The 125,558-nt window shown below is 44.5% G+C and overlaps 2 protein-coding genes across 3 annotated transcripts; one reads left to right on the top strand and one right to left on the bottom strand.

Annotated features, from left to right (window-relative positions):
- Nucleotides 1–4,079: 4,079 nt before the first annotated feature.
- Nucleotides 4,080–61,151, top strand: MXI1 (MAX interactor 1, dimerization protein). 2 transcript variants are annotated; one of them, XM_050305482.1, is made up of 6 exons: nucleotides 4,080–4,347; nucleotides 15,394–15,526; nucleotides 31,835–31,864; nucleotides 56,646–56,760; nucleotides 57,944–58,115; nucleotides 59,283–61,151. In XM_050305482.1, exons 1-6 carry the CDS (start codon nucleotides 4,164–4,166, stop codon nucleotides 59,444–59,446), a joined length of 798 nt encoding a protein of 265 aa, XP_050161439.1. In that variant the 5' UTR covers nucleotides 4,080–4,163; the 3' UTR covers nucleotides 59,447–61,151. The 2 variants fall into 2 exon arrangements, with proteins under 2 accessions (XP_050161439.1, XP_050161440.1); XM_050305483.1 differs by lacking the exon at nucleotides 4,080–4,347 and adding an exon at nucleotides 14,262–14,598.
- Nucleotides 61,152–67,081: 5,930 nt separating this feature from the next.
- SMNDC1 (survival motor neuron domain containing 1) lies at nucleotides 67,082–76,969 on the bottom strand. Its single transcript, XM_050305484.1, has 6 exons — nucleotides 76,815–76,969; nucleotides 76,161–76,280; nucleotides 72,783–72,925; nucleotides 70,835–70,996; nucleotides 69,570–69,723; nucleotides 67,082–68,812 (listed from the first exon to the last, which is right to left on the bottom strand). The coding sequence occupies exons 2-6, from the start codon at nucleotides 76,278–76,280 to the stop codon at nucleotides 68,675–68,677; spliced, it is 717 nt and encodes a 238-aa protein (XP_050161441.1). The 5' UTR covers nucleotides 76,815–76,969; the 3' UTR covers nucleotides 67,082–68,674.
- Between the last annotated feature and the right edge of the window lie 48,589 nt (nucleotides 76,970–125,558).

Here is a 125,558-nt window from a genome sequence, read left to right as displayed (position 1 = left end):
CCTGACCTCTGTGAACCCTGCCAGGTCTGTCCAGGGGGTGATTTACACTGGTGCTGCCACTGGAACAAACTGAACAGACAACACCTGCAATGTGGGGAAACAGCTGCTGTGTGTGATACCACCAGAACAAGGTCAAAATATACCCACCAAAGGGGACTTAGGATTGTTCTCAGAGCAGTAGTTTTGTTTTCCACTCTTCAGTGCAACAAGGGTACGACACACACACACACACGAGGTTGTTTCCACCACAGAGGGGAAGGGATGCTCGCTCTCTAACCCATGGTTTTCTCATGGCAACTCACACCACTGGGCAGCTTTGCACCTAAACCCGCATTTTGCTGTGTTATGGAGCACTGCAAAATGAAAGCACTCCAGCAATTTTACCTCTGACCTGCTGCAATCCTAAATGATAGGGTGGATATTTTTCCCACTTCCACAAGAGTGAATTTGGCAACAGCACTGTGGGCACCCAACCTCTGCTCCTCTGGGCCACACTGCCCTCACTGTGCCACACTTTACCGAGGGCAGCACGTGGCCACAGGCTGCTGATAAAAGGTCCAGGGATCTCCAACATGATGAGTGATTCTTTGGCCACGTGCCTGGGAAGCAGAGGCCATGCTGACGGTGTGGGTGGTGGGGCTGTGCCAGCAGCTCACCCCCTCCCACCCTATTTCCATGGACCCCTAGAGCTCCACTTGATCCCTCCACTTTCATCCAAGAAGCAGCTCCACCATCACCTTCCACAGAAAAAATTGACAGTGAGACTTCAGGGTGAGTTCAAAGGTTGAATGAAGTAAAAGAGAAAGCAAATTAAGAGAGCATGCCCTTAGTACAGCATGGCTGTATTTAGAAGGCTATGATGGATGAGAGTGCTGGACCATGGCTGCTGCATGCGTGGAGCTGCAAAACCTCCTCCCTTGTCACTCCTGTGTTGCTTCTCCAGTCTGTCTGTGTGCTTTCTCCTGCCCAACTCTTTTTTTTGGTACTCCATAGTCCATATCCCCTAAAAAACCACGTATCTCTTGAGCCAGTTCCCCTGGAATTTCTGCCCTTGGAAATGCTGGTATGTCCCTACCCCATTCCCTAACAAACGTCAGAACCCTCTGCAATCCCAGGAGCAGACAGCACAGGCAAGTGGTCTTGCACCTCCTGGCATTACCACTGGGTGAGAGCTGAGCTGTGCCTTGCCCCGACCTGTGTCTGAGTACAAACCACACTGGGCAGAGACCATACCTGGAGGTATCCAGATGCAGCTTCCAACACTTCCCCAAAGGACCCAACTACACAGGGACTCCCAGGATTCAGATGGGAAATATGATTTGGAGCTGCAAAGCACGAGGACAGTCAGGACAATTCAGTGCCCTGCAGGTGGTGGCCAGGGATGGACACCCAGAGAAAAAAAGGTTAAAAGAAACAGGGCATCAAAGGGTCCAGGGCACAGGTCCCCCCAGACAGGGGCTCTAGGGCTGGTGACTGAGGCTCAAAGCTGGACCAGACCCACCAAGGTTCTTGTGGCATCTGGGACATCCTGCAGCCTGGCCAGCCATGGCAGAGCTGCTCAAACCTTTCCAGGGCAAGCTGTTTGGGGAGACTTATAATTCAGAGTGCTCTTCTCTGTGGAAGTACCTTTAAAGAGAAATTATCCTGGAACTAAGCAAGAAGGGAAGGGAATAAAAATTATAATTATTTTAGCTTCAAACCTGGGATGTCACACTGGGAAAAGCAGTACCTGCTAGTGGTGACTGAATCACCACCAGTTCATATAAAGCATTCCAAAAATCCCTAGAAAAGTGTCGTGCAGGTGCATGAGAAGGACCAAGAAATGCAATAGGTAACAGAGGATGCTGCCCTTAGACACGGGATCTACAGTATGGACTCTGGATGGACATACACATCCTCATCTGGGAGAGGAGCTGAGCTTTTTTAAATCATCTGATTTTTAGGCAATGTGATGCTGTCTGCTTCTGGTGCCTTTGGTGTGCTTTTAGTCATGACCTCATACTTTAAGCAAAGGTCATGGGAAGCCTTTTCCATGATGGTGAGCTGGCAGAGATGTGCCCTCAGTGCTATGCTGAGGTGGACAACTGCTTGTGCCCAGGTCTCCAGTGGATGCAAACAGGACTGGTTAGAGCAGAATCTCCCCCCTGTCTTGGTCCCTGCACAATTAGAAAGCCAAAGACTTTCTGACTGATATTTTAATGGGAGTGTTTGCCTGTGCATGCTTGTAAAGCAGGAATCACGTCTTATCTCAGCTTGTTAGTGAAGTTAATAAAAGCCAAGTACTTTTTAATCCTCACTTGCCTGGATGCAGCTTATGGCTCAGTCTGACTCCCACCTCCACCCCTGCTCTGATCAGCCCTTGCTTTTCCTGGTGAAATCCCGCTCTTGGGGATGTCCAGTTGCCTGTGGGTGCTGAGCACACCCCAGCCCAGCAGCAGAGTGCTGTCCTGCTCCCAGCACACCAGACTCTGCCTTTCTCTCCACTCTTCTCCAGGCCACAACTAAATCCAGGTGACACTTCCTGCCCTTCCCCAGACCCCTCAGCCCATTTCAGGGTGCCAAATGCAGTGATGGGACTTTGGCACTGTTGATGTGGCAGCAGCCATGCAGTGCTGCCGGCTTGGAGGTGCCATATGGCCATGGGAGAGGCTGGGTTGAGCCGCACAGAGAGCTGGCCCAGCCCCGGCACGTGCTGTGGGAAGGGCACGTGACTGATGAAATCCTGCAGCCATGCCTCCCAGAAATAGCCTGCTGGCCCCCAGCAATTGCGAGCCAGAGGGACTTCATTGCACGCACTGCAGTCTGGGGCATCATTCCCTCTCAGATGATTCAGGTCCCCGTGACACTGCAGGCTCCAGGTACCAATTAACACTTAGTAATACAGCATTTTTAAACGCCACCACGACCTCTCTTCTCTCCTTCCCTCCAGTGCTGATCCCTGGGAGGCCGGTGAGCCCGGTGAGGCCCGTGGAACCCCATGACAGCCAGGCTTGAGCAGGTCCCCACGCCCCAGCACATCTCTGGGGCAATGCTTCACCCCGGCCGCTCCCATAGGGCTCCTCAATGGATCCAGACCAACCCGACCGGCCGGGCAGGAGCGGGATTTCCTGCTGCCAACATAGTTCTGTGGCTCAGGTGATGGAAGGGGAGCCAGGAGGGTGTTGGAGGTCACTTGTTGCCGGCCTGGTCACAGTATGGTCCACTCCTACTCCCTCAGAATTCATGAGATGACAAACAACTTATGGAAGTGTAAATCCTTGCCCTCCTCCGTGGTCTGCGTGAGGTCCTGTGCTCCCAGGGGGCACATGCTCTTTCTCATCTGCCTGACTGCAAAAACAAGGGGGAGACAAGGATATGCCCCAAACACAGTGTGCTCAACCCTGACCCCAGGTCTTCAAGGATGGACATGGGGGTGAGGGGGGTAGGTTGGTGCATCCCTTGCCTGGTCTCTGCCTTTGATTTGCTTTAGAAAAAAAAAAAAAAATTGCTAATTGCTTTTGGAGTCTGAACCCAGACAGGGCTTTCTGGGGAGCACTGCTCAATAGAGTAGGAGTAGTTCGGAATTAAACTACTTGTGTTTCGTGCCGAGGAGCCCGTTTGGACTTCGGGGCCGTGCCTGCAGTGTTGGCCCCATCGCCCCCAGGGCTGGGTGCAGCATGGGCTGTCACCCTGGGTTCTCCCGCGGGGACAGACCCTCGGGCAGTGGCGGGAGGTGACACGGGGTGACAACAGGCCTGCCTGTGCCTCTGTGTCCCGGGTGCGGGCGCAGCCGGACCCCCCCAGCTCCCCCGCTACACCGACACCACTAGTGATACCCGGGGGCGCGGGGCCACCTTCGCCGGCGCCCCTTTCCAGGGGGTCGCTCGGGGCTGCGGGGCTGCAAGACATCCCGGACTGCTGCGGGACGACCCCGCGCTCCCCCCAGCGCCGGTCCCAGCCCGGCCCGGCCCCGCGGCCGCCCCCCCGCGCCGGGCGCGGCGCAGCCGGCGGCGCTCGCACTCCGCAGGCGCGGCCGGGCCGGGCCGCCCGCCGGGGCGCGGGGGGCGGGACGGCGGCGGCTCGTGGGGCGACACAGCGGCGGCAGCGCTGGGACCGCGGCGGCCGCCGGGCTCGCCGGCACACGGGCGGGTGGACGGACGGACGGACGGGGAGGCGGCGGGGCGATGGGCAAGCGCGGCCGGCCGCGGAGGGAGCCGCGGGGCGAGGGGGCGGCCGGCGGGGCCCGGTGCCCCCTCGGGGACATCTGCAACACGAGCCCCGCGGCGGGCATGGACACCTTCCTCTACAACGTTCAGGTGCTGCTGGAGGCCGCCAGCTACCTGGAGCGGATCGAGAAGGAGAATAAAAGTAAGTGCGGTGCGGGCTGGCGGCCGTGACCGCGGCGCTAGAGCGGGGGGAGTCAGTCAAGGGGGAGGAAAAATAATAACCCAAACTTTGGGCTGGCTGCAGGGGCCAGGGGTGCAGTGACAAAGCGCCGGCCTGCACCCCCCGCGGCAGGGACGTGCGTGCGACCCCCGCCGTCACTGGGGACACGGGCCCCGGGGGGAAAGTTTGGGATGGGGAGCGGAGCGGGACGGCGCGGGGGTGGGGGAGGAGGCACATCTCCGCTTCTCGGGGAGAGCGGGTTCGGCGGGGGCACCGAGAGGGGCCGGGGGGGCGACGGCCCCCGCGCGGACACGGGGCCGGTGGCGGAGCCGGAGCGGCGGGGGAGGAGGCGATGACACGTCCCCGCTCCCCCCGCCGGGGCATGGGCAGAGTCACGTAGGCAAGTGGCAGCGCTCGCCAGGTAGCCGGCGGGGAGGGGAGGGCAGGGCACAGCAGTGCAGGGCAGGGCGAGCGCCCGGTGCGGGGCGGTGGCCAGCGGCGCCGCTAGCCTCCCGCTCCGCGAGCGCGGAGGGGTGCTGCGCGTAGCCTGCGGCTTTTCCCCTGCGGAGCGGGCTCCCCGAGCGGGGCCGCGGGCTGCTGGGGACGGCGGCACCGCGGGCAACAAGGGCATTACGAACAAAGGGGCGGCCGTGTCCCGCGGCGGAGCGGAGCGGTGCGCGGAGCCCGGCGGAGCGCTCAGCCCGCACTGCCCGCACACCCGCGGCGCACGCCCCGCCCCCGCGGGCGGACACATGGCTCGCACATGGAGCCAGCGCGCCGCGCTCATTGGCTGCCGCCGCACCGGGGGCGGGGCCGAGCGGCCCGCGCGGCCAATGAGCGGCGCCGGGGTCCCCCGTGTGACGTCACGCGTTGCCGAGCGGAGCGGGGCCGTGCGGGGGGGCGCGCGGCCGGTGCGGGGTTGGGGGGGTGGGGGGGGCTGGGCCCGGGGGTGGCACATGTGGAACCACCGGGAACCCCGGGCTCCGGTCCGCCACCGCCGGCCTGCCCCTTGTTTTCCTCGGGATTCTCTGTTATTCTTTGTTTTAGGCTTTATTTTGATTTTTTTTTCAAATTTTCTACTTTTTTTTCCACATTTTCTACTTATTTTTTTTTCACTCTTTGATTTTTCCTCTCTCCTCCCCAGTTTTATTTTTTTAGGTTTGTTGGGGGGTTTTTTTCCCCCCTTTTTTTTTTCCTCCTCTCCGTGGAGCGTGTGCTGCGTTTTCTTTTCCGTTTAACTTTACAAAGGGATCAGCGTGTCCCTCACCGCGCGTCTCCATCGCTCCATCACCCTCCCCTCGCCGCTCATCCCCTATGGCAGCTATAGGTCCCATGCAGGTGGCGATATAGGGTGCCCTTGTTCTGCGGGAGCAGCTGCGTGCACGCAGGCTTCCAGAGAAAGGGATCCCACTGCGGAGAAGCTGCTCTGCCGCTAAAGCTGCAGCCGAAAGCTCTTGTTCCTTGCTCGCCCGGAACAAATCCAGGCTGCTTTTTTCTGTTTTTGAAAGTTGAATTATTATCGGTGTAGGATTTTTTTTTCCTCATGTGCTCATTATTGTTTCGTAGTGAATCTGCAAAGCCAAGTGTCTGAGGAGCTGAGCTGCACCGTGGCCAGCGGCTGCGAGCAGGGAAATGACAGGAGACACCAGCCAGAATTGGGTTTGCATGTGAAAACAGCAGCACCCCTGGTTTGGAAATCGAGTGTGAGACCGCTGGTTTGGGTTTGTTGTTTTTCTCTTGTTGTGAAGAGGGACTGTCAAAACCATGGGGGGTTTTTCAGTGGAGGGGAGGATAGAATTTTTCTTGCTGTTGAGATGGGTAGTATCTGATCTTTTATATGTTCCATTTAAAAAATGCATCATATTATGCGGTTCCTTGTTTGGAACTGGAAAATGAGAAGGACAGCAGGATACAGCATTTTTTATTGCCAGATTTTGAAAAGAGGTGTTTGCATCCAAACAACTTCATTCCTGAGCACTTGTTTTCACCGAAGCTTTCACTAGTAATCATTGTGGTCATAATACTGAAAATCATTGTTTTTATTAGGCAATTCTGCAAAACCTTTCAATATTTTAATTTGCAATCAGGACATTTTAGATTGAAAAAGTCCCATTTAACCGAAGGTTCAGCTATTGAACGTGCTGTTCAGAACGTGACCGTCATAAACCAGGCAGCTTTTACGTGTTGCTCCCAAACAAAGAAAAATGCTGCTGGGATTGGAAAACAATCTCTGAGCGTTACTGGCCCTGTCTAAACTAAGGAACAGCTGCAGAAGCAGGAGGGTTGTATCCTAATGTATATACATTGCCTTGCTGGGAAGAGATTTGCATGCGGAGCTCAGGTTATTGCACCAAGAGAATGCTGTGCCCTTTCATCTGCCAGCGCAGGAGTGATTGCTCAGTGCACCCCGTTCTGGCAGCCTGGCAGAGACCTTGGCAATGGCTGGTCACTCCTCATTATAGCCTCTGCCCTAGCAATTAGCAATAACAGAGGAGACCAGCTCAAAAAAGTTTGGTGATGGAGACTGCCAAACTCGGTCGCAGTCAGAGTTGGTGCTCACCTGCTTCCTGCAGGATGCCCAGGTCATTTGACCACGGTGTTACGCAGGGCTGTAATGAGCTATTTTGGTGTTACTCCCATCAGGAAGGTGGCTGAGTCACAGCCCTGTTGTGCCAGGTGCTGTACACGCAGGGGAGTGACAGTGCCCTGCCCCAAGGAAACTCAGTCTTAAAAAAATAGAGGTGACAGGTAGATGTTTGTCTCCTCCTGGCCAGGATGGGTGAGCTGGGTAAAGCACCAAGATGCTGGTTGGGATCAGCATCACAGATGTATAGAAGCTGAAGGGCTTTGGTAGCCAAAGGAAGGAACTTTAGGAAGGATTGTTATGATTGGGTGAGCTCAAGTGGTTTTCCTTGTAATTATATAGTTTCTGTGTCCTCATTTGTTCTTCCAGGGCTTTGCTGGCTGTGCCAGGTTATTCACCCTTTCAAGACACTGTTCCTAGCAAAAGTGGATGCTCTTTCATAGAGGGGTCTCCTGAGAGGAAGACACAACCTTCTCTCTTCTGGATCCAAACTCTTGGGTATCCCAGAGTGTGCATACCACACCTTCTGGTGGTAGAGGAGCTTTTCAGCCCTTTTTAGCCCCCCAAAACACACCACTTTCTCACCCCTGCTTGCAGGTCAGTAGTGCAAGGCAGGCAGCAGAGATTTTCATGTCTAGGGCAAGACTTTCAGATAAGACAGGAATTTCCTGCCAGCTTGATGTCCAGGGAGAAATAAAGAGATGATTATGATTATTTTTTTTACATTTATAGGTTCCATGTCCCATCATCGTGGTTGTGAATAGTAGCAGAGGGGCCATGGGTTGTCTGGATGGTGTGGAAACAGAACTGCCAGGCAGAGAGCCGTGGAGCAGGGTGGGATGTACTGTCAGGGCTAAGGCAGGGGAGGCTGTGCTTCAGGAGTGGCCTTTCAGCACCAGCAGTGAAACAACCCTTCTGGTGGCTTACCTTTTTAAAAAATTGGAATGAAAATTACTTGTATTACAGTATGGTGATAGGGAATATCAGACTCCTTGGAAAAACTGGAGTATTTTACCTACTGAAATATAACTGAAGTATTTTTCCACTTGAGCCTTTGGAAATGAGTAACAGTGCTGCCTGCCTGCTTGCTGCAGTTCTCATGGCGAGACCACAAAGCCCAATCCCAACACACCTTGCCAGCTGACATGTATGGGTTTCCAAATGACCTGTTTCTAGAAATTTAAGCTTGGTATCTGAGGAATAGAAACGTCACATGAAAAAAATTCCAGTAGCTGTTTTCAGAAATGAAAGTTGTGCTCAGGGCAGCTCTGTTGGTGTATCTGTAACCTCTGCAAATGCTACTTTCATGAATAAGCATGGCTGGAAATGTAGCAGCTGAAATGCTGGAATTTGGAAGATGTTTTTAGAGGGATCTGGCGTAAACTCAGCTGAAGTTTAGTATGTGCCAAGCCAGCCCTCTGTGTGTGTGGAGTCACGTTTTTGTCAATAGGAGTTGCGTAAACATGTGATGAATCCTTCGGATGTGATGACTTATCTGTAATAGACATGGTGTGTAATACATACTGATCTCACTACAGATATAGACCTGTATATCCTCTTCCAAAAGCATGAAGGCAATCAACTCACTGTAACAGGGGTGACAAGTTCACAAGTCTAATAGAGATGTGCACGCGTGGGACAGTAGACTTGGGGCTCTCACAAGAGACAGCTAGATCTGCTTCAAGTGCTGGCTATGTTTATTGATCTTCTGACCGGGAATAACAAATGGGTGACCTTAGATTTGTCTTTTGCTCCTGAATAATTCTCTCTAAAGGAGAGGAAAAGTGAACCTCGAGGGTGAGTCAACAGAGTCTTCATCGTGTGGCTTCTTCCATTGTTTATGTGCTGTTTAGGGTCTTTTTCTGACAAGCCAAAGAAATATCAGAAACCTCTAATTAGTGGAGGGCAGAAGAAGCTGAGACTGCCTTTGGTCTGTGTGCAGAGCTCCCATTGAATTAATGAGAGCTGAACACGTGGCTCAAGGTCAGTGTAGATGGTCTTGGATCTCACAGTGATGTGATATATGGAGCACTACAGGCCCCCTTTATTTATATATTTTTCATCCAGCTCACAATAAACCCCTTTCATTCCTCCTGGTTCATGACCTGGCCACAGTGATTCATGTTTTAGCCACTTCCAGGTTGGGTTATTTTGACTCAGGCTGTTTGGACCTCAGCTTAAAATTCAGAAGGAAGCCACAGCAGGAGAAATGATAGGGCAGAGGTAAAACCATGGGACTGTGCCAGAAGTGCTGCTGAGAACTGATCATATCCCGTGTCAGCAGAGCATCCTGAGAGCCAGCAGAGAAGCACCTTCTGCCACTGGCTGAAGAACCCTACCTTCTTATTTAGCTAAAGGACCCCATCCTGTGTATGATTTTTTTTTTTTCTTATGGAAAGTCCTCTTAATTTTGCAGCTGGATCAGTTAAGTGACCGAATCAAGTCACAGAGTGAGTCACTGACTCAATATAAATTGGGGCACAGCACAGGCCTGAAAACAGCAGCACGTCTCCTGGAGAGAAGGAGCAAGTAGCCCAAAGAGCCAGTAGACCTGTGGCTTTTACTTTATTGATTGGCAGAGCTTGATCTTTGAATCTGAGTGAGAAATACCGCATGCGCTTTATTCCTCTCCAAACTCTAGAATATCCAGGTGGTTTGGTTCTGAGCAATGTCTGTCCTCACTGGTGGATGGGTTCCAGATACCAGTGGGAGTGCTGAAAGGGATTATCTGATGCCTTGTGAAAGAAGGAAGCTCCCGGATGAGAAATGAGGCCACATCCTATAGGCAGTGTGGGGCCATTAGTGAAGGTATTGCAAGCCTTGGAAGGGTGTTGAGTAGGTGGGACTTGGGATGTTCTCCAGTCTTCTGCTGCAAGTCCTCTGATGCTGAGCCATTATAGTCATGAGTATAAGAATAAAGACTCGTTTGTTAACACTGTGTGCTGATAGGTGGGATATTCAGATGCTGTTCCCCTCACTAGAGAAACAGGAGTTTTATGGATCCCCAGAAATTTGGGGAATCAGTGAATCTTCGCACTGCTTTGAGAGCACCAGAAAATGGATTCTGATGGGGATTTCTGTTCATGCCTTGATTGCAGGAGTTTTACGTTTCAAGGCTTTGAAAACAATATTAAGGGCTTGCAGGGTTTTTGTGAAGGTGGGCAAAGGAAGCTCTTGTGACTGTTGCCATCTTTATGTTGTTCCCAGAGGGTGCAAAGAGTTGGGGATAGGAGGATTTTAGCAAAAGCCAACAAAGGGATGAAAAACAAGGCAGTTCAGCCAAAGGGATTGCCCTTATTGAAAATAACTTCCAAAGCAGAGCATTGTGTCATTTCTAAGCTTTGTGTTCAAAGCAGAGGGTTGGGCATCTTGATTCGTGAGACGTGTTCCTGTTCTACCTCTGGCTTAGGGTGTGTCTTCATATGAGCAATTATGCTGCTTATACCTCAGTTTCCCTTCCTGCAGAGTGGAAAGAAAATAGCTAAAATCATTTCAGTTTTGAGAAGGCTAAAACATTGCTTTCTGGAAAGCTCTTAGAAAATTTCCCTGATGGAAGATGTTAGTTTAATGCAAGTGATGATGATGTTGGTAAAAAACAGATCACATCTGTTGTACTTGATGAAAATAGTACAGCAGCATTTCAGATGTAAATATTAATTGATTTCTGCACTGCAGATTTCTTCTTGGATATTTAAATTATTGCTAAGGAGGAGGGAAAGGCTATCAGGGAGATTAACAAATCCATTATTAAGGATGGAAATGGAGGGTTGCCGAAGTGCCATTTAATAAAATGTAAAAAGCCCCTTTCTAAAGGGCGAAGCAGCAGAACACACAATGAAAGTGAATCACAGCTGCCAGAAGGGATGCCAAGCAGCAAGCACTTATAATCAGAAAACTGTACTTACAGATCATTCGGAGCCACTAAATTAAATGATCTCATTCTCCCCTAAAATACTCTTCCCTTAGCCCCTCCCTCTTGTTGCCTGTGGATTGCTCAACCACATTTAAAATCTGACTTTGGGGGCTTTTTGGTCAGCAGTTGAATAGCATTGGGCCTCTTCGTGCTATTCACTTTCCACCCACTTTTGTTTCTGTCACATACAACTCTGGCATTTTGCAGGCTGACCTGCCCACACGAGCACTTGGGATGGCAACTGAAAGATTTTGCAGATCTGCTGTGGCTCCACAGCTGGCTTGCCTCCTCTTTAGGGCTCTTTCTTTGGGAAGATGTCCCACAGTTTATTCTCAAATTTGTCTTTGTTTCATACTTTTTTTTTTTCTAATTGGATGTTGTTTACTTCAGAAACAAAGACTTGGAAGCTGAGCTGAAGTGTAAATGCAAGAGCTGATCCTACATCATTTCACACAGAACTGATCCTGCTCTTGCTTCATTTCAGAGCTGTTTTAATTCACCATGTATATCGGGGTCCCCCTCCTTCACACTCTGTTATTTTGTATATAGAACTTCACCAGGCTGACAGTTGGATATGCTCCTAACCTGCCCCTACATTTTCCAGCCATGGCTTTCCCCATGTAATCCCTAGAGTGGCACTACATATCTCCGAATGTGCCATTAGGAAAGCTAGTGGCAGTGGATGCTGGCAACAACCTGTTTTGCAGTGATTGTGGGGCTTCATCATGAGTTTGGGGGTTGGAATTGTGGGGTTTGTTTTTGTGGGTTTTTTTTAAATATTTAGTATTGCTAATCCTGAGAGGCAAATGTCTCTGTGGTTTGGAAAGCAGGTTAGAGGCAGCACAGTTAGAGCCCAGAAATGCTCTTGTGTTAACTTCACTGTTGCAGAGAGGTCTGTGCACCTGTGTCCTTTTCGACAGTCCAAGATGATATAAGGAGTCCCAGAGACTGCTCAAATTTGGAATTTTCCTTGTGCTTTTAACAATCTGCTCTATGGGCAGGTTCCAGTGTAGAAACAAGAGGTGGGGAGAGTACTTCCTTCCCCGAGTTCTGCCCCAGACAAAAAGCAGTCTTTACACGTGCTGTGGTCTGGCTGGGTATAGGTACGTGAGTGGAGGCTGGGGCTGGGAGTCCGAGTGAGGGCTGGGACTGGCTTTCCCACAGAGCAGAAGATGGAGGTATGTCCCTGGAGGTGTCCCAGCTTCCTGTATTCTTCAACTATCCCATCTCAAGAGAAACAAAACAAACCAACCCCTAGAGACTTAGAGATGAAAAGGCCTGTGTAAGGACTGAATAGTGGTATTATTTTTACCTCCATCAGCTGCACGCCTGCAGTTTTCTGAGGAAACCTCAGAAATGGTGAATCAGCGAAATGCGTTTAAAGAAAAGTTAGCTACCCTGAATCCACTTTTTTCAGGCCTTCTCAAGTTGAATGCTACCAACTCTTGCAACTTCATCACGAGTCTCCTGATACTTTGTGCTCTGCCTAAAGCCCTTGCACACACCATTAATTGAGAATCTCTTCTTTTCTGGGTTTTTTTTCAAGGTACTTCTCCATCTCCCATTCTGATGAGAAATGCTTGCAAATGTAATCAGTCATGGCCTAAAGGTTCAGGCCTTTAGAGGGTTTCTCAGTTTGAAATTCAGATTTTTACTATGAATGTTCTGATTCTAATTTTGAATGCTCTCTGATCATGTCCTTTTTGAGTAAGACAAATATTTTAGAGACTGGTATCATACAATTAAATGTTAACAGGTTTTTAAACGCCATTTCAGCTAATGTTGAAGTTGGTAAAATTCAGTCACAGAAGTGATCCAAAGATTTGTCCCTCTATGAAAATCAGGATGTAAATACATTATTAAAATGCTGAAAAGATTGATCATACTGGCATGTGTAAGTGTGACAAAATTCATTAAAATGTTGAGATGGTCACTGCTGTTACTTGTTAATGTGCTGCTTCAGGTAGGGTGAGATTGCTGTCTGTGGTGTTGCTTCTGTATGCTCTCAAAGGGCCGTGTTCACACTGAAAAATGGGTCTTGCTCCTCAGCCTCCCATCAGAAACACTGTTTCAGCCACTCCAGGTGGGAATTCCCTGAGCCTGACACCTTATCTGTAGTTACATCTCCACAGGTGAGATGTGGAAGGCTCCCACCCTGCGGCTGCAGTTTTACCTTTTGTAGCCTCTCTGCTTCATCCTTGCCATTGGCAGTTCCACGTGTGGAAAGCCTGGGTGTTTGTACAGAGAGGAATGAAGTGGCTGCTGAAGTCCTGCACTCTAGGCGATTGCTGCCTTGCCCCCAGTGTGTTGGTGGAGTGTGAAGCTCTGGCCTGGGGGCTGCTGTGATGTGCCAGTGGCTGCTGCCCACTGGTGGCTTCCCCAGCTGGTGGTGGCCCAGGAGGAAGCCACCATTTACAGCTGGGTATATGGATTGGGAGTCGTGCGCTGCTGGTACACTGGGGACTGCAAGTTGGCAGCGAGGAAGGGAGGGAGGACAGGGCAAACGACCCCCTCCTCAGCGCCTGGGTGGGCACGGAGCCATCACCTGGAGTGCTGTGTCCATTTCTGGGCTCCTCAATACAAGAGAGACATGGAGCTCCTGGAGCAGCTTCAGCAAAGGGCTACAAAGTTGATCAAGGGCCTGGAGAATCTCTCTTATGAGGCAGGGCTGAGGGAGCTGGGCCTGTTCAGCCTTGAGAAGAGATGATTGAAATGGGACTTCATCCATGTACATACGGGAGGACGTGAAGAGAATGGAGCTGGGCTCTTCTCCATTGTGCTGAGCAATAGGACAAGAGGGAATGGGCAGAAATTGTTGCACAGGAAGTTCCACCTGAATATGAGGAAGAACTTCTTTACTGTGCAGGTGACTGTGCACTGGAACAGGTTGCCCAGAGAGGTGGTGGAGTCTCCCACACTGGAGATATTTCAGAACCATCTGGACACAATCCTGTGCCACGTGCTGTAGGATAACCCTGCCTGAGCAGGGAGGTTGGACCAGATGCCCCACTGTGGCCCCTTTCCTGACCCATTCTGTGACTCTCTGACCTCAGACCACCCCCACCACCCCTCGGGGTCTGGGTGGGCGCACAGCCCTCACCCCCGGGAGGTGGTTCCTGTGCGCGTCGATGCCCCCGCACGCTCCGCCGGTGCCCGGGTGCTCCCGGGAACTGCATTTCCCAGCCCGCCCCGCTCCGCCCCGCCCGCCGTGAGCGCCGGGCAGAGGTAAACAAAGTGCTGCGCGGCGGCGGGCGGGGCGGCGGCCGCAGGGGCCGGTCCCGCCGCGGGGCTGCCTGGCCGGAGCGGCCCGGGGGGTGGGATCCCGGCAGGGCCCGGGCTGGGGGTAAATCCGGGCTGGCGGCGGGGGCAGCGCCCGGGCGGGCGGTGGGCACGGGGCAGGGATAGGGATAGCGCTCGCCGCGCTGCCGCCTCTGGCGGAGCATCCCGGAGCGGGTCCTTCCTCCGGCATTTCCTCGCGTGTTCCCCCTTGCCACCCCTCGCCCTCCCAGGAGAGCCGTCCCCCCGGCACGGTGTGACGAGGCCCGGGCACTGGGCAGAGACGGCGATCCCCGGCGCCTCCCCGCCGCAGCCGCCCCCGTCTCCATCGGGGGAGCCGGGAGCGTGGGGGCGGAGGGCGGCCCGGGGCGGCGGAGCCCCCCGGCCATGGAGCAGGTCCAGATGATCAACATCCAGCGGCTGCTGGAGGCGGCCGAGTATCTGGAGCGAAGGGAGAGAGGTAATGGGGGGAGGATGGGTGCTGGGTGACAGCCCTCCGTGAGGGGAATGGGGTTGGGGTCAGATCCCCACGGAGTGGGGAGTGTGACCCCGGAGAAGGGATCGGAGCGAGTGTTTTGCTGGTGGAATGCTGGTAAACACCCAACAGGGAAGGGTTGGATGAGGGATAAGGCTGACGGGCGCTCTTGGAGGTGGTGCATGAGGTGGAATGTTTTTGCAGAGTGGGGGAGATTGAGGTGGATGCGATTTCTGGAAAGAAAAGGGGAGATAGGTGTGAAAGTTTTCCACTGGGCAGGAAGACTGGTGGTGGGTGGCTCTGGCTCATCAGAGGCGTGGATGCCACAGTGAAATACACCTGGTTTGCCCGGTTCAGATAGCTTGGGCAGGAGGAGGGAGACAAGGCACTCTCTGTACTGTTATGGGGTTTTTTTTATGTTTTCAGTGCTTGAGTGGCTGTGTCCTTCCTGCAGGTTTGGCCGAGACTTTATACTTGCCTTCCCCCCTTTTCTCCACCTCTCAGTCCACTTCCCTGTGAATATATCATCAGTCATTTCCCTAGGCTGTTGTGCTTAAGGTCCTCCCCAGCTAGGCCAGCGGGTTATTGCTGAGTCCTGCTTGCTGACTTCCTTTTTTTTTCCTTTTCGTTTTGTTTGTTTATATGTTTTTGGAGTTTTGTTTGTTTGCTTTGTTTTTGTTGTTGTTAGATATTTTGGGGGTTTGTTTGTTTGTGTTTTTTCTCTTTTCCTTTTCTTTTTTTTTTTTTTTCTTAATGCCCTGCCTGTTGATTCTCTTGCAGAGTGCGAACATGGCTATGCCTCGACCTTCCCCTCAGTTCCAAGCCCTGGACTACAAGACCCAAAGCCCACGCGGAGGCTGAGCCGGGCAAGGAAACACAGCGGCAGTGGTGGCATTGCAAGTCTGGCCAATAGGTATGAGGTGGGCAGGACAGCACGGGGGGCAAGGCTGGCAGGGAGGAGGAAGCTGGAGAAGAAAGCTGGAGGCACTGGAGAGAAACTTACTCTCTGGGGAAAATGGGAAGAGTCTGAACACAGGAGGATTCAGAGCTGGGACAAGTACAGCATCCATTCTGGATCCATAGTGCTGAGAGCAGAGGGGACACAGGGGAGCTGTGTCTGAAGTGGCACTGCCAGCTGACACTGTGCCAAGGCTCAGATGCTGCAGAGGGAAGGGGGGATAAGGGGATATGTCCGTAGGGTCTAGGGAGGAGGAAGGCAATAGCTATTCCCATTATGTGCAGCTGATGTCTTTCCAACAAAGTCACTGCTTTTAAGGGATAGTGTATGTGCAGCCTGGGTGCTTTGGGATTGTAATGACAGGCATGATTCGAAGCTAGGAAATGTTTTGAAATGGATCCCCTACAACAAATGGGAGAGAGGGAGATGACTGGCTGCTATGTACAACATGTTAAAAATTCAGTTCAGGAAAATGAAGCTGTCTTTCACTGTGCCTTTCAGGGCAGTGGGATTTCCCAGCTTTTGATAGCTTGGTAATTGTAGAGCTCTGTGTTTTTTAAATCTAGAAGAAACAACAGGATTAAGATTACCACTTGGTGCTTTGGTTGGGTCTGCCTCTCCCCTCTCATTCTTTTTACTTTTGTTTGCTCCCTTCTCTAGAATTGTTTAGACCTTGTTGAGACCTTCTGGGATAGAGAAACTTTAGAAACATAAAGTATGCTTTTGAAAAGGCATTTGCAAGCTTGCTTTTGCTGCAGCAAGGCCTGTGCAATCCATAAAATGGTGGCAGGTGGCTCAGGTGATTAAAGCTTTCTTAAGGCCATTGGGAAGGACCTGTAAAGGCCTAAGGGAAAGGTGCCTTTGCTTGCAGTGATTCTGCTTCGACAGCATTTGATAATAAAGGTTGTTTGAAGTGATGTTAGGACACCTTGCTGTGGGGAAGTTTTCTTTATCAGGATCAGCATATCTTGAGCTCTTTGTATGCTGAATGTTTATATTTGCTTCCCTACTTCATCCAGCCTCTCCTGGCTTCAATGTAGTTGTAGCCCTTTACTGTTTATCATGAACCAAAGTCCCCAATCCTGTGACTTTATGTTGGAAAATGGTGGCAAATGCTGAATTGAGGTCTGCATTTTTCCCTCTAGGTTTCCCACATACTATTTTTCCATCCCACACCTCTTTGTCTCAAAGGCCTTTGTCATGGCAACCTGTCCTTCTCCAGAGGAGGACTGGAAGCACATCCCCCTCAGGAACTCCTTAGCACTGAATCCAGCAGCGTGTAGGCTGGAGAGGGATGCAGAGCACTCCCTGTCCCTGGGGCCGGGGTGCTCAGCAGGCCCTGCCAACACAGAGCCCCAGGCACAGGTCTCTTGGGGCAGCTCTGTGCTGACACCAGCCCGTGGGGCCCTCAAGCCTGACAGGCTGAATGTGTTGATGTGGGGGGAAAGGCTACAGAGAAGCAGAAAAGATACTTTCTAGTCTTATTTAAAACCTTCTTTATACAAGCAATACTGAGGCCAGATTGAATCTTTGGAGTGAATGTGTTATCCAGAGTGTTGCCTCCCGTGCTTGTTTCAGCCTCAGGGAGTGACCAGCGTCAGGTCTGCTCCAGGCAGAGACCAGAATGGGTCTTTTGGGGAGCTCAGACCTTACATGCACAGTTGGAAATAGAAGTTTCTTATAGCACAAGTCGTAGCAGCTTGCATGTGCTGCAGGAGATGGCAGGCCTTCCAGATGGCTGAAGTGCTGGAAAGTGACAACTGTGAAGTTTAGGGTGCCTCCAAATTCACTGCAGTGTCTTTTGTGTGATGCTGAGTATAGCATCAGCCTTGCTTAAGGAAGGCTCTGTATCATCCCTTCCTGTTAAAATCAAAGGGGCAATTCAGTAAGTTCTGCCTGGTGAAGTTGAAATGGACTTTGAATTAAATATCAAGTCCTTGATGAGGAACAAAACTTACATTTCATGTGTGGACAAGAGATTTTCTTGGATTGCTTTTGTCTCAAAATGTTTAATTAGTGTAGAGAAATTATGCATTTAGATCTCATGCAGATCTTGTCAGTTAACAGCCTCCTGTAAAAATGTTGCTCAAGCAACCTTGGCAAAGCACTGTTGGTTTCTTTTTTTTTTTTAATTATTTATACATTTTACAAATAGACACGTGTACGTTGTTGCTGGTCTTTATTGAACCAAATAATCCATGATTTTGTGGTGCAGGGTATTTACAGAGCCTAGATGCTCTTTTGATTCATAGTTTAAATCCAAGTATTTCCCTTCAGCATTTGCAGCCCAGACAGAACAGCCATTTCCTCCCAACAGGCTCTGTGCTGTCATGGCACAAACACCCAGAAAGTTCTGAGGAAGGGGCAGCCCAGCTCTGGATGGCAGTGGTGGAGCAAATCTTGTTCTTACAGAACTATGATGGTCTCCCAGTTTCAGCAGAATAGTTCTTTTCCACCCCAAACATGGGTGTGCAGATAAGAGGGGAAAACATTGCTTCATGATTTCTAATTCACATGCTGCATTTTTAAAGAAGGATGTTGTGGCTCAGGTTCTCTTTTCCTTTGCTTGTCGCAGTTGTACAACCAACAGCGTGGAGATTGCTGCAGAAGAGTTCCCCTCTGCAATCCTTGTTATCTACATGTGTGTGTAGTGTTTTGCATGGGCATTTGAAAGTCCTGGTGTTAAATACTATGACTTAAAACCTGCATATATTTAAAAATACAGTTTTGCTTTAGTCAGGGATGTTTAGGTATGGAAAATTACCCACCTGCAGAAAATATGTGGAGAACCAGAGTCATTATGACTTGGCATTCATAATAACAAGGGAAACTTTTCTTAAAAAGAAAAAAAACCTTCTTAACACATAGCTGAAAGCAAAAAAAGCAAGAAAATCAATTAGCCAACCCATATTAAATTAGAATTTAATTTTGCCTCTTTTTTAATTTGCTCTTGACAAAAGATTCTTCTGTTTTTTGGAATGGAATGAAAAATAAGCAGAGATTTGTTACAGCATGTAGTGTCACTTACTTAATGTCATTTTCTTCTGAAGATGTTTCTGGGACTGAAGCTGAGTTCTTAAAACTTGCTAGAGAAGTTAAGTGTGCTGGGAGTACCGTTCTGTGGGTACATTAACTTGAATTCAATGTCACTGGAAACTGCTCTAATAGACCCAATTATTTGAAAAGGTCATTATAGTTAGTTAGGATTAGCCTGGTTTGATATTTATACATTTTGGAAAATAATTGAGAGGACTTTTTAATCAGTTTAAATCATTGTGTCAGCAGGAAATAAAATAAACAGCAGGGATGCTAAATGACTTTTTTTTTAAAAAATACCACCAGTTTAATGAAGTTAAGATTTATAATGAAATCTAAAGTTGTGTTACAATATTAGGTCGTCATTTGTGTTTTGTTTTTATTTAGGCTCTCAGACATGTAGAAAAGCCTGTTATTTTTTGGTCTGATCCTGGGGAAATGCCAAGCACCCTCCCAGCAGCACTAGGAGCCCTCAGCTCTCCCAGGAGGTCCATGTTGTTAAGGGCACTCAAAGAATCTATTGCTCAGTTCCATGGAGGAGGGTTTGATCTCTGTCCAGTTTCTTTTTCCCTTCATTTTCCTCTCTTTCCATTATCCTCCCTTGTGTCTGAGGCCACTTCCCAAGGGCCTTTCAGACATCTACAGTCTGGTAGCAGGTTGCCTGCAGAGCTTGGAGTCAGCAGCTGTAATGAGTATGGTGAGGCAGTTTGGACATGGTGTCTTGAAAATCTGGGTGCCTGGGTTGCTTTACCCTTCTGGGTGTTCTGCTGATGCAGCTCCTCATGTTCTCTGTCGTTGCACTGTCCTCTGCCCCCTTGGAAACTCCCTCCGTGTGCTTCTAGATCTCCTCTCTTGCCTTTGTGCTGAACCTTCTCTGTTGCCCTCCACTCTCATATCCTTTGAAACTGTCTTTTGAGGGCAGATGTGGGGGCTGCACCATTGAAACCCTCAGGTGTTCTCGGCTTTAACCTTAATTTGCTCGGAGTGTCCCTGCACAAGGAGTGGGGGGCAGGTGGGTGGGTGTGCATTAGGTACCTCGTGTGCCTTAAGGCAGTGGCTTCATGCAGCACAGGTTCACAAACTGAAGCACAGGTTCACAGAAGCTGAAAGGATGTGGCATGTGTAGCTGCAAGTCAGCCTTGGCTGTCTGGTGCACAAGAAAGCCTGATTTACCACAACAGCAGTGCTGTGCAGCTGTACCTCGCTGTGCAGGGGAGGAGTGGGGGGGTTGTTGAACACTGCACAGTTTTAATGTATTATATTTCTTCTGTCAAAGGAGGTTCCCTCCCTCCTCCCCCTGCCCCCTCATTGTGCTGCTGACTGAGTACCTGGCAATTTTCAGTCCTTCCTACAGCCTCTGGAGTTAGGACAGTGCTGTAATTATGATTTTACTGGGGGAGAGGGTGTCCAGGTGGCTGAGTGGTTTGCCTGTCTCGTGTAAGAAATTCTAGAAAGAGCAAAATGCTGTGTCAGCTTGTCTTGGTCTAATTTCCTGCACAAAGCCCCTACCCCTTTCTTCACATCCCAGAGAACTGGTCTCTGAGACTTTTTGTTGACAGCTTTACTGCCTCCTAGGCTCTATCAGTTGTTACGTGTTTCTGATTGTTTATTTGCTTGTGAGTTGTTTGGTTTAGGGGATTTTTTTAATCATCTCGAACTGGATCACACCTTACTCCACAGCTAGTGGGAGCTGAGTTTTGACTGGCTGTGTGTAGGTGGGTTAGAATCTGGCCCTTGTGTAATATGGTGGAGAGAGAGGCTGCTTTCTGCCTCAAGCCTTGTAGTGCCAGGGAGCTCTATTCATGGCTCAGGACTTGGCTTTGCTTCATAGAGTACAAATCCACACGTGTAAAACAGAGAATGGATGAGAGTTGCTGTGCTGTGTTTTGAGTTATGCTTCACTTTGATAATGTACAGTGTCATTACTTAATGTACATTACATTACATAATGTACAGTACTGATCTGGAATCATGCAGCTGTTGAAATTTTCTCTAGAAATTCTTGGAGACAGGGTCTTGCCTCCCTTGTAGAGAGTATACATGAGCATGCTGGTTAATTTTTCAGGAGAAAAAAACTGAACAAGTCTGAACTGTTAAGGATTGTTCCTCTGTTAGAGGTGTTGAGGGGGACTGGCCAGCAGTGTTGAGTATAGTTAGATATGTGCATGACTTCTTTTTGGGAAAACATAATGACAGTTATAAGTGTTAGACTGGGAAACTGGATTGCTGGTATGTGCACGAGAGCCAAATCATCCCATGTTCAAATCCCACCATCTTGGCAGGTTGGTATTGGCATACAGGTGGTCAGAGCAGGCTGGCAGGTAGGATTGTTCTTGGATAACTCTGTTTGGCCTCAGCACATCCCATCTGCCCGTTAGTTGTAATTTGCCCCAGTGCAATCTGCAGGTGTAGACAAGCAAGCCCTGGTGATGCTGGGGTTTCTGAACCTGCTGGCACTACACTGTGCCTCTCCTTGTCTCTACTGTTCTATATCAGAAACTGAGATCATGCCACAATTTGGGAAATAAAAAAAATACCCCATGGAGGTGAGCTTTTGTATGCAGTGTCTTCTCAGTGATGCTTGGCTTTGCAGTACAATTGGCAGGTTATCAGGGAAAACGCATAAAGTGAGGGTGAACCCTGCAAATGGCATGAGAAGCATAAACCCCACTCCCTGGTGAGGAATGAGGCCTCCCAGAGTGCTAGAGCTGACGTACCAGTTTCCATGGGGGAACCCACTGTGTTCCTCTTTGTCACCCTGTTTATTTTACAGCCCTCCAAGGGAGATGATCCTGCAGAGCTGCAGTTCCTGTTTTCCTTTGTGTGTTAGTAATACAGCCATGCACTGGGAGATCTGTGTGGCAGGGAGTCTGTGCTAAACTCATGATTCTGGGCTGAATTTATACTTCGATACCTTTAGTAGGTGTAGAATGTCATTTGTGGTCTTTTTAGACTACTCAAGTTGTGCAAAGAGGCCTTTGTGTAAACTCGAAGTAGGCCCAGCTCTTGGTGTTACCTGCAGCTCAGCTGTAATACACTGCTGCAGCAGCTCTCTGCTCTGAAGTGACACTGTCTGTGGCTGAGGACTCATGGTCCCTTTGTCCTCCCAGACCTGGGGGAATCCTTACAGGAGTGTGCTGTTTTGCAGCAGTGGGACTGTTAGTCAGGGCTCATGCTGTTGGTATTGCAGCACTGTGCCCAGGTGCAGCAGCTGCCGTGGGCTGATTTCCATCACTGATCACAGCGCTCCTGTGATGACAAGGAACTTCAGATTTTGGCTCATAAGGTCTTTTGAAATGCGAAGGTTGTTAGCCTCAGCTCCTAGAGAAATTTGAGGTGGTAGGAAGGATATTTGGGCCAAATCTGTTCCTCTCATTTTCTCTTCCCATTATGTTCAGTGTACTGGCAATTCTCTGGTTTAATTAGTATTCCTGTCAGGTGTTTTGGGTTTTTCCCCTCTTGCTGCATTTGTACTCTTTTTATATCTTCTCTGTGTAATGCCTCATCCATAACACATGCAGGGATTTATCCTTCATGGTTTTGTTTAACCTGACCTGGTCCTTTGCTAGGCAGTGAATTGGTTGTCACCTGTAGTGTTGTTTCCATCTGCTCCCCTGTTTGTAGGTAAGACTGACTTTCCTTTCTCCCTCCTGATTGAGCTTTCAAATCCATTTCTCTTTCTGACCCAAACAGACCAGTCAATGTCCTGCTGCTGAGTTAATTGTCTTGCTTGTTGGAGTTCCTGCTGTTCATCATCTCCTGATCCCCCCTAACAAACTTCTGCCCGAATTCAAAGACTGGCTGCTATTTGTTCTCCTCTTGAGAGTGTTGGCTTCTACTCCCTACCTCCTTTGAACCAACAAAGATAGGATTTGTTTTTGTTGACTTATTTTGGGCTCTCTTGATCAGAGGTTATGGTTCTCTGGGGCTGTGCACTTGGCTGGCCTTTGCCTGGATCTCTTCTCTATGAGACACTGCCTTGTTGATCGGCTCAGAGGGAACAGGCCTGCTTTTTCCATCCTGCTGGATATATTCCCATCTCCCTTTTCTGTGCTCCCTACTGTACTTTCATTCTTTTCATTCTGTGATATAAAAGTGATTTCACTTCAGTTCTATTGCTTTATGAATCCAGTTTGAAGTAGCCTAGATGATTTCCAACATCGTTTTAATTACTTGTTTATGCTTTGCTGCTTGCTCTATGACGAGCAGACATGTGGACTGAGAGCAGTTCTTTTGCCTCAGTTTTGATTAAAGTTCCTCTGCATAAAATAGTTGATTGTTTTCTGAAGGCTTCTCATTTGTCTCCTTCTGTCTGTTACACCATCAATAAGGGAGAAGTTTTGGGAAGGGACAGAGGACATTAGAATTGCTGTTGGGACTGTTACTCCAGTGGTCATTGTCCAGGTGCTCGGGCAGCCGTAAGGAATGTGTAGGCATGGTAAGGTAACATGGCTCCAGTTCTGGTTTGCCTCTAACAGGCTGCAAACTGCAGCAATTCATGAACTGCTTCACAAGTAGCTTGGCCATCTGGGAACTGTGGGAAGTAGCCACCTCACTGCCTTCATATTAGTTACTGCTACTCGTGAGCCAGAACTGTGAGAACAGGAGAAATTTGGGCTCTTCCATTTTCCTCAGCCTTCCTTTTTCATGGATCTCCTAGGTGCATGTCCCTGTTGACAGAATACAACCCCAGACATCAGGCATTTGGATTCTCTTCCTGCTTTTCTTACAGTCTGTGTAAGTCTTCGTGCCTCAGTTTCCCTAGTACAGTGTGTAGCTAACAGTAGTGCTGATGTATTTTCATGGTTTTCAGTGTATTTCCTCTGCCTTCATCTCCAGACACAGTGTTGCAGCAGTATAGCTGTAACATGAGAGATAACTAATAAGTCTAAATAGAAGTGAAGAAAGTCTGGCCTGGCCCAGAGCCATACAAATGCCATCAGTTTCTTTTCAAACAAAGTGTGTTTCAGTCAGGTGGTGTTTACTCAAAAAGCCTCATTTTCCCCAGTGCATCTGAAGGCAGTTTCTTTAGGAAAGAAGGTGTGTGTTGCAGAGAAGTACATGCTCCCCAAACAGACTGCTGCACTGCAGAGGGCATTGCTAAGGCTATTTCTGGAAATGACCACCTTCCTCAAAAGGGTAATGTTATGTGTGGGAAGAAGCATGGTACAGGGCAAAGGGCTGGCATGCTGGGTCCTTGGATCGTTTCCTGAGTCTGCTGCTGTAAGGCTGCGAGATCTGGGCACGTCAGATGACCTACATGGGTCCTACCATCTGTACATTATATGGTTCCCACCATCTGTACGTTGGGGTAATGTGCACACTTTTCTAATCCTGTTTTCAGGAAGCAGAATAGATGTTTTGGAGTTTGTGACTGTTTGAAAGAAGATGAGGCTTAGGATCCTAAGTTTTCCAGGTAGAGTTGAAAATTGTGTCCCGTGTCTTTATTCTCTTTCTGTGAACCACTGAGATCTCTCTGCCAGGTTCTGGTGTGGCCATGGCACAGACTGAGTCCCTGACCATGCAGTGAGACTCATGGAGCCTGCTGGGAGACCACATGGAGCTTTCTGCGGTGTCAGACCTTACCCTGCTTTGTAATACCCTTGAATAATGGACAGCAAAAATTTTGTTAGCAGAGATATTAAGGTGTTGGCAGAGGATGGATGAAGCGAATGCTTTGTCCTATGTCAGTAACCCATTTTGCTTTGAATGATCTGTTTATGATGACTGTGTCGGGAGATTGTCCTTCCCACTTGGGAGAGGCCTGGGGGACAATGCATACCTGACATTAGTGTGAGGAAGTGTCTGTATTTTGCTGTCCTCATTCTGTGTCATGCTCTTCCATGTTCATGGGGAAGCACTGGAGGTGCCATGGTGAAGTCACCTGATATTTCTCCTCACCAGGCCATGAAATACATGGTTTGGTCAATGCATTAAAAAAAAAAAAAAGTCAAGAATCCATCTACAAGAACCTCAAACTCCCTTGCATCATGAGTTACAGACGGGACATATGCCTTAGTGAAGGCAAAGATTATACTTTCTGCTGACCTGTGAGGATCTACCTGAATTTGTCCAAGTTCTAAATTGTTGTAGAAGATATTGTCTGCTCCATGTCCCAGGGAGGAGGACTGCTGAAGTGGCTAAGGTACCTTCCCAAGTGTAGCACACATCAGGCTTAGTGTCTGATCTGTGTGCACAAGCCCCTTCTGATATGGCTGAGTGTGGGCTGGGAAGGGAAGGAAGTGGTTTCTGTAGGACCTTTGCTCACTTGTGGCAGAAGTTAGAAGGCAGAATGGAGCAGTGAATAATAGCACACTGGAGAACTTGCTTCACTCTTGTCTGCTCTCAGCAGCCCAGTGTGCATTCAGCAAGTCCCTTTCAAGCTTGTTGCAGGAGACTCCAAATAGTCTATTCCTCATACAGTGATTTTTTTCCAAGATATGAACCTGGGATGTGAGCTGTGGAAGTGCTGATGATGCATAGCCACAAGAAGCACCATCAGGAGTTGTGCTAAGTGCACGTATGGCTGGAGGAACAAGAAGTTGCAGCTCTGGTTTCCCTGTTTCTTAGCTTCCAGTTTGGAAAGTGAGGATGTTTGACAATAAACGTGCTTGTGAACTGCCCAGCCACTGCTCTTGGTGAGCCTGTCGAAAAGCCTGTAAGGAAACCACCAGTTCTGTATTCAGAGCAGGGCTTGGCTTGAGGCCACATGTTGAACAATGAGGAGAAAACAAAATATTGAATAGCTGCTTGTTCAGCAAACCCAGTTCCTCTTGGCCGAGCAGGGCCCTGCATGAGGGCAGTTTTCCCTTAGCACTTGGGGCTGGGACCAGCCTCTGCATGTGGGGTCTCTGGTGGTGCAGGAGAAGTCCCACACCAGCACACTTGCTTCCAGCCTGCACAGTGGGGAGGGAAGCAAACTGGGGACTTATTTGCTTGCCCCAGACTGCAGCACTGAACGCAAACAACATTCTTGCTGTTATGTGTTATGTGGAAAACCCTTCTCCTGCAGAGTGTCACCTTATGCTGCTTTATCGGGTGTTGATCTGGTTTGGGGCAGCTCAGCGCTGGAACTGGGATAAACTCTGGTGCTCAGCAAGGAGGAGCTGTCTTCCTGCTCTTCTCTTCCTTGTGCTGGAAAAGCAGAACATGCACCAGCAGAACAGCATGCTTTCTCAGCTGAGGATTATGTCTGATATGTCTGTTGGTTGAGTTTTATCAGTAAACTAATACTGCTTTGCCTTTGGCTCCCATTTTAGATTTTCTCTGGCCCCTTGCATAGGCGTGTCCAAGAGTAGGGTTGGCCCACTTGGCTGACAGTGGGCAAGACATGAAGGCTGGTTTGGGTTTGGGTTGTTGTTGATTGTAAGCTTTTTTTCTCACTTGTACTATACAATGATTATGTTACTTTTTGGGTACTTGACCTAAGAATCAGATGGCACAAGTGTCCTTGTTAGCTGTCTCTGGGATGCCTGAGAACAACCACACACCAATGCTAGTCTTATCCTGGGGTTGAGGGAACCTGAGTTAAGTCCTCTGCTCTGCCACAGGCTTCTTGTGTGACCTTGTGAAAATCATTTAGAATTTCTGTGTGTTGATGTTGTCCCCTCTGCATAGAAACTGTTACAGAAAAGTTAATTTCTGAAATGTTGCAAACAGAAATAATGATGATTAGGAGCAGGTACTAAACTGAGAGGGGCTGTGTAAATAAATGACTTTGAAGACATTTACTTCTTCAAGGGATGTGTGCAATGTAAAGTTGTTTTGACTGAGTGTTGCAGGAGACTTTCACAATGCAGTGTAGAAATCCACAGGTAGATGACTTTCTGCAGTTGTGAACCACGTGAAAGAGCTCTTCCGCTCTCTGAGCTGAAAACAGACTGTGGGGCCATTTCTCCTTTTCCAAAGATGAACAAACACGAACAGATGCCAGTACGGCTGCATCCCCTTCTCTGTTGGAGACGGAGAATGTGAACTTTGGAAAGGGTCTGGCTTGATCCTGGGAAAACAGCTTTGATCAGATCCTTAGGAGGAATCTGACACCATGTCCATCCAAGAGCCACAGAAAAACTAGCCAGAGTTTGGGGCCAGGTTAATCTGGTGCACTGGCATTGACGTCAGTGAGAAGGGGAAACAGTCTGTTCCGTCTCCCCACTTCAGCTCCTCGTGGAGAGGAATTCATTCTGGACCTCAAGGCCAGACAGTGTAGGGGATCATGAGATAGTAATGGCTTAAGATAACTTTTGTCTCTGGTTTTGTTGCTTGGAAGGAAATGTTTTGTTAGATTTGATGATATGGAAGGCTGAGGTGATGTTCTTGTTAGACTTGAGGCTGCTACTTGCACAGGGCATAAGGACGGCAGCAGAAGGACTCCTGCTCCGGCTGTGCCATCTTCTGTTCAGCTGCATCCTGCTCCTCATGGAAGGATTAAGTGCCATAAGTTGCTGTGTTCCTAAGGCTTCCCTGCAGCTCTCTGAGGGCCAGACTCCTGGGCCTCCCAAAGGTGAGCTGGGTTCACAATTCCCTTAGAAACTCAGCCCTTGAGCATCTCTGTCTGGGCAGGAGGATTTAACTCTTGTGCAGCCTTTGTTTGTCTTGACATTGGGCTGGAAGCCTCTCATGCTACTGGTAGAGCTTCTTTATGGGCTTCCCAGACTGGCTTCTGCATTGATTTCACAGTCTCTTTGTGGTGTTGGTCCACTTGAAACCGTGGCAAAACACTGGGATTCTTCAGCCAGTAAGTTCTGTTTTGTAGACACAGGTGGATTTAAAATTTGAAAAAGCTGTTGATCACCCTTCTTTTTCATTTGTTTTGTTTTGTCGTTTGGCTGTTTCCAAAAGGAGCCATTTCTGAGGAGGAACTTGTGAAAAAGAGCAGTAATATGGTTCACTCATTCCAGAAGGGTTGGATGTTCTTACCTTGGGCAACGGAAGGAGGCATTTCCTGAGGGGGAATTTAGTGGCCCAGTGAATGGGTGTCAGCAGAGCCATGAGGTGGGAAAGGTCTGTAAAATGAAGAAAAATGAGCTTGTGTGTGGTGTGATGATGCACAAGCAGAAGTAGCTGAGCCTGAGTGAAGAAAGACAGAAAGCCTGGTCTGCAGATGGGATATTCTTGGGAGTTTTTTTAAACATGATTCGGGTAACTGGGCCTTAATTTACACAGGCTGGTAGAATATTGCTTTCCTGATTAAATTCTTGATAAAGCAGCGTGGGATGAGTGAATTTGGAGGAGAAGCACTGGCGCTGTGTTGGTGTTAAGGACACATACTGGAAAAGGCCCCTTGTGACCGGCAGCACCTCCTGAGATACCATTATATCTGTTATGATGGATGGAGGTCTTGGAGTCCTGGACTCCTCTGGAGCCAGGAGCTGGTGCCGGAGCCAGGCAGGAAGGTGACCAGGTTCAAGAGGGATGACAGGATCATTGGGTCTAAATGCCATCTGTGTAGCACATAGAACGAGGGCTCTCAATTGCTGTATAGTTACGTCACTGAGAAGACAAACCAAAATGCAGGTATTCTGCAAATGCATATGTTGGGATATTTATCAATAATAAATGTGTAAACCAGAAAGGTCAGCTGCGTTTAATGTCATGCGTCAGCTTTGTGATTTTAATTACAGTAAAAACCCCAGTGACAAATTAATTCAGTGCTCTTTAGAGCTTGTTCCTCCTTGATGCAGTTTGTTTCGTTGGCTTACCTGTGCTCAGGGAAAGTTTGGCTGCCCCCACCATGGTAGGAGATATTTTACTTAAATAAAGAAAATGGGATAAAGTGGCAAATTACTTGCAGTGTCTCATTCACTGGGGGACTCATTCACTGTAGGTCAGTGTTTCAGCAACACCTTGTTACTGTGTTGGATAGCAAGGTTGCAGGCAGAATCATTGTCGCTGGTGCAGAAAGGTTGCTGCATCTGACCTTAAATTAGAATGACTGACAATTGCCTCTTCCCACTTTCTTCCTATTTTGTATGCAGTTTCAGGTATCTGAGGTAAATCGGAGTAAACTTATATTTGTCCCCTTTTAACTTTTTGGCGTTTAAAAAAAAAGGGGGGACGGATTTGCTGGTTTTGTTGTTGTTTGCTTGGCTCCTTTATCTTAAGCTTCTAAAACTCTTTCTTGATCTTTTCCCAAGCTGTTTTCAAAATGCAGTGAACAGGATCCTCCTCCTTATACAACGTTCCTTCAGTTTTTATGAGCAGTTATCAGTTTGGCTGTTTTAAATTTATTGACTGCTATAGAAACCTGACTTCTAAATGAGAACCCCGCAGACGTTTTGTGCTTGAGCTACTTTTAAATTGCAGCTGACGTTTTAGCAGTGCCAGTACATGTGCTTGGGCTTTTGTTTCCCCCTCTGAACATGTCTGTGCCTGCATGGCTCTGGTTTCAGCTTTGCAGGTGGGGGCAAGGTCCTGCTTGCCCTGTCTGCCTGACAGAGGGGATGTGAGTTCCTCTGGTTTGTGGTCCATGCTCGACAGTGGTGTCCTCATGCCACCGGGTGACACAGGCTGTGACTGACTGTCAGCAGCAGCAAAGCAGCATCACGCTGAAGGCACAGGTTTCTCGCTGCTGTAAACCCAGAGCGTTACAAGTAGCGCTGAAATGTTCCCTGAGCTTTGGCAACAGTTCAGGGCTGTGGTGTTCATCATGTACCCATCGAGAAGCTGGCGATGGCGTACAAGGATGAGGCTTTGATTTCAGTCTGGTGATACTCTCCAGGTTCTCAGTTGATGATAAGACCAGCTCAGTTAAAGAGGTCCAGTTACATTTGTTTCTGCAACTATTTAAAAGACTTTTTTTTTTTTTTCTGAATGTAGTATCAGTAAAGGTTCCTGTACTTTTTTCCACTTCACTGACAGCACTGTCCTTGTTTAACTCCAAATAAATCTTAGTAACATGTGTAGCCCAAAGATGAGGGGAGAAAACTAATCTTTAGGTCAGGACCTATAGAAAATGAAATTAATTATGAACAGAAGAGAGAGGAGTACTTTCCTTTATGTGTTGTGCGAGCAAAGAGAAATTGCCACAAAAAATATGAATTAGTGAATGATGGTAGTCAGAAGTGGTGTTGGGCTTTTTTCCTAAATCCAGATGGAGCAAAAAATTACAACTTTTCCAAATGGTCCCCAGTTACACTAAGCAAAGCATAGGCAGGTAAGAGAAGCAACCTCCCTGTAGGATTCATTCAACATTGCTAGGATTCTTTTGTTTGCATTCAGCTTCAGTGTGAAGGTGTTGGGGGTGGGGGGTGAGTTTTGTTTTTTTTCCATGACACAGACATGGTTAAAAGTCACAGCATACATTTCCTGACTTGGTGAAAAGCCTGTGACCTCTCTCAGTTGTCTTGTTCATCAGAAGGCAGATAGGTAATAAAGAGTCTCCTGTGTGAGAGGAGTAAGGAGAACCTGCTGTTTTAATTTTGTTCACAGCAGTGGGCCAAACTTTGTTCTTTCAGTGCTGGCCTTGATAATTGGCTCGATATAATATAGGAATTCAAGCCATTGCATATCTCTGGCCTTATAACTGCTAATGTCACAGCTAGGAAGAGTGCAAAGTCTCCTGCAGGAACATACAGTAAATAAGAACAATAAGCGTGTTCCAAAGTATGTAGAAGCAATGGCTTTAAAGGGCCTCAGCTCAGCTCTGGTGGGTTAATTTGGATCCAAGTTGCCTGGATAAATGGATTTTGCTGGTTTAGACTCTGGGGGCGGTGTGGGTTTGATTTGAAAGATTTTCTGGACTAAACACTGTGTTCATGTTTCTGATTCCTGGGAACCAGAATTAAGGCATCCACTGTTTTGGGGAGTTTCCTGAACATGAAGAGTTTGCCTGTAGTGTGCCTTGCCTTTGGGGTATCCCATATCCTGCTGCCCTAGGTAGCTTGCACAGGCACACGGTAGCGTTTTGTTTTTCCTCTGGCCACCCACAGCTCTCAACCATGGTCAGCTAAAACTCATTTACCTTGTTTTTTTGCAGACATCCACGGTTTGTTCGTCATTTTCAATGAGGTTCTAACACCTGTTAGGCGCTCCTCCTTCCTTTTTTTGGAGAAGCATTTAATTATGACAGGGTTTCCCTTGGAGCACATCCTCCATTCAGTTCCCTAATTGTAGAATTCTCTGTGGGATTCTCCAGATGGGGGATAGAGGATAATCTTCTCAGAGCTCCGGAAGAAATGTGATGCCAAATTAGAGAAAATAGATCCTTTTTATTAAGCTCTTGGGCTCTTTTTACTCTTATTTTAAGGTGACCTTCTGTTAAAGAGAAATGTTGGATAAATGGCTATCCTTTTAAATAATCCTCAACAACCTTACCTGGGTTAGATTAGAAATTCTGAATGGATTTAAGCTTTTTTTGCCACTCATGCTGTCATCACAGAGCAAGAAGAATGAACTTGCCTGTTTCCCTTTTGTTTCGGGTTGGTTTCATTTTCAGACTGCAAGCTCTGAATCAGGGAGTGCTGGCAGCGTGCTTGGCGTGGTGGGCAGGTATAAAGACAAAGCCCCCTCCTTTGTGAAGTGGTCACAGTGCCACTTTATGGGTCACTTCACTGCATGCTAGAGTTGTGGCACTGCTGTTTCCATCCCTGAGGGGTTTCCAGGCATCCTAAAAGTGCTACTTACTGCCGCTGATGTTTGCAAACAGGGCCAGTCCTGGCCATCCCATTTCATGCCCAATTCCTGGCATATCTGGGTCTGCTAAGGTGGCTAAATCTGGCATGTGATGGCTGAAGGGCTAGGGGGGCTGTCCTTACAGAGCCAGTTCTGCTGGAAGGTTCCCATGTATTTGATGTGCATAAATTAATGCTCCGTGAGCTCCTGTGTTAGCAGATGATTCTGATATTTTTACAGGGTGATTGGAGAGACTAAAGCACAAAGAAAGGTAACTGCAGTCCTGTAGTGAGTGGGTTGACAGAGCCAGAAGGATTCTAGAAGTGACAGACTCTGGCCCCCTGTTCTAATCTTTGCCTCTCTCTGGGATTTTTTGTGTGTTGAAGTCTCTAGGGAACATTTTCTGTGGCACCAGTAAGAGTACCAGCTTCTGCACTGGAGGGGAGGAATTTCTCGTCAGCAGGGAGGATGAGATTGTAGCTGTAGATTTTAATGTATGTAGTTGGTTGGCTTTCTGCTGCAGTGTGCCACTGGAGATGTGCACAGCTTGCAGCAGTTGAACTTTGGTGCTCAGAGGTCAAAGGTGACTAATCCAAATTTTTGTTTATCTTCCAGGTCTACGCACAACGAACTAGAAAAGAACCGGTAAGTAGCTAATGAGCCGAATTCTGAGAAATGCAAGCCTAGTGAGTGTAATGTGCTTTAACCTTATCCATGCAGGTGCCATTTGATCAGCTTTGGCAGCTGTGAATGACCCACACCGCATCATGTAGTTTTAAAAGTTGGGGGGAAGACACAAAAAGATCTGAAAAAGAAGCTTTGTTTTTGGTTGTGGGGTGGTGGTTTTTTTTCCCTCTCTCTGAAAAGGCAAGAAGTGACCCAGTTTTGTGACTAATCTGTATGCAGAGTAAATACTGTTCTCCTCCTGACACAGTGAAATCTGATTGGGGCACTTTCCATACATGAGGTTGCTACGGGATCAGGTTTCTTGGGCCCTGGGTAATATGTGTTACCATGAACCAAAGGGCAAAGCCCTGTGCTCTGCACCCTCTCCCCCCACACCCCCACTGGGCTGTGACAGTCTCTGCAACACAGAAGAAAATGCCTTTGTCCAGAGTCTCCGAGGTCTGGCTACCAGTGTTCCTGTGGAGACTCTTCTAACCTGTTTTAGGATTGTGCCTGTTTATCCTTGAATCTGACGTTTTAGCAAGCCCTGCAGTTTTGTTACTTGGCTGGCTCTGTTATATGACTCAACCCTTTTGTAACAGGAGTTAAAGTAAGATAAATACCATTGAGGCAAGGGGAGCTAGTTCACACACAGATCAGATTATCGCCTTCCATTCAGGATGCTCTAGTTAAAGTTATGTCAGGGTTTCCATTATAAACTTATCTTGGCTCTTCTGTGGGATTCTGGGGGGGCTGAGGGTGGGTGTCTGTGTTTTTTGTGGCTGCTGTAACAAAGGCAGTGCTCTGGCCAGCTGCTCCTATGAAGAAACCCCCAGGGTGGGAAGGAAAGCTGAGTCTAAATAGGCTGATTGCCTCCTCTTCTCTCTTAGCAGCCATCATTTAACAAGGCATGGGAGGACTATGGGGATGGCCAAAGACACACAGAGGCTTTGAGCCAAGTGTGTAATTTCATTCAGACAAGATCTTCCCATGTGGTTTCAAGGGAATTGGAGCTGAATACCTCTTGAATCGTGTTGCCCTCAGTTTCCCCCACATCTGCCTCCCCTGGCAGCAGCAACGCTGGGAAGCAGCTTGGCCTTTGCATGGTGTGGGTGTTTTCTTCCAGCCTGTGCTTCTACCTCCTGGTAGTTTTGAGTATCTAGAGTTGCCATGGTCCTGTCTTTCTGGGTTGATGCAGGGAGGCTTTTTATTTGGGTTATGTTGCTCCCTGAGTCTCAGCCTCTCCAGTCCCAGGTCAAGCTGTGTTGAGGAATGTTGGCTCCTGGGTTTTCCAGTGCACTATCCGGTTATATTTACCACTGAGGGAAAAAAATTGCAGTCCTTGGGTCTGACCCAGAATTGAAGGTGCTTTTTTCTCCATGACAACAGTAAACCGTCACTAATCTTCAATGTGCTTATTTGCATATCTAATTGTTATTGCAAATGCTGCTTACACTCAGTACAGCTTTAGAGCAGAACTGTCTCCATCTTTCCCCGTACCAGCCTGGTCCTCTTACATTGGGCAGGTTTGCATGGATCTGTGATCATCCATTTCTAGCCTCAGGCCTGTAGGGCAGCCAGCAAAGCTTCAAACTCTCTGTGGGTGAGACCTTAGCAACCATACTTACTGTCCAGCTAAAGACTGGCATGTATCAATGGGATTAGGATGTGCCTGATACCAGCTACCCGTGTGAGTTGAGGAAGTTTCTGCCTTATTTCTCTGTCTGTAACTGAGGACAGTAATGCTACCTCAGGTGGGCATATCATGAGGATTTACTGCTGACCAGCACATCATTACAAATGTTACTAGTGAAAGAAGTGTTATTACGTATGCTTCCTGTTATACCACCTTGTCCTGAATGCTGACAAGGTGCTTGTTGATGAATTTGTTCTCCCATTCTTGGTTGGTGTAATATCTCTTTCTTCCTCCCCTTTTGTCTCATTTACTCTCCCTAGTCCCCCACCTGCTTCTGGCTGAAGATTCCTAACCATCAGCCTTCTCAGCAAGGTCTTTTCTTCCAGGCCCTCCCATTCAGAGGCACTGTACTCCAGGTCTGTGCCTCAGACGTGGTTTTACAAGCCCTTGGTTTTCATCCTTGTGGGAAGAGCGCACATTTGATCATGTTGGGTGGTCTGTACAGGCAGACTCCTATATCTGGGAACTCTGTTCAGGAGTCCATTGTTCCTGGTTTGGGATTATCTGTCCCTTAATGCAGATGCTATGGCTTGATCAGCTGCTCACATCTGCAAACCCAGCTAGACTCTGCAGTGCCTTTGCTGTGTTTGCAGTGTTCATTACCAATGATTTGGACAGCAAGTTTCATACTGGAAGCATTTATTTTCAAACTCCACAGCAGTGTTTTCTGAGTGAGGGGGGATTACTTCCTGGTTAGATTTTCATCATGTTTGATTTGCTCTCTTGTTAAGTTTGTCAGTGTCTCCAGACTTAACTGTTGCAAATATAAAAGCCCTGATAGTAATGGCTTTGTGGCTGACAGGTGCTCATTTTCCCTATTATTTGAGATTATTCCTTTTGAATCTCACTGTTATCTCCATTATTGACACACACTATAATTTTCAAAATTGTCCACTATTAGGTCCCTGACTCTGGTTTTTCCCTTCTTGTCTGTGAACAGCAGCCTTCTTATGTTCAGTTAAATTTTGGTTTAACCCATTCAGTGATTACACAGAGTTTCTTTCAAGCAAGAGAATAGTAGAAAACCAAAATGCTCTCCTCCTCCCTTTTGAATATGTGATTTAACTTGAACTCAGTATTGTGGAGCTGATGATGTTTTAATGTGTCAGGATTAAGAATCTTGAACCCCTTTAATGTCAAAAAATAACTAAAAATGTGGGTTTTTAAAAGTAAAGCAGTGTTTTAAGTGCCACTCCTTTTCTTAGTCTTGAAATATTTCATGAACACTCCAGTGGTTCTGCTAAGGAGCTGCTTGATTTGGTACCAGATATTAGCTGATAATACTTAAATGACTTTTCTTCTTGCTTTCATTCGTTGTTTTTATCTGAAAAGATTGCAGTGACATTTATATAAGGGACTTTGTTTGTTATAAGAGATTAAAGTTAATTTATAGTTATTATCTGTCATTAATCCTCACATTGGAAAATTGTTTGTGCTTTTTATTTAATGGATATGTGTTTCAGTTTATCTCTGCCCAGGATGAGTCATAGCTTGAATTTAAACAAGAAACCAGTATTCTGCTTCTCATCTGCTGCAAGACGTAACTAAAATGATACTTTTTAGCCCTTTAACACGCCCACCAAAAAACTGATGCGTAAGCATCACCCCATCATTTTCTAAAAGAAAACATGGTCAAGCATGTGACTGAAAGAGGCACTTTGCTGGTGTAATATTTTCTCAAAAAGGATAACAAAATTCAGGCTAAAGCTAAATGTTGCATGTTATCCAGATAGCAGTACTAGCACTTGTCTGTGAACATTTTACACATGCCAGTGTTGGGAGGATGTGGTCAGTGTGGTAATAAGGGAAGGAACACACAGCACTGAGGTGACTTCCTGCTGCTCTGTGAAGTGGCAGTTCTGGTAAACCAACATGGTGGTGGTGTCTGTTAAAAAGCTACGTCTCCTGATAGAACAAGAAAGATGTTTGAAAGGCTATTGATCAGATTTTAAAAATAAAAAAAAAAACTGAACAAAAAACCATAAGTTCTTCTGTATATCCTACATTGTTCTGTTTGGTTTTGATGATGATTTCACTGTAATACACCAGAAGGAAGGAAAACAAAGCTGAGTTAACAGGGTAAAGGATGAGTTCTGAGGGCATATTTTTCTTATGCTAACAACAATTCAAATGAAAGATAGATCCAAGGAGGGAAAGAGACCTTGGGAGGATCACTGAAATTAGAATTTTCAGAAGATCGTGCAGAATTTGTGGCTCTGCAAAAGTGCATCATTTAAATAGGAAAAGTACGAGGTCTAAAGGAGACAAACTTCTAAATCAAGTTGCTGAAAGTTGTGTTTAGTACAAAAGCAGAGCGAAATGGTGTAAGATCCTTTCTGATATCTTTTGAGGTGATCAGAAACAAAGTGAAGAGGACAAACACACAGCAATGATTGTGTATACTGTATTTTTAGCCTTTCTGACTCTTACCAGAGACCCCCATCTTCAGTGGTTCCCACCCATTCTTTCTGTAACGTGAGAGACTGTTTATTGCACAGTGGTTCTCCAGAGCAGTCTCTCACTCAGAGCTGATTGTTGTACTGGGGATGTGTATTTGAGGTGCCAGATAAGATAAAGGAAAAACCCTACTGATGTAGAAGAGAAAATCATGCCATGGGTCAGCTTGCACTGAAATGTGGGGCCTTCTGGGACTCTGCAGCATTTGCACAGTTTAGGTCTCTTTCTTCAGAAGAGGGGCTTTGAGTGTGTCTGTTAGCAAAATGCAAGAGAAGAAGGAGGGAAAAGCATTTTAACATAGGGCTTTTAAACAGAGCAGACATGCTGTCTAGGCTGGGAAAGATAGAGGGAAGGGAAATGTACAGGGAAAGTACAGGGAATCCTTGCTACTCTGAATAGACAAGGATGACTGTGCTTGTGTAGTGCTGTATATACTTGCCAAGGCAATCTGATCAGTGTTTGTCTTGAACCAACTAATCAATGTGGTGTTGAGTTCAGTGCTATTTATCAGGAAAGCTGGAACAAGAAACTAATGCAGTAAATTTCATTTGTTCTCTGGAGTGGGCTTTGTTTTCATGCTAACTGCATGTAGCAAACCTTGACAGTACGTATTGTTTTCCTCATTAATAACACTTGGAACCTGTGATGTTCCCTGCAGCAGTCCAAACCGTGTCCAACACAGCTGAGCATGCATCTTTCTTTGACACATCCAAAGGTCACAGCATGCACTGATCCTACTTGCTCCTTGTGGGAACTGTAGCTAAACCCTCCTGTCTCCATGGCCGGTGTGGAACGAGAGCTGGAGGTAGTTGGCTGTCTTCAGCTCTGTTGTTTGGATGACAGATGCCTCTGTTTTCAGCTGGGACTAACAGTTTTCAGCAGAGCTGCAGCATGTTCCTCTAGTTTGGGAGATCTGGATAACTTACTATACTACTGTGCCTGTTTTTGCTTAACCTGGAGAGGGAGAATCCAGTGGTTTTTGGAGTAAGGCTACCAGAGAGCTGCTCTTTCTGGATACATTCAGGCTCAACCGTTGTCGTTTAGTGTCAGTCTGCCTTTTGCTGCTGTTTCTTTTGCTTTGCTCTGTCATGTGCTGTAACACTGGGATCAATCTCTGGCTGACCACCACACTTGTTCATGTGAAGTGCCTCCTTGGGCAGAGGCAGTGTTTTGATTTCACTTACAATCGAAAGTCTGCAAAAGCTTTGTCTCACATTGGCTGGGCTGCTGAACATTTTGAACTCTGAGTTAAGCTACTGAAAAGGAACAGCTAGTCTCCGTGCTGAGATTTAAAGGAAACAAAATGATCCACATTTTGTTGGAAGTCCTGTAGTACTGCTCATATAGGAATTTTTAGATTTTTATTCAAAGTGATGCAGTGAAGAGTGTATGCCTGCCTTCCTTTCTGCTCCCAGAGCTCTGGACCTCCCTTAGGAATGCAATAGCTGTTGAAGAAAGAAGAGGAAAAAGAACAATACTACTATTTTGGATAAACTGTCACAAAGAAAAATGTTTTTGTTGCACAATAAAATCACTGTTATAAGCCAGTTTTCAGAAACAGATATCGCAAAGCTCTTCTCAACTAAGATGTGTTTTAGGGACACTTTCTGATGTGTTTTTCTCCTATGGTGTGGAAAGAACTGTCAGTGCAATCTGTTTGGCCATGTCATAATGGTCTGATGCTGAGAATCCTTTCGTCGTCTTGCGTCCCTGATGGGACACTTGAGAGGAAGCCCCCGTATTAGAGAGAAACATGCTCTGCAGTCGAGTCTCTGCACCAAATCAGAGGTTACCACTCTGATTTGGAGTGCATCATTGCCAGCCTTGCTTCCTGAATCTCTTCCCAAACTTGGCATCCTCAAATTTCTACTTGGGTGCATTGCCACAGTTTTCCTTCAGGCTGAACCCTCTCCAGTTCTGTATGTTTATGGCTGTCCTCAAAAAATTACAAAGACTGGGCAAATGTCCTCTGTCATCAGTGAGCTTGGACCCAGGAAGAATCTGGCCCCAGTAGCAAGTGAGGCGTTCAGCTTTCCTGGCTCCATTTCCAGTCATATCAGAGCTCTGTACTTGCCATCTCTCTCCCAGTGCATCTCTGGAGACTTGGCAGGCTTTTTTTTTTGGGTCTTTATATTTTTTTCCTGGGATGCTATTTGAAGTGCCAAGAGCCAGAAATCTTGATGCAACAACTTTTCTTGTTCAAGTGACTAAGGTTGCTCATGGGCCTGAGAGCATTTCTAGCTAAAAGCCAATTGGGGAAAGTCTCTGCCCTAGAGAAGATAGAATATAATTTTGAGACAGATTATCTGTAATGACAAGTTTCAGGACTTTGTACTCTAGGGGCAGAGTTGTGCATTGGAGTTGTGTGTGCTGATCTACATCTTTACCTGGTACATGTACTGAGGGTACTACAGCAATATAGCCCATGCAGACTTGTGATAACCAAAGGAAGGGGGATAGAAAATGTAGGCAAGAAGCTCTCATTCTGCTTTCTGTACATGGTCTGTTTTTACCAAAATATCACAACTTAGAGAGTCTCTAACCTTTTGATATTCAAAGGAGGATGGGAAGAATGAGACACCCCCATTTAACAGGTAAGGCACAGAAATACACATGGATCCAGTGCCTGGAGATGTGGATCGATGAAGCAAAGGAGCAAGAACAAGTTTGCATCATTGATCCACATCTCCAGCCAGTTGCTTGCCTTTTCTCTCCTTCACACAAGTTTCACTTGTCCTTCAAAACTTCATGCTTACTCCTTGTGTCCCGCTCAGTGTCCTGCTGTCCTGTCAGTGTTGCCCAGGGCCAGGGGATGCTGCATAACACCTTCTCCCATGAAGAAAGAGAAGGACACAAAGTGAAGGCACCTTTGCTGCTGTGGGTGACACCAGTATGGTCTGACTCCTTGCTTTGGGTGCTGTGGTGGTAAATTCAAGTTTATATCAGCTGTTCCTACCCTTGTCTGGGAAAGGAGAGTGAGGATCATCTCACAGTTGCTGTGGTTGTTACCTGGCTGCAAGTGGTGCTGGTCACCCTGAGCAGTTTGCATAGCTGTGGACAAACAGACCAGGCAGCTTTCCTCCCAAACAGTGCATGAGAAAAACCATATAACAATTAAATAGGCAATGTGCAACCAGAGGTCAGGAATTCTCCTGTGAAACCATCTGATAACATGGAATGGGCTAACTCAGGGCTATGGCAGAATATAGCAGTAGTTGGTGTCATCTATGCATCACCCTTCTGTGTGCCTTGGGAGCTTGAATTTGTGCAGAAATACAGATCTTCTCTGCCTGGTGCTCTTTCTGGTTGCTCCTTATGATGCCTGTGCAAAATTGAAGTATCCCCTTTTTCAGAGGTGGCACCTGAGTCTGTCAGACGTAGGCTGAATCTCAGAGAGAGGGTTTGGATTTGTCTCTGGAGGAACACAGAGGAATCCCTGGATTCCAGAGCAATGGGATGAGTCAGGTTTTCTACCCAATGCTCCACTGAGAAAACTTAAGGGCTGTCTTTTGAAGGTACACTTTATGGGTACACTGCTGCCTGAGCATCACTTCCCATTAGCTGCGTAATAAGATTTTCTGTCCCTCACCTCTTAATTATTTACCTTTGAGAGTGCATTCATAAAGCAACATGACTTATTTAGGGAAAAATGAAAAGCTTTTGCAAAGGATGGATGTGCTTTTTGCTCTTATTTTTTTGCCTGGGAGTTGAAGTTATAAGACTCAGGATGAAGAAGGGATTGGTATGAATGGGAGATTTTGCAAATGAGCATGTTCAGCTCAAAAGGTGAGTCAGGAAAGGGGATGTAGCTGTTACAGAGAGATCTTGTAACTGCCTGTTCAAGGGTTTCTGCACAGGAGGAGGGGCTGAGGGAAAGAAGGAGGAATAACAGAAATCGGTGCAAAAAAGCTTATGCTCTGTAATCCTCCAGTGGAAACAGGACATGAGTTTGAAATGCAGGATTACTTTCACAGAAATAGATTCTGTGTATGGTATCAGTGGGTTCACGCATGGTCCAGGCTGATAACAATTCCTGTGGTAAGGGTGTGGTTTTTATCGTGGTAGGTAGTAAACAGCTGCACAAAATTTACTCATGCTTGCAAAGTCAAGAGCAGGCTGCTATCTCTGAGTTGTCTGGTTGCTGAGCCAGTGTGGAATATCTAAAAGCATCTGAATCATTTAGAAGCACAGCTCTTAATGACTCTCAAATACTTGCTCCTTCACTTGGGCAATTTTTGCTCCTCTCTAGTTGTTGCTACAGCTCTGTAGTTATGCCTGGTCATCTGGAGAGCAGTGCCAAGGGCCCCTTACTGTCCAGGACAGCAAATAATGCAGCAACAAAAGGAGGGCATTTGATAGATGCTGCTCTTCTTGTGGATAAGTGAGTGTATTTGTAGAAGAGGGGCAAGGACCCTTCTACGAGGTTGAAGGCTGGCAAAGCCACACAAGCATTAGAGGGGATATGTGCAAAGGAAAAGGAAGCTAATCCAGACCTGATTTTACTGCTTATTTGTGTACGGTTACATCTCCCTGTGAGCAGTCCGGGAGAGAAAAGGAATAGAATGGGAAGGTTCAGAGGTGAGATCAGTCCTGAGGAGCTCACCGTGGCTGTCCCTAGGCTTGAGCCTGGTCAGCCAAGGTGTTCAGGATCTGAGAACAGGCAGCTGCCAGCATTTCTGTGTACGACCACAGTGTGTTCCTCTGCTCTTTCCTCTCAGAACTGGACTGTGCAGGACAGATTGCTCCAGCTCTCCTGGAAGTTCTGGAGAACGTGTCCTTTACATTTTTCTCTTAGAAGAGACTTTACAGTGCTACTTAAAGGCGCAAACTGTTGAACATTTGGGGTAATTTATTGTAATTCCACATGGCCAAAGCCCAGCCCTTAGCTGGGAATTGTTCTACTCTTTCTGGAAACTGAGTGAAATTGTCCAAATGAGTTATTCTAAAAGAACGAGCAGTGTAGCAGGTTTATTGTAGAAATCAGAGGCTAAAAAAGGCAATGCTTTGTATCTCCTATGTCTTTTATTTCCACCTATTTGGCCTTGTTCCCCAGGGTGGGTTAAGTTGTGGGTTGCCCAGTCAGATTTTGCCCAGCTGTATGGGAATCTTCCATACAGTTTGGAAAATACCATCCATCAGCTACATTCTGGTAATGTCAAGAGGCCAAATGTGGGGTGAGCACACGCGTTTGCACAGATGCACAGTTACGTGCAAGCACACACAAAGAGCTTGCAGTTGAAATCTATGTGCCTGTCTCTTTTAACAGAGGAAGACAGCCCCAGCTGTGTATACAGCTTGGTGTTTCCCTTTGATCTCTGTTTCCAGTGTTTCTCATAAGAGTGGATCCTGGCGCTCCTCGGAGCTGCCTGCTCTTTTCCAAGTTTGCAGCTGCACACAGAGAGGCTTGCTGGGTTGTAACTGGTTTCAGCAGTTTGGGGTGGGGGTTCCTCTCCCCTGCAACTCCTCCTGTTGCTTGCTTTGCTCCTGTCTTTTCCTTGCCAACATGCACGGCGGGGAGCTGTCTCACTCTGCTAATGGAAACAGTGCCTTGCAGATGCCTCCAGATCCTCCCTTTCTCTTTGCCCACCTGCTCCCACATGCTGGCATGACTGCCCTTTGCCAGCTGCAAGTGCCACTATGGAGCAGATCCGCTCTGTCACCCAGGTTGAAGCCCAGAGAGGCAAAATTCCCCTTCACTTTCCAGAGACTCGGCACACTGCCCCTGCAGCTGACTTGGGCCCTGTGCCTCAAGGAGGGTAAGAAATTGTGTTCTTCAGCCTTCTGTGGTCTCTGAAGTTTTCTGAAGCTGTCAGAAATGGGCCTGGGAGGGGCCTGCAGCACTCATTTGGTCTGTCCCCTCGCCCCAAGGCAGGATAAGCTCTAAAGCTTTCCTGGCAGATGCCAATCTCGAATGGCCTTAAAAGCATTTGACAGCAGGATCACCCAGGGAAGCAGTGCAGCCTGTTGCCCTGATTAACTGTGTTTAAAGCTAAAAAGTTTTTTCTAATGTCTGTCTAAGAAGAAAATCATTTCAGCATTGTTTTAGGGAAGAACAAGAGCTGTCCAAAGTTGATTACCTCTGTGAGTGTATGGGGAGGAGTCCCAAATGCTGAATACAGTAGTCAACTTTCATAGCAAGAATCACTCTGTTAGGCCCTAGAAGTACTCTGAGGAATTCTGGCTGAGACAGGCAAAATGGGGAGAACAGAAAACATTCATCTTTTCCTTTTCCCAGTGCATGTGTTTGCCACTTCACCTAACCCAAAGAGCAACGTTGATGCCAAAAGAAGTGGGAAACCGGATGGGAACACTTTGTCTCCGGTGGATATTCTACGTAATATGACCCTCTTAGGAAATGCGCAGTCTGTTCTCTGTGGTGTGACCTCTTTTAAACTTTTCTTGGCTTGGAAAAGCAGCTTACAGGCTTGGTGTTCATTGGAAGAAGCACATATGGAGATGCATTTCAGTGAAGGGATTGTAAAAGGAGAGAAGAAGGGGAATCTTATATCTAGTGTCAGATACTTCAGGAGAATGTGTGAAGGCCCTCTGGAGTCATAAGCGTCTCTTGGAGCTTCTTTGAGTTGTGGTTTTTTTCTTAGTGATCTCTGAGAAAAATGCATAAGGTGGGAAAGAGCAGAGTGGGTAGGGGGTTGTACTGTGGGTTGGGCACATTGTAAGTGGTTAGCAGTAGTCAGAATGGACAACTGTGGTGTGTAGGGGACTTCACCTATGGAAGTAGACGACTCCCATAAGCCCTCCAGGCTGGCTCTCAGGTCTCTGCAGACAGTGCTGCCTCCAGGGAAAGCAAATTGCTTGAGTTTCTCAGAGGCTTTTTTATTTTTTTTGTTTTAAAAGAGCTTTTTGAAAAAAATTGTTCTGTTATTTAAAGTGAAAAATGTGATTAATCTTGCCAGCTTGTGAAGTCTCCTGTGCAATTCTGGTGATATTCTGTAACTTTTGCGTCCCAGCACCTAGGGTTAAGTGTTTTCTATCCCCCACATAAAACCAGTGTGTGAGGCAATGTAACCTGTGTATTTAAAAACCAAAAAGAAAAGGAAGCATCCTATGTAGGTGTTTGTTTGCTTTTGTAAATCATGTGATGTCTGAGCTATTGTGGTGTATATGTTTTTTTTATGGAGCCTAAACCATAATCTTTTAGCCACATGGGATTAACAGTAGGACATCAGAAACTAAAGGTTTTAAAGAAACAAAAAGTTTTATGACTGCTTGATTGCAGAGTCAACAATACAGCCTTCATCTTGTCTTCCTGATTCTAAACTCCTTTAAAATTCCATCTTGAGAATTTCTTGTGACACAGGTCAGAGAAGACCTCAGATAGCTTTTGCTGCATATATGGGGAGAGGGGTTCATTGGGCAGTTATTGATCCCTTCTGAGGAATGTGGCCATCTTGTACTTATTAACTACCAGAGAAAGCTGAATGAATTGGGTATCCAAGGAGTCCTTCTCTCTCGGCACTTCACATACCAGCGTCACTGCTGAGCTCCGTGAGCACCTGGAAACAAAGAGTGGGTTTAGCTGTGCTGTACTCCATGAAGGAATTAGGATTAGCTCCATTTTGTGGATGAGCGGTGTGTGCTTCAGTTCCTCGAGGGATTTACCTGGGGTCGTGCAAAGCTGTCTGCGGACAAGTCTCCCAGCTCTCACTTAAAGGTCTTGCCTGCTGCATAACCCTTTCCTGCTGGTGGAAGGAGTTGAAATGTTGTCTCCAGTTAGATGCTGCTTCACCCTTCCTGAAAGTGCATGCAAACCTGCAAGCTCCTGGCTAGCTCAGCACTAGGAAAGTCAGGAAGTCTGTGCTTCTGGTTTGCTGTTTGGTTCTCCTGATGAGGAAACCAACCACAACCTCTCCCCAGGTGGATAATTTCTGGAGAAAATTACCCTTTTTTTGTTGTTTTTCTTGTTTGTTTGTTTGTTTGTTTTTATTTATTATTATTCCTAACACCAGTGATTTTTGAAACCAACAAGGAGTGATCCCAGGATGGGATACTACACAGAAAATACCTGACTGAGAAGCAGTAGTTAATCTTGCCTACATTCATGAAGCCCTGAGAGTGGCATAAGCACTACAAAAGAGCAAGGAGGGAGAATGTGATTGTGATTATAAAGCAGTGCCTCTGCAGGTACTTCTGTAAATACATGTGGTTATTTTCTTAATACTGTTCTGATAGCTGGGCAAATGGAAGCCAGTTTCCACCAAACCAGCAGCCTAGGTGTTCCATTTTCTCTCTCTTTGTCTTTTTAAATTATTTTTCTTTCCAAAACAAACCGTGAACCTGTCAGTGTCTGGTTTGTTCCCAGGTGGGATCCCAACCCTTTCTCTGATGGGAGAATACATCAGGGTCAGCAGAGTAAGGCAGCTAATCCTCCCACAATTGTTAGTTTACTCAAATATAGCTGTTCTTGGTTTGGGGGAATTAAATTTGTATCCATTTGTGGCATTGAAGACCCAGACAGAGGTCATAATGGTCTTCTCCAAATGATCAAGAGTTCACTAGGTAGAATGTCCTGTGCTAATATGTATGACTTTTTGAGCCCTATTGGAAGCACCGTGAGTTTTGTAGTTGAGCTGAAAAGAATGGAGCAGCTTTCATGTGTTACAGATACATTTTGTCTTGCTTGCTGCACAAGGAAATTGTTTCCAAGTGGCCAGCTTCGTGCTTCTTCCTTGCGTGAGGTTTGAGCAGTCTTGCATTTCTTGGCCTTCACACATGCCCAGAGGAGAGAAAGAAAATGTGAGGAAGGTGTCAAGGGTTGTTCAAGGGAAAGGGCAAGGCAGAGGGTTTGTGTTGTTTTCTCCCCTTGATGTTGACATTGGTTTAATATTCTAGATGATAAACTCTACTCTGGTGCCTCCTTTCCAAAACTCTTCTTTCCTGGTGCCTCTGTATGTCTGAGATCAGGACATGACCTGCTCTCAGTGTGCTGGGAGCTGTGCTTCTCTGTTCAGGTTCCCCTGCTGAGTAACATCGAGTTTTAACATTTAACTTGAGCTAAAACCATTTGTCATTTAATGCTAGCTAACTCCTAGACTTTTGAAATACAGTATTACTGTTCTTTGTGTGCAAAAGTCCGTATCCAGTAGGAAAAATAGTGCTGGTATCTCTTTAAGTTCTCCTTCCTAGTGCTTTTTTTCTGATCATACATCTGATAGTGACCTTGGCTGGTAATTCATTTTCTCTGGAAAGTTTGAGGTTAAATTTGAAATAATTTTACAAGGTGAAATTACATGCACTGCTTCCTCTGTTCCAGATGCATGCCCTCTATACCTGAAAGGTACAGTACGTATTTGATGACTCCTTAAATATTTCTGACAGTGTGAAGAGATATTGGATGAAGAGCACATGCTTTCCTTCTGGCATAAAAGATTTTGTGTAAACAAGTATGCCAAATGGTCACATTCTTAGAATATATTTTCATTAGGAATTTTCTTCCATGAGGTGAGAGAATTGGAATATAGCTTCAGAAAATAGATGTATGGGATGGGAAAATTCTGTCTTAACCTTTTAGTGGCAATTGCTTATATGTGTAATTTTAGAAATTATGTTAATGACAAAAATAGCGTTTAGTACCAGATCAGAATCTATTCTTGATATTGGCAAATTTCCCACTCATTATTTTGAAAACAGGAAATACGTTTTCCCAAATAACAAGAAGTTAGTAGCATTTTTTACTCTTTCACTGATGCACAAATGTCTACCCTATAAAGCAAATGCCTTTTTCTTTCAGCTGGTTAATGGAGGAACCAATTAAAAACCTGGCTATATTCAGCAGGCACCAAAGTCCAAGGTCTCTTTAAGCAGCATTATGAAGAGGTTTTGGGGTACTGTCTGTGCTTTTATTACTGTGACATCCTGCAGGCCATGGGTAGCTTTTCTGCTGTAGGCAGGAGACCAATCCATGGGTGCTCTCCAGCTGCCTGGTGGGAAGCTGCGTGCTACCTTAGGTTCTGCCAGTCTCAGTGCAGGCCTGTGGCCTTCAATGGTCTCTGCAGATCCCTGCTAATTTCTTCTGTTTCATGGTGTGCACCATCTTTGATTTCTGGAGAGGCTGGAAAGACTTGGTGGTAGTAGATCCGAACTGGGGAGCTCTTCCCATTACCTGGCAGTTTTAGAGGCCGTTATGGATTATGGAGTGGGAGCATCCCTGCTTCTCAGTGTCTGACTGCAGAAGCCTTGCAGGAGCCTGAAATACCTCCTCCTTTCAAAGGCATGGTGCTTAGCCAGGAAACCTCTGAACAGAATAATCAAGAGTAGCTGGCGAGTTTGGAAAATCTTGGCTATCTTTGCCGGTGACCTAATTCTAGCAGTAAAGCTGAAAATCCGTAGGTCGCAGCAAAGCAGGTTACTGCCTCCTCTGCAACCAGGCAGGTTTCTGATGAATGGCACAGCTGCTTTGCAGGCATGTTGGCAGCATGGAGGAGAACACTGCACTGACTTGGAGGCTGCGAGCACACTGTGTATCCCTAGAAGGATAATTACAATGGTATTAGTGAGAACGAGAGCACAGGACACTGTTGGCTATTTAAAGAGCGTGTCTATTTTTAACCACCTTTTAATAAAGATGGAGTTTTTATTAGGCAGGGCTTTATAATTAACCAGCCTGGGTTGCATGTTGATGTTTACAGCTTACTTTGCATGTTCCCTGATAGTCAAATGCAGGATTGTAACCATATCTTACTGCCAGGGCAGGAAACTGCAATACCTCTGTGGCCAGCAGTGACTGCAATTGAAAAGTTGGTGGCAAATGATCTTGTGCAAGAGCTGCCTGAATGTAACCAGACCGGCAGCAGCTGGGCTGTGTTTTTAACTCAGAAGGAGAATGTGATGTAGAGCATTTGTGGCCTGTGATGGCTGTAAGTTCTAGTGTGTTTTTGTAAGCCCAGCTCAGCCCAAAAGGGGTTTAGCTGGTAACATCGCGTTTTGTGCTGCAGTAAAGTACAGCTCATTATATTCACCAGGGATTGAAATACTTTATTACTGATGGCCAAGATCAATAATAGTAGATCCTCAATATATAAATTTTGAGGGGGATCTGCTCCAGAGCATCTGTTGCTATTTGACATCTCTTAACAACTGCCCAAATTGCTTTCAAAGAACAAACAAGCATAGAGGAGCTGGAAGGAGAGAGGAGAAACTGATGAACGGGACCAGAGGTCGGTGGTAGATCTGTATGAAAATGAAGGGGTGAGAGAAAATACCAGGCATTGATTGACTCCATTCCTCTGCTGGGCAGATGGCCACCTATGGTGCTCTCATCACCTTTTCATTGTGAAGCCCAGGCTGGTTTTGATCTTTTTCTGCTGAGTAGAAGCAGCCTGTCTCATTGGTGCCTGTGAAGATCAAAGGGGTTGCAAAAGGATGAGCAGTCATATTACTGAACAGCTGTGAGTTAATTCTGGAGGAGGCACCTTCCAAAATGTTATAATTTTTATTACTGTGAGCATCAGTATTCAAAATTTTTTGCCATTCCTAGTTTTGGAAGTCATGGGATTACAGTTGCCCTTTTTTTTTTATTATTTTTTTTTTTTGTTATTATTATGCATTTAAATGAAGCTTCCATCTTCTAGTCCTCTAGCTCAAAGAGGAAAACATTAAGATGTGCAACAAATAGGACCCAAAGGTCCAGAAGTTATTATGTGAATAAAATAGCCCAGATATATCACTTCAACTTCAGAATCATAGTGTTGCTTTAGTTTCATGGTTTGGGATCTGCTTGATTTAGTGCAGTCACAGGATCCTGTATCAGTTTCTGTGCATTGGCAACTGTATTCTTGTTCCAATGAGTTTCCAATCCAGGAGCCTGTCAGAGAAGAGGACAGAAACAAAAACGTGGACAGGCTGAAGGATGACAGCCAGTGATAGCAGAGCAAGCAGTGCTGGTCAGAGAAGGGAGTGAAAGGGAAGGTAATAGAGACTCAGCGTGAGAGGAGAGCAGTCCCACTCCCTGAAGTGCCCTCTGAGATGAGAGGGGGACTCCTGACTTTTCCGAAGTGTCCTGTTCACAGCCATGTCTGCATTGCTGTGGCCTTGAATCTTGGAAGCGGAAGCTCTCTCATGTGTCCACATAACTCAAGGTGTTTATAGGCCAACCCCTGCACTCACTAAACAACGTGATTAACACTTAATGTCTTCACAGTGTGGACAGGCTTATCAGCCACTGGGAGATACAGCTAAAATTGTCTGTTGCCCCTCTGTATTGAAGCCCAGGAGACCTGTCCTGCAGGAAATCCAAGTCTTTCAGACAGATCCCCTATATTTCACCAAAGGATTGGGGGTTGCCTGATTTCCCCTTCCTCCATCCCTCTCTTTTGCTTCTTTGATTTTGGAAAACCTTGAAGTAATTAATTTGCCTTCAAAATTTTAACAGAATTAGGAGAGCCCTCTCAATAATACTCAGCTTTATACCTAGAAGGATCTCAGGAAAGGGAGAGATTTTGATAGTTGTGTGATGCAGGGAGAGAAGGAGAGAGCACATCTCCCTCCAGACTGCAGCAGTGGGGTAGAAAGACCCACACTGGAACAAATCAGTGGTGGCAACACACCACTTGGCACGAGGGTTGTTGGTCTTGCAGCTGCCCTTTGCCAAGAGCCTGAAGCTCTTCTGAAGTTGACATCAGTGATGAGTCTTCCCATCTGGAAGAGCTGGGGGTAGAAGTCATTGCTGCACGTCCATGGGTGCACTTGACCAAATGTTCACGCTGCAGTGGAAGGCCACACAGGGCTCGGGGACAGTCAGGGCAGGGTTTGTAGGATGGCCTCTTTAACAGTGTACAATGGAGAGTGTGGGCAGTGTATTGTAAGGTTTTACACTTACCTCAAGGCTTTGCAGCATCTCTTACAGATGTGGAGAAGGGTTTGTATACTGCAAAACTGGACATTTTTGTTCTGAGTTGTCCCTTTCCCATTGTACCTTGTTTGGGTTCTGTGACTGAGGTGGCCTTTTGACAAAAGGCAGCTGTTGGAGGGTGCATCAGTACACTGCTGTTTGTATTTTGCTTCCACTTATGGGCTTGAATCATGATGCTGCTTTCTTATGCACTGTCCCACCCATTATCTCCTGGGTACATAACCTGTCACCAGGCAGGGGTATGTTGATTGGTGTGACTTTGAAAAACTACCTTGCCTTGGGGTTGGGGTTTTTTTATTACTATTATTGTTCTTACAGTTGTTTAATCATAGATCTCTTCATTTGTGGTTCAGTTTTCACTTGCTCTCGATTTGAGAATACATGCATGTTCATTTCCAACTTTTGCAGACAGATCTGATATGGTTAAGATCAGGCTGAAAATGTTGCCCACAGAACTTGTTTGTTCCTTTAAATTCCTGTTTATAACACATTTTCAAGTCTGTACTGTTGGTCCTAAATTTTTGTTTCTTTGTTTATTTTAAATGGTAGATTTAGATTTTACATTTAAAAATGCAAATATCTAAAGTATTTTTTTCAATTACTTTTTCATGATAGATTTTATTAGTATTTGGAATACAAATAGTCCTATAGGCCAGGGAGCTAGTGGTAGAAATTGACTGGAAACAAAGAGTCAGATGAACAAGTACCTCCTTCACCTGGGAGCAAATGCAGGAAAACAATCGTGAGAGGAGACCTGATTTAAAATCAGAAAGCAAGGCTTGTTCTGAACGATTTTACAGCTCAAGTGGAGAATATAAGCTTCTACCTGTGCATTTCTGAGCCAGATTTCCTTCTAACACATGTGTCAGGTCTGTGGTGTGCTGTGGAACGGGGGTGAGCGGGTGTGAGTGTGTTTATTGCAGGCTGGCCGGGCGCCACCGCAGCCTGGCTGTGCGTGGCTCGAGGGCTCAGCAGTTGCGTAAGGAGCTGCAGCAGAGGCAGTGTGGGCTCTGCCCCTGTGCCCACCTGCCTCCAGCCCTCACCCAGGTGCTCGGCAAAACCTCTTCCTCCGCTGAAGACAAGCATTCGGTAAAGCAGGGATCACACAGGGCTGGGCTGGGGGGTCAGACAAGAGTAAGGAAAAAGCATCGAGGCTGTCGGAGATAAGCAGCCTCTGACCTGTGAATTGCTTTTAGAAGGAAACCATATTTTCCCCGTTTTCCCTGCCCAGTGGTTCTTGCATGTGTTTCTCATTACTTTTATCTCAAAATCATTCTCGTCTAGTGAATTATTGATGTGGGGTCACATGCGTTTCTCCAGGAATTGCTTTCTTTAACCAGTGATCCCTCCTGAATTTTTTAGGCAATCTGTTAGCTCTGAAATCCAAACAAAGTTGGTGGTTTCTAATTTCAGGGTTAAATCAGATTCGACTTTTAAAAGGCATAGAGAGAAGAGGAAAATGATGATAATGTCCTTTTCCATGTTAGGATCTTCCTTCTACTGGTTCTTTTGATGCTTCTTTTTGGTTTGGTTCTGGTTTTTTAACATGTCTCGGAGATCAAGTGTCTGATTTAGCCTCAGTGGAACTTGAGCATATTTCTAATGTTGAGCACATGCTTAAATCCACTGTTGAATTCAAGCCCTATAAACCTGCAGGCATAGTACAAAAATATCTGGGAAATGTTTTTCTTTTCCCTCAGATGCTCCCTTCTTTCAACATACAAAATTAAGAATTCAGCATTTTGAACGGCTGCTGGAGGCGAGTTGGTCATTTCCTGCTGGGAGGGAGGCTTGATCTTTTAAAGATGGGAAGAGAGTGTGGTGTGTGTCTGTGCATGTGTGTGTTTTGCAGATGTTCAGGCCTTGATTCAGCAAAGTCTCTCAGCAGTGTCTGACTGGGGGATAGTGCTGAGTCTGGTAAACCTGCTGCTTCGGAGCTGAGTGTGCGCGTGTTTCACCGACTCCTCAGCACAGAAAGTTTCTTTTCTCAGTTTCCATCGCTTCTGCCTGTGGTGGAATCTGGAAAAAAACCTGCACGAATCCCAAACCTGTTCTAGCAAAGAAGCTGCTGTCTTTCCAGGGATGTCAGCATTCAGGGATGGCTCTCTGCTGGCCCTGCCTGCAGCCATTTCTGCAACATTCCCCAGAGGAGCGTGGACGGGGTTGTCGGGGGTCACCTGCTTGTCAGGGGGTGCACAGAGGTTTGGCTGAGCCCACCAGGGCCAGGCAGGGAAACTGCCAGTGACCTTACAGCCCTGGGCTGGCCCTTACAGGGAGTCCTTTGGGTATTGAAAGTAGTTAGGTTTCTAGCTCCTGTGCAGCCACTTTGTGACCGGCAGACACAAGGCTTGTAGCTGCCACCACAGGCCCCTTAGCTCTCTGGGGACTTCCCAGCAGGGAAGAAGCTGGTGGCTTTGTGCCCGGCTTGCTGTGGCGCAGAGTGCTGGGGTAGGTTAATTCCTACCCAGACTCCTCAAAAATATGCTCAGAGGTGCGGGGGAAGGAAACGGGGAATTTTTTTTTGCACCCACACCTTTTTCTGCACTGCAGTTTTGATTCAGGCAGGAGAGAGCCCAGTTCCTGCAGTGGGATTTGCGTGTGTGTTGTACAGTGAGACAGCTGAAGCTATGAGCAAAAAGCACGCATAAATAAAGGCTTCCTCCCTGTGCTTTATATAATCAGAGTGGGTGATGTCATTGGGAGCTGGAGAGGAGAGCAAGCTGTGAAATTACAGCCCTCTGCAGCCAGGCAGAGCCAAGTGCAAGGGAGGGCTGTGCAGAGCAGGAGCCAAGCTCCTCTCTCACAGAGGCTCAGGATGGAGGGCCTGGGTGCTCAGGCTTGGAGGGGAGCGGGGGGGTAGAAGTAGATAATCCAAACACAGTCCAAAGCCTGTTGAACAGGCACAAAGGGAAAGTGGAGAGAACAGCAGGTGCCCAGTGGGTAGCAGTGGGGCTACCATTTCAGGGTCCAGAACCCCTTCCTCGACATGCAGCCATCTATGCAGCTTGTGGATCCACTGGCAGGGCAGTGGGGCTGCTGAGTTCGCTCATCATCCCTCTTCTGCTTCAGTCTCCTGGCCCATTGCAGCTTCTGGCAGAGAAGGGAAGGCATCCTCACTCTGCTTGCCCTCCACATCCCAGAGGAACTTGCTTCTAGGCTCCTCCTAGCCCTGCACAGGGGAGGAAGCAGAAGCAGCAGAAGGGGCTCTGTCCCAGCCAGAGTGGCCAGGTAGAATAGGATAAAAGTTGATCCTCAGTTCTTTGGGACAGGGCTCATGTTAGGCTCTTGTTTTTCTGAAGCCTCTCAGCTGTTTTACTCCTTTTCTGGCCATCCTGATGCCTTAATGGCAATCTATAATGGGAGTCTTCCCCCTCATCTAGATGAGCAGAAAGGGGCACCAGGCTGATCCCTTGGGAAAATGGAGGGCCCCCTCCTTTCAAATCCTTCAAGGATTTCTTCTTAAGCACATCCAGCACCTACAATGTGCTTAGGATGCTCCTGTGAGAGCCTGTTTTTTTTCCCCAAGGCCACTTAAGCAGCAGAAAGGGCTCCAGCTTCTCCTGTCTCCCTGCAGCTAACATGCAAAGGCTTCAGCCTCCACTGAAACTGGAATTCTCCTTCTGTCATCCTCTGTCTTCCTCAGGATCAGGGCAGCAGCCCTTCGCACCAAGCCCGCGTTGTTTCTCTGTTATATAACAATATGGGCATTTAGACTTGTTTTTCCAGATATTGGCAGATGCGTCAAATATTGGCATAATCCAGTGGTTTACATGGAAAGCCGTCTGGCTCTGTCTGGAGCCTGCACAATGCTGGTATTTTCTTTGAACACAAGAGTCTGCAGCGTTGTCAAAGCAATGTTGCAACAGAGTCCAGGTAAACAAGGGGAAAAGACCCTCCTATCGTGACCTGACCAGTAGAATTATAGCTGCCCAGGTACAACTCCAGGACTTGATAAGAAAGATAATGGATCTGCAGTTGCTTTCTCTCTGATATGGTCTTTTAGCTAAGTCTTATGTAGTGCTTTTCAGAGAATCACAAAATCGTTTAGGTTGGACAAGACCTTCAAGATCATTGAGTTCAGCCTTTAACCGAACAGTTGACAACCAATCTGGTTGTCAGCCAGACCATATCCCTCAGTGCCATGTCCAGTTGTTTCTTGAACACCTGCAGGGACAGTGACTCCATCACCTCCCTGGACTCTGGAGTTTTATTTCTGATGCCCCCATCACTGCATCAGACCTGCCAGTGTGTGCTCTGTGGTTTAAGAACCCATCATGGTCCACTGGGGCTGTTGGAAGTTGCTAGAGGCCAGGGACTGTGATGAGGTTAGATTTTAAAAATAAAAGGGTAAGGAAGGTATTGAACACTGGGATGGGGAGAGAGCTGGGGAAGCTGCTCAGTTTGGTCTCTAAAGGAGAGCAACGCGCTCATGTGCCAGGACAGTTTGCAGGCTTGGTAGCTCTTCCCTATCCCAGCTACACCAGGCCAGGCAGCTCCTGGGTAGCTCTGCCAGTGTCATTCCCAGCAGTGAGAGGTGGCTGCAGGGCCTGGCAGTCCCTGGCTGCTGCAGCCTGTGCAGGGAGGCTGGCCTGCTGCTCTGTGGCAGTGGAAAGGCCTGCACATTGCCCTCGGTTAGGCTGGGGTTAGAGACATGAATGCACTCACTTTTGCAGTGGTGTCACAACTCAGTGTGGCTCAGCTCTGATTGCACAACGGGGAAAATCCAACAGCAGCACAGAAGTAATTGCTTTGGTCAGACCTCTTACAAAGGTTTGCCTCTGCTCAGCACCACCTACCCCTGCAGTGTGCTTGCAGCCCAAGCCACGCCATGGTGAGCTTATCAGCTCACACCACACCCAGTGTCACAGGCAGGTGTCCCCTCCTGATGCCTGGTGGGCCAGCAGAGGCCATCACCACTCTGCAGGCACAGCCTTTGGCAACTGGCCAGCAGAGCCACTGGCAGGAGTGGCTTCTTTGAAAACCATCTGTGTGAGCCTGGGCTCTGCAGAAGGGTCCAGGACTGGAGGAATGTCCCCTTTGGGGCCACAGGTGCTGGGGAAGTAACACTGCCAGCTTTTCCAGTGTCCTCATGAGAAAGACCCTCTGACTGCTTTGCCCTCTCCCTGCCCTTGTCAGGGCCTTGTCAGAGTGCAGTAACTGTCTTCAATCCACTGTGGTCCTGGGGCACAATGGGAAATGTTTCAAGTGTCCAGGGGTTTTTTACATGGCTGGACCTTGGCATATAACTTTCATGTGCTTAACATGGTTGATCTCGTTAGGTCTGCACATAGCCCAGGCTTTGACGTGGCAGATCAGTGCCATGCTTTTAATCGCTGTCTCAGCAATCCAGCCAGTGCTTGCTCCTGCGCGAAGCTGATCACTGCTTCCAGGAATTGCAGTTCCTGGTGCAGCACCTTCCTCATTCCTGATAAAGCCTTCAGTGCTGAGACTCTGCCCAAAGCTCAGGCTGTAGATGTGTTGTCTATTTCTCTCTGAATTCAGGAGTGGACTGTGATACCCTTGCCACTGGTTCGATTTTGATTCCCCAAGCTTTTAGTTTTCTGTTACACAAATAATTCGCTTTTAACTGTGGGCTGGGAGCTGCGCTTGCCCAGCAGGGCAGGGAGGTGTCTGTGGTTCCTACCTGTAGCAGGTGCTGTGTAGCAGTCCTTTCTTAGGTGCAGCCCCCAGATCTGTGCACACACTTTTGAGTTCTACTTGAGCTGTGTTTTTGACTTGGGCTGATCCATAGGTGGAGTGTGTGGCTGGAGCTCATACCTCATGCTGTGAAGAGACACGTGCTGCTCTGTGCTGCAGCTTGGTGGCTGTGCTCTGACAGCTCTGACTCTGACTGGCCTCTGTTCAGGAAGTCTTTGTCACATCCAAAAATGGGTTGAAAACCCAGAATGTCTTTGACCACAAGATCCTGCTCCTCTTCCTTTCTCTAGTTGCAAGAAGTCTGTCCAGTCTCCCATGGGGTGACATGAACTATAGTGCCAGTATGAACCAGCAATGCTTTTTCATTGCTTGCCCTATGGGTCATCATAAGACATAGGGCAAACACCTGCAGTGGGTGCACACAACTCCTCATGAAGCTCTCCCTTGAAAATCAGCTTCCAGGTAGAAAAAATCCCCCTGTGTCAGTCATATGGGTTTAATGACAGTGGGATTTTGCCATAGAGCAGGCTGAGAAGTAAAAGATGAGATTGATGTGATTACTGTTTTTTCATTTTGATTTTTTGGATTATGATTTCCCCTTCCCCACCCCTGCATTTGTTAATGTTTAATGGAAAACACGTGTTCTTCAAGGCTCTTGCTGGTCATATGCAGTCCTGTGACTGCTGTTGAGACAGAATGATGGGCCCTTCCTAAAGAGATTTATAGTAGAAACCGTGAGGAGCTCACAGCTACAGCACGGCCAGTGAACACTCCCCTGCACTGACAGTTCATCAGTAAAACCCCTGACCCTTCCACCCTTAATCATCCTTGCTTGTCACTGACATAATTGCCTGATTACAGACTCCTCTCCCCCACCCCTTTCAAACTGGGTGCAATAGTGCATTTGAAAAACAAATGGAAATGAACTGTCCATGCTCTTTTTCTTCTTTCTTTTTTATTTTCCTTCCCCTGCATTGAGATGGATCAGGCTAAGATTCAGTTTCTTTGTGCATGAGCAGGCGCTGGCATAGGCTTTCAGGACTCTTTTGCACTGGTGTTTCTTGCATGTGAATGGTAGAGCTGATGTCATTGTGTTATTGATTGGGATGACAACTTTGGACATAAATCATTAATGTCTGGGAAAGAGAGAGGGAGGGGAAAAAGGCAACACACACTCGATAGTTTTCCGTAAATCTGTTGTTTGTTCCTGCATACGTGATACAGAAGAGGAGACAGCAGGAACAGTTTTCCTGTGCAGCCCAGGGATGATGTGTTTTGCCACTGCTTCCTGAACCATTTTCCCCAGAACGTGTTGCCATATTCTTCAGGAAATGGCTCATGCCACCAGCGACACTGTCATGCTGGAACTTGTCTTTGTAGATGTGAGTCAAGGTCAGAAGACTGCCCAGGGGAAGGTTTTTGGGTTCTCTTGTTCCCACCAACCTTGCACCCCCACCCAGCAGCATTTCAGTTCTGGGCCTGGGAAGGAGTAAGAGTGAAGTTCTTGGGAAGTTCCATCTCTCTAGTTACTCTAAATGTCAAGAGGGATTGTTTCAGTGTTTTGAGCTGACCATTTTTCTCACTGATGATCTTAATTTTATGCAAAAAAACCAGTGTTTAGATGAGTTTAGATCAGTGTTGAAATCAGCATACGTCCCCAAGCCAGCAATGAACAAGTGTGCAGGGGGTAGCAGTCATTCAAAACCACTTTCGCGAAAGTCCTTCTCAGCAAAACTGACAGCAAATAGCTCAGAGAGAGGAAACCCATGAGGTACTTGCATCAGTTGCCTGTGTGCCTTTGTCCCTGCACAAAGTTCATCCAGGTGAGTCAGGTTATCAGTCCAGACAGCAAGAAAATAAACAGTGTCTGTCAGAGGTTAGCAATAAGGCAAGTATTGATGAGCAGCTGGTGTTTGAAGTGTAAATAGTTTAGTGGCAGTGTGTCCTGGTACCCGTGGGGAATCTTGTGATGTGTGGAAAGAGGAAAACATGAAAACTGCCTTTGCAGTGGGGCAGTAGAGAAGGAGATGGCATTCCCCTGCTGGAAGCATGGCTCTGATCCTGCTCTTGTCCCCTTGCAGCCGAGCTCACCTCCGCCTGTGTCTAGAACGCTTGAAAGTTCTGATACCGCTCGGACCAGACTGCACCAGGCACACCACGCTTGGGCTGCTCAACAAAGCCAAAGCACATATCAAGGTAAGAGCTGCTTTTCCCAGCTGCTTTCAGCATGAGCTCTTGGGAAGTGCAATTCAATTGCTCACCCGTGGTGCCTCTGTTGAAGGAGACTAACACCTTTTAAAAAAAAATTTAAAAAAAAAAAACAAGCAAGTCTTGCCCTCTTGGTTAATCGCTTGTCATTGCTACAGTTTCACATTGTTGGAAGAGTCCATAATGAACTCTGTTAACTGTGGAAGTGATGGATTTGAAGAACAGGGGTGTTGTTCTGTATTGTGATCATTTGTTGACAGCTGCATCTCTTTAAAGAGAAACATACCTACTGTTAAATGACTGCATTTTACATGGGAAATGGAGCTTTTTTTCTGGTGTGCTACTGAGTTTCCACTGCCGAAGCATTAGCACAAACCACAAGCGTGTGAGACAGGGTTGGCTTGCTGGAGCTTCTTGTGTGAACCTGCCAGCCAGCCCAGCGCTCTTCTGGCTTCATTTTTGGCAAAGCGAAACGTGAAAAGAAAATGCAGCATTGTCAGTATCTGGGAGAGGCTGAAATACTTGGTTGCAGGTCAGGATATTGGGAGGGAAGATGGGTGATGAAGGAGAAAAAGCGCTGCCAAATGGACAGAGTTAGCCTGAAATGACTCCTTATGCAATGTGCTTGTCGTAGGAAACAAAGAACAGTGCTCTGGTAGATTTCCCAGCTGTGATCAAAGAAATCTGTAGTAGGTTATGTAAATCACTTACTGAATAGAAAACTGTCTCTGAGAAATCCTACTAAACCATGCAGTAAGGAACACAGAGCTCCCAGGGCACGTTTTTATGTTGGAGCAGATCATAACAAACCCTGGAGTGGTTTGGTTAGGGAGTTGAGGCCCCTTCGTGGGCAGATGCGGTAATGCAGGTGTCTGATCCCGTGTGGAATGACGCACAAACTGCTGCAATTCACATCGTTCCCCCTGGAGAGGCTCGGTCCTCAGAGACTCTTTGTACTAATGGGTATGATTTATCAGGACTTGAGAGGTGGGAAGATGGGGGAGATGGCATTGTGCTTGGAGACTGCGAGGCAGTTTGGTTCAGGGGTCTTGCAGCTTAAATCCTTCTGGGACCTGGGAAGGTCTAAGCAAGACAGGTGGGAGGGCAGTGGAGGTGGCAGGGAGGGAGAAAAAGATGAAACTAATTATTCAGCCATATTTGATCATGTCAGAAACTTGAAGAGGCTGAGAGGAGAAGCCAACACCAGCTTGAGAACCTGGAACGAGAACAAAGATTCCTAAAGAGAAGACTGGAACAACTACAGGGTCCTCAGGAGATAGAGCGAATACGAATGGACAGCATTGGATCTACCATTTCCTCGGATCACTCGGACTCGGAGCGAGGTGGGTGTTGGCTGAACTAGCATGGAATCCCCAGGACTCCATGGAGTGAGAGCATGAGACTCATCCATTTCTTGTCTCTCAGCTACTCTCTCCTTATGGCGTTTGATGTTTAGGTTGCTCACACACGTGAGCACACACACACATACACGTGTATATGAAGAGTTTAGTATTTTGCATGAGTTCTAAGTCTGGAGGAATTGTTGCTGTCAACTTGAGCTGATTTCTGTGGCATTGAAAGTGATGGTTAAGTTGAAACACTCATTTTGCTTTTTGGTCTACTGAATCTCTTGGCAACACAAAGAGGAAGATGTAAGAAGATATTAATGGCACTGGAATGGATGCTTTACACACCTTGCCCCTTACCTTTTTCCCCCAAGCTTCTCATAGAGTTCATCTCCTCAGATAAAACTGGCTAGAGATAATCTGAATGGCTAACTGAATTGAGATAACTTTCTTTTTTAAAATATCTCTTCTGTGGAGAGAACATTAGGCACAGTAGATGGTTTGATATTTACTGACAGACCCAAAGATGCTTTATAGTTTGGGGTTGAGTCTATATTTTTAAAAAATGCTTTGGAAAATTCCAAAACAGTATGGGAACGAAGATACCTGGTTAACTGGATCTTTGGAACAGACACCTTGTTTCTAAGAAAGACTTGAAAAGCAAAATCCACTCAGCATCTATGAGAGTAACCCAGATTCCCATGGTAATGCATTGCATTACCCTGTAGGAGTGGTTCTGGCTTTGGCAGTATAATGTCAAGCAAGTAGCATGTTAGGGGTTAGCTTCATGCTCCATTTTCTCTGTTGCCTTTGATTTTATCTGTTTCTTCTTGTTTTCAACACTGGGGTTGTAGAGGTACAAAGAAAGAGGTAGTGGAACAAGTTCAGTGTGGGGGGTGGCTCACCTACGCTCATAGTGTGGCCTGTATGTGGAGGAGTCAAACCCCTTTGCCAAATCCCTGTGAAAAACTCCAGCCTGGTATCTAGCCTTCTTATAAATCATGTCCACAGCCCAGCCCATTCTAGGGAGAACACTGAAAGTCTTTTTGCCAGACGGCTGCTTCATTCCCTGTGCTGAGGGAGTCCCAGCAGCTCTCTGGCTTGAAGGGAGCAGTGGGGTGTGTGGTGCTCACCTGTGTGTATTTCTCTCATTTTCCTTTCCAGAAGAGATTGAAGTGGACGTTGAAAGCACAGAGTTCTCCCATGGAGAAGTGGACAATATCAGCACAACCAGCATCAGTGACATTGATGATCACAGCAGCTTGCAGAGTATTGGGAGTGACGAGGGTTACTCCAGCGCCAGTGTCAAGCTCTCGTTTGCTTCCTAGAACCAAGTGAGACAACAGTGCAGGGCAAATGATTTCACTGGGGTGATCTAACTGGGTCCGAGATGCCAGTATCCTCTTTCAGAAATGACATATTGACAGCTAGTCCTGGAGAGACCTGTATATAAAGCTTTTTGGGTAAAGGAAGCCTCCCCAGAAACCCATATTTGTTCATTTGGTCATGTTACAAATCCCAATTTCTGCTGGCAAAAAGTTAGACCAAACACTAGTCACTTTGAAGTCAATGAAATCCGTTTGTTTCTGTGGGACCTGGATCTAGACCTTAGTGATGAAACACTTTGCTTTGAATTTATTTGTTTGAAAGAGGATACTAGAGACTCATCCCTCTCTTTCTGTCATGAGATCTGAGAAATGTCAAAACTTCTTACATTGCATTCAGGTTGAACAACCTAATTTAGGCCCTTTTGAAGAGCTTTGTGGTCCTAAAAGGACTGTATCCTACAGTTTATCACAATCTAATGTACTAGGAAATCTAAGAAGGCTTAGCCTAGGAATAACAGTGACGATAATGATTAAGGTCTCATTCTGTGTCCAGAGGGAGAGGGGCAGCAAAGAGAGATGTTCAGGGGAGAACACCATTCAACTCAGCTTTCTGTTGGACATCATTTAAAAAGTGAGCACCTCTGATGCGTGGCTAGAGCAGGAGGTGCACACTTGTAATCTACCAGCACATGGTGGGCTGTCGAGCCTCGGGCTGTGGCACCGACAGCAGGTCTCCCGGTAGATGTGTGTTCGTACACAGCCAGCTGAGGGCAGAGCGAAACCAGCACACACGAGAGGTGACACACCAGAGAGTCATGCCCGGATACTGAGCCACTATGACCTTTTTATTTGAAGCGATTTTTTGATAAACATTTGTAAATGTGTTGGGAGGGAAAACACCCCAAGTCTGATGCGTCTTTTTAGAGCTTGTCCATATGAAACCTTAGATGTCTTTTATATGAATTTATGCCATGAAAAGATCTCTGTTTTGATGAAGCACTTGACCCAATGAAATGCAAAGATGCTTTTTTTGCCATGCACACAATGGATGAAGGCTGTGCTAGCTGGAAGAGGCCAGGTTTGGTGGGGGTTTCTTCAGTTTTCTTTTTAGAATCATTCCCTTTGCTGACTTTTGAAGTTCCAGTCCAGTAGTTAACCTAGTTAAGCTCAGCACGTCTCTCATGTTAATGTAACGTTTTGACTGCACGTCCTGTTCCCAAGGGCCTTGCCATCCTATCTGTGCAGGTGCTGTTAAGAGCTGTTATAGCGAATGTTTTCTAATTTTCTCCGAGACAAGCATTCTAACCTGCACTTTGAGGGCTTTGCTTTTTTTATTTTTTGTCTTTTTAATGGCCAGGATTATTTTCTTTTCCAAGTTTTAAAAACCTTAATAGAGTCTTCACCTATGGCATTGTTTGAAACTTTGTATCTCCTTAAGTAATTTAACTACCCCTCATTACTAAGAAGAAAAAAGAGGAAAAAAAATGCTTTATAAAATTCATAACTTATTGCTGATTTGAATGGGTTGTTAATTTCAGTCCTTTAGATTTTATTTTATTGTTTTAGGTAGGGTTGGGCAAAAAGAAGTAAAATAAAAAATAAAGACAACCATATTTAGCAGTGCAGTGGAATTGTGTTTAAATGTTAGCATATGGTCCCCATTAAAGTAGCACTTTAACGCCATTAAACATTTCTGTATCTGAAATGAGTTGTGTTCTTCCATCTTGGTCATTCGTATCCCTTTAGCCGAGTGTTTGTTCTTCTCGTGCCCTTCGATCCCGCGGTGAGAAGATCCTGAGTGAGTCTGCTGTAGACTTTTGCACTGTGATAAGTTGCCTGTATTTAAATATTCTGATGTTACCCCCACTCTCCTCCAAAATTTGTCATCCCCTGTAAGAGGTACAACACACGTTCTTGAGTAGAGAAACAACCTTTCCATGAATGTAGTGAATGATTTCTGTTCTGTTTGGGGGTTTTTTAATTAATTTGCTTACTAAGTCTGTGTCAGGTTGCAGTTGTTAAATGTGTTTCCACTTGTGTGTAGGTAATCCAGTGGCTCTGTTCTTCTTCTGGTAGATTACCTGGCAGGAGCAGGAGTCTGCCACAGAGAGAATTGGGCTCTAGGTTAACAAATGGAGCCTGAGGGCTTTCAAAGAAGACATGCTGCTTGGATTTATGTTTGGGGTCCATATAATCTCTGGATGACACAAGGTTTGGGACAGTCTGAAGAGTGATGAAAAGTGGGAAACTTTAGCTCTAGCAAGGCCTTATTGATTTATTCATTATTCTTCTCCTTGGTAGTGTTGCCCACTGGCAGCCCTGGTGCTGAGCAGTTGAATACCAGTGGAATTTATTTATTGACGAACCTTTTTCTGTAGCCGTCCCAGCACCTCCTCCTTCCTGTTACTCCTGTTTATTTTAAATGCCCATTCGGGAAAGAAATATCACAGCTGAGAAATACTGAAGTTCAAGGGGTGGAGAATGGCCGTGTTCTCCTTGTTGGTATAAAACAGTGACGTGTCTGTGGTTGGAATAAATGTGTTTGAAGTGTTTGCTTGAATGCTCCAGGGCCAGTTTGGTATCTCCTATCTTTTCTAGTGTTGTGGGCTCGAAGGGGTCTTGATAGCAAGTGCAAATACAGTGGGGAAAATGTCAGAGGAGATGAGCTTCAGTCACCAGCGAGTGGCAGTGGCTTAAAAATGCTCTGGAGTCATCCCTGATGTGGCAAGTCAGAGTAGTCCCGCGTGCCAAATCTGCTCTAAGATCCCATCACTTTTCAAAGTGCCATCAAAGTTTCTACCACTCACCCTGAAATCTTGGAAAACAGAGTGAGTATGATCCAAACCAAGTCTGTCTTTCTTACCCTTTGGAAGTGAGATGGTCTCTCACATTACTGACCTTGTGAGAGAGATTCAGTAGAGCAAGTCTTTCCCCAGAAAAGGGCTTTCAGCAGCTGTGTGCTTTGTCCAAACTCTGTCCTTGAATTTTTTTCATTCACCCCAAAAGACAGACACTGAAAGGTTGTTGCTGTTTGGGTTCCCAGCTCTAGTACTGTTTAATGCAGAGCTCTGTGGGATTTGTGCTGCTTCCAGGGCCTCATTTTACTCTTTTGCAAAGTAAGGAGAAGGCAAACCCTTCACTTCCAGTGTTCTCTGTGGCCCTAGGTTCTGCCCACCACATTAACTCTAGTTTCATCCAGAATAACACTTATTCACCACATCATATTTGGGCATGGAATCACATTTTCCTTTTATCTTTGCAAAATTCTGTGAGGGCCTTTTATGGTTTGCTTTGTGGGTGCTGTTGTTTCTCTCATTTAGTTTTGTGTTTGTACAGTAACAGAAACCCTAAATCTATTCTTTAATTTTGCAATAATATGGGGACTTTTCCTGTAAAAACCAGAACTGGATGCCCTTTCCTGAGGCAGCTTCCCCACACAGCAGGCACACATGCAGGCGCACGCACAGCTCCCTCACAAGCTCATTCTGTCAAGTCTTCCCTCTGTAAATTAGATCCCCGGTGGGTCCCTTTGCTACAGACAAACCCATTAAAAAGACCATCCAGCATTTTCCTTCTTTTGACATGAGTGTATTACGGAATGTCATCTCGTGTCTGCAGACAAGGTGGAGATGACTATCTGGCTGCATTTGTCACGGTTATCCTGTGGTGAGTTGTCACTTGAAGGTCATTTTAATGTCCATTCCATTAGTGGCATGTCAGTGACGAAGGTGGTCTCAGATCTGGCTGTCTCAAGAAATCTGTAGGTCAATAGAAAAGGGGTTAACTACACAGACTTATCATTTTCCAAGTTTTATGATTGTGTTTTCCTTTTGTCCGCTTGTTTGCTACCATCTGTTTTTGGCCTATGAGCTCCAGCCTCCTTCTTCCGTGCTCTTTGTTCTCTTGTAGTTGCTGTTCCCTGTTCGTTGTCTGTGTTGCCCTGTTGAAACGGATGAAACATTTGGCTTCAGTGGAATTGGGATCTGTTGTGTGTACTAAATGGAGATAGTAGTTCTTTTCTTTCCCCCCAGGCTCGTAAGCTTTTCTTGTGGCATATTTTCTGACACCAACCATGCATCATTGGAAAGAGACATTGGGGTGACTTCCTGGAAGAGAATGTTAAAAACCAGGACTTCATTCTGAGGTTAGGGAGGTGATAATAATGAAAAAGCCTGCAATACCGGAATAAAGTGTGATTTTTTTTTGCTGGGACTTTATCCCTTGGACAGATTCTCTGGTGAATGATAAATTCTGTGACCTGATAAGTGACTGAAACTCCTCTGCATCAGCAATGCAATCTCTGAATTGTCCTGTGGGACCCTCAGGGAAGAGGAGCATGTCCTTCTACCTCTTTGTTAATCCAGTTGGGGATGATACATCAGCACTGGCCTCTGCTTCTTTGCTCATTTCCTCCTGCAAACAGGACTGATGCCTTTAGTGGTTAGAGGAAGGAATAGGGAGTCTACAGTACTATGGCTGTGCTACTGAATGTGTAGTATGGAGGGGTTCTTTTTTGGGTTGTTGCTAAAACTAAAGTTGTCGCACAAGGAGAGATGCCTATGTTGAGGTCCCTTCAAAAAGGGCAAGGATTGGGAATTGCTGAGCAGCACAGGGGGATGGATGTGTGTGCTCATAGGGAGGAGAATCACGCTGTGCCACTGGCCTGGCTGGTGCAGATCAAAGGTGTGAAATGCCATGTCCTTTTAGAAAGATCTTTGACATTAACCACGTTGTAAGAGCTGTGGGTAATAATTTTTTTTACCACACTGGAAATAAACCAGCCTCTTAGTTTGTAGTATCCCAATGAGGCCCAGAGCAAGCTGGTGGGGTGAGCTGGGTGGTTTGGCCTTTAACAGGTCATTCATCATCTTGGCTTGCAGTCTGCTGTGCTGCAGACATGTGATGAAGCTTTATTTTAATACAGCCAGGATACAACTTCAGCGAGGATTAATTTTGATCTTGAGGGAGGTTGCATCAAAGTAAAATAAACCATGAAGGAATTTAAAGCATTTTATAGTGGTTTTAACATGGTGGTTGCTGGTCAGAATGTCTTGGACTACCAATACACTTGCTAGTGCTCAGTTCAGCTAAGGGAAGGAAATTATTTCCATTTAATCCCCTTTCAAAAACACATCTCAATTAATTGGTTTGGATCTTCCAGAAGGCTTAATGGGGAAATACAGGAGGTCTTTCCTATTCCAGAGTGGTGGACAACTGTACCAAGTAGCATTCAAGGCCCAGGAAATACCAGGTTCAGCAGGTCATTCTGACAGGTAAGGTGTAAAACGTAGCATTGCTCATATTCCTCATGGAGTGTCTGTCAGGGAAGGAACATCACCTTTCAGTCTAGGTGAGAGCAAGACATTTTTAGTCAGCATCCACTGTGGGAGTCACTGCAAGGTGAGTTCAGTGTAGAAAGGTAATGGCTTTCCAAAAGGAAGCAATGTCAGTGCTTTTGTGTATTAGAGCCTTCAACCCAAGACCAGAGCTTTGCAGGTTGCTGACTCAGAAATGTGGTGTGGATGTTCATCATCACCCCAATGTAAATGTCCCTCCTTATTCTGCTGTCTAAGTGAAGCTTTTCAGGGCATCGATAACGATTAGACAAATTGCAATGCAAAGAGCAGCACCAGCTGCCAGGCAGTGATCCTTCTCCTGGACCTGGCCCAGGAACACCTTCTATAACCTCAGACATTGTTGAAATGCAGTGGTTGTGGTGGTGATTTCCCTAGACCCTGCCCCAGAGCTGATGCAGGCGAGTGGAACATCAGGGGGAAGCACAGAAGTTTTTATGGGGTTTGCCTTGTGAACATCTCCAGTACTGAACTGCAGTCTTCTCAATTAAAGTGCTCTTCTGAATTTACAAACCACCGAGACCAAACATCCACATAAATAAATAAGTGACACAGCACTCACTGGCGTCGGGGAAGGCAGAAGAGAAGTGGATTGCCATGACCATGAGAATGTCAAGTTGCTACTCTTAAAACTTCTAAATACCAAAACTGACTGGAGCCATCCCAGATTAGTGAATCAGGTTTATACTGGTTTAATTTCCTGGTTTCAGTTTGGACAGGATTGAGGGTGTATTAGATAAACCATTTCCTGTAGGAACTTAAAGAGGGAACATGTAGCCCAGGCTGTCATTTTGCACAGTACCCTTATGTGAAAAGCACAGTCAGTGTTTTCTGACAAGTATCTTTTCCATGTCGATAGCTTTGGGGTTTTGCACTTTTACACTCGCTTTCCCTCTGTCATTTCAGTGTTTCCAAGAACTGTCTGCTTGTAGTAGGATTTGCTGGCACTGGGGTAGGTACTTGATGTGCAGAGGCCCAGAAGTCAACCAAGAGCATGTGTTCTGAAAAGTCAGGCTTCTTACTGAGTAGACCAGTTAACAGAACTGGGAAATACAATGTAAAAAAACCCCAACCAACCGAAACACTAGAAGCCACACAATTCTGGGTCACTTCAGCATTTGTAATATAAGGAACTCTGTGTTTTGGCAATTACCAGCATTGCTTAATTCAATTTTTTTTTTTACAAGAATTTGTCAAGCCACTTTACTGTGTTCCAGAGCCAGACTTCACACGAACTGGCTCCATCCTACGGATGAGGCAAGAGCATCAAAAAAACTGAAGTGGTATAAGAAACAGCTGTGTGACCAATGCAGCAGTTTTGGTGGGGCTTCTTTTTGGTACAAATTATTTTCAGGCTGTTTTCTCTTCATAAATAGCCCACAGCAGCCACAGAGGTGGTATCCCTGTGTCCCTTACTCCAGGTAAGGTGTTCCAGTAAAAAGTATCAAAACCTTTCTTTCAGCACTTCTTTGCAGTGCCCAACAGAAGAGTTACAGCAAAATTCACGAGGCAACACACTTGGTAAGAGAGGTGACAGTAAGTTACTCAAAGTAAAGTAAAGGTCTGAGTCTCACTGAATTTTCTGAAAGGTTCAGCTAAAACCAAGTCCATGAGACCAGCTAGTCCTAACTCAGGCTTGACTGTCCCTTACCATAAGGTAGGCTCACACACCTATTGCATTCTTCTGACTCTCTTCAGGACTAGTGAGCAAATAAATAGTCCTGGGATGGTCTGTTTACTGTATCTGTTACATTAGAAGATAAGCAGATGTACTGCATGTCAGGTGTGGATTAATCCTTTTTTTCCAAAGACTGCTTTCTGTTAAAAGAACAGGTGGAGTTAAGGCTGAGATTGCTTCCTGAAAACTCCAGTTCTGCCTATTTTGGGACGTTTCAATTCTAACTGTTGGATAAGGAAAGGGATGCTGTAGCACAGCCATCTACGAAAGACAACAGGTGACCTTCCTCAGCAGTGAGCTGTCAGTGTGGCACAGGTGTCACCTGTTTAATGCCACTGCTGGGACATGTCTGTAGCTGCAGCACAAACTCCATTTATAAAAAGCAGAAGTAAGGTTATTTCACTCTTCAGAGGTTTTCTATGCAAAATGTAACCCCTCTCTTCCAATGAAGATGAGGAATTAAGCAATATCTGCCTGATCTTGCTGAGTGTGCAGCAAGATGGACCCACTTCTGAGTATTATGTTCTGTCCAGCAGATTCTACCCCATCCTGATGATTTATGTCATCATCCCCCCCATGTATACTTCCACTACATCAAATATATCCAGCAGATTTTAAACACTTTATTTAATAAAAGTTAAACATACAAAACTGAAATTAACACACTTTGTATTCATAAAAATCACCCTCTCCCATTATAGGGAGAGCCTTTTTCTATGTATGGATTCTAAACTACCAGTTGTAGAGTTTAGCTTGAGTTGTGACTCAGGTAACTGATGGACATTTCCACCAATCAGTGCATCAACAATTGCTGACGTGACCTGATCTAGTTAACAAATTACAAAATGAGCTACATTAACATAATATACAGGGAAATAATGGTCAGAATCAATGGACAAGACACACCTTTTATTTAATGGGGGAAATAGCTGATGTACTCTTGTCCATTAACTCAGCCCTAGATTTTACAAAAATAATATCTACATTGTATACAGGGCTACCCATTAAGTTCTTTAAACACGTTACGGGTTCAGAGGTGGCACCACTACCGTAAGTGCAAGACAAGTAACAGAGGAAAGCAAATCACAGAGAGAATACAAGAAAGCAAGAGCTTTTACACGTGGATTCCTGGATAAGACTGAAGGGGCTCAGCAGCACTGTAATACAGCTGAAGTTACAATGGACACTGGGGCCAGTCAGTTATTTAAGGACAGAAACTCCAGACTAACCTTTACTCACAACTAATAAGTGGGATCTAGGCATTCCTATCTGCTGTGCCACAGTTCTCCTCCACTGCACGGAGGAGGCCCAGGCACAGGCTGGCACTGTTATGTCCCAGGTCTGTGACTGTACCATCAAACCTACAGGATCTACAGGAGGGGAGAGGACAGCTCCTTTCCAAGCACAGCTGGTTCCACTCTCCAACTCTGATCCCTGGAGAGGGGTGGGATTTTTAAATACAGTTCCTTGTCCTATGGTTTTCTGGTTATATTTCACTAACTTCCTATTAAAATTTGATGAGTATTTAAAAGTTGAACAAGAAAAACCCCAACCAACAAGAAACAGCATCTCCTCTGCTTCACTTCAAGCACAGGAAATTCAGACTGGAATTAAGTTAAATTTATTGTTTCTAGCACGTGAGTCATCATTAGTAATAAAGATCCTATCAGCCCTGTTCTGCCCTCATTTACAGCTGTACATATCGATCTTCAGGGGATTTGTAAGGGAGGTATTTGAACTTCCTTAGCAATTCCATGTGACATAGAAGCTCTCTCCCAGAGCTGCAGCAGCTCCGTAATGCTGAGCGTGTCACAGACAGCACCATGACTACAGAGACCAGGGAGACTGTTAAGGTGCCACTGTTATACCACCACTTCTCTTAAAGGGAAAAACAGAATCCTTCACTACTGGTGTGAATGAAAGATTCCAGAGATCAAAGCTGCAAACAAACACTGCTCTGAGAGTAACAGGCAACAACAGTTAATGAAAGTGTTTACCTGCTACAAAAGGTTTAATGGTTGGGGGGGGGGGCAAATCAATAGCTGGAGATTTAAGGCTCTTAAGCTGAAGCCAAAGTGATGGTGACAAAATGGACTACTCACTATGTGCCAACAAATAATTTACTTTTAGAAAAATATAATGATAAAAAGATAAGTGTAAAGCCCTGCAGAGATGAAGTTCCACCTTTTACACCTGTTACTGAGGCATCAAATGCCTGACATTATATTTAGAGGTATCTTGATACTGTGTCATGGGTTTGTCTGCAATTCCACATGTTCCAACTCCAACTTTGCCAGTTACGCTCTCGGGGGAAGCAAAAATACTCCTCTTTACCTGCAAATAAAACAGGAAACACCGTTTTTTAATAACTACTTGCTGGATTTTACAACAAACAAGCAATCATTACCATTTGAAGTGTTTCTACGTTCTCAACTTCCTCCCCTACAGACAGGCACAGTTCCTAAAGGCTGGCTCGTCCCCGACACCAGCCCGTGAGGCAACAGAGCTGGGAATCTCCTGGCAAATAAGTACTGGATGTGACTGCAATACTCAAACCTTGGGCCAATAAATAAAATGTATAAAACTGACCTCTCATAAGGTGATTTCTAATAATGGTTCATAAAGAAGACTAAGGTTTACCATTATGGTCTGGCAGCTCTTGGTCAAGCCATGAAAGAAATGGAATAAGACCTAAAAATGTCCTCACTGCCTTTTCTGCACTACACCTGCTGTTCCAGGGCAGTTCCTCAGCACTGTGTCTGCTGGGTCAAACAGAGTAAGAAGCCAGGCTTGGAGGTTAAGGGGGACCCTCAGGTTCTAAGCTCCAACAAACACCACCTGGCAGCTGGCAGCGAGTCCCACTCTCCCAGTTTAGTGCAAGCTCAGTCTCTTAGGCACAGCACTCCTCCAAAATCATCCAGTAAAAAGCCAGGCCTTTCAAGTGTACAAAATACCAAACTGCACACTTCAGAATCCCAAAGACAAACCCCACTTTACATCCCTTTATAAACCAGTTCCTCCTTTCTCCCAAAGTACTGCACAGAACGTCTATGCCCTGTTGTTACTCACATACTGACAAAAGCAAACCAACCTGGCCTTTTTTGTTTTTAGAATAGGCTCTGTTGTTAAACTGTTGCCACTTGACTTTCTGGTCCTCCCGTTCCTGTTCAAGTTCTTTAATTCTCTGAGCTTTTTTCAAAGCTTTCTTCTTTTTATACTCTCGTTGCTGGGCTATCATCTCTTTTCTGGAGAAAAGGGGAAAAAAAAAGCAAATCCACATTTCAAGTTTGTTCCTTTTCCTGTAACAAACTAAACCCCCTGAAAAACAGACACACGCAATCGTTTTTCAGAAGCAAATGACATAAAACAAAGGTTGTAAATATTTGTAAATATTCTCTACTTCTAGAAGAAAAAAAACCAAACCAAAATCCCAAACCAAATCTTCTCATGTATAAGCATTACTTTGCTAATTTATATCTTTGGCATAAGAACCACCACCACCACTGGACAAGCCCATGTCAAATGCAGCAGCCCATGGGTGCAGTTGATTTCTGAAACTGAAAAGGGACCTATCAGCACTCCTTCATTTCAGAATTTTGGGTTTGGAAAATTTAAATAGCCCACTGGAGTGGAAAGGCCAAAATTTTCTGGAATCTGCAAGACTCTCATGCTACCAAGTATTGGACAGGGATGGAAGGAAAAATGAAGACTAGGTTACTTCGGTGAAGATACCTGGTTTAAGGAGTCAATCTATGCCATAATGCAGTGTCCCTCCCAACAACCATTTAGGGAAGGGATCACTGGCTATAACAAACTCTGAAATTGTAGCATCCTTTTTTTTTCCAACGTAAAAAAAAAAAACTAAAAAATGTTTTCACCCCTTAAAAATTACCTTGCAGAGAACACAGCTGTCCTAACACAGGGATGGGGCAGAAGTCCTTCCTGCTGCTAAGCTTATTTGTCAGTCAAGCCACAGCTCTGGAAACAGCCTGCACTAGACCTGGGCTGAAATTCTCCATTTTCAATTAAAAAGTACTTTTTTAAAAAAATCTACAACTCACATAGCTGGTATCCTGACATATCATAATCTAAGTACAAACCAAGTCTGTTATGTTATCTTGCCAGGAAAGATAACACCTGATACCAGCCACATTAACCTACCAAACATTATATTCTAGATTGATTTAAGCTCCTTTTTCAAGCAAAAGCTATTCAGGAGATGTAATTTACAAAAGAAAAAAAAAAACCTTCTATTTCATTAACCAATTTTTATATCTGAAGGGAAAGACAAACAAACAAACCCAAGGAAAAATGATGCAAAAAGCAGCATTCAGACTTCTGTCTGCGTTTACTTACTTGGACATGGGTTTGTTGCCACTGTCCTCTTTTGCTTTTCTTCCCTCTTCCACAGGCTTGAGGTTGAACAGAGGTGTAACTTCAGCATTGCCATATCCAGCAAATGTGACTGCAGCTGTTCCATTCTCCTCATCTATCTCTTCAATCTCAGCCTCGTAACACCTGTAAAGATATCATGGCTGTAAGCATGTGAGTAAAGCTTTAATACTCAGCCCTTCAACACCTACATTGTCAGCCACTAAACTGAAAAACTTGCAGATACCAGCCTCGATTTTCAGGGACACCACACAAATCAAACCAAGGGTTATTTTCTTAAGGTCAAAGGGACACAAGTACAAAGACTGGAATCTGCTGTATCTGACCTTTAGCTTCAAGGAGCAATGGCCTCAGTGTTATCAAGACCACTGATTAATGCTGGGGCCAATCTAATCAGGTATCCTGACTTGGTTTTAGCTCTGGCAGGTCATGGGATAGGAAAAAAAAAAAAAGAAGTGCATTCACAGAACATAGTTGTCATGGAATTCCCTGAGGAGTTTTGGAAAATGTCACCTCACAAGCCAAATTTTTCTCCATATAAAAAAGAATTAAGAAAAGCTGAAGCTTTCAAAACATTCAACACTTCAAAATCCAAACTTTTTCTTATTGATTTAAAATAGCAATTTTGAAATTTGCACAGAAATTAGTCCATTTCTTATTTGTGTATGAAACATTCTGGTCAAACTGACCTCAAAATGGGAAAAATACCAAAAAAAAGGTGACATTTTAAAAAATATGTGTCTAAATTTAGGGAAAAAGGATGCATCAAGAGCAAACAAAGGAATAAAATGAAATATTTCATAGACATTATTCCAATTAACATTTACTAATTTCTTGTGCATTTTCAGTGGGACAGTGTCTTGAGTTGAGCCAGGTGAAAACACATGAAAACCCAAAGTCTGGTTAGCTCTTCATGAAACACCTCCCCCTTAAGAAATGCTGCAACAGAAGCAGCAATTTTTTTTAAAGGCAATACAAATAAGTCCAGTAAGATTCACTTCAGTGGACACTGGCACATTCTTCCCCAACCTCTGATTCTCTAACCTGGTGATAAGAGCAAAAAGAATAACCCAGTGGTGACCTAAGACTACGAGATTCAATTTTTAAGTCCTAACATTTTACTCAACAATCTGTGACAGAAGAACTGTTCACTCTTAGATTAGTTTCCTACCTAAGATTTCAAGAGCTATACCAAAATCTCTGTGTGGTTACTACATTGAACCACATTTGCTGAACAACAGAGCTTCTCTCTAAGTGGTAACGATTGGAATATTGCTCCTGCATAAGGAGTAATTTAAAAAAAGCTGCAAGTTACACATTTTGCAGTATGGAAAGTAATTTCAGAATGTTTATTCAAAAATTATGGAGTCAGAATGGTCTGCTTGGGTTCCCAGAACTTCACAGGCTAATAAAATGGGAGACCAAATCCAAAAGGTTGATTAATGCTACAGCTAGTAATTTCATAACCAAACCCAGCATTTCCAATTAAAACTTCATTTCCAATTAGAAGCACAAACTGAGATACAGCAAGGATTTTTCTTTATAGCCATCAGTGACATACACGTAAATGCAATGACGAATTATGAACTATACATCCCAAAACATTTACAAAAGACTGCCCTGACAGATAAATTCATTAAATTTGTCATTTATTACATTAGCAAATGGTAATTTACCAAAGCTACCCTACTTTTATAAGGTTAGTGACAAACAGGGCATTTCCAGATCCATACCCCACATCTCTTAGCTATCTATCTAAAACACTGACCTTTAATAAGGACGATAGAAGAATATCTAACATCATATTTATTTCTTTTTGCTTTCAGTCACCCTAGGGTCAGTTCAAACTGAATGAAAATCTCTTACCATTGAACTATTTCATGTAACTGTTAGAGAAGTTTTCTACACTTACTGTCCATCCTCACTCCATATGGCCATACACCTGTCCCCAACCTTCCATGAGTGGCTGGGCAGGGCAGAAGCAGAACTGTCAGAACTTGCAAGAGTTTCCGAAGGTTGTGTTGAAAGGAGATCTTTGGTTAACTCTATGACTTCCTAGAAAAGACAAAAAAACCCACAAAGAATAATTTTTCCAACTCCTGTTACCATGCTTATTTTTACCCCAAGCTTACTGGTTTAGGATTGGGTTTTTTTACATTACTGTATTAAATTCATAGTTCATGTAAAGTGAACTAGTTTTGGTTTTTAATAGTTTAATTAAAATCATTCCTTACAAATGTAGATAAAAGTATTATGGCCCTCACTCTATTGCAGTAAAGCTGCAAAGGCCCTCCTCAATTTTTCAGAAGGTAGCCTATTATTTTTACAGCATTTCTTTCCTTGGCTGAAGTGCAGCACCAGGAGCCAGGGTGGCAGAGCACCTTCCCAGACTGCCACACTGTAAAGCCTCTCATTCATAGAAAACATTCAAAGTACTCATTCAAAGGCAGAAGCATTTAAAAGCCCCTCCCAACTACCTGCCAATATTATATTCAGGAGCGAGTAATCACACCTCTCTTTCACTACTGTTGAAAGTCAAAGGAGCCAGCACCTAAAAGGCCATTTAAACTTCATGTGTAATGCAAAGAAACTCTGCAGGCCTTAAATAAGAAAACTTTAGTTCCTTTCAGTACCTCAGCATGAACCATTGTCAATCTCCTAACAAGCAATAAATATTTTAATCAGGGGAGGGTTACAAATAAACAATGCTCAAACTGAAAGCCTGAACTTTCCTTCCAGTTTCACACCTTAGTTCAGCTATGGGGTACAAAGACTAGCTCAGTAAAGCTGTTCTTCATTCATTCAGAACCTAAGGAATTGGAAGCACGTCCCAAATAAGTTAATGCAATGAAAACTTACATGCATTTTTATCTGATAAACTATACAACTAGCATGAATGGTCTATTTGTTTCTGTGGCAGATGTTTATGTCCTGATTTCCAACAACTTCCTAACAAAAATTTTGCTCTTTGCTTTAGTGGAGCTGCTAATTCATAACTGCACCAGTGAGCACAATAACACACTTACAATTACTTCTACTGCTGTGGTCTCCATTTTCCACAATGCTACAGCCTAAAGCACAATAGATTTTGATTACCAAGTTACCTAATTTGAGAACATAAAGCACTAGCCTAGTTTTATTTCCCAGGTGCAGATTCCTGAACTATCCTCAACATGACAACTGTATTCTGCAAATCCAAGAGGCACTATGCTTTGACACAGGTATCTACCTCAGCAGGTCAAATACAACACATCAGGCACAAGCTACACCTGAAAGCTACTGCAGCTACCAGTAACACCAAACTGTTGGCTTGTTCTTGCCACGCTCACAGACGGTTTATTGTAGAACTTCGGTATGAACAGTTTCAGACAAGTCTACCAAGGATCCTTTGAATTCAATAAAGTCACTTCCACATCAGCCTATAAAATACCAAATTCTAGGTAAATATTCTTCCAATACCCATGTATCATAATGCTCAGCTCACGAAACACAGACTGATTTTATAGCAACCCATGAGACATTTCTAAAGTCTTTAAGAGAGCAGATCATTCCAAGAAAACTTCTGAGCAGGACCTGGACTACCACAACAGCTCAGTACAGCCAAACGGGTGGAACAACCTGGCTTGGTGCCACGTCCCTGTGACACGAAGGTGTGACCCACAGAGAACACCAGGTACAGTCTGCCAAGATTCTTCCTGACCAACTGGTCCTTACAAACCAAAGAGAGCTCTACAGTCCAGCACACAACACCCACGGATCTCACCTCCAGTTACAGAAGAAGAAGACAGCTGCCATCGACCCTTCTTGATACAAAGGTAAGTTTAGTTCTTGGGTGCACAGGCAGTGTCCTAGAAACGCTTCAACAAAATGTGAAAACCTAGGTACTTATCCTCTGATATTTAATCTTGTTGCTCAATAATAAGCTAAATATACAAGATGCATCACTAGTTGTAATAGAAAAATTTCAATTACATAGTAACCATCTTTTCAAACAGACAAAAAGCTGCTTAATTGGAACACTGAGGCATCGAACGCATTTTTACAACTGTTTGTTTAGTTGGCACATATCAAGTCTGCAAAACATTATGTCATTTTCAAGGTGGAACATAGGGATAGCAAACCTTTTGGGGACGAAAGTGTAAAGATCTTCCCCATTCTGTGCAGAAAGCTTTTATTAAAAAGTTTGCAAGTTGTCCTTTCACATCAATGATCTCTGCATATCAAAGCCGAGGTCGTGTTGGTATCGGAAATATCATCCCATATGGGTTTTGCTGTGCATTTTAAAAATATAAAAATATACACATGCTTTTAACAGTGTACAACAGAGCACATTCAGATGATCTATCAAGTGCCTTGTGGGCACAAAGCCTTTCCGATTTAAAAGGAATTCTAAAGATCACTGATTCGAGGCACTACTTGTGTTTTTGGCTGAAGCACCATTTTTACTGCTGTTACTTCCATACAGAGCAGTGGTCACTGGATCTTGCACTGGGTAGTGCAAGTATTTTACACCTGATGGCTAAAGCAATCCACAACAGAGATGAAGCAGCATCTTGCACTCTCAGGGACAAGTTTTAACAGCACTGCTAGGATTCTTCATATGTCAATGTGTCTTCATATGCACAAGCATCTAAAAGACCAGGCAGAATTAGGCTGGTGGCCTTCCTGTCACCAAACAATACCCCAAGGCCCAAAAATGGTTTTTAGCTGTTAAGAACATGCTATGCTCTCGTGGCAAATGACAAACACAACTCTTTTCCTTCCCTATATAAAAACTTTTACACAGTCAAGGCTCAGATGCAGAAGGAATACTCTCCAAAGCTTTTAATGTTACAAATGCATTTAATGAGTAAGCAGATTCTGGATCAAGTTGTTTGAGAAGTCAAAAATAAGTAGAAGGGCATCATGTTAAGCCCAACCATCAGCCTTCAGCATTAGCAAAAGCAACAAAAAATAATGGCTTTGACAAATGCTTCAGGAAAAAAAAATTTAAAACCAAGACACGGTAAAGACAGCACTGGCATATCTTTCACCACACTGGCTAAAGTTTTTAGCAGAAGAGTTTGCTGTATAAATAAGCTTTTTTTTTTTTTTTACTCATCCAAAAAGACAAGTTTAAAATAGGCCACACTCTGGGGTTTTTCAAACCAACCTACCATAACTGTATCAAATTATGTGAAAAGAAAGTAATAAACCCACCAAGTATGTATTTTCGTCACAGTACAAATACTTAGGAAAGATGAAACAACTGCTAAATACCCTCAAATTTCACCTACCCTCGGGTTCTCACCTGTAAGTCCTTCTTAAGTTTCAGCAAATCCTCATTGTCGGCATTCCCAGATAAGGCAGCCTCGACTTGTTGGAGCTGAGCTTTGTAGCTGGCCAACTGCTTGGCAAGGTCTTCCGACATCTGCGAGAACACACAAACACACACACACAGAGAAACCCCGCATCAGAACAACAATCCGTACTGCTTTTTAACCACGGCGTGTGCGGTGAGCGAGGCTAAAACAGCAAACACCGCGAGGACGTGCTACTAAAATACTAAATAATAAAATAACCGGCTGCTCCCCAGCGACTTCCCACAAAGCCAACGCTCCAACATGTGCGTGGAGCGCGGCACACGCCGAGGCCACACCGGGCGAGCCGCGGGGGCTCCGCCGAACCTGAACGGGCCCCCCCGCCACTTCCCCGGGGCCTTCGGAACAGGAACGCGGGCTCTCCGGCAAAGCCCCGCGCACGGCACAAGAGCTTCAGCACCGTTAAACCCCCCTTTGCGGTAGCAGGGACCGGCCCCTCACGGCTCCCCGCGGCCGCTCGGGGCGTGAGGGGAGCCCGGCCTAAGCAGGCCCCGCGCCCGGCGGGCAGGCCCAAGCCGGGCCCAGGCTCGCTCGGAGCGCGCAGAGCCGCGCCGGGCAATCTCACCCCGGCGCGGTCTACTCACCTCGGCAGTGCGGGGAGGGGAGGGGGTTTTCCCCGGGGCCGGGAGGGAGAGGGAAAAGCCACTCCGGGTCCCGTCGGGCCGCGGCCGCTTCGCTGCGGCTCCTTCCGCCGGGGCCGGGGGATGCTGGGGCAGAGAGGGGGGCGGAGCCTCGGGACGGAGAGAGCGGCCCCGCCCACCGAGGCTGCCTGAGGGAGCGGGGCTGGGATCAGGGTCGGGATGGGGTGGCTTTGCCGTCCTCTGGCCAGACCCTTGAGAGGATGGAGCAGCAGCAGCAGGAGCAGCAGCAACAGCAGCAGCAGCTATTGCTGCTGCTGCTGTTGCTGCTGCTCCTGCTGCTGCTGCTCCTCCTCCTCGGGTCGGAGCTTCGCTGAGGCGGCAGCGCCCCGTCAGGACTGCCTCTCCCCCTGGGCAGCCCGTTCTAGTGCCTAATCACCTTTTCTCTGAAAAAAAAAATTCCTCCTAATGTCCAACCTAAACCTCCCCCCCCCGGCACAGCTGGAGGCTGTTGCCGTGCTCCTGAGGGACATCAAAACCTTCTCTCTGTGGGGCAAGGCGCGGCCCTCTCGTTCAAAAGTGTCCCAGGCCAGGCTGGTCGGGGCTCTGACCAACCTGGTCTGGAGGCAGGTGGGGGTTGGAATGAGAGGATTTTTAAAGTTCCCATCCAGACTTCCCTGATTCTTTGCCCGCAGAGGAACGATGTTAGATTTGTGCTGTCTGAGCACGCTCTGCTGGAGGGGTCGGTGGGTCCCTGAGCCTGCCCCCACCCCGTGGGTTCAGCTTGCTCACATCTTCATTTGTGACGGTATCAAACACAATAGCATCCTCTCTGTCCGCTTTAGAGCCATGCAAAGCTTAATACCAAACCATTTAGGAGAGAGTAAGTCTTGGCATTTGGTCCTACAACAGGAGAGGAAAGGGGGAAGAAAAGGAGAGGAAAAGCTCAGTGGCTTCTTCAAGCCCGTCACAGGAAGAAAAGTACATTTCTGGTGGAAATCTATTGATTAATTTGGCTGTGAGCCCATGAGCCAGAGAATTTAGGCAGGTGCCCAAAAAGTGTCTTAGTATTATTAGCAAGAGGATCAGTGTCTCCTGCAAACATCCCATCTCTCACAGTCACAGTGCTGCACAGGAAGGTGACCTCACTTGGACTCACTGGGTTTGTTTACATACTAACGGGGAAATACATTTACTGTGTCACCAGAGGATATCCTGACCTGGAATAAAACACACTTCTCTATCTTGGTATATGATTTGGTAATTAAAATATTTAGTATTTTCATTAATATATCATAATAAACTAGAAATAGATAAGAAAACATTTTCTGATAAGACTTTGTGGACAGATCAGCGACTGTAGAAATACATACAAATTTACCAATGCAGAGCAATCCTTTGTAAGCATACCTGCGAGTTAGTACAGATAATTTCAACTTCACATTTCAGAACATGAAATCCAGGCTGTATCTGCAGGATTGAAGTGACAGAGAGGGAGTGAGGAGGCATGTAATGTCCAGGTATCTCCAAAGGGAGATACTTACCTGGAGACAAAAGGAGCATAAGGAGGTATTTTACTTCAATAAAAGCTTTGGTGAGAGTTAATATTGAAACAATATATGTAGGTCTAGAGTCTGGACCTTCTTGGGGTCTGGAGACTTCTGAAAAGAGCCACCAACATTATTTGTTGGCTGGAGAAAATGTTCTCTTACTGAGATGCTCAATCTGTTTAGCTTATAAAGGAAGACTAGGAGGTGATTTGACTGTACCATATATCTAATTGGAAAGAAGAACTGTATGAAGTACTTGGAAAAAATTTTTAAAAACTGTATAATTACTTTTAAGTTTTTGTTTGTTTGTTTGTTTGTTTGTTTTTATTCTCTTGGTTTCTACAGCCCAGGACAGTGTCTCTTTGGACACTGTTTCAACACATGCTGTCATTCAAATTCATGCTGTAACGCAAACTCATGCTGCTACGGATAGGAAGACAAGCTAGATCTTGAAACTACTGATCTTTTACTCTTATAAATTGAAAATTCTCATTAGTTGCATCCCTAAAACTGGGTTTATCTTCACCCAGATGTAGAGGGGTTTTTTTCCCAGGTTTGGCTAGACAAGCTCTTTTATACTATATTGAGAAAAACAATGTAGGCAGGATGTCTTCCTGCTATCTTACAGATCAGACTTTCTAAAAAATAAGTTTTACAGTTCATTAGATGGTTGGTGCTTGGAGGGATACATTCATAGTAGCACAATGGCACTACTTAAAACAATATATATCCAGTTGCTGTCAAGATTTTGTTCTTTCTGTATTTGTTATGTGATCAAAACAAGTCTAGGTATGTTTGTGCCATATCTGAATGTTTCTAACTGCATCCAGTACTTTCATCTTATCCAGGAGCAGCCACCAGAACTGCATCTCTTCAAAAATACTTACTTTTTATGAGATGTTTATACATTGTAGTGTGGTTTTACAGAGTATTCACTGAACTGAGCCACGTTATTTACAGGCTATAATGTCATAGTGCAGTAACGTAATTATTAAAAGTGATTGATACCGCGTTACTGGAATGTTTATCTCACATTTTATTGTACATGATACAGAGACCTTTAGTGTAGTTTGTTGCCAAATGAGGGCGTGTCAGTTTAAGACAGTAATTCATCACAAATGCTGTAGAATTTGTTTCCCTAATGGAACAACAGAAAGAAAAGGCAACTCAATTGGCTTCTACCTCTGTTGCCAGAGGCATTAGCGTTGAGGCTTTCAGCTGTGATTCCTAGCGGGAATCACTTGTCGGATTGACGTCACTGAACTTGCGGAGCAACCAGGGAGAACTGGAGACTTTCTGGCCGTGCTGGTGCTGCGGGGCAGCGGGTTGTGGGATCCGCGATAGTAGTGAATGGACAGCTGGTTGGGAAGGGGAGGTTTCCAGTAAACGGGATGGCTGGGCAAGCCCTGGCTTTCGGGAAGGGGCTGCCTGGGTTTAAGGCAGAACGTTCCACAGCTGGATGAAACCCTGGCGCATCCTGGAGCCGCGCTTGGCTTGACCAGGAGGTGGCAGTGGTGCTGCATCGCCAGCCGTGCTTAACTCGGGACACTGAGCTCTACTGTAAGTTCACAATTATGTCTCTTTTTCTACAGTCTGCTGCGTGATTTTTATAGCTAGAGCTAATGGAAACACATATAGGAAGTTATTCTTTAAGACAGCTGGGACTACGCAGTCTTTTGAAACATGTATGTGCTATGGTGAATAAGAACAATTAAACCAACAATATTCTGCGTTCCTTAATGTCAAACCCTGAAGCAGCTCAGGGTCAGATATCAGAGTGCTCAGCAGCAACTAATGCTGTGAAGATATTATTACATCCAAATGGTTTAATGTCCTGTTTTTTAACCTTGTACGGATGGATTGTTGTGCTCAGCACAGGGACTAGTAACTATCAAAAAAAGGGGCTTCTGCAAACAAACCAGTCTGTCCTCATGACAGAAATTGCAATCCAAGTTTAGTCCAAAAAGGAGACACTGGATCTTTCTAGGTATTTCTGGTAGGCTGCGAGCCCAGCAGGCACTGCCCCATCAATGGGGCAGTATCTTAGGCTTGATAGTTATTGGTATATTAATTTGGATCAAACCATCAAGAAAATAGTGCATTAATATTTCAGTTTTTAGGGTTGTTTTCCTGTATATGTGCTTGTTGTTTTTTTTTTAATTCAGTTGTCCTGTGCCTCTAAGCAAAATTTGTTTTATTTTAATTAATCTTTCTTTTTTTTACCATTTGTCATTGTAAGCAGAGCAGTCAGCTTTGTCCACAGGTTACTACACTTGTTATATAGATACTGCAACTGTGCATTATTTCCCATTATGAGGCATCTTGTTATTGTTGTCCCTGCAAAATTTATTCCTATAGACTGACCTTTTTTTTTCTGGCCTGGCTGTTTGGCTTCAGCTGAATTTAGGAAAGCTTCAGCAGTTTGGCACTTACAAAAACAAGTTACAGAAAGAAATGTTGCTTGGCAAGGCTCTTGATAAAAGTATATGCCTATGCTGTTGAGAGTTTCAAGTGCCATTTGTTTTAAAACACGGGCTCAAAACTTCTTAGGGAAGTTCTGTGTGTTTCAAGGCCTCACTTTTTTTATCTATCTTTTTATTCTATCCTCCTGAAGTTGGGCTTAATTGTAAGGTTTTGTAATACCTGCTTACAGTTTCTGTGGAAGTTTCTGTGTGAGAATGTGTGAGTTCTTGATCCTCTACAGCCCTGGAAGTCACCAGGGATTGTGGTACTAAGCAAAGAAACCAAGAGCTCAAACATGTACTGTGCTCTGAGTGACTGCAGGAATTGTGGCCCATGGGTGAAAAAGGCACAGTGACTAAAACTGAAGAGGAAAAGTGAATCAGAACTGATGAGGAATAAGAGCCAGGGTGGGGCAGCATGGGGATAAGGAGAAAATGTCAGGAGTAGGAAGAATGGACTGAAAGCCTGCGTCCTTTAGGACGTCATCCACTTCAGAAGGGTCTGAGGCTGTCGGATTTCCATTTCCCTACAAATGACGGCTTGCGAGAATGCCAGCTTACGTGGGAAATGACAACCTGCCAGTGTGATCCTTTACTTTACTGGCACAAGCAGCAGGTCTGTGTGATGGGTCTTGATCAGACCTACACAACACACAGCCTGTCAGATGGTGTTTTCAGCTTAATGTGAGCCTCTGGCTGGGAGCAACATTCCAAGTCAAGGTGCGACTTCTTCCTCCAAGGTGTTCTGCCACTGGCATCACGAAGTGTGTCAGCTCTGGGGCCTGGGGAGTGAACAAGAAGGTGACTGGAGACGCTGGTCCTTCTTTTTGGGGTGCCAGGAAGTGCGCTGCTGAGACTTCTTGTGTCCAGAAGGGGGTTGAATGGCAGGAAAGCTGAGAAGATGAGGGAAGTTTGGAAAGTAAGGAGCAAGGGCCATTGCAGTGGGTAGAGGAGCCTGGGAGGATTAGGAGAGGAGCTGAAGCAGCAAGACAGCAGCGTGGGAGGCTTGGGAAGCAGGAACCTGAGGTTAATATGGGAACAGTGTGGGGGGATTTTGTGTTTGTGTGTGGGAAGGAACCTGGGAAGTAAGGAAAAAGGTTGTAATGAATTGTGGGGTTGCTGTGGGGGTGAGGAGACCTAAGTCCTGCATAGTGAAAGTAGACAAAAGAAAGGGTATTGTATGCACACAGAGAGGGAAGCTCAGAATGAGCACATGAAAGGAGAGGGAAGGGGATATTAGGTGCAGCTGACAGCAGTGATGGCTGTGTGTGTTTTCCCCAGCACAGGGTTTCTGCCAGCCCTGTGCCACTCACTGGCTGGGGTTGTGGCAGCTGCTCAGCCACCCACAAAGAGCTGGGTGGCCACTCTGTGCTCTGGAGCTCCTCTACTGTGTCCCACAGCTGCAGCTCAGTGCTGGCAGTCAGTCTTTGGTGGTCCACCCCCACGGGAGCTTAGACACTCCTGGTCTAAGCACTGTTCAGAACAGGATTTACAGTAACCAGGGATGGGTAACTAAAAGCAGGCTGTTGTTTGTGAGTTCTGTATCACTGTTTGCTGAGTTTTAAGGGAAAGTGGGCTGAAAGGAGAAGAGAGCTTTGCAAGAGGGCTACTGAAGAACCCTGTAAAGGTCTGGGTTTATCCTCCTGTGTGGGAGTATGTACATAGTGTGAGTGATGTAGATCTGTGTATGGAAAAAAAAAAGAAAGCTCAGAGTGTAAACATAGAGCTAATTGCCCCATGGGACCTCTAGCTGAAAACAGACCACAAAAGCTCTGATTCAGCTGGAGGTAATTCTGCAGCCACAGGGGCATGGTTAGATTGCTTTTAGGAACTGTCATACATTCCTAGGTTTTGAAAGTTCGGGGCATCTTGGCTTGAGACAGCTACCACTCCTCACCACTGTTACTTAGGCCATATGAGTAATTCTTGGGAGTGATCAAAAATAGGAAGAAGATATTTCAGACAGTGTTACTTATTTATAAAGTGGATTCTGATTATTTGCTGCCTCTTCTGAATTTAACAGCATCAGAGCTTTAACTGGTTACTCAGACACCCTTGGACCTCAGTGTCTCTGTTTCTTTGCCCTCCCATAGAATAAGGGATAATAGAGCTACCTTACGTTGTACAAAAAAATACTTTAAAAATACTGCCACATAGTACTGATGAATATCAAATGGAAACCACTAAGAAAATGAAGAATTCTCCCTCTAAAATGGAATTTTAGGAATTCATGGCAAATAGTGAGTTCTGCTGACACAGAGGGAGATTGTGAATGTCTGGAGTCAGAGAAATATCAAGGACTATTGAAGTCTGCCTTTGTTATGCCATGTTCTACTTCCATCCTGTGAACATAGAAATGGCCCAGTTACCATTTTCATTTCTGAACTATGATAAGTTTTTGGGTTTTTTTGCTAACTCCACTGTACATGTATCTTTTAAAAGGTTAACTATGCTGAAGTAGCTGCAGAATTCATATACATCAATGTGCTCACTTTACAAGTAGAAACAATGTGTGCAATTTGCATAAAACTCGAAATATGCACATCGCTGTTCCAAACCTTTCCATCCTTCCTTCTACTGACAGACTTTCAGACACATTTTCCTGAAGTGAGAGAATTTCTGCAGCATGCATGTAGCGGTGAGAGATGGCATTCACCCCTCCTGTTGCATGAACAGACTTGTTAAACATTCCTTCTACACCATGTTAGTCACCACTTGAGCAGTGAGACTGCTTTCATGTGGTTTAGCATCCTGTTCCTGGCAATCAGAGTGTTTGGTAATCACAGAATGTTGTCTTACGTCCTACAGCTGATCCAGTGCTTAGGGAAACTGGAATTCCTTCTACAGATGTTTCCTCTGAAAATGAAACTGAAATGTCTCTCACAGAAATTGTCTTGAGTGTCACTGCAGGCATCTCCAGATGAAGTCAGATTGGATCCTTGGCCAGCAAATGGCACTTTGCAGAGGCTACTAATAAAAGAGTATATCAGATGGGCACTCAGAATTATTTTTATCAATGTTTCTATTTATATGTCACTTGAAGGAAAGAATTGCAGAGCTATATTTCTTTAACTGCTAAATTTCATGAAGAAGTGTTGAGGTGTCCATCTTAATGGGAAACCAGGATAACAGGTTGCCAAGGGCACAGTAAGATATAGGAGATTTGAAGAAATAACAAGATTTGGATTCTTGATCACACAGAGACATCAACACCATATTCAAGCTCTGGCATAATTTTTACTCATCATGTATCACCTAAAAATCTTTGGGAGGTTTTTGCTTGTGTTTGTGGGTTTTTTTTAACTTTTCCTTCAAGTTTTTTAGCAGTTTCATCTTGCACTAAGTGCAGTGCTATCGGCATCCTTTGCTTACAAAGGAGAAAAGGTGTAATTAATATGTTATGCTGTTTCAGACACTGGATTTTTTTCCCACAAGGGTTTTGATTACCTGTGCTGCGCTTCCTATGTGAGAAGGTTTCAGTTCTTCAGTGTAGTTATAGATCCAAAGTTTTAGATCTGCAGGAGCATTTAGTACTCTGTTGACTCAGGAATAGGTGATGGATTCTGATTAGGTCCCCTGCAATCAAGGGGATGTTTGTCCTCATCTTGGTCAATCCTATCCACGTAATTTGGTGAGAGAGTGAAATAGGCTGTTTAATGATATTCCAGCTTGTACTGTTACCAGCAGAGAGAGCTTAAAACAAAAAGCAACCAATGTCAGTGGGATATTTTTGTATAGCAAGATGATATTTTTTGTCAGTGACCATTATAATGGCTATTATCTGATAATATTGAAGTATCTTTTGCATGAGGCAACAAGCCTGTAATAACACAAATTATTGAGATGCAGGGTGCTTTTCTCTGAGTTGTTAGTTTCATGACAAGTCATTGATTTACTGAACTTTCCTTGGAGAGAGTGCAGGCAACGCCATGTGTAGACAAACACCTGCTCTTTCTGTGTTCAGCAAGAGGATCTGATATGCAGTTTTTAACTGAATGTGGGAAGGCACAGTGTTTTACTGCATACACAAGGGTGGACAGCTACCCAGCTGAAGTGCAACAGAGAGTTTGAAGGCTTAGTGGGTTTTCATGTTTACTTTTTTTTCTTTTTAAGCATCAGTTTCAAAATTGCCTTGGGATTTGCCAGTCAAGCAAATAAACATGAAAACCTAAATATGGATCCAAGCTACTGCAAGGACTGCTGATCAATGGATTTTTTTCTAGACCCAGATGTCTTATATATCTGACCTTTTTTCCTTCTTCTATCCTTCCTCCCACACCTGATGAAACTATTTAGCCTTCAAATGTCGGAAGGCCACGTACCTGAAGCGGCAGTGGGCTTGTCTAAACATCATTTTCCAGTGTTAGTTTTATAGATCCATATATGACTAATAAGGAAGTTTCTTCATTCAGTGCTCGTGGATGACCAGTTTTTGCTAGTGTGAGGAACAAAGCTGGTATGAGGAGGTCATGTTGCCTGGGGAGCAATTCAAATCTCCAGAGTGAGTCATGACACTGATATCTTCAGCCACAGGAAGAAAACACGGTAGCAAAACTCAAACACAGGGGGTTTTTCTTCTACCTTTTTTCTGAGATATTTCCAAGCAGGCTTATTTCACCAACATTCATGATGTTAATATTTTTAGATTTAGGGCATTCATTTGGGCTCTACACCTCCCTTTTATTGTAATAGAATGCAGATGGTTACTGCCTGGTAAATCAGAATAGTGAGAATAGGAAATACCATCTGCATATCTTCAGATGAGTTTTTGTAGTACATTTCTCCTTTTTTCAGTTGCTTTGGGGAGGTTTTTTTTTTTTAAATATACTTTGCAGCAGCCAAGAAAATAGAAGGTTTTGTGGTGTTGAATTATGTTTTTCTTCCAATCATGGTGTTTCCTTTGAATACAGAGAGCAGGCACAACATAGCACAGTTACCATATCAAATTATTGCACATCTTAAAATCATATTGATAACATTAATGGGTCTAAAGGCAGTAAATGCACCCCGAGATGTGATGTACATCAGCAGGCCTGTTCTGTATTGGAAAATTCTCTACAGCAGAATTGCTATGTACATGGAGCCCTCCACACTCTCCTTCCCAGGATCACTGATGAAATTGGAAGGGCAGGATATTTGCAGTTGACAAAGCTTTTAGTGGCATCTTCAATTAAGTCAGTAGATCTCTCCTAATTCCATTTCCTGCTGCACTAAAAACTCCCTACCAGTAGATGAGGATGCTTTTCAAACCATGAAACCATATTAAAAATTTAATCTGGATAATATGTAAAACCAATAACAGAATCAAAGTTCAATAACATCTAGACATGGTTTCAGACTAATATAAAACAAGGCAAAATTAGGCTGTGATGTAATTTTAAGGCTAACCTTGAGGGAGCTCTTGTCAGGAACTGTGGTGCAGAGTGGTTGAAATATTAGATCAGCTATGTTAATCTTTTTTTTTTTCTTTTTTTTCAGTGGAACCAATTGGGGAATAATCTTTCTTTGGGGCATCTGTATAGATCTGAGCAGGGAAACACTACTGGTTTCAAAACTCTAAATCACTGTGGACTACTCCTCTCATTGGTTGTATTATTAATACAAGTGATTTTAGTACAGTGTTTGGTAGGTATTGATTCACTTCTTTTTTGGAACTAGTCAAGCTTTCAGATAATGTATTTACATTTACATGGTATGCAAGAACTCTGTATTAAAGACCACTTAGGCAGCTTCTACAACAATTTTGTTAATTAGAGAAATTGTTGAAAGTGAGGAGGAAAATTTTACCATAAGTAGATGTCAGTATCCTTAGCATAGAAACAGGAAGAGAAGAAGGAAAATACAGAATAATGGAAGGAAGGAAACTAGGCATGGTTTAACCTACAGGTGAGAGTTAACAATTTGTGTTCTGCTGCAGGAAGAAATGCAAAACTGAGTCAATGTATAGTGCATACCACATGGACATGCTAAACTGGATATAATATACATTCACCTCAAAAGAAATAGTCTGTTTATTTTCATTAGACAAATTGACCTCTGTATTTGTTTTCAAAGCTGTAAATGATGTAAGCCAGCATAGAGCAGCTTCACCGTGATTTGCTTTTGTGTAAAAATGTATTTAACAGTGATCGTAAGTTTATGGAGGGGCTGTTCCTGTAATAACATAGCTTTTAAGTGCAGTTTTAATAACTTTTGCTTTACAATTTTCTCTTTTTCAATATTTTTTCATTAAGATAGACTTTCTTGCTAAACTGAAGAGGAAATTTCAAGTGTGTCTGTAGTTCACTTGGCTGGGAACAAGTAACAAGGTGTAATAAGGTGTAGACATTCCTTGGACAGAATGTGAACAGCCTGTTGAGAAAGCAGCATTGTTCACACAGGTAGCATGAGGATGTGGGCACCAGTGGAAGGGCTCTCCGTGTCAAATAGTGCTGTATTTAACACGTATAAGGGCTGAATGTAAGGTGTGGAAGGTGCCTTAAGGTTTCGAAGGCTGGCTATGCTTTTAAGCCATTTAGGAATCCTACGTTTCTTGTTTCACACAGTTGCTCAAGCGAGCAGGTTTGATCTTCCTTTTGCTTCATGTGAGCCTCTCAAAACAGAGGACATGCAGCTAACTCATGCACACACCCATGCTCAGACTTTGCTCAGGCTTGGGAGGAAAGGTAACTGAGATAAGATACCTCATGTTTGTTTGGTCATCCAGGTATTTATAACTCTCATGGAAGAGCCAGGGATTTGCAGTTTAACCCTGGGCAACGCAATTTATGTCTTGTCCTTGCTCCCCATCTGCAGAGTGGGGACACCACGGGTAGAAGTGAACACGCACAGAGGTACTGCCAGTCGCTCATGCTGCTCTGCCGGAGCATGTGATGAAAGGAGGGCGTTTGGTCGCTCATCTAAGCCACTGAGCTTACCCATTGTCGCTTAAAATAGCGTCAAGCCGGCGTGACGCATGCTCTGCTCTGGTGAGGCCCACATAACATATGTTGGTGCACAGGCTGTGAGCCCTCCGTTCCTCCTCCCGAGCACGGCCGGCAGACATCGCCTTCCTTCTTGCGTGCTCCCCGCCTGACCCTCGAGTTGGAGGGTGCGGTGACGTGGAGGAGATGACGGAACCAAGAGCTTCTGAAGCACACAACTTCAGAGGGCTTGGGCTCGCTGGAGAAATGAATATACATCAGGTAAATCTGCAGCTGCAAATGAAACCTTGGGACACTTCCTCAGCCGTGACTAATCCTGCGCTCACTGTGACTCAGCTAGTGAAGCATTCATCAGGAGAGCTCCCAGAGCACTCGGTTATAAACCAATAAATAAAAATATCTTGTTTTCTGCAACAAACACAGTCACTGAATCGAATTTCATGGCCTGTTCCTCATCCCTCCAAAAATAAGGCACCCAAATGTTTACAGCCATATAAGAGATGAAACATCATTTATAGTAAACATAGCGTTTGTGTTAAAATCATGTTTACCTCTTGATTTCCAAGTTCAGAATCTTAAAACTCTGAAACCTGACTGATTCAAAATTACGTCGTGAAAATGTGCTTTTGGTGTGCTTTGTGGTTTATGAGCTGCATGATGATGAAAGCAGATGTAATTCCTCAGGTTCAAATCATCAGTAAGCTGTGTATATTGGCTGAGGATAGTCAAAGGAGACCAAACTTAAAATAGGTACATTATTCATAGTTTGCTTACCCCACAGTAAAAAACCCTGCAACATTCTAGGCTGAATCCAAACTTGACATCTGATTTATTCTAAAACAGGAACCAAGGCATGCAGAGCCTATCACAGTTTTCTGAAAAGCTGTTAGACTTACTTTGCTTTTCCATATTTCATTGTGTTTTTGTTGGCTTTTTGGCTGAGTCAATCCCTCAAATAAGAAGTGTAAATTTTCTTTCTCCCTCCTTTCAACTCAGATTGTGGCATTTACTGCAAATTAGTATTTAAGGCTGCATCTTGTACTTTGGGATTGTTTTGTGGTTTATAAACTGCAGCAGTCCCCAAGATCTTTGTGAACAAAGTGTAGCAGCCTCTACTCCAGATGAACATACAGCATGTATTGCTATTGGTGCAGGGCCTCTGATCTAAAAGAGGATGGTATTTTACAACTCTTAAACCACTAAGATGTGGCATTGTTACCTCTCTTGTCAACTGATATTGCCAAAGAGGTTTTCTATATTACTTCGTATCCCACTTGAGTCCAGAGTAATTTCTTCATATTCATTCTTTCATGAGAAACTTTTCTTCCTTAAATACAATCAGTGTCTTCAGAAATTGAGCATTTCCAATTATTTACTTATATGGTTTGTTCACTATCCTATGGCTGACTTTGAAGAGTCTGTTTAAGAGAACCTTAAAACTAAATATGCTCCAAATATCCCATTTTCTTGCTGTTTGAAATCAGGAATAGACAAACATCAGCTGAGTACAAAGGTTGTGTTTGACCTTGGATGGCTGCTCTGAAAAAAAGTATTTCACATGTTCTGTATTTTTCCTGGTTCTTTAGTTATGAGTAGTGTGAGTGGATAGAAACAACTTAATTTTATACAGTGATAAAATTGGTTGCTGTGAAAATGTAATTACTTTAAAGAGTCTCAGTTGTGCTTCTCAGTTGTGCTTCTCACTTTTGTTGGAGACTCTGAATCAAGCTATCAGGCAGAGTGCGATTAGCTGATCCTGGAAAACAAAACACCTCAGGGTGTCTGTTCATCATTTAGAATACTTAACTTCAGGTCACATGGATGATTCCAGCTGGAATATGCAGTAGGTAAGATTTTACAGTGAGAGCCTTTCGCTAAGTGTGCAAAGGCCAAATCCCAGCCTGCATCTCAGTGGGCAGGAATGTGTGTGCCAAAACTGCATCAGTTTTGACAGACCACCTTATGGACAGCAATGGTTCAGGGATCAAAGTACTGGCAGATTGAGTTTCACCAAGGCTGTTCCAATGGTATAATAGGTGCATAGGTATAATAAACCTCTCTGTGTTTCCTTAAATTGGCCTAAATCTGTCTAGCAAAAGTACTCAGTTTCTCAGCTGAGATGATGCAGACTTGTTCTTAGTGTAGATTTGTGTCATCACTTAAGTACTATGTGCTTGGCATGAGAATGTACTGGCAAATTAGAAATACACCTGCCAATGCATTTTAAAGGCGTTGAAACATCTCACTGTTCAAAACTGACACACATTCAGTCAATTTAGCATGTTTCAAAGCCAACAAAATGCAATTGCAGGTTCTTCCTTCTTTTCCTGCCAAGGAACCCAGCTGGGTGTGTTTTGGAAGATGATACTTTGGCACCTCGGGGTCCTATCTAGAGTCTGCCAATCATGCAGACACCTTGCTTGTTGATTCTTGTACCCCCATCCCTCAGCAGCAGTTACAGTATTCACAGCTCCCCACTTTTCAGCTGTAGCTTATTACAGGACAGATAAGGTGGCAGATTTAGCTCAAAGTAAAATCCCTTTGTATAGTGAAGAGATTAGCAGACACTTGAAAACTAACACTTTTATTAGCATGAGAGGAATAAAATGCCCTGTTTTTTTACTTTAGAACATCGTGCCATTCTTGCTGTTTGCTTTTTGAATAGTGTGTCATACACTAATGGCACCTGCCAAATACCAAACAGGCGTTTGAGTTATTTGTGTCATCATTCTCGATGGAATAAATGGAAGAGGCTTGGGTGAGAGCATACAAGGCAATCTTCATAGAGCAGCCTGTCGCTTTGCAAAGCAGCTGTGAGTTTAATGGGAATATAAATGAGTAGTGGCTGATAACTAGGCTGCTGGATGTTTTAGCATTATTATTGTTAATTTCTAAAAATCAGTTAGGTAATCAAGAAACTTCAGTGGAGAAGCAGGTATTTTGGGGTTTTAATATCTTAAGCAGGGTTCCAGCTGGGTGACGTGATAAGTTACATCTCCTGGTAGGAACTGAATATCAGAAGGGCTTTAAGGGTCCCAGAGAGCTGAAAGGAAAGAAACAGTGATGGGAAAGATGAATTTTCCCTTTGCTCCCCCACTCCCTGAATCCAATCATGCAATACTTACACGATTTATTATGGATGTGATTTATATACTTTTTATGGTGGGCATGAGTGTAGGTATAAAACTTGATTTCTGTGGTGATCCAGTCTTATTTGTGGCACAGTGCTAGTTTCTCTCAGCCTTCTCCATTCATTCAGGCAGCCTGTGCTGTCTTTCCCCGACTGCTCTCTAGACTGCAGAACAGCATTCCAGATCATGCTTTGCTTCCCATAACCTCCCTCCAAATCCCTTAGCCTTTTCCAGCGTTCGCAATTAAACTCTAACAAAGAGTTGCCTGGGAAAACAGTTGTGTGTTACAGCTGAGTGCTGTGCCAGGTCAGCAAGTTTGTGCGTGGCTGCCCGCGCCTCCTTCCTGTGCCAGCACAACAGGCGCTCTCTTTTCCTCGACTGTGAAATACAGACGTGGCCAAGTGCACCAACCACTGTGGGGTTGTGATTTTGGGCAGGGAGGTGGCAGTTTGCTGCAGCAAAATTGAGATTGTTTGAGGGCCACAGAGAGGTTATCCTGCCTCTCACAGCGTGCTTGGGAGAAGCAGTACCTCAGTACCTTTGGTGCTTTTTTTTTTAGCTCTTTGAGATGCAGCAACAGCATCGTAGAGTGCTAGATCAGGGAAACTGCTTCTGCAGCATTGCCTGAGATGAAAGAGAGTGTGTAAGACCAGAGTGATTCTCTGAGATTTGCCCTGCTTCAGCTGTGGATGTGGCTCATGCGCACGGGCATCTCCCTAATGATAGATCTGACTTGGCATGTGAATTTGGCACTGAGTGACAGCTCTATACGAGGCACTGCCCAGATGGTGAGCTCTTGTAAAGCTCTGCTCTTGTTCCTCTCAAACCTAGTTATTAGGATCTTTTGTATCCTCACATGATCAGGCGTGAGAGCAAGTGCTGATTGACAGCAAGGTGAAAGGCAGAAGAAGCAGGATGGTTCCACAAGTGGAGGAAAAGGAGGCTGATTCTTACTACCTTTCTCAGATATGTGCCAACACTTGCCATTAAAAGCAGGATCCTGGTGTGGTTGGTGGTCTGTTGTGGCTGAAGCAGAGAGACTGACACTAAGAGAGTCATCATCGTGAGTGGGAGAGAGGGAGAGAGTGGTGTTGTGGCAGAGTAGATCATGATGAAAAGTGAGAAGAAAGAGAAGCTGGGAGAGTCATTGGTGAAGTAACAGAGAGGTTAGGAGAAGAATGAAGAGACACCAAGGCCAAAGATGTGACAAATATACCTAAAGCTTGATCTGTCAACAGCCTGTTATGGTAGGATAGTAGCAGCACATCCATTTGAAGCTGAATATTGCCTCAGTCATTGTTTTCATAATCCTCTTTCTACTCTAATACTGCAAATTATGCAAATATGCCAGGTGCATGCTGGGTGCAGGATACTGCTCAGAATCCCTTATGAGCATGCAAGGCTAATAGGCAGCTTTTGTCCAAAGCACAGCTCTTCTGTGTGACTCAGAGTGCTGGCTGCTGTTGGAAAATCCAGCAGAGTCTGGGACCTGCCAAGCTGTTTTGTTTCTCTGACACGCTACCTAATAGCTAATGTAATGTAGTAGGTTCTTCACACTCTGGAACTGATATGGAAATGCTCCCAGGTGAATAGCTGATCACCTCCCAGATCTCATTCTGCCTGCCTTGATGTGGCAGGGAAGAGTGTCAGTGCTGGTGTAAGGATGGTGATCCAGGAGGTAACACCTTAGCTCTGCCACAGATTCTCTTTGACAAGTCATGACAACTTGTTCAGCTAGTTATACAGTGGGATCATACCTTACTGCAGTGGTTTTCTTTCCATCGATGGTTAATTATTACCCCTAAGAGCATAACAAAACCATAACACCTCAGATGTTACTTACTGGTGGCACGGCAGATGCTGTTACGGTTGCACTAATTGGCATGACATGTAGGGGTGGTGCCAGCTCACTAAAATTAGAAAGAACTGACGGCTCAGCCTCAAGTACAGACATTGCTATTATGTGACTTGCTTGTTTTTGGCTTTTAACTAACAGTTGTCCCATCAGAGTAAGTGAGGATAATGCACAGCAGACGAAGAGCAGTGATTTTAGTGAACTCTCAGTGCAGGTGACTCATGTGTTGTTTTATTTGCTTTTTTCTCAGTTTAATTTATTGTAAAAGACCAGCTGCTATCCCAAAACATATGCCAGGGAAAGAAACATGAAAGTGCAATGGTACAAAAGTCTTCCTTTTGGATTGTTTCAAAAAGTTTGCCCACAGACAGGAATTCCTGCTGCTTTGGTTTAAAGAGTTGACTTTTCCTCTACCTTCAAACTGATTCACTCTCACTGCTGATGAGAGATATTCAGCATTCAGCTCCTGCATTTTTCTGTTTCTCTGTTCTCAGTGAGTAACTCCAGTGCTTCTTTGGTTAATTAAAGTTTACTGCAGGAGGAGCAGGAGTGGGTTGAGAACACTGATGAAGAGATGACTAACAAAGTAATCGGCATGTGATTAAAGTGTGGGCTGACAGGCACAGATTAGCCCTCCCTGGACTCTGCTTTTATCTTAGCTGCATGTTTTGAAATAATTCTGTGTAATAATATATAGAATTTCTATCCCATCTAGCTTATCACATTAGAGCAAACTAGACAAAATGACTCAATTTCAAAAGGCTCTGATTAAGCCTGGGCTGCAGCCACTCATTGCAAATGTGAAGTTAAGGTGACTGACTCCTCTTTTATTTCTTTCAAATCCTTTCCCTGTAGGAAGTATAAAGGGGAGAGTGTTGGTCAGAGTGAAAAGTTGAGGTGGCATTATAAAGCCTCATGAGATGCATTGGTGACAATCATCACAAAACACTTCATGAAAAACATGTCACAAAATGCCTTGTGAACTGGCAGCATCTGCAGGCTGGGTTGGACGTGGAGGTTTGAGGTTTGAGTTGTGGATGAATTACAAAGAGAAAAATAAAACTTCTCCCAGAGAGAGACAAGTCACATGCATTTGCAGAGAAATTTGTTTGCTCCCTGTGGTGACTTTTACAGATTTTTTAGCAAAAAAAACCCCATGTTTTTCTTTTTTTTTTTTACTTTTTAAATGAGAAGTCTTGTTGGGTTACTGACAGCTATCTGATGCAAGAGGACAGAAAGACCTGCTTTAAATACACTTCCTCTTGCTACTCATATCCTTTTCAGCCTCTCTAATTCTAGTATCCTGTGAGTCTAACACTGAGGCATTACCTTTGCTGCTGTGCAGGTAACAAAATAGTGATTTGAGAGAGGCACTGACATGCAGAGGGAATAATTCCTCCTCCCCAAATTCCTCCATCTGCTCCTCTGGCCACAGTGAGGGCTCTTTGGAAACTAGAAGAGCCAGCATAAAGCTGAAGGACACAGCAGGGAAAGGAAAGAGAAATCCTGTGAAGAGGTGATGTCCATGGCACATCAGTGACACAGAGGCTTTTTCAGTGGTGACTGCCATGAAATGCAGTGCTGAGGGACTCATCCCATCAGAGAGCACAAACAGCACCATCTAAGTTGCCTGAGCTGCTGCTGCTGGCAGCACTCTTCAAAAAGTATGGAAGTCATGTCTAAGAAAAGGAATTTATATCACCAAATAAGTTGTTCATGGATGATTTATGGAATCTTAGAATAAGGAAACAGAAAGGGGGGGGGGGGACAGGGACTAAAAACAAAAATCAGGAAACCCAGGTTCCTGGAGAGTTCACTAAAGTGTCATTTTTCTCTGCACATAGTTCACAGTAGCCCAGCACTGCCTGTGCCCAGGAGGTTTCTCTGAGAAGGCGCAAAGTTGCCACTTCCAGCTGCTGGGGATGTCAGGGAACCAGCAGGAGACTGTCAGTGCACTGCCATCATACTCAAAGGTAGTAAAACAACTTGCATAGCTCTTGTCAAGGAATGGATAGTACATCTGAATAACTCATTCCTGATCGTTGCCTAAGACAGCTGTGACAATCTACATTTATTTGCCTTATTGAGTGTGTATCAAACTAGTCGTAACAAATTGGTAATTTTTTCTTCTTCTTGCAGGGTAGAATTGGTTTACCCCTTTGATTATAAAATGTTCTTTTAAAGGTGTTCATTTGTCATCTACTTAAAGCTGTCAAATGAATGTTTGTTTTAGAAGAACTTGCAAGTTAAAATATTGTCTTAATCAAGTTTCTTGGCACAGCACTTAATGATACTCTCTTTAAAGGCAAAACAAAAAACCCAGGGATGCATTCTTTATACTATAAACTGAAAAAATTAGATGCTTCATGCCATAATGAAACATGGGTAAGCTTGCACATTACCTGAACAATATCTACAATTTCATAGTTAGTTGTTGTCTCTATACAGAAAAACAAAGTAAGTCCCAAAAACACGAGGTCTACAAGTCATTCTTGAGATAGAAATGATTCTTCAGGTTCACAAGGGCAGCCAACAGCAATTTTATGAGTGTTGTGTTCAATTCAGTGTGAAGCCCTTGAAAGTGGTGAAACTGCCACCGCAGCCTCCCCTTTCTTCTGTTTCAATTCTTGTTTATTTAAAGATGAGACTTAAGGGAAATGACTAGAAAAACCAGTTGTTAAGCACTGTGTTGCTCTTCTCTTCGAATAGAACAGTTCAGGTTGAAAGGGACCTTTCAAGGCCATCTAGTCCAACCCCCATATCTTCTTTATCTTGATAGAAATTGGAGCCTGAATGTGAATAACAGACTAGTGTGGGAGGGTGTTTGGACTGAGTCCATTCACCTTTGTCCTTGACCAGGCATGGGGAGGGAGCAGGTTTTAGAGGTTTAAAGCAATGGGATGTTGTGGGCTGTTGACTGTAAGTCTGAAAGAATCTCTCTAAACGACTGTGGAATTGGTTAGACTGTCTGAATTGATTGGTTGGTGGGGTTTTTTTTCCCCTAAGCTGATTTCAAGACCATTATTGGCACTCTTATTTTGATCTGGAAGCCAGATGAGTGCTTAAAAAAGCAAAAGATGATGAGATAGGAAACACTTCCTAATGCAGAGTATGAATTGCAGCTTTAAATATTTTGAAAGTTACCGTTAAAAAAATAAAGCAATCAAACAACTTCCTAGACAAAACAGATCATTTGGTTGTGGTTTTGCTTTTTACAGCAATGTTGCTGAAGTCATGTTGACCAGCTTTCATGCCACGTTCCCCATGATGTTAGCACAGCAAAAAATACCGTGATTTTATTTATTTTTTTTTTAAATCTGGGTGTGAAAAACATCCAGTACATCCAGTCTGCTTGCCAGTGTGGGTGTCCAAACAGCTATGCCAGCTCTAGTGAGAATGATGTGGAATCTGGACTGCTACTAAGGAAATTCTTGGGGAACCACATTCACATTTTGAACCAGTAGCTCTCCACTGCAATGGTCCCGGGTCTGGCCGTCCTGGTGAGTGACTAATTGGCCTCCTTGGAACAACGAAGAGAAGCAGTTCCTGGCATGTGGTTACCAACAGGCAACTTGAGATAGACAGGCGAGGGGAGTTCCTTCTTTGTCTAGGCTTTTGTATGGCATCAGAGCACCAAACCACCAAGTAAAGGTGTCTGACCCGCCAGGAGATTTCTGTGATCTCAGGAAATTGCAGGATGCCTGGGGGCTTAGCAAGTAGCTAAATTCAGTTTTATTTGTTAGTCTCGCAACTTAATGCTCTGTTGTAATATTCTGTATTTCTTCAGTCCTGGCTCTATGATGAATGTTGCTTTGCTTAGTGGCAGTAAACACAAAACAGCTGCATATTTGTCTACACAGCTTCCCTCAGAGGTGTCAGTTTTGGCTGACATTTTGACTGCTGGTGTAAGTACAGCTTGGAAACCTGTTGGTCTCTGCGTGTTACACTACACTGTAGTAAAATCCATTGAGAGAGAACTATAGCTATCATCAATGGTATCAACAAGGGAGACTATGAAACTGCTCATAAGGACAAATAAAGAGCTGAAACTTGTTTTCAAACTTCCCCTTTACTTGTCCTGAGCGACGGGATGGGGGAGGAAGGACCTGCTTTTTGCAGATGGTAGAATGATTCACCAGTTAATGGGATCTTAGTGCCTGGCAAGAAAAGATGTCATTAGCTGTGCTGGATGTCTGTGTGATACGCACATTTGGTCCAACGTATAGCACTTCTGTGAGCTCGCTCAGCCTGCTGCTGTCCCGGCGAGTTCCTCTCTTACTCCTCTGCTTACGCACGTCAAACGTTGCTCTTGATAAGCTCTGATTTATGGGAAATCGACTTTTTAATGGAATAGTGCTCTCATCTGCTAGGATGACAAAATGCTACTCTTTGCTAATTAATAGTGGCTGAAGAGAAAATGTGCTGGTTAATCAGTGGTGAGATACACAGTTGGGTTGCATTTTTTTCATTTAAAGCCTCTTCATTTTAAATACATCATAATGTGAGACATCATTACAGCAACCATTGTGGTCAGAACTTCTTGAAGTGAGTTACAAAATGCTCATTCTGTTAGTAGCTTCAATATTCATTAGTCTTTCACAACTAACTAACTTTCAGGCTTCAAGAGTTCCAGGAATACTTGCGCAATGGGGATTATTTCTAAGTCTTTCACACTAAAACCAATGTGCAGTTGTGAGACGTTATAGTATTCAGCAGTGGCTTTTCCCATGACCACAGTTCGTGGGATAGGCTTCTACTTTACCCATGGGAAGTTACACAGAGGGGTAAAATAGGTTTGAATGAACCAGGCTGTCACAGAAGGTAACTTTTGTTTTCAGGTTGCAGTTTGGTTTTTGTCCAAGAAGATAATTTAGTTTTTTTATTACAACACCTAGACTACGCCATTTTAAAATTCTTGATATTTCTAAGAAGAGCAATATAATTTAAAAAAATAATAATAAAAAAAAAAGGTAAAAAAGGAAGGCTGTTTTTGCTTTTAATAGGGAAAGGCTAAAGTTCCTCAGCTGGAGAGCTCAGTTTGTCTGTGTCAGTGAGCTGATGACTCTGTGTTGTGATACTAATGTAGGTCTGAGTCTGGATTGGAAGCCTACATTTATATAACTGAAAAACTGGGTATAGTTATGTTGAGAGAAGTGAGTAATTTTTGTTTTCTTATGCATAGCCAAATTTAAAAGCTTTTCTCCTTCTGTATTATATTTCCCTCCTCTTCTGCTCTTGCATATTTATTTTGACATGCTACCTCAGAAATAACTGATCCTTTCTTTATCATAATAAAGAGTTGTGTTTTTTTCTGAAAACCTGAGAATTTATCTGCACAATATTCCATGATAATTTAATGTTTTAATATTTAATACTAATTTATTATTTTAGAGAAATGGTACTGCCTTCAGTTTAACTTCTTTTAAATGAGAGGCAAATATTTGAAGAAGGAAAATCACAGCAGTCTTGCCCTTGTTCTTAGTTAATAACATCAAATTGTTCAAAGATTACTCTTGTCTTTAAATCTTGTCTATCTTAATCTAAATAAACTTTCAGTGGCATGTAGATCCTTTCCTCGGAATTTTTGTAAATGATAAGAGCAAGGATATGACTAATTACCTTCATTGCAGAATTATACAGATCTCAGGTTTGCTTTCTTTGCCCAGTTACCTTACCTGCCTTGGGTGTGCATTATATCAGGGAAAGCAACGTGATTCATAATGGAGGAGAAAACAAAGCGGTGGAAATGATAATAGGTGTTGAACAATAGCCATTTGTAAGGTGCCACTGTCATATCTCAAAGGGTTTTATAGCTGCTATTGGACTTCCAGCTGTCTACTAGCAGTGATAATGTATTTGAAGATCATATTATGTATCCCGTAGGGAAACATTTGCTGAGAAGGTTTCCCTCTAGTGAATGCTGAGATTTGGATGTGCCACTCTACTTTATTTGCTCTTTTGCAGTTGCTGTACAGCAGGCAGGATTGGGCTGGCAAGGGACATGCTTTTTTGCAAAAGAGGTATTCTGTACTAAAAAAACAACCCTGCTGCGTTCCAGACTCTCATGCTGCAGTGTGCAGCCAGTACAGCCCCTGCAAACCTCTCCACCTGATAACACAGCCATCCACAGTTGCCAGCTGTCTAGCACACATAAAGCTAGAAGGAGATTTTACTGACACTTTTGTTCATTGATCTGAGGTAAATATTCCTTTAATTCTGTTCTGGAGAAAGTGCACTCAGAAGTGAAAGGAAAGGGAGCCTTTGGGTTAAACAAAAATGTGTCTAGTAAATTATCTTCCAAGAAAGCACCTCTGTGCTGTCTAGGCTATGAGGCTGACAGTGATACCATGGCATAACTGATAAGATGGCATAATAAATAACTTTGCCTCATAGGGGAGTGCCTTATTAGGGAATAATGTTGTATTTCATTCCCTGAATTGTACTGGAAAGATTACAAAATGAATATATCAACAAATAAGTTACTTTATTTTAATAAAGCTTTTTTTTGGCTATAAAGTACTAAAGATGAGTGTACAAATACCATCAAATTCTTACAAGACTATTGAGATACAACATCACTTTACTCACAGTTTAACAGACTAAAGCAGGGAGTAATGGGTTTGAGATAGATGGAAGTGGAAAGGGGGGCTCTAGATCTTAGCTGTCTTTTGGAATTAGCTGCCTCTACCAGCAGCAGTGTGCCTGGAATGTGCCTGGGACTGTCCTGGCTTGCCTGCACAGGTTTTTTTTGGACTCAGCTTTCTCCTCTGACAACAAGTGAAAGGGACCACAAATACGAATGCTAGCTTAGCAAAATGGGGAGCAGTTAGCACATGCCCAGAGGAGCCATCAGCCCAGGATATCAGCTTGGAGGCTCTGGCCAGAGATGTGAGAAATGTCTGCCTGAACTCACACATCAGTTCTTTTCCCAGCCTGGTTTTGGCTGAGATAACTGGTCACCTCTCTGGTACCTTCTGAGACCAGCTATGCAAAGCTAGGCACAAGCTGTGGCCAGATCCACCTGCAGCACAGCATCCTGTCATTTCTTTGCTCCCGACTTTCTCAGTTACCTTTCTAAATTGGGTGTTTTGTGGGGTGGGGGTGGGGGGAAAAAATGTGTATTTACTGCAATGCTGTGTAATATATGTTGTATATGTTGTTATACATAGTACAAAAAAAAATGAAAAGGAAAAAAAGAAAAATAGAAAAGCAAAGAAAAAAAAGAAAATCAACTCACCCAACACTGGAATGTGAACAATTTTCTCTCCTATTACCCAGAAGGAGTCACCTCAGGAGCTGGTTATGTGTAATGCAGCAGTCATAAAGCAGTGGGAGTATGTTAAAAATCAAGAAATGGAGTGGAAGGGGGGCTGGGAGGTAGTCTTGGAAATGAGTAGTTCTCTCCCACGCAGCAAGCCAGTTGCATTATCTGAATCAGTGTAAAAATACCCACCCACCCCAAGGAACGCACTAAGTCACTCCTCACTCCCTCCGTGCCAGATATCTCTGATTGAGAGTAACTGCTTGCTTCTGAGAGCCTGGAGTGGATCTCTGTGGAGTGCTTGAGTAGGAGGTGAAAAATCAGTAGCTAATGTGATGGCTTCTGGTTTTGTTTTATTTATTCTGAAACTGTTTTTCAAGCCCAAACAGCAGAGTGCCAGGGAAGGTGTCTCTGCTTGGGATTCATTATAGTTATTATCAGTAGCAACATGGCTCTGGCTAATTACACTTGGTTTGTGAGTGACAGCCTTTGATTGGACAGTATTGCTCTCCCCTCCTAGGGTGGGAGATACTTATTCAGGTCACAGATTAAGTCATTGCTAGATGATAATTTCATGGTATGTTATGGCAGTACATGCTTGAACTAAAGACTGCCACTGCTTAACTCTCTCAAACTGGCTTTTTCACGTGTCTGTTGAAAATGGGAGACAGGCACAGATTCTGCATCTCAATTACTGCCAGTTTATGGCAGCATGAAGATCTACTTGATGAAATTTGCCACTTCAAGCTCATTTCTAATAGGAGCTGGGTATGGAGTTCAATGACTGGAGTTCAGTGACTTCTCTCGACAATCTGTGGGCATTTGGGTACAATTTTAAGACATTTACGAGCTCTTAAGAAAAGGGTGGCTGTCGATAATAATTAAAACATCCCCTTCTGTCACGCAGTCTGCTGGACAATGTTTCTGACAAGTGTTGCTGCAGACCATACCCACCTTTGACACTGAGTGTGGAGCATCATTCAGAGGCCCATCTGCTCATTCATTAGCAGCTTTTGGTCCCCTGGTCTTTGCTGAGGCAAGTGCTTTGGAAATGACTTGAGGAATGTGCAATTCCCGTAGTGTTTTGTGTTTGCTATTTGAACTGAGGTGCTTAACGAAGGCACGCAGCATTCTGCTGACGGGTTTTAAATACCATCTGCAGCCCTTAATGAACACAATGTCCCTCTGCCCTGACGTTTTTTGTATCTCTCAGTTTGCATTACTGCTGATGTGAAACAATGATGCAGATAGCCTGCTATCAGTTTTACTCTCTCTGTTAACTATGAAGCTCACCCTTGGCTGTGCAAAATGGTGGGACTCTCCCCACTCATTGCAACACTTGACATGAAAGCATTTTAATGAATCTAGTTTGAAATGCAACAGCCCTTTTTCTGATCTGAAATTATTGCTTTCCTTTGCAGAGGGGAAACATAATGCTGCTTAAATAACTAAAAAATGACACATTTCTAATGAGGCAAGAAGATACTGCTTGTTTAGAAACAACTCTAAGATTTCTAACTAAAATCATAGCCCTGTGTGTGTAAGGATCACAGCAGTTGTCAGTGGTGTAATGATCAAAACAGCAGTGACTGGATTGTCCCTGCATTCCTCAAATGAAACAGAGAGTGGGATCTGAGCAATGATGAGAAGTATTAGCAATATACATCCCACAGACAGAGATTTCCCTGAATTGCTGTGGGGAAACGTCTCAACTCTGGCATTTAGGAAGGGCTGGGTTTCTCCAATAGAGGGGAGGTGATGCCCTGAGGTCAGCTGTGTCTCTTCAGCAGCTCAATCACTCTTAAACTTCCTCTTCTGGGCATCTCATTTGTTAGAGACAGACCAGCTGTTCTGAAAAGTCAAAAGAGAGTCAAATCTTTCTTCCTGGAGGGTATATGAGTTACGGGGAGGTGAGAGAGGAAGGAAGGGCAGGAAAACAACTGTTCTCTTCATTGCTTTTCTTTATTTCTGTTTTCAATAGGGTTATAAATGTCACTTCCCTCCTAATGTATCTGGAGGTTGAAGTGCTCCTGCTCATGGAAAGGTTCACGTGGTTCTAGCAACACTGTAGGTTTTCTTTGTGCAGTTTTCCATCTCCCTTCTTGAAGGAATCATCTAAGGACAGGATAGGTATGTGTGTGTATCCTTTTCTTATTAGAACATTTGGTTTTCAATGCCTCCTCGTTTTCTTTTTTGTTTGTTTGCTTTGGTTCTTATAAAGATCATTTAAATTAATCCAGTGACCTTTATCATGCCTGTAACAAGCAGGGGTCTGCTTCATATAGAGTTTTTATTTTTATTCTCCCTCCCTGGCTGTATCAAACTAGCTGGTAGTTCTAGGACAAAAAATTAATGAATGGATGCATTCTTTCCTGCCTTTCCTAGAAGGTTCCTCGGGTTGACGTGTACTGAGTAGGAGTAAATTGGCTTTGTGTTTGCCCCTGGAATGTTTTGTAAGTAAACCAGGGAGTTCAGCTCATAGACTTGTCAGTCAGTTTTTGTTTCCTTTTGCTTCGCAGAATTCACTTAACTTACTTTACAGAAATATTTATGAAGCTTTAATTACTATTTTCTTGTGTAGCTTGAAGCATTCTGGTGAGCAGAGCCCCGAATACAAAGGTTTAAACAGCTGCTGCAAATGATACCCCGCGTGCTTAGAAAAGCATTTGCAAAATGCTTTGCGAAACTATGAACTTTACTTCCTACACACACCTACATGTGATGCATCATGCACTGTCTGCCTAATGAACTCTGTGGTGGACTGGAGAGCTGTCCCTTCAGAGCTGTGCTACATGAATTGGGGCAGTAAAAGCACGGTTTTCTGTCTCTGTCAGGTGCTGGCTCATATTAATGCTTTGTCTGCCTCATTGTATTTGTTGTAGGAGAACTCTTGTTTAGTTTCAGCGTCAGCACAGTAGACAGAACAGTTTGCCACCAGCTCATGTACACTTGTAGACAAGATATAAGTAGGTAAACAGGTGAGAGAGGAAACTGAAATGTCTGTAGGCAATACAGGTAAAAATACATCTGAAGCACCATCAACCTCACGGCCTCTTGCCTGCTGTGTTTGTAGTGTACATTGTTGGCTACAGACAACCATGCCTTGTCTGCTAGGCTGGTACCTCCATTTGATGTTCTTTCCATTTGAGTAATGCTTTTATTGAAAAGTGAAGTCCTGTATGAGGGCCACCCAAAGCCTTTGGGACTGGTTAAGGCAGAGCAGCACAGCACGTGTTGTGTCCCCTTGCACGCACTGACCCTGCCTTTGCAACCGCTCACCTGAATATGCAGAGTGGCTGAGACTGGGCACGGATTTCATGGCTTGATCTCAGATTCAGTGGTAGTTACACTTCCAAAACATGCAGACAGTTTGCACATGGAGACTTTGTCACATGCTAATGCTCTCGTATCCGGGCATGCTTGCACGTGCTGATGAATGAAATTCCTCTACAGTCTCTCTTTTATCAGAGGCATGATTTATAGTTTCTAGCCTCCCACGGTCATAGAGAAAGCTGGGAACAGAGTCTAACTCTCAGTTGACTTAACCACAGAACCATCCTTCCATGTGCTGTGTGGGTTTGGAAAAAGCACAGGAGGGTTGGTCTGCTGTTTCTCCTGAAGATCAGTATTTCATTTCTCATCCGAAGGTCAGAGGTGGGGAAAAGAATTCAAAAATATAACTGAAATCCACCAGTGCAAAAATTATGAAGTCAGTTTTCCAAGGCTGCTTTGCTCTCTTGATACTCATCTGCTTTATAAATGAGACATCTCCAGGCTTTTGATAGAATTTTTCTGTTTATTTCATCTGCATATAATCTGTTGTTCCTTGCAGAGGAAATACACAAAGTTATATCTTTCTGGTATGGGTCAGATTTTTCTGTCCTGTCAGACTGCTGTTTCTTTTATACTGAAACTCTTAGTGGTTCATTACTGCTGTGAAATTACTAATTTATATGTACATTTAGTGTCTTAAGTTAATTGATGATTGTGCTCATGTTCAGTGTCAACCATGTTTTCCAGCTGTCTTTGCTTGATCAACAGCTTTGTAAAAACAACTGGGCTACTTCAACAGGGTCAGAGCAGTTGAGTAATACTTGCTATATCCTATTAATCCACATCATTTCATCAGTGCTTTATAATCTCCCTCATGTGATGAAATGAAAGAATTTTGCTAACAGCAGTAATCTGTTAATAGGACTTGGACTATGGCCCATTTTTAAGACTTTTAACCAATCATTTAGAGAAATTCAAGTAGAATTTGGGTTACAGAATGACTTTTAACGCGCTTGGTTGTGATTTCTGGCTAAAAAAATAGTTCTTGTGCAAATAATTGTTTCTTTTAATTTCTTTTAAAACTGGGAATAAACTGATTAATATTCTGAAAGCATAAGAGAAAAGAGAAAACAGAGTTCAGCTGAGCCATTTGGAAGGTGGCATGGCTCTGTGCCTTGGTTTGCCAGACCTGAGTTGTTTTGGGTCTTTGGGCAAATTATCTCACCCCTCAGCGGTTCAGTCTGCTCTTAGGTGGGAATGATGTGATGGCTCCCTATCTCAGCAGTTTTGTGGTAATAAATACCTTAAGGGTGGTGAGGTGGCAGACCTGGGTTAGTGTTGCATGAGTGCTCTTAAAAGTAGAAATGAGGGCACAATGGTAGCATTGAGTTTTCAGCAGCAGGATTTCTTTCTCTCTTTGCCACTGTTCCAACTTCACCTCAGCACAAACAGAGGTGGAAAAACTTCTCTTAAGTGCTAGCTGAGTGTCAGGAACTGAGCAGCAGGCAGGCTAGTGGGATATCAGTCACACCAACCTCTCTAGGTAAATTATATCAGTGATATAATCAAGGACAGGTTTTTCTCCTTTGTTCCTCCCCTCTCCTCCCCATTTGCACTCCCCCACCCCCAAATGTAGTCTCAGTTTTCAGTTGTGACCTTCAGTGCAAATCAAAAATAAGCCTATTCCTTTTTCCTTTGTTTTTTCCCACTTGTGCAGGAAAAGCATGGAAATATTGAATCTGATGGAGCTTTTCTGTCCAGTGAATATTTACAGGGAGATTAGAGACCTGGTTCTGCACTGATCACTGGTCTTTTGAGTCTCTGTCAGTGCTCAGTGTAATGGGCAAGCAGTTTCTGCAGAGAGCCTTTGATTCCAGCCCTGGTGGAATAATTCCCTTTGCTCTCTGTGTTTCTTTCTAAATCTTTACCAGCATGATGCCAGTGGTCATGACCAGAGACCAGTGAAAAGGATTCTTGTGTTTCTGGCTCTGCAGAAGAGCCCTGGACACCTCATGTCACCAGATTTTAATAGATGCAGACCAGAGGCCACATCAGTAGTAGAAACTCTCAGGAGGTGAATGAAGCAGCAATTTGAACTGGTGTTGAGTGGCTCCTGCAGCTGCCTGGGAGATGGATGCGCTCTGTAGCCTGTAAAATGGCTAAAGGACAAACAGGGGTGCCAAGGGAAGGCAGTAGACGAGTCTCTGCTAGAGAGACACTCAAGAGATGTTTTGAAGAAGGATCATGTCTAGCAGGGTCTTGCCCAGCACACCCCACAGCAACTACAGACATGTGGTGTCACACAGTACAGTGCTGCAATCACTGAGCTATTTATTTTTTATCTAGCAAAGAATACTTATAGTGTTCCTTCACCCAGTGCAGGTTTTCTGACCATCTCACCATCATGTTCTGTTTTAACTTCATACAAAAAATAGTCGTATTTGGAGTGAAATTGCCACTAAAGCCTCACTGAAATTACTCTAATTTGTTAGTGTAAACAGATCATCTGTATGTCTTTAATTACATTTCAGGCAATCAGCCTCTGATAATACAAATATGTAGTTTGCTGCAGCATGGGCTGCAAGAAGGAGGAACAGATGTGTAGAAAGGCTTTTTACTATGGCTTCATTTCATGATGCTGGTGGTAATTATCAGAGGGAAGTGTAGTTTTAGTAACACATAGGTTGTTATAAGAAGTATTATCTAGGACCAGTGGCTGGCTGAAGAGAGGTTTACAAAATACAAAATCTTTCACTGCACAGCTCTCTGGTTCAAATCTAGCCCAGGGTGTTTGCTGAATACTGTTGGATGTTGGATTTCATATTGCAGTAGCAAGGAGTGACCCTATCCAGGACAAGGACACAAGGTGTTAAGCACAACAAGAATGTAGTCAACAGTACTCCTGTTCTATACAATCTTAACACTTTGTTTAAAGCAAAGCAAAAAAAAAACCCAACCAAAACAACAACTAACCAACCAACCAAAGACAAACCAACCAAACCCAAAAAACCCTGATGAATGGGTTCAGGCACCCAAATGCTGGTTTTGGCCTGTGAAGATGGCCTCCTTTAGAATTCCCTTATTCTTGCAGATTATCTGTGCAGCTTAGAGGATGCTTCTTGTGATTCTCCTATTCCCCATGGCCAATGGTCCGTGTAATTAATTGATATCCTTACAGCATGCTGGGTCTGCAAAGTGAGCCAATCCTCTTCTCTTGGCAGTGGTTCTCATGGCTGGAGACTTGCACCCACCTTCTGACTTTTCTCCTCTTTCTCAGCAGCTCCATTCAGGCATTAGCTGGGCTGACCTGAAAAGCCAATGGTGGTTTTCCTCACCATAGGGAGTCCCCTGGCTTCAATGCCAAGTGCTGTGATCAGGTCAGCAGTTTAGCTGTATGGTGTTTAATCAACTGACAATCTTGCCTTTGGCAACTGTGATCAGTGGTCTGGAGTGGCAAAAGCTGTGAACTTTTCCAAGTACAGATGACACAATTTTAGCAGAGGTATATATTTACAAGTAGGAAAACTAGAAAGTGGTTGCAGCTCCCATGTCTCTGGGACCTCCAGTTCTACAATTCCCTGTGTGTTACAGTCCCTTCAGCCTCTATGCTTTCATTCATTCTAAATTTTTGTTCCAGATTATTTTCTGCTAGGGATCTTCTGGGAGTGTAGAAGGTGGGAGCTGTTGCCCTTTATTTCTTATTATACTAGTAAATGTAAAGACTATCTTTAGATCGTTCCCCTCCTTTACACCAGTAGTTCAGCAAATCCCTAAAAGAGGGAAGCAGTCCAATATAATGGGACAAACAGATGGAGAAACAGCATCTGTGATATCTACAGTAGTATAGTATTTCTTGCCTCTTCCTCTTGTCTGGAATCTACCATGTCTGGTAAATGCTGTTAAAGACAGGTTGCTAAAGTCAATGAATTTCAGTTCTAATTCAATATACAGGGGTTTCCCTGTGCATTTCTTTTGTTGCTTTTCATTTTTGCTTAATTATTTTATGGGTTTGTTTCACCCATTGTATACTAGAAGAAAAGAACATGCAATTCAAGGCAGGTTCAGTAATGAAAATACATCAATATCAAATCCAAACAATATTGTAAAGCTCAAACTGAGGCTTCTCCATATGGCATGTTGATATTGCCAGCCAAAAACACAACATGCAACTTCCAGAGCTGGGTTCGGTGAACTTTTAAATCTGTACAAAAATAACTGGCGACAGCTTTTCTCAATGCAAAATCCTTTCTACTCTCTCCCAGAAGGAGCTGTTCCCCTGCCGGTTTTCAGCACCTCCTCCTCCCCGTCTGCTTGTTCCTTCCTCCCTCTGTTCTGCTTTTTCTCACGTTTGTGTGAATATCCTCCAGCCCCAGTTCTTGTGATGGAGAGAGGATACATCGGAGCTCTCTGCCCGTCTTGCCTTGCAGAGACGTTACATCATCTGCTGCTGAGCAAAGCTGATTCCCTGCAGCTTTCCCTTTTCCAAACATGGTCCGTCTTGGATCTGTCCAGTTGTCTGGGTGTATGAATCAGTAGTGCTGACCAGTGTGCAGAGGCTGCTGGTTTCCTTGCCCTCAGACTTCCAAAACAGCAAGCAGCTCCCCAGACCTGGAGCAAAACACAATATGTGTGGCTGAAACCTCAGCCCAGCTCAAGCTGAGGAGAGTGTAGCTGTGGGGTGATGCTCACCAACCATGAGCTGTGTGAGACAGGAGGTCAAAAGATTTGCCCTGTCACAGATCTGTTCTCATGGGGCTCTGTATCCTATGTGAGAGTGGATTAGATGTTGCTGGTCTTTCTCCCTGCTGTTGTCCCTAGCTTTGGGAACCTTCCACTGCTGTAGTTCACAGGGAGAGCCAAATGTGATGTTAATGTGCAATAATTTACCTTCTCTGTGTTGTGGGCCGGTGAGAAGTGGGGCTGATGACTTCCAGCCTTCTTTGTAGATCACCATGGTTTTACTTGGATTTTTATCAGGAACTCTTCTAATATTACCTCTGGATATTAGAGATGTTAACATTACATTCAGGATATCTTTCACAGACACAATTTCCAGGAGAACTGTGAAAGACCTCTCCATCAGACATGTTGGTGGGAGCACCATAGGAGTGGTGATCAGAGCCCAAAGTACTGGTTGCAGTGAAGTGAGAAATCAGGGAGCAGAGTGCTGAGCTGGGAGCAGTGCTAATAACTGCACAGGCCACTGCTGATGGCAGTGAGATGAGGCCATAAGGTGATTGCAGGACAACAGTAGGTGACAGCATAAAATGCTGTTTTCCTGTTGCTATTTCCTGGGCAGGCTACCTGTCCTCAGATTGCTGTTGCCAAGGATTTGATTTATCTCTTTTCTGTTTCCCTAAATAATGCCTTTTTATCACATCCTCCTCTCTCACTACTAATTTGTTCTGTTAAGTACCACCCGTTATCCACTCCTCTGTCTCATGTGAAGAAACTTTCTGTGTCAGTGCATTCCTGATCCTTAAGGCACAACCTGCTGGGTCAGGCTGGTTTCTGGTAATGCCACACAAGTATGGGTGTTCATGTGATTTCTGCCAAAACCCCCGAAAATACCAAGGACAATGACTGGCACAAGAGGTTCAGTCAAACATCTCAGTGTAGCTATTTGTTGTGTTCTTTGATTAGGTCAGTTGCCCTTAAATCCTCCAGCTCTGAGAGGGTTAAGCTACCCTTGGTGATTGTCACAGGAGGGCTCAAGGGCCAGAGGTGGTGTGTGTCATGCATTTGAGTCTGGTCTGTGCTGATGGGACTGTGCCCTGGGCATGTGTGGTATGAGCCTCCTGCCAACAGGTGCAGTTAAAGGGTAATAGAGGTCCCTACATCAGTAGGACTTATTCCTGACATATAAGTACCTTTTTAAAGCTTGTGTTTTACAGACATTTCATAGAGAAATGGCTCAGCTTTAACCTCTAGCTACACAAGTGCAAAAATGTGTGTGGAACGGCACTGAGTGGGAATGTAGCGAATTAACAAGTGGTGATTAAGGACATCCAGCTAAAGAAAGGTCGTTATCTTGAGGGAGCAGAGGTTTCCTCCTGTGTTGGTGGGGATTCTGATGAAAAATGTGAGTAATCAGCTGATGTGAGATCAAGAGGAAAGTCCTGTAATTTCTACCACTTCTCTCTTTCAAACTGTATCTGTCCATCAGTGTAGAAGGGAAAATGTGTCATAACGCTGTAAGGCATGAATTAGAAACGATAAGAGAGATAATAGTGGCCATCACAGAGAGATGATTCAACACTGAAAGAGGTGGATGAACAATATGAACATCAGAAGATGTTCTGAATGGCCAAAAAAAATTGTATTTTTACATTAGGGAAAGAGTCTGAAGTATTAGGGATGCAAAAGTAGGTTGAAATGAAACTTCAAACAAGTAGTTTGAGACTTTAATCAACTACAAATTAAGAAGTAGGAAAACGTTGTTAAGTTAGCTTAAGTTAGAAAACCACTTCACTAAGAGACAAAAAGGAGAAGGTCTGCTTGTTGCAAAATATGATATTTTTGATGTCACAACAGACATTGTAGACCCCATTTCTATGAAAGCAAAAGAGTAGAAGTGTCACATTGTATTAATTATTTATAATTTTATGGACACTTCATAAGAGTATTTCTGTGGGAAAACCAGTTTTAAATAGATGCCTAAGTTTTCTTTATTAAGTCATCAATGTACTGGAGCTGCAGTACTGTGGAATCAGTGGAAACTTGATTGTGATTTTACCCATTATTGTCATTAATAATGCTACAGAAGAACTTTGTTTTGTCTAATCATAGCCAGGCTTTGGTGCAGGAGTTTGTGAGCAATTCTGTAGTTTTGAAGTACATCTTGGTGGTACTGCTAAGCAAGTTGTTTGTCTTCTCTTTCTTTCTTTCTTTCTTTCTGTCCTTTTTATCTTTCATTTGTTCCTTTCTTTCAGGAAGACAGTGTATATATATATGTAACCTTGGTTGCACCACAGGGTATAAAGCACCCAAGGACACTGATGAAAAAAATGAAGAAAAAGATGGAGAGTCATGGCAGTAAATAACATGAGTCAGAGTCAAAGGAAGGAGTTAAAAGCTGTGGATAGCAGCATTGTTTTCATTTTGGTGCCCCAAAATGTGGATGACTCTATGGGTACAAATTAAGAGAACTTTTTTTGACCATCATAACTTAACAGCAATATTCAAAATAAGAGTCGGGGAGGAAATGCAAGGAGGGGAAGAGTCCAGCTCTGGCCTTGTTCTGGGCAGAGAGTGGATTCAGGATCACCATAAAGGGGAGAAAAAGATGGTTGTAACTAGTAAGTGTTGCCTTTCTTCTTGACAGGTCTGGGAGGTCTCTCCAGTGAACTGTGGCAGTGCCTCTACTGTCAGCACAGGAAATGCCCTGGTTAGGACTGAGATCCTCTCTTCTCTCCTCCCTGCTTACTGTCGCTGCTGGAAATTTTCCCAAATAAAGGGAAGCTTTCAAGTTTCTGGACTAAGGGGTTCTTATGATTTGCTTTTAAAACCCTTTCTGGTTTTGAGTGTCACAGTTGTCCCCACCTGCACTCTTCTCAAGAAAAAGAAGAGGGTGGAAAAGCAGTTAGAATGATGCAAACTTGATTGGAATGTATTTGGTTTAATATCTCTCAGGCTCTTCAATCATGTTACCTTGCTTCATGCTATGTTAGTCTCTGTCAGGGTAGTTAGTGATGTGACAGAAAAGAAACTGTGAAAGGATGCTCAGTGGAGCTGACGTGATGGAAATGTGAATCTGTTGCTGCATTCCCACTGCTCACAAGGCATTATGGCAGAGTCTGAAAATACATCCATCCACAGAGCTCTTTGTGGCCTTTTTAAAGAGTAGAGCATCAAATTATCTTCTTGAGACACAAAAGGAGGTTGGAGGAGAGTGGACTTGGGGATGATTGGACTCCAAGACTGGCATCCTAAGATGTACAAACCTCCAAGCTTAGCTCGATAGAGGCTATTCTTGCCCAAAAAAATTTCGTAGCAGGTATAGGCCAAGGACAGTTGGTCACAGGCTGAATTAATTGAATCCACTTGTCACCTACATGATTTTAAGAAATGCATGTGTTCAAATTCATATAATCATTAAAAGGCTTCTCCTGACTGACTGCTGTCCAACCAGAAAGACTTGATTTTATCTAAGGTGGCTGTTTAAAGCCACTTTGTGTGTGCTCGCTCTTCAGAGAACAAGGCTATCTCTGCAAGCAGATGGGGGAACCTAAATAAGACAAAGGACCCGAGGAATTTCTCCACTTACACTGTTGGTTTTTTATTGCCCCATTGTGTCTGCAGCAACAAGTCTTTATTCATGAATTTCATTTTTTTATAGGATGCTCTGGGTCTTTTACTAGTTCTCATGGACATCTACAGAAAATACCCTCTTTGTTGGCACTTGCTGTGATTCCCTCATAGAAGAATAAGTGATAAGTAGTCAGTGGTGAAATGAGCCATAAAAACTGAAACTGCTCTTAGTCTGGAAGCAGCATCTCTGTTCAGATATACAAGCATGGCAGCATAAGAAGCTATTACTTGATGCTTTTTCTGTTAAGTGCATCTCTGTGATTTTTAAAGGTTTAGGCATACAATTATTGTTATTTTTGTGTCTGTTGTTGAATGCAAATCTTTTATGGACCAACAAGAAAACAGAGTTTTGTCTGTTGCATGCAGCTTCCACTCCATCATCTAGGAATGTCTATAGGGAACATATTCCCTGTGCAATGCTTTGGCCCCTGAGCAGCGTGCAGGGCTCTTCTGGTACCAAGCTCGAAACTTAAATATTTCTCTTCTATCCTGAGCAAAAAAGATTAGAAAGTACTTAGAAGCTGATAATGGCAATATATGAGAGGTTTCGTGACAACCAGTGTTGACAAAAGACAATAGAAGTTGATGTCATAGGATTAAAAACTTGGGCATTAAAAACATGGAGTTTGGCTTGGATAGACTTTTAACTCTGAGAAGAAAATAATCCAAAATTCATATTGGAAAAAGATAAATCTGTAAAGTGTAAATTGTTAAAGAAAGCCAGAAGGGACAAGGATATTAAGCTGGCAGGGGTAAGCAAAAGCAGAAAAATAATGTCAAATTGGAAAGCGTTTGGAAGAATGGTAGGTCTTGGTCTTGGTGGAGAGAAACAGTGGAGTCTAGAGCTGAAAAAAATATGGTTGCTACCATCCTTAGCCAGCACCTGAGGCAACCCAGACAGATTTATGTGGGCCAAAATTAATGACAGGCCAATACAAAATATTACATTGCTTTAATTATCCACGGTAAATGGAGTCTTAGCAGAATAAACCAGCCCATAGAGAGTTTGCTGGAGTGCATGGAGATTATCCATGCCCAGACTAGTTCCTTTATAGCTAACTAAACAAAATAAAAGAAATAAGCTCAAAGAGTTTGTTCTTATTTATCTGAAACTTACTTATTTGAGAAAGGATGGTGGCAACATATCTTAACATCATCTGTAGTTATTTTTGAATATACTGAGAAGACATTTTTGGTGCTGTCAAAAGCTAAGTTTTCCTTCCGATTCTTCAGGTCTGGGGGATTTTGAGGGGAGGAGCACAGGTCCTCATATTTACTTCCCCTTTCCAATCCTTCAGTGACATTATGGGCCTGTGTGTGGGAAGTAGTTTCCAATTTTGTTCCTGCAATCAGCTGTGGTTGCAGTGCAAGCCCTCAGGAGATCTGGCTACCTGATGCTCTCTGCACATTAGGCAGATAATTAACAATTATTATTTGTGACTTTAGTAATTTATATATGCAGAAGAGCATAGCTGCAAGTGAGGGTTTCTGGGCCCCTTGGAAAATTGTGATCCCAGAATTGTTAGCATTTTTAATTTTCGTTCATAGAATGTATTTGAAGTGAATCTGAAGTCAGGAATGAAGATCTAAAATTAGTTCATTGGGCCAATTAAACTTGTTGGTCCCTTGCAGGATGATTAAATGTACTCTCCAGGAGGAGAAAGGAAATTGCATCTGGCTGAGGACAAGAAAGAAGTGGCCCTGAAGTTTTTTTGAGAGGCTCAATCAAGAACAGGGCTTCAGTTAAGGGTAATGAATAAAAAGCACTTCACACAATTACAGCTACCCCTGCCTCACGCTGGGGACATTGTGATCACTGTAGTGGCATCCTTTTGTTCAGGAGAGGCTCCTTCCACCACTGTGCACAGCCCCAGTCACCTTTTGATGCCTTGATTTCAGTCGGGTGGGTGGATGAGTAGCATGTGGAGTCATTCCACCTCAAGCTGTGTGGTGGAAAAGCCTCATCTTGTGTGTGTGTGTTTCTTCTTTGTTTAGTGCTGCCTTGTAGGTTTATCCTGAAAATTGACTGTAGCTCCCAGTGCTACAACCACTTAGACCAGGAGCCCTTGTGCCAGTGCACACATACTTTTACTGTGTCTGTTCTTGTCCATCTGGTGAGGCAGATTAGAGCCTAAGCTGCATTTGAAGCTGAGCTCTGACCTTTCCACACTGCAGGAAGTCTGTAGATTAAGTCAGGGGAAAGGAGCTCCGTTGTGGTAATGTTCCAGCATGGTCCTACCTGTTACTGGGCATGGGTTTCCCTCAGGCAGTTCTCTTATGTTTAAGTGAGCATTTTATCCAGGAGGATTTTGAGAACTTTGCAGGTTGCTTTGGGGTTTTGGAATATCTCACAGTCCAGCTGCAAGTGTGGAGCACAAGAAGGTCCTTGGGCTCTGGTTGAACTGTAACTACAGTGTGTGTAAAACAGAGTTGGCACCATCATGGACCTATCAGATTACTGCCTCCCTGTGTTACCCATTAGATACCCATCTATTTCCCTCTGAGGTGCACTGGGCAAAGGTGGATGTTCTTGGACCTATAAGGGGCTCTTTTCATGTGCCTGTGAGGACCAAACACTTCAGTGGTTCCTGGATCAGCTTCTTCAGGAAAGAGTGTGGTGCCTCAAGCCTGTGTTCATATGGTTGTGAGGCTGGACACGCCAGGACCGCCTGGACAACCTCAGTCCAGACAGACACTGTCCAGAGCAAAAAGCTTCTGTAGTAAAGCCTCCTGTATATCTGTAGCTGCTTAAGCACCTTTCAGGACACCAGGAGAAGCTTTCATGGGAGCATTTGTTATCACATAACTGATGTGACATCCAGAACTACATGTTGTGTCCAGGCCTTCCGCCTTAACTTAAAGCAACTGTCCAAGCCCCTCAGTCCTCCAAAAGTTTTGTAACCCTACCCAGTCTCACAGGACAGATGTTCTGGGAAGAACTGTAGCAAAAAGGCTGGGAAACAAAGAATGAGGCTCTTGGAATCTTCTCCAGAGAACGTGAAGAAAATCTTTATCTTCAGCAATTCACATGCCTGCTTTTTCCTCATTCTTTGTTTCACAAATTGTTTTCTATTTACAGCCAGCACATTTTAATGCCTTCTCCCTCCCCCAGCCTACTGGGCTCCTATTTTCTCCTCCTGACAATGTTACCATATGGTTCTATTATTCAGAGATTCCTCAATATGTATTGCAACGGTCCTGAAAAATAATTAGGTGCTGCTGTGGTGTAAAAGCACAATTGTGATCAATGGCTTCCTCTGGAAATTATGGGATGAAATGTCCCAAGACACTTTTCTGTCTTTCTACTTTCTCTCTGCCCTTTTCTGTCCCTCCCTGCCCCAAAAATCTATTATAATAAAGGGAAAAAAGTCTGTGTGAACAGCTATTTTCATTTTCTTTCTTAAAAGCACTGCACAGTGTGATTGGTGGGTTTTTTTGAGCTGTGACTAGGGGAAGAAATCTCTGGGGAGAAAAAGGTATATATTTAGACTCTGTACATTTAGAATAGAACTTAATTCTATGGTGATAACCAATGATTTACACCCTTTAATCCAAAAGTCCTCCTGTGCCCTGTGGGGAATACAACATATGTCCAGCAAATTGGTAACCATATGCTCCAGTGAACACGTGCTCCCTCAGCCCTTCCCCTGCTTCATTCCATTGATGGTTCCCTGCTAAAGAACTCTGGTCTCACAATTTATTCTGCATTCATTGAAGCCTTGGTCAAGGGAAGGGTTATTTACAGATTACTTCTACTATTGCACGTTCTGTGTTTTTTGAAAGGTTTCAGTGCAGTTGTTTTTGCTGGAGAATTTCACAAGCAAATTGATGAGTCAAAGTTTTCTTAGCTCATGGTGAGGGAGTCAGGCATATTTCCTACACAACTTTTTCTCCCAAGTCTGTATTGGGAAAAAAAATTAAATTCAAGGTTATCAAAACCAAGTTTCACTGCAGGTTTTCAAAACTGATTTGTTCCTAAGCCTTCTGTTTCATCCCATCATTATATCAGCCCTCTGGTGCTGCTGCTGAAACTGCAAAGATATAATATTTGTAATGAAATAATCTTTCTTTGTCTACCTGGCAGATGCTGAAATAGAAAGAAAAAGGACACCAATAGATGTTTTCCCCTCTTTGGGGTCACTTTTAACCAGAAATGCTTTGGAAGAGCAGGAGCTGTGGCTGGAAGATAAAACTAGTTCATGCAAAGGGGGACCAAGCACGTTAGCCTGCAGCTACCCTCCTCCAGCAGGAAAGATTATCCCAGATAAGCAACAGCAGGGTAATGTTCAACAAATTAGCTTGACTGATGAACCCTGAACTCTTGTCAGTATTAATGCCTGCTAAGTTAAGCAGGCCCAGACTTTATTATGAGGACTTATCCTCAGAGGCCAATACAATATAACCTATTTTTTCTTACAGATGTCATGTAGGAGGGGCTCTGGGTATTGTCCAAAGATCCCAACAGGCTTTTAAAGATCGATTTTTTTTTTTTTTCCTAACCTGAACAAGCCAATGTACTGACAACAACTGGAGGTGAGGGGCTGTGGTGATGCTGTGTGTTGGTGTATCCTCTGCTAAGCTCTTTGCACAAAGACAGACTTTGCTCTGTGTTTGCACCGTGTTGAGGATCCTGGGGTGGCTCAGCCCACAACCAGTCTCTAGGCAGCAGCCAGGTGCTATTTGGTCATTTTGTGGAGGTTTTCTCAGAGGGAGGTAAAAAAAAAACCCGTAAATCTTCCAGACTGTCCTAGCAGTGGAGTCAGCCTCCTGCCATACAAGGACCCCACTCAAAGTACAATTTGTGGACTGTGGTGGATGACTGGGTTGTCACAGAAGTGCAGAGCTAGGTGTGCTGTGGTGACAGCAAGCTTTCTGGGCTGTGAAAGGTGAGAAGCCCCCATTCTGTTTGTCTGTCCTTTCTCAAAAAGGCAGCCTCGTCTGTAGCACCAGATTGTACCACAGCAGGGGACAGCAGTGAAGGGAAATAGTATGGGGAGTCAGTGCGATGCCACCAGCCAGAGATGATGGGAGAACCTGGATCGATGGGTACCAGTAGCTGGGGTTGAGACATCCAAGAGGACCCCACTAGGCATCTAAGGTCTGGAGCAGAGCTTTGCTTTAATGTGTTTTAACATGCTGAAGAATTGTTTCACAATTAAAGTCTTTAAGTGATTTGGGAGGTGAGGTGTGGGAGAAAATCGCTCTCTTCTCTGACTCTGTTTCCTCTCTTATCCTTTCATTCGTGGGCATTTCTTTAATCCATAGAGAAAAGCCATGGCTAAAAAGGAAAAACACACCTTAAATATTTGCTGATACATATTTGAAAACCATCTGGAGCGAGTGGAGTAACTGGTATCAGATGTGAACTCTCCTGGGTTGTCAGCAAACGGATGGGAAAAGTTGGTGCTCTGGTTTTACGGCTTGTCTATGGGCTCCCAGTGCTTCTGAGTCAGAAGAACAAAGATCAGCTTTTTCTTTCCAGTATCTGCTGGAAGGGGCCTTAGAGATACTGTTCCCATGAGGAAGAGAATATTTGTCCTGTCACAATGTCAAATTCTTTTCCCCTCCTCTTCCCAATTTGGTGTGTTGCTTGCATATCTCCTTCCCCAGGGTACTTGCTTGGTTTCAGTTGCCGGAGGGGCAGACTGGGAGACAAGAGATCAAGATTTGTGTTCTTGCCTCTGCCAGAATATTCTTGTGACCTTGGGCGAACATATTTCTGTGCAAGACTGAAATAATCTTTTATATAATGCAGGCAGTCATTCTCTATTTCAGAGCAGTATTAGGAAGTTGGTTCACATTTCTAGGACTGAGACCTGAACTGAATTTGCTTAGACTGGTTAGGGGAATCTGAGGTTGAGACTTGGGTTCAATCTGTTCAGTTCATTTTTTGAGATTCTTCTGTGGAAGCTGCTCAAGCTGAATAATCTTCCCAGCAGATAGGCTAAAATATCTATGTTTATTCTGGAGGAGTAACACCAATAATGTATATGTATCTATATATATAGATAGACATAAAAATTCTCCAGAGATGTGTAGACTTCAGTGGAAAAGCTATTTTTGTTACAGAAAAGGCTCAAAAAGAAAATATCCCTGGAAAGCTGTGCTGTGTTCATTGAATATTGCTGTGTGTCTTTGCTTCTCATCTGCTAGCTGGAAAGGAGTGCCAAACAAAAGCCTTTTTGTCATGAAAATCACCCACCAACCTCTGCCAGCTGTCACTCAGAGAAACAATGAGTTTGAAAGCCAGATGTGCCACCCACCCAAAATGGGTATGTGAGATTGGGTTAAAGGATAGAGAAAGAAATTTGCTCCCATAATAGTCCACCACAACAGTGCAAAAGCAGCTCTGCCAGCACTGCTCCTCTCTCCCATCAAGGGAGTTGATGGGACCATCTGGCTTTCTCTGGGTTCAAGTTTTCGTGGGCACAGTTCCCATCAACACCACAAAACGGAAATAATTTGTTCCCAGACCTGATTGCAACACAAGTTGTAATTGAGTCCTTGACTGTTACAGTCTAGATTGGGCCATAGGCTAATTTAGGATGAACCAAGAATATAGACGGGAACAAATATGACAGAGGAATGTCATAGGTTGAAAGTAAATCTGGCCACAGCTCATAAATGAAATTTTGAAATTGAAAATCCCCAGGCAGGCACAAAGGGGTTTTATGGGGCTGGTCTTACTCACATGACGCAATCTCAAGGTTTAATGCCACCGGGAGTAATGACTTTTCACCACTTCCTTTCTCCTTCTTGATGTCAGCTGGTGCTTTTGGGAACTGAGGAGTCCCTGATGACACTGCACCTACGTGTGTTCCACAGCAGCTTCGAATATGGGAGCTGAAATGAGGGCAAGTGCACTGGGTTGAGTTAAAGGTGCAGTTGAGAGGGATCATCCAAGAAAGCAGCTGGTTGCTTGAGGTGTATCCTGGAATCACTGGAATAACATCATTTGATATTGATGCTGCAGTTCTTTGAGACTGACTTCAGGCTATTCAAACCAGTCATCTGCTCAGCAAGCCCAAAATTACAGTGCCGTGTGCTTTTAGTTTGCCTGAACGGACAAGCAAAGGGAGTAACCACACAGCGACCAGTCAGTTACTGCACTGGAGCAGGTTTAACAGAGTAGAGCATTGCCAGTGGCTTTTCAGCATTTACTGGAACAGTGGTAATTTTGAAGCAGGAAAAATATTTCACAATAGAATTAATTCCCTTTTACCCCCAGGGAAATATGTGCACCGTAATAATGTTATAGCTATTATGTAATGAGGGGATACTTTTGTCTCTGGTGGCTGGCATACCTTGAGCTCGAGATTCCTGCTATCCAGCAATTTCCAAATACTTTGTTTGGTGTGTCAAACCACTGGCCTCCCTACAAGGTGCTCATCTGCCCCAGCCTGGTGTACTGTTGTAGGTGCCAGGGGGATGTGTGGGTTGCTTTTGTTTTGGTTTTTTACTAGGAGGGTTGCAAAGCTTTTTGTGACTATGCTGCTGTTCTAGTAAAAGAAATTTTGTTATACAACACAGCTTATTCCCTTCCTGCTCTGCAAACTGTGCCTCTGTGCAGGATACAGATGGGACTGGTTAATGCAAAGTATGATCACCTGTGTTGGGGTGCCCTGGGTACTTCTTGGGATTCTTAATCATAACAGCATTCAGTTGTACTTTCACCACACTTAACCAGGGAAGATAAAATCCCCTTCTCAAGAATTGCATTTAGAAGCCACGTGTGTGGGCTACAGCTTTAACTGCATCATCTTTGGTTTTTGTTCCATTACCCGTAGATATCAGATATATTCAATTCCTCCCCTACTTTCCAAAAGCATTGATCAGAGCAGTTCTATGAGGCTGAGCTGGCCATTGACCAAAAATATTACATAAGAGCTGTACAGCTACTGAAAAAAGCAGCAGAGCATCTCCATCAAACCCGTAACAAGCTACAGACTTATATTTCCTCCCCCTCTCCCTCCACAACTCCGCTCTGCCTCAAGAGAAATTTCTCGATATTTCCCAGCGATGGAGCAATAATATGCTACTCCTTACAAAGCCAAAAAACTGCTTGACTATAGCACAAAAAGCTGCAAAGCAGCCTTTCAGAAGCTGATAATAATGCTTTAGTGCAGCTACATACAGGACAAAAATTGTTTGAGGGAAGCAAGATGCCAGAATTAGAAATTCAATGCCGTAAACCAGCATGCATTTCCTGTCACTGTGAAGTTATTATATGGAAAAGGCTGCTGCCAGGCCAGCTCTTCTGTGTCTCTCTTTGCTAAACAGAGAGAATCTACCCAAATACCAGCCCTTCTGTGCATAAGCTCAGCAATCTTCTTAGTAACTTGTAAATAACTGTCCCTAACAGACTTGCCCTGACATAGCTTACGTGTAAATAAGTGCCTCCTGGATAAAGTTCGACCTGGTTCATGGTGTGACATCAAATCACTCCTTCATTTGCCATGTTGCTACCTCAAGTGGTGATTTGGGCAGGCTGGTAACTCAATGGGTGACCAGGAGAGATTCCCAGGCTTTCTTGGTGTTGCAGACCAGATTGACTCAGTATTCCTGGCAAAATCAGGGATACAGCATGTCTCCTTCTCCTCTAATGGCATGAACTTGGATCACTCTCAGAATCAACCCCCTTTGTGTTCCCATTCTCCTGGTTTAGAAAAAGAAATTATTTGCTTCTGTTCAGACTTAAAACATGCTTTTAGAAAGAAGTTTATCCTGGTCCTGAGCTCAGTAACTTCTGGTTTTGTTTTTTCTTGGGTTGGGGGGAGTGAGGTGTGTGTTTTATTGTTTGTTTGCCTTTGGGGGGGGTTGTGGGTTTTTTGTTTGTTTTGGTTTTGTTTTTTTAAGCACATCCCTCAGAAATACATCCTTGTTTTCCCTTTGAAAATCCAGAGATGAGTCCAGCTCTACCAAGCTAATACAGCACAAGTGATGCAAGAGTGACACAAAAAGATCTGCAATTCAGTTGTCACCTTCTTTGTTCCTTTTGAAGCAGCTGTATCAAAGTTCATGTAATATTGGGGAGGATGTAAGGTTTTATCAGAATTTAGATCTGAAAAAATAGAAATACTGCATCCTGTTAGTGGTTTCTTCACAAAGTTCTGACCTGGAGAGGGGCCTGGACTGAAGCTTTGACATTTTTGCTTTTCCAGTGTTTGTGAAAGCACAGATTCCAAACTGCACTAAAACCCTTTCAAATGCAAATAAAAAATACTGACAAATCAAAAGGCCAAATTCTTAAATGTACAGTGGGTTACAACCCACATAAGTAATTATCACGCCATTGCTTTCTGCCAGTCTAGTGAGTCTCTGGATGGGGTGAGTAGGACAATGGGTGAAAGTTGAACTGTTACCTTGTCTCTCTGGAGAGAAGTTTGGAAAAAGCAGTCTCGTGCACATGCTGCAGTGAGGAAAGTTTGGCCCTAGGGACAAGCAAAGCTGGCCATTTCTAGTCACTTTCCCATGACTTGGCAGTTGGGAACTGCATTTCCACACTGCCAGGATCTGCCTGTGCCCTTTACACTGACTGGTATCTGTGCTATGGGATGGGGGGGAAATGTTTGAATGACTCCCCAGTCCCTGCTGGGAGAGACCATCCTGTCAGGATTGAGATATTTGCTAAAAGGACCCCCCACGTTCAACTGGTGCTTAAGCTGCTGGATGGGAAACCCCACAGGTAGAGGGCATCAGGCTCAAGCCTCTAAACTGAGTGTTTGCAGTATTTCTTTATGGTTTATGTTGTGTTTCCCTTGCAGCTTTCCCTTCTAAAGAGGATAAAATGTTCATTTGGGAAGCAGATGCATATCTTGTTACATACAGCTTTAGGTTACAGTCTTCCAAGGCCAGTTTCTGGTGATCAGTGACCCAAGGTGGGCTGACTTGAGGCTGATATTTTTTTTCACAAGTATGGAACACTGATGTGTTTATTTGATGTCACTCCAGTGAGTGGAATTGAGGTATCATTCCCATGTTCTCTAAAATAAGGCATTCACAAACCATAATCTCAAAAATTCATGACTGGGATGTTCAGTGCTTCACATCACCCCAGCTTTACAGAACTGTGTGCACAGATATCCACCATAATGTTTGCTACAGAGGGAAAACCTTCTGTCACAAAGCTTCTTCCTGCTAAAATGCAATGGCCTGTACCCACAAGAGGCCAAAAGGTATTGTGTAGTGCATTGAAAGGCATATTTTAATGTATATTTATATATATATTTAATTATTCCCCAAATATTATTGACTCTGTTTCTTCAAGTAAACCCTTCTACCTTGGAATTTATTTTTATTTGGATCATTTGCAATTGATGAAGCAAGTAACTGTTTTATTATTCTGTCTGACGGATGCAGAATGAACTTTCAGTAAAAAAGGTCAGCATTCAGACCTGTCACCTTACAGGTGGTACTGTCCTGTTGTTCAGTTTCTGTTTTCCTCTACGTCATCATCTGTTTCACATGAAAGTTCACCACTGAGGTGAGCATGCTCAGTGAGGATGCTGAGCATGTACTCTAACTAGCTGTTCCAAGTTAAATGATTTCTCTAGAGTTCTTGGAGTGTGGATTTACGATTTAGGTTTGCATTGTGCCCAAAAGCAGCAGTCGTGTCCTCCCCTGAACTGGCTGCATCTTCCTGCCACTTCCCTTGTGGTGCTGGCACTTGGGGTGGGGAGAAGGATTAGTTACTGCCTTTCCTAAGGCTTTTCCTTTTCAGGATTTTGGTTTTCAACTGAATCAGCAGGCCAGTCTGGCACTGCAGTAACCCTGTGATGATCAATACTCATAGGAGAGCTGATGGCAATGTATGGCATGGAGGAAGCAGAGTCAGAGTGCCTTAAACTAATGATGTAAACAAATCCTTTAAGGAAAGCTGCTAGTCTGTGTTAGCACTGATTCTGCTTCCACCTGTGTCACAGCCATCCCACTTTCAAGTGCTCACTGCATTTCCCGCTTGGAGCTGTTTGCAAATTCTGCCCTCTCACTAAGGTTCAGCTTTGGTACAGGTCAGACCATGTTATGGAGCTGAATGGAGACTCCAGATTTCATCTAATTAGATATGTCTGGCAATTTACACTGGATCCTCACCCTGAAGTTTCACTTCTTGCTTCTCATTCAAAGGAACTGCAAAACCTGAAACAAAAGCTAGTTGAAGCCACAATAGTTCCCTCGCTATCTATATGGTTTTGGTAGCAAAGCATAGAAACTGAGTCTCTGGGTAGCGCTGAACTTCATGATCCACTTAATTTAAGAAGCCTTTAGCAAACTTACCAAGCCAAGGTGTGGGTTGGGCTCAGAGCAGGCCGTGTGACCGTGGGTGTTGGGTTCAGTGGTGAGAGGTTGAGAGGTTTTTGTTTTTCGGGATAACTTCTGCACTGGGGTTCACTCTTCACTCTGTGTGTTTCTAAGGCACATTGGCTAGATGGCGCTGGGACACACTTGTGCCCTGGCAGGAATGGGGCTGGAATAGGATCAAGTCAAAGGATTATTTTAGGGTGAAAACCCACAATTGACACTGCTTTGTAGTGCAAACATGACTTCATGAGCATACCATGCGGGGCTGGAGGCAATCTCTGCTATTAGACTTGGGACAAGGTGCTTGTGAGGTGTGTGATCACTCAAGGTGTCTGTTGAGCTGGGGTAGGAGTCTGTCAGCACGTCTGCACAGGATGTCCCTTACAGGGTCACCTGGTGGGAATGGCTCTGCTTCTCTTCTGTGTGACAAATTCCAGTGACAGTGGGCAATATGTCTCTAGTGAGACTGCTGTTTCCTTTGAAGAACTGGGAGGTATGAATCAGTAGACTTAGGAATTAGTAGACTTACCTCATTCCTGATGTCCAGGGTGTCTCCTAAGCAAAGTCTGAGATCTGCGACTGTTCGCTGACTGAAAGTAGAAATGGGAAATGTTTCTTCTGTGGTTGTTTTCATGAGAAGAGCACTTTTAAGATTTTCTCATCAACTGAAGGTATACAATAATAACCATGTAGAAAAAATATTTCGCCTCTGTTCTCAGGGTGTTAAAAACTGATGAAAGTCCCAGTGCCATGTGGCAGTTGAGCTCCAGCACATGTTATCTATACTTGTTTCAGCCACTCAGAGAGTCCCTGTGTAGTTTCTGAGTGCTCCAAGTGGTCTCCTCCATCAGACAGCATCATGTAAGGCAACACAATCCATTTGTGACCCTATGAAACCATCCAAAATGGGACAGGACCTCTAAAGAAGGGTCCTTACAAACCACTTCAGTTTTTTTGCTTGTCTTCAGTCATCCCTTCTGGACACCCTTTCCTGGCTTGATGCTTGTCCCCAGATGAAGATGTGTTGGTAGCATGGAACTGCACAATGAAGGGCATTTGTTTCCTTACTCAGAACTGGGGGATGCCTGTAGTCTGTTTTGAGGCTCTCTGTGACTCATTTCTCTCCTGAAGTGCTTCCACTGCTAGTTCACAACATTTTGTTCAAAGGATCTGTGACCAGCATTATTTTGTAGGTCTCTGTCACTCACTGTGTCCTGCCCCACTCTTTTCCAGCACCTGTGAGTAGACAGCAGAGCTGCTCCAAACTCCCTCCACAAGCAGCTCTTCCTTATACCTATCCAAGTTCCTACAGACAGACAGAGCTCAAAGCACAGGTTAAATCAACATCTGAAGTACTCTGAGTTTTGGGCAGCTGCTTCTCTCTGCTAGAAAGTTGGCCGAGAGAGGAACTGAAGGTAGTCAATGAGCAGAACTGACTCTGCTCTGTATCCAGGCCATGACAGCCCTGCCTTATTTCAAAAACCCTCTGCTACAAACAAGTAGCAGAGTCTCTAGGGCAAAAGACAGGCATTTCTTTCATGGCTATTAATAGTTGCCTGGGACTTGAAGGCCTGCAGCAATTGGGTGTCTCAATGCTGGACTCCCAGAAGGTCTCTCTGGCACCTGCCTCTCTTAGGAGCTGTGCGTCTTCAAAGGCTGAGTAAGTCAGACAGGAGAATATCTAATTGGGCATGACTGCAACATGAAAAGCTTAGTAAAGGAAATGGCATTCCTTGTGGGGATATCTGTGAGGCAGCATTGCGAAGGAAGTGGTTGAAAGCCGTGAAAATTGTGTCACTGCAGGCTGAGCTGAGCAAAGCGCTGAGGCAGGGAATGGTCATGGACTGCTCGCAGATGACCCTCAGGATTTCAGTCTCCAGGTCCAGTGGCTGGATGGAAAATCCTGAAGCCCAGTGGAGCCCTTGCATTTTCAGTGGCAAGACTGGCAAGCAGAGATGTTCTCCAGAGTTTGGGTACAGCTTAAGGCTATGACTAGGTGATCCTTCTGGACCCGTCAGCTGGGATCTCTGCTGCCTCTGCCTCAGTTCAGCCCACTCCCAGGCAGAAGGGTTAGGGTCAGTTGTTAACCTCTGCTGGCCTGCACTCCTCCAGAAGGCTGAGAGGCACAAGCTGCTGTGTATAAGCTGTGTATATTCTCAGTCTCTGAGGAAAAGGCACTGCCCAGACCAACCATCGCAGCTCTCCCACCCCCAGTTATCCCACAGCTTTGTTCCCACGTTGCAGCAGTGGAGAGGAAACAGTGAGCTAGACCAAAGGCATTGCTGTTACTCAGTCACTTTGGCCACCAAAGTCCTCCTTCCAGACTTTTGTGGAAAGGTGGATTTTTCTGTAAGTCTCAGCTTTTTGGTTCTAGCCTGGCAGATGGAGAAGCCGTAAGCACACCAGCTGTGGGACCTGTCTTTTGGGTGGGTGTGCTCTTTCTTTCATCTGTGGGTCAGACATTACTTCTAAAAACACTACATATAGTGAACCAGACAAGTTGTGGGATTTTTTTTCCTGAGGAAAGGGAATTTTACCAGAATAATTATAGTTTGTTCCACAACTATTTCTACCCTATATGAATGTTCTTATTTAGAAATAAGTGTATCCAAATAGAGCTAAACTGATGTTTTTCAGCAGTATAATTATGTTAGTAAATTGTGAGTGGAGAGCAGCTTCTGGACACC

The sequence above is a fragment of the Myiozetetes cayanensis genome, unplaced genomic scaffold, assembly GCF_022539395.1.
Source record: "Myiozetetes cayanensis isolate MyiCay16 unplaced genomic scaffold, myiCay2020 scf10, whole genome shotgun sequence".
Lineage (NCBI taxonomy): Eukaryota > Metazoa > Chordata > Aves > Passeriformes > Tyrannidae > Myiozetetes > Myiozetetes cayanensis.
The sequence above is the reverse complement of the archived record's forward strand: the minus strand, read 5'-3'. Positions and strand labels throughout refer to the sequence as shown.

Coding starts and splice junctions, on each gene's coding strand:
- SMNDC1 (XM_050305484.1), bottom strand. CDS start 76,280: ATGTCGGAAGACCTTGCCAAGCAGTTGGCCAGCTACAAAGCTCAGCTC. Junction 69,724..70,834: donor GGCAACAAACCCATGTCCAA/GTAAGTAAACGC, acceptor CCTTTTCTCCAG/AAAAGAGATGATAGCCCAGC. Junction 68,813..69,569: donor CTAAAAACAAAAAAGGCCAG/GTTGGTTTGCTT, acceptor TTTTATTTGCAG/GTAAAGAGGAGTATTTTTGC.
- MXI1 (XM_050305482.1), top strand. CDS start 4,164: ATGGGCAAGCGCGGCCGGCCGCGGAGGGAGCCGCGGGGCGAGGGGGCG. Junction 4,348..15,393: donor GATCGAGAAGGAGAATAAAA/GTAAGTGCGGTG, acceptor ATTCTCTTGCAG/AGTGCGAACATGGCTATGCC. Junction 31,865..56,645: donor AACGAACTAGAAAAGAACCG/GTAAGTAGCTAA, acceptor GTCCCCTTGCAG/CCGAGCTCACCTCCGCCTGT.